This window comes from Arvicanthis niloticus, chromosome 3 (genome assembly GCF_011762505.2).
Source record: "Arvicanthis niloticus isolate mArvNil1 chromosome 3, mArvNil1.pat.X, whole genome shotgun sequence".
NCBI lineage: Eukaryota > Metazoa > Chordata > Mammalia > Rodentia > Muridae > Arvicanthis > Arvicanthis niloticus.
This window is the reverse complement of record NC_047660.1, coordinates 127710389-127836348: the sequence shown is the minus strand read 5'-3', so window position 1 is coordinate 127836348 and position 125960 is coordinate 127710389. Positions and strand designations below refer to the sequence as shown.

Below are 125960 nucleotides of genomic sequence, written 5' to 3'. Positions count from 1 at the left end.
AACAAACTTGAGCTTAGCATAGTCCTGGCTCTAAAAACCGGAGCCTATCTTTGATCATCTTTATGATAATCCAGTCGAAGGGGATCTGTAGCAGGGTTGCAGAATCAGAGGTCAAGACCCGCAAGAGCAGGACTACCAGATGGCAGAAAACTATCTCAGTCACTGTGTTGATCCTTCCTCGGGAGAAAGGCATGGAAACATACATGAGCAGATGGAGTGTGTTGATGTTATCCCCAGAACAACTAAGAGGATTACTCTCCTGAAGTCTTCAGGGAGTTGTGGGACTGTGTCTAAGACTCTAGGGATGTTTCCAGACTCACTCAAAGTGGGAATAGAAAGTGAAGGTGACTGCCTGGAAAGGAAAACACTCTCCTGAGACCCAGATACTTACTCTGGTTTCTGTTATTGTTGGTTGCTGGGAAAAAGAGAATAACAAGTCAACAGATGCGAATACATATTAAAGAGACAGGGGCTTGTGACCAGGGCTGGGAGGGGATATGTTCTGCTAAGGGCTATCTCCTGGACATGGAGGGGGGTTCGGGATTGTGTGTGTGTGTGTGGAGGGGGTGTTTCTTTTTCTTTTTTTTTCAAGTTTGTCAATATTCAATTTATTCACATGCATAAATATTTTTGAAATTTTAATTACACTTCAAATACAATTTTGATTATTTTTATTTTTCAATTTTGATTTAAAGATTTCCTTAGTCTATTCTTTTTTTCACTTTCTTTTTTTTTATTGGATATTTTATTTACATCTCAGATGCCATCCCCTTTCCCCATTTCCCCTCCCTAGAAAACCCCTATCCAATACCCACTTCTCTTTTTTGCTTTTATACATTTTTTTAATGTCAACCAAAGGCTTTATAAGTTTGGTAATGCTCAGTATCAATCAGAAGTGTAACCTAATACCCAATCTAGATATATCAACTATCTTTGACTGGCACAGACATGTGAGCATCCGTCTCCATGTCTGATTCCCCTCTCTTTCTCTCTCATCACCTAGCTCCTCCTCTCCTTCTCCTCCTCCTCTCCTTACTCCTCCTCTCTGTACTCCTCCCAACTTAGCTCCTCCTACATATCACCCTTCCTGTTAAAATAAAACTTTTCTCTTAAAATACAGTTAGAGCATAACTATACTAATTTATGTCAGTAAGTTGCAAGATAGACCTAATACCCAGTCCATCATTTTGTTGACTAAGCAGAACCTCTGTCATCTCTCCTAAATAAAAGACTTAGTTCTGAACCTGGCTTTTTTTTTTTTTTTTAAATTGGCTTTAGAATGAATGTCAGCTGAAAACCATCCTCCCAAATCTTTTCTCTGAAAGTAAATAGCAAGGATTGACTATGGGACTATAAATTTTCAACCCCATCAGAAATCCAGAATGACTGAGTTAACTGAGATTGTGGGAAGCACAAAGCATAGCTTCTAAAACATAGACAATTTATAGAGACCACTGAACACCTGGACAGTCCCTATACTACAGAACGTTGGAGCATCCAATCTTCAGCCTTCTGGCCCAGGATCATCTGACAGACCTAGTGATGCAGAATTATTAAGGGATGATTACTCTGTCTTGGCAGATATAATCAGTCGACTATTCTGCAAGTGTGTCCTTTTCTGGACAGTATTTTGTCTGTAGATGGAAAGAGGCAATTCTTGCCTAGTGGCTGTCTCACCACAATTGGAGTAACTACAAAGATGCTCAATTTCTTCTTAGAATCCAAGACAGGAAACTGTCAGGAGCAGACAGGTCTCTAATCAAAATGAACATCAATACAGAAATGTTTGTAACGTCAATTCTGTGGACTTCTGATGTTTTGAAAACCAACTATCCATGTATGGCTATCTGGACTGTTGTCTGTTAACTCCTCTCAGCTATTTCTAAAGAAAATATAGAAAACTCTTTAACAATAAACTCAAAGCCATGAATTTGCTATAGTCCCTTAACTCACAGTCTAACCATCTCAAATAAGTTTAAAAAGTTAAAGAAGGACTGGGTCTAAGCCTTGTATTCCTAAATGTGTTATACAAGTGCAATGCCTATAATAGTAACAATATTCATCTCACTTTTATATTAATAAGAAGCTCATACCAATAAAAACCTTAAATTTGAAATCAAAGTAAATTTTGTACCATTTAAGAAATTATAACTTCATCTTAATAACAATTATACATAATTCTACCAGTAAGTTATGGCTATGCAATAAATCCTAGCTAATCCTCCCTGATCCACCAAAATCACTACTTTTCCCTAGAAAGACAGCCCAATATTAACCACCTCAGTCCCCAAGTCCAGGGAATGGGGGTGCCAACTCTTCATTAACTTCTTCAAGTTGATTTTGGGTGTTTAGATATTAGAAGAGGGGCTGGGGTAAGCATAAATTGATAAGCCTCTGACACTGTGTCTTCACTGCAGCCGGCTGGAATTCCAGGACATCAGAGGTTCGAGCAGGTGTGCTCAGCTTGCCTGATGAGTAGATACATCAAGGCTATGTATTCTGCAAAATACAGTTCTCAAAACAAATTTTAGTATCAAGATAATCGTTTGTTTGAATTCTGGAATCTAGTCTTCTGGCTGCCTACTTCTATCATGTCTAATCCATATAATTCTGGGAATTTCTATGAAGGTGTGCTCCCACCAGCCTCCCATTTTCGCCTTCCTGCTCTCAAATTCCTCAATACTAGGGAATCCAAACGTTCAGGCACCAAGGCCCTCCACTTCCATTGATGCCTAACCCCTTACCCACCTCCAATTACTATGAGAGTGTGCTCCCATCATCCTCTCATTCCCGCCTCCCTGCTCTTGAAATTCCCCAACACTAGGGAATCCAAACTTTCAGGTACCAAGGCTGTCTACTTCCACTGATGCCTGGCAAGGCCACCCCCAACTATCTATACAGGTGGAGCCATGAGTCCATCCTTTTGTGTTCTCAGGCTGGAGATTTTAGAATGGCTACTCCAGCTTGTTTCTTAGGACCATTTGCTTGAAAAATTGTTTTCCAGCCTTTTACTCTAAGGTAGAGTCTGTCTTTGTACTGAGGTGGGTTTCCTGTATGCAGCAAAATGCTGAGTCCCATTTATGTATCCAGTCCATTAGCCTATGCCTTTTAATTTGGGAATTGAGTCCATTGATGTTAAGAGATATTAAGGAACAGTGATTGTTGTCTCCTGTTATTTTTGTTATTAGAGGTGAAGTTATCTTTGTGTGGCTATGTTCTTTTGGATTTGTTGGAAGAGGGTTACTTTCTTGCTATTTCTAGGTTGTAATTTCCCTCCTTGTATTGGAGCTTTCCTGCTATTATCCTTTGTAATGCTGGGTTTGTGGAAAGATATTGTGTAAATTTGGTTTTGTCATGGAATATCTTGGTTTCTCCATCTATGGTAATTGAGAGTTTTGCTGGGTATAGTAGCCTGGGCTGGCATCTGTGTTCTCTTAGGGTCTGTATGACATCTGTCCAGCATCTTCTAGCTTTTATAGTATCTGGTGAGAAGTCTGGTGTAATTCTGATAGTTCTGCCTTTATATGTTACTTGGCCTTTCTCCCTTACTGCATTTAATATTCTTTCTTTGTTTTGTGCACTTGGTGTTTTGATTATTATGTGACAGGAGGTATTTCTTTTCTAGTCTAGTCTATTTGGTGTTCTATAGGCTTCTTGTATGTTTATGGGCATCTTGTTCTTTAGGGAAGTTTTCTTCTATTATTTTGTTGAAGACATTTATTGGCCCTTTAAGTTGGGAATCTTCACTCTCATCTATACCTATTATCCTTAGGTTTGTTCTTCTTATTGTGTCCTGAATTTCTTGGATGTTTTGTGTTAAGAAATTTTTGCATTTTGCATTTTCTTTGACAGTTGTGTCAATATTTTCTATATCTTCTGCACATGAGATTCTCTCTTCTATCTCTTGTATTCTGTTGGTGATGCTTGTATCTATGACTCCTGATTTCTTTCCTAGGTTTTCTATCTCCAGAGTAGTCTCTGTAATTTCATGATTATTTCTACTTTCATTTTTATGTCCTGGATGGTTTTGTTCAATTCCTTCACCTGTTTGGTTGTGTTCTCTTATAAGTCTTTAAGAGATTTTTGTGTTTCCACTTTAAGGGCTTCTACCTGTTTACTTGTGGTCTCCTCAAATTCTTTGAGAGTATTATTTATGTCCTTCTTGAAGTCCTCTATAATCATCATTAGAAGTGATTTTAAATCTGAATCTTGCTTTCCTAGTGATATGGGAAATTCAGGACTTTCTTGTGTGGGAGAACTAGGTTCTAATGATGCCAAGTACCCTGGGTTACTGATGCTTATGTTCTTGCACTTGCCTTTTGCCATCTGTATCTCCTTAGTGCTACCTGCCCTGTCTCTGACTGGAGCCTGTCTTTCCTATTATCTTGGTTGTATCAGAACTTTGTGGGGTGGGTGTAAATACTGGGGTAAGCACTGGGGCCCAAAATCTGCTCCATGCTCAAGCTCAGATAGGATACTGCCCGAGTTAGAGCACCTGGGAAACCCGCTTCCTCTGGGTTCTTAGAGATTGGGGGCAGAGCTGCCACCCAAGATTTGCTCAGTGCTCTGGCCCAGGCCGGAAGGAGGTGTTTCTTTTTCTTTTTCACTTCTTCTCTTTTTTTTAGGTTGGAATTTTTTTAGGTTAAGCAGAATGTCTTAATATTTAAGTCGTTCTTCTCTTTCTACTTCCTTGTAGTGATTCGTCCATTAGTGAGTCAGACAGCCATACTACCTTGAGATGAAGCCAAATCGATACAGCAATAATGAAAATACTAAGAAGAAACATTTTGGTCTTTCAGACTGATTTTTGAGTCTCAAAATGGAAAGGCTGAGGAAGCAGAAGATGGAGCTTATGCCATGACAACTGAATTACAAGAGTACAGAGAGGTGACTCTGTTCTTTCTCTTATTAGAGAAAGACAGGAAGAATTGTGCTGCTCCTGGGGCAACCATTTTTCTATGGGCCTCTCACTCTTCTGGAAAAGCCTGTAGGTCTTTTCTCCCAAACTTCATCTTTGTAAATCAAAAATCATGAAAGTAGATGACTCATTACAGGACAAGGAAACATGATTTTGTTTCTTCTTTGAGCTAGAGTTTCTGTCTCTGTCTTTATCTGTCTCTGTTTCTCTCTCTCTCTCTACCATCCTGACTGTCCTGGAACTTACTATGTAAACCAGGCTGGGCTTCAACTCTCAGACAGTCACCTGCCTCTTTCTCTTGAATGCAGGGTTTAATGGGTGGGCACCTGGCCTAGATTTGTTTTCTAATCACTGTAATAAAGATACTATTTCCCTCTGAGGTAAGAGTTGAACCTGTTTCCCCTGGCAATATCATAATAAGAAGAGAATGTCCTACACCCGTGGGCCCATGTTCTCATGCCTCCTTCAGTAAATCAGGACTGAGAACCCAGTGGGAATATGAGTCATGTTTCCTGCCACATCTGAGTCAGTGGATGGTTGTCTCTGAACTGGAATCTCATTGCCTGATAGGACTGTTGAAAATTTAGAAGGATAGTCTTTTGCAAATAGAATAAAAATCTCAATGCTCTCAGAAACCCTTGGCCACGCTAGATCCAGAACACAGGACAATAGGCCACATCTTGGAAATAGAATTCTCACTGAAGAGTTTCAAAGGGTGGAAAGGCCGCTGAAGACCTATATAGACATGCACCAAGGGACTCTTGACAGTCTATGGCTCTTGAAGTACATTTGCCTCCATTAGAGGAAACACTTCAACTCTGGACCTCCTGTGTACTTATTCTCTTCCCCGTGGGCTTTAGAAATGTGTGTGGAGAGGTTCTGGTTAGCAAAATGGTGGGATGGAGTTGAAGGAGGTTCTAACAGCAGTGTCTGAGGAACAAGTGTGCAAACAGTCACATGTTGTGAAAACAGCCTTCTCCCACTGCCAGGCCTATACATTTATAAAACTAAACCAGTATGAGATTCACAGATACCCTGGGGAGGAATTTTTAAGCCTTTGTCCTGTGAGTTACATACAAGCTTGTAGCTAAAAGTATCCTCTGGGTACCCATCAGTTTTAAGGACTTTGAAATTAATAAGCACTCACCTAGATTAGAAACAATGCTGAGAAAGGAAAAACAGGTCTCTAGTTCCACTTGGGAACTCCATGGTAGTGAGGAACTTCTCGCCCAGCCATTTACCTGAAGAAGCTGTTACATCCTTCCATTAGGAATATCTCATTAATAATTGCTAATATTTTTGAAAGGTGGAACTAAAGTGTTTTGTTAACTAAAGTGTCTTTTGCTTTAGTTTATGTTTAGTATTGTGTGAAGGATGGAAGACACGCTTGAATTTGACAAGTATTCAATTGAACACTTGCTACATGACAGACATTGTGCTAGGTTCTGGAGAACAGCAAATGAATCGCATAATGGTTTCTGCTCACAAACACCAAACAGCCCTCCAGAGACAGGTACCTATGTGTCTGACTGAAATAGAACACACCAAGCCAGATGCAGAGCTTCTCACACAAATATTTTATTCTTCATATTCAGCATCAAGTTGAGTCTACAAAAAGCTACAGTAAGCTGATTTGACTTATGATATTACAACAGTGATGTGTGAATTCTAGTACAATGTTTGAATCACACAGAAAACATTGCCAATATCCCTAAAAATATACACAGGAAACATAGCTATGTTAAATGAAAATATGGGGATTGAAAGGGCTCCGTATGAGCTTTGTTGGAAGGGTGGGAAATTCACCCTTTGCTACTGTTCCTTGTTGAGTGACTTGTATTTAAGGTAAGGTTGGTGTAAAGCTGGGATATTCGGCATGGGACAGTTTTTTACCTTTGAATACAGCACACAAGCATCTCCCAGAGACCTTACAGCAACTACAATCTCTTTGTTTTCTATTTCAGCTCTACTTGGGTATCCATGTCCCTAGTGGGGGATGGATTGAAATCCACCATTTAGCACATGCTCAATGTAGGGCTTCCTCATCTTTTTAGGAGGGAAAAGGAAAAACAAATCCTAAGTCTGAATCCTTATTACATATGACACACTGTAGCAAACAGGTCTGAATCTCTGTTATCCCATACGATATACTATAGTAAACGTATCTTTTTTTAAAAAAAAAAAAATGTTGCTAAAAAATAGGTAATAAAGGACAATCTTCAATAAAATATCTAATTAGGAAAATTATCATTTTATTTCACCTGTGGTATTTTTGTAACTCCTTCAAATACATACAGCCTCCCACTCAATAGTGACAGTCACAAAAGAGAAAAATGCTGAAATATGCATGTCAGTATCATATGTTCCAAAGGCCCAGCTGTTTACATGTAAATCTGAAAAGGCAGAGCAAAATAAGTATAAGCTGACTGATGCGGAAGGGGAAACACACGAGACTTCGGCAGGAGTTGAATTTTCTATTGGAAAGCTCTTCTACAGCTTGAACATGTTCACCTGAAAAAAGCAGGAGAAAGTCGCAGTGCAGGACAATAAAGAGCTTTTGAGAACACAAAGACACACCTCCCCCCCCCCCAAAAAAAAACCCCACCAGAAATAGCCAAAGAGCTATTCAGAAACACCCTACACCAGAAGCTGTTTCCCCTAGGAAATTGAAGTGTGCAAGTATTTATCTTGTTTTTCCTATGAGGTTTCCTATGAGCCAGAGTGAAGTGATGTAGCTGCATCCCACTGAGCATGCGTTACAATCCTGCTCTTTGTCTTGAATCGCACCCTAGAAGCCTCCGCACGCAAAAAAGTCAGGGGAAGCTCCTTGGTGTCGCCGTGCTATTTTACTTTCTCACTTTAGAGCAGCATCCAAGCACGCATTTCACACGACAAATTCCAACTTTGTAGAATAATCATCATTTCCTGTCATCACATTTAAGAAAATTAATAATGGAAAGCCTATCATAAATGCAGTAGAGAACAATGGTTGCTAACTCACAAGAAATCCATGTCTCTGTGGAAGAATGGGGAAATGAACGACTTTGATTATAATTCCATTGCCTTTATTGTTCAGCTAAACAAACCAGAATCATAATGTTTTGAATGCAACATACCTGCTGCTTCTAAAACCAAACCTATTTATTTCATAAGAATGCAAAGAAATGAAACTTAAATCTTAACTATAAATATATTTTAAATGTTTCCCTATAAGGAAAATGCCATCTTTGCTGATACTGTAACTTGTTTTTTTAGGTAAGAAAGTTCAAGATGAAAGACATGCACAACCCTTTTTCCCCCAAAAGAACTAGTAGTCATTTAACTTTCCCATTTATCCTCAGTGATCAGTTTAGCATATTTTTCTACATATAATTCTTCATATAACTTACCTATAGGACCAGGTCTGGAAAAAATACATAAATAAAAATATGTGGTATTTCATTAATTTAAAAATCCTCCTAAGGGTGACAATTTTATGATTTTTATGTACTTCTTTCTAGAAAGCAATTCTTCAATATCATTACTATCATTTCTTTTAAAAACCAGAGAATGAAATGCCTGGGCCAAATTTAAATATTTAATAGTGACAGTATCATCAAAACTGAGGACTTAATTCTAAGAAATCCCTTCAAAATATTTCATGAGCTGTGTGCTTGGCCAGATCTGGAACTGAAGGGATAGCATTTACCTGGGCTTTCAGCCTTTGTGGGAATTGTGGAGGGAGTTTTTCTGCTCTTCATAGTCTGCAAAAGCAGAAGCAATATGTTCCGACCCGAAAGAGAAAGGTCTGGGGTCCTCATTCATAAAGAAGGTATTTGGAAGGCTCCCAAGATCAAGTCCTCTGCCCTTAAAGTAGGCCTGGAGGCTTCTGAAAAACTAGAAACAATGAAAATGTTCAATGCCTTACGTAAATGAAGATTTCAAATGCTCCAAGCCCAGTCTGCATTTTCCTTCCTTCCTTCTTCCTGTGACTTAAACGATAAACTGAGGAGCAGAATGTTAACAATCTACACTGGCCCGTTTCTTCCCGGCCCTGCCTGCTTTCTGACATTTTGGTTCTCACCATACAGTTCAGCCCTTTGGGTTGCAACCCAGGGAAAGTATGAATTATTAAGTCGCACTTCAGGCAGAGACCCACAGTGAACTACACCTGAGCACCACAGTCAGAGATGAAACCAAATTCCAGGGCAACCAGCCCCTGCTTCCCCCTGCTTGAGGAGACTCCAGTTACTGTTCTGCCTCAGTTTCCACATAGCCTTTAGCTAATGAGCAAGTGAACGCTGCACAGAGTGCTAATGACATGACTGCTTTAAACCTATGCTCGTTTAGTTCATATTGCTTTCTTTAGAAAAACTACATTTGAATAGGCATGTCAACATGCTTGTTGACCTAGGCATACTTTCAAAAGAGTGTTTTACTTATCTTTTGAATTCTATTTTCTAGCTATCTGTTTGCTTGAAACTGATAACTAATAATGTACAGGTTCAACTGCCAGCATCTGCAAAAAAATATTGCAAATATGGTTATGGGATAATCTGATCTGTTTTGGCATCTGTTCAATATATGCCTTACAAAAGGTAGTTCTCTCCTGCCCTCCCCTCCTCCCTTTCTGCTCTTTCCTTCTCTTCCTCCCCTTTTTTCTAGGGGTCTAAACCCAGGTCCCTCTGCATGTTATGCAAGCTCTTTGTAACCAAACTAAGTCCCAATACCATTTTCATGTTGTGTGTATATTAAAAACCAATGCTCTAACATTGGTGTAGATATAAGTTCACTTACAAATGCAATGTGCTATGTATATATAAACTCACTTCTAATATAAACTTGTTTCTCCACATAGAAACAAATGTAAATTGGCTTACATTTGAGAAATGTTAGGATGCCAGTTACCAGAAGAGCAAAATCTAGTCCTGTTCTGATAAGAATCTTCCCAGCCCTTGGTTGCCTCCTTATAATTCTTGATCGGTGCCAGCTGCACCCCTCAGCCAGTGCTCCCGGGTTCTTACCAGTTCTTACCAGTTCGCGGTTTCTGGGGTTGCTCAGTGGCTTCCACGTGTCTTCATTTCTCAGTGTGGCTCCGTGTACATGGCTGGTCAGTACCAGGGCAGCCAAGAGCAGCAGGAGGTGTGCGTTGGACATGGTGCTGTATAAAAGAGGGAAGAATGGCCACCAAGACAGTCAGAGAGAAGAGAAAGAAACATGGATCCAGAAATATATTGAAAAAGAAATAGTATATTGGTTCACCTAAATTTTATAACCATCTTTTAAGGTTTCTGTGCAAATGAGGCTCTCCAAATCTAGTGGATTATCTTAAAGCACTTCACAATGATGGAAACTCTATACTATGCTGAGCAAATACTCATGACTGTATCTAGAAAGTCTAGCTGTGCTAACTTGTTTCTTTGAAAAAAAAAATACGCTTTATAGTCTCCAAAATAATGCAAGCTTTAAAATAAAAACACAATCTTAAATGGCTTGTATCTTAAGTCAGCAGACTTTTTTAGTAGGAATGAAATGGTAGAAAAATGCTTCAGCTGGAGAGATACCTTTGTGGTAGAGTGGTTGTTTAGCATTCACAAAGCCCTGGGTTCAATCCCAGTACTACAGAAAGGGAGAAAGAAAGATGTAAACAGAAAGAGAGGAACAGGAGAGGAGGGGGATAAAGAGGAGGAAGAGGAAGAAGAGGAAGAGGAAGACTAAGAATTTAAAACAACAAAAAGAATACTTAAAGTACCCTAAACTGAGAAATGCTCCCAACATACACATATGCACATCTCAGACAGACATACACATACCACAACAGCATAAGTAGAGATTATTTTTCAACTCTTGTTGTGACATGAAAGCTGAAACACAGAAAAGGCAATAAAGCTTACCAGGAGTTTGGCTTTTCCTGGCCCTGACTACGGTCTGCCAAGGACTCTCAGGCTCTTATAACCAGTGGACAGGCTGCTGGAGGGAGTCACTGACGTGAGCAGAGGCAGTTCAAAAATAATGATTCCGTTTTCATCCATGGCACAAAGACCCTTGAGAAGCGGATCTCCCAGCATCTCCAAGGATAACCTATTTATCTTTTAAGTGAATTAGCTGCTTCATGAGCCACTGGCCATATTATGTGAGTTTTAAAAACACACGAGCCACGTCCATACAGAAAAGCAGCTCTCTCTTTTTCATGTTTAGGCTGGGGATATGATGATCTCACCTAATAAGATGTACTTTGAGAGATATTAGTTTTTAAATTAACAGCATTTTTTTGAACAAGAATCTCTATTGCAAAAGACAAAATTGCTCTTTTTGACCTACACATGGTATCTCTTCTTAGAAATAGTGGCATGGTTTTCCATAATAGTCCATTCGAAAATGAAGCAACCAGATAGCATAGACTTCACAGAAAAATTAAAGTGACTGTACCTACAGCATCTTGCTAAGTGCCACCCGAAGAACGTGGCAAAGTGAAGAGACCGGACTCGGTGGCTTCTGAATTTGCTTTGGTTCTAATGATTCAGAATGAAATTCAGGATAAGCTCATTGTCCACCAAGGCCGGTAATCTGAACTGTAAAGCAGAACCAGTGGTTGCCATGGTAGTGCACGCCTGTAATCTCAGTACTCAGGAGGTAGAGATAGCATAGTCAGCCACTGAGGAACCGTGTAGGCTACATTTTGAATTTGAGACCAGCCTTGGAGACTCTGTCAAACAAACAAAAACCTGGCTATCGTTTTGCCACCTTGACCATGGACGACTACATATGACATTCTTTTGTTCATCTTTTGTTCAATTAGCAAATGACTTTTTCTTTTCTCGTTCTTTTTATTTTCCTAAAACAGAATCTACTATGTAGTCCAGGCTAGCCTCAAACTTTTTGCTTTAGTCTGGTGGGTGCAGTAACTACAATGCCCCAGATCTAGATCAATCTTCCTGAGTTCTTACTATGTGTGAGGCATTGCACTAAGCTTTGAGGGGAAAATGGTAAAGTCCCTGCCCACAAAGACCAAAGACAACATTTGGACAGAAGACAACATTCATCCCACTTTTATTCTGTACACTGTTTAGTGGTGACTTTTTTTCATGATACTGTTGGTTGAATCCAGGACCTGTAGGTAACAGGCAAACATCCTACCACTGAGCTACACGCCCAGTCCTTGGTATTTTTGAGACAAAGTTTGACTGTCTTTGAACTTGGGATCCTTTTGCCTCAGCCTCTGGAGTCCTGAGGCTCATCATCACACCCAGTTGATGATGAGAATTTCCACGGAGAGAAAGTGTAGAATTGGGGATTTGTTTTCAGGGGGTCAGGGAAGGCTTGTGTGAGAAAGTGACCTTACATTTAGTCAATTGATTACGAGTTACCTAGGTAACCTCAGGGAGGCAGAGGAAGCAGCTGTCAAGCAAGCTGAGTTGCTGTGCTAAAGGGGAAGAGGTAATACATTTAAGCAGCTGAAAATAACTTCGCAGGCCAGAGAGAGACGGAGTGGGTGCCTGGATAGAGGGAGTCGGGGAGGGAGTCGGAGCATGCAGTTACTACTGCAAGAAATATTAAGTGACTGAGAGTTTTAAACATCCAAACAGCTTAATCAGACTGACATTTAAAAAAAAAAAAAAAAAGCTTCTGGCTGCAGCGGGAAGAGGGGTGTGTGAAGTCAGCTAAGTGGCTACAGTAGTCCACACAGAACAGAAAACGGTGGGTAGCGGTAGGATGAGCTCGGACTCAGGGACCGGTGGATCTGAGTGGTATCTGAGAGGTCACAGTGTGAGAGAACACGGCTAATGGAAGGAAGGTTTCCAAACCAATCCCGGAGTCTGTGGGTTGTGCAGCGTGTGCTTACGGTGTCATTCCCGGAGACACCAGTAACTTGCATGAAGGAGTGAAGTCAGGAGTCCCAAGTTGAGTTGAGGAGAGCTTGAGATCTAGCAGCAAGGAACAGCATGCGAATGGATATGCAGATCTGAAGCCCAGAGGAGTGTGGTCAGTCACAAAAGGAAATGAAAGTGGCGGCTGGTGTAGAAATTGATTGGACTGCCATAGAAGTTCCGGAAATGAGAAGACCAAGGGGCCTAGAATGTGAATTTGAGTGTATGTAACATTACCTCATACGGGATTTTACAAAGAGACCTTGGAGGTGGGAGGAGAGCAGGGAGCAGGGAGGCAGGAGCAAGGTGTTCAGAAAGGGACTTGCTGGGGAAAGGGAGCACTGAGAAGTCTGGGGACATCAGAGTGGCACTGGTAAGTGAGGTGAGAGACTTGAAGGGAGTGGGGCCAGGGAGAAGAGAATGCAGCAAGGACCACAAGCTCTTGGGGGAAGAGAAAGGAGTAAATATGGGGAAAATGGAGCCCAGGGGATACGCTGACCAACAGTTCTGTTTGCTCAGACTCACTGTGTATCCCAGGTTAGACTTGAACTCCAAATCCTCCTGCCTCTCAAGGGCTGAGATTATCATTCTTATTTGTAATATGAGATTTAAATGTTTAAGTGTCCGTGGTTCTGGGAGTAAACAAATATCCCAAATTTTCTTCATCTTGTTTCTGCAATAGAATTCCAGGAGTTTGAACTAAAGCTCCTAGTGACATGGAAGACCTGATTGTTCACAAACTTGTAGATTATTTAAAGCATTTAAAAAAGATCAAAGATTAACATTCTTGGGTTTTACAAAGGCATAGTTTCTATTACTTGAATGTTTCAAGGTGTGAATAAATTTACTAAATATGTCTGTCATAATTCTGTTAAATTTCTATATCATTAATAAAGGCAAGAACAAAAAAAAAAGTTCCATAAAATTGTATAGAGATTTCCCCTACAAACAGTAAAGAAGCATTACCTGGAGATAGCCCAAACTAGAGAGCTCCATCAGGTCTCGACACTCAGAGCCCAGGGAATCCCATGGAAGAGGGGAAAGAATTGTAGAAGCCAGAGAGGGTCTAGGACATCAGGAAAACATGGCCCATAGAATCAACTAAGCAGGAATCCCAGAGGTTCACAGAGACTGAAGTAATCCTGGAGCCTGCAGGGGTCTACACTAGGTCCTCCGCATATATTTTACAGTTCTAAGCTTGGTGTTTTTGTGGAACTCCTAACAGTGGGAGTTGGGGTGTCTTTTCTCCCCACTGGGTTGCCTAGCCCAGCCTTCATATGAGGGTTTGTGTCTAGTCTTATTGTGTCTTGTTATGCAGTTTTCAGCTCATATCCCTGGGAAGCCTCCTCTTTTCTGAAGGGAAACAGAGGAGAGCATGCCAGGGAGAGAAGTGAGGGGTAGCTGGGAGGAGTGGAGAGAGGAGAAACTGCAGTTGGGGTGTATTGTATGAGAGAAGAATAAATTTTAAAAATCCTTATATTAAATTTTATCATGTTTTAGTGATAATTGTGAGCTGCTTCCTAAAAGAATATACCAATGAAATAGAATATATTTTTAACCTCAATAACAGGTTTTTTTTACCCATTAAATTTTCTGTTCCGTAGTCAAGAATGGCTAAGGGCCAGGAGATTGAAAGTATAAAGCGTTTCCTGTAATGTAGTCACCTCTGCTAATATCTAGTGCTGAATTCAGAATTCAGCCCAGTGCACAGACATGGAGCTTTTCAAATAGAAAAGAGTAACTGAAGAAACCAGGTAGATCCCCACAGCCACTGGTCTAAGTAATTTCTCATTTTGGTCCATGACTATGAGAATGCAATTCACCTGGTCTCCATTTTACCCCCAGCCTTACTTAACAATAAGCACTGCGAAGCTCAGCTGAGAGATGATTTGGTTCACCATGAGGCATTCTCCCTAAGACCTTCCTGTTTAAGAAATATTTATAGTTCCTCAGAGTAAAATGGAAATATATGGTAGTGTAATTCATTGACACAGTTTTCCTGGTTCTTAAAGTATATATTAATAGAAACCAGTTTAAATTTTATCCTCTGTTCCTTACTGTGTTCCTTTATTTAATTAGGTAACTAGTGCCTGCACTCATGCCTAGGGCCTGGAGCAATCCAGCGTGAGCATGCCCAGCCTTGGCTCTTGAGACCAGGTGACTGAGCAGCTGAGGTGACCATCACACCCACAGCATCCTGTGTCTAGTTTATTTGGCAGTTCTGGGAACTGAACTCAGGGCCCCTCACAGGGAAGTGGCCTGTTTCTTCCTCACACCCTCAGGCCCTTAAACGTTTCTAATCCTTATTTTGATGCCAGGTCCTGTTTGTAGCTCAGGTTCTGCGACCATATTCTGCTTCAGCCTACAGAAGAGCTGGAGCTACAGGTGTTTGTACCACAGCCGGTGTCTTTCTTAACTTTTTAAAGAGCAGAAATATACCATTGATGATGACATTTTTTCTGACTATATCAATACTGACTAGTAGAAAATTTATAATTATTTAGTTGATGTGGAGAGAGAGAGAGAGAGAGAGAGAGAGAGAGAGAGAGAGAGAGAGAGAGAGCACAAGAGAGATTGTTGTTGCTTGTGGTCTAAAGGATTCCATTTGTCTTTTTATTAAAGAGTGTTTGTTAAAGTAGCGTTTGGGACACTATAGGCAAAAGGCACTTTTCTACTCAGATACATGTGAATGCAGTTCTTTGATGATATTTCTTAAATATTGAGAAAAATAGTTTATTCAACACAGGTATATACAATCAAAAGAAGTCCAATAACTGTGTTGGTTTGAATTTTGAAATTAATTATTTGATAAATTTGAATACGACCAGTACCCGGTAAAAATGAGACTCTTAAAGCTTAATGATTATCTAAAAGATTTATATATTTAGAAATGCTCAATTAACAAGATGCCCACACAATTAGAGTTGTTACTCAATATCTAACCTTTTGATAGAAGTTGCTACCCAGGACAGCTTTTGACCCATCCGTGGTTCTCCATGTCTGCTCTCTCTCCCCTCCCCTTCCTCTCCTCTTCTCCCAGCTCCACCTTCTCTTCTAATCACCTACTGCCTAATCACTGAGCTCCACTGCGAATACAATGTAGCAGAATAAATATCCTGCTACAGGTGAAGACTTTGAAAAGAAGAGTAAGTTTGTTCGAGGCTAATTAGGTACATGAACAGTCTTCTACTCATGGTGATAACTGGTTCTCCTGTGGCAGTGGGAAGATTCCACTGAAGATGGAATAAAGATAAGAAAGGAAAAGAGAGATAAGATGCTTACAATGCACAGAGCAGGAAGGGGGCAACAGTAACTAAGATGCATGGGAAAAGAGAAAGATGTTTGCCTCTTCTAACCATAAGCAACTTATAGAAGAAAAAATTTATTTGGGCTTACAGTTTCAGAGGGTGAGTCCATGACCATCAGAGTGGGGAGCATGACAGAGGTAGGCAGGCACTGGAGCAAATGCTCAGAACTTAAGACGTGAGCATGAGCCAGAAAGAGACACTGGAAATGTCTTTTTAAACCTCAAAGTTCACCCCTCGTGACCCAACCCCTCCAAGGCCACACCTTTTAATCCTTCCCAAACAGTTCCACCAACTGGGGACCAAGTGTTCTAGCATATGAGCCTATTTGAGCATTCTCATTCAAGCCACCACTGAGGGATGACTCTCAATACTGAGCTGAGGGATGACCCACAAATCACTGAAATTGGATTGTCTCATTGGTGTCGAAGTGTACAGTCAAAGATGGGTAAGAAAACCATTGGGTAAAGCACTTGCTGTACAAGCATAGGGACCCGAGTTCAGATCCCCAGAATCCACATAAAAAGTTGGTTATGGTCAAATGTATCTGTAATCACAACAGTGGAGAGAGAAATGAGAATTCTGGTGCTCTCTGGCTAGCCAATCAGTATGTTCCAGGTTCAGTGAGAGACCCTAATGTTGGAGTGTTTTTGTACTGCCAAGTATTTGCCAAGACAAGGTAGGCAAATCCTTCAATATTCCTGCTTCATAGAAAGTCTGTCAGATATTCTGGCCAGAAGGCCAAAGATGATGCCCCAGTGTGTTGTGGCTTTGATTTGTGCTTATGTGAGAATATGCACATCCGCTGCAGGTCCCTGCTAATAGTTGTTTTTTTGACTGGTCAATAAAGAGCCAGCAGTCAATGGCTAGGCAGGGGGACAGAGGCAGGACTTTGAGGATTCCTGGAGAGAAAATGCAGGAGAGGGAGGAGGGAGTCAGTCTGCCATGAGAGGGGCATAGGATAGACCATGCTGTGAAGGAGCAAGAGGATGAGACAGCCAAAATGTAGGTGGGAAAAAAAAAAAAAAAAACAGTCCCATGGGAGGGCTGCCCAGAAGGAAACAGGGCAGTAAAGATAATATATAGATTTAGAAAGTGTTAACTCAGGAATACCAGAGGGGAGTGTGTTAGCCATGGGGAGGTTTGGAGGTAGCCCAACCATTGAGCTAGCTAAAGCAAATATAAAGGTTGTGTGTGGGTGTCTTTCATTTGTGAATCTAGAGCTCTTCGTGGGTGCAGAGATGCACATTGACCCACCAGGAGTGGCTTTTAAATATTTACCACTACACCAGTGACACAGAGAAATCTTGTGTGTCTGTTCAGGTAGCCAGCAACCCTTTGTCATTTCTATAGTTTTGGAAGCTGCTTACTCTGCACTTCTTGTTCACTCAGATAATATTTACTCTTCTTGGGTCTCTGATGGGGCTGAAAACTAAACAGTTACAATGATATTTTCGTACACTGTATGAAGATGTGTCTCTGTCCTTCCTTGCCTGCCTACAGCACCTTGTGATTGGTTAAAATAAAAAGCCTATGGCCTATAGCAAAAAGCAGGATAGTAAATGGGGACATCAGGCAGAAAGAGGAAAATTAGGGAACGGAGTTAGAATTGGGAACAGAGTGGGGGAACTTGGACATATGAAACTGAGGTGAGGTAACCAACCACATGACAGACATAGAATAGTATAAACAAATCTAATATAAGTTAAGAGTTAGTCGGGGAGTAAGCCTAGCTTAAGGCCAAAAACATTGTAAATAAATATAAGCTGTTATATTTTGTGTCATTATTTGAGAACTGTGGCAGGCATAGAAAAACCTATATGGTTACACCTCATTAATAAATAAGGGAGACAGCAATAAAAAAAATCCCCTGATGTCAACCTCTGATATTCACATGTGTGCATGTGTGTGTGGGAGCGTGTACACACACACACACACACACACACACACACACACATACACAGACAGAGACAAAAGAGAAAGAATGGTTAACAATGTAGTTTGTTTTAGTTACTATCATATTGCTGTGAAAGAACATCATCACCAAGGCAACTTACACTAAAAAATAATAATAAGCATTTAATTAGGGGCTTGCTTACAGTTTCAGAGGGTTAGTCCATTATAGTGGTGAAGAACACTGCAGCAGGCAGGCAGGCAGGCAGGCAGGCAGGCAGGCAGGCATGGTGCTAGAGAAGTAGCTGAGAACTCACATCTTATCCACAACTTGCAGACCAAGAGAGAGCTGTAGGCAGAAGACTGGGCCCAAAGGTTTCAAAATAAGGCCACAAATCCTAATCCTTTCCAAAGAGTTCCACTAACTGGCGGCCAAGCATTCACGCATATGAACCTGTATGGGTCATTCTTGCCCAAACCTCCACAGCATGTGTCCCTTTTATCAGTAACAACTCTGATTGTCTGTGACCACATGGACACATTTAAAGGACACTGACCCTTAGTTCTCTGAGTGTGTGAGAAGCACCTGTTCCATTGCCTCCTGCCATTCATTTTGTTTAAAACTTAGTAAAAGACAGCAGACTCAATCATGTAGCTGAAGCAAGCTGGGTCCATAAAGCTTTAAATTTACATATTACAAAGAAGAGAAAACTTCTATTGCACTAAGTATTGTTTATCTCAGTGGGCCAGTGTGAGCCGATCCTGGAAGCCCGAGACACAGATGATCCAGAACCTGAGCTAATGCCGAGACCAACCATGCCTATTACTCATGTTATATGTTGCTGTGACAATATCTCCTTAAAGAAATGCAAAGAAGGAAGAGCTGGCCTTGGCTCACAGTTCTGGGGTGCAGCCCATCATGGTGTAGGGGCTTGAGGCAGCTAGACACATGCATCCAGCTAGAAGCAGAGTGGTGAATGTTGTGCTCAGCCCACTCTTTATTCAGTCTAGGAAGTCAGCCCGTGGGATGACCCCACCCACACTTAGGGTAGGCCTTCCAACTTCCATTAGCCTAATCTAGAAATTTCCACAGAGATATACCAAGTGTTTGATTCCCATGGTGGCTCTATACTCTGACAAACTGACAACAGTGACCACCACAGTCCATTCTTTGTCAACTCTACACTTTACCACACTATGACCAGCCGGGCTTGGTTCTAGAAACCTCAGTGGGTCAACGAGGGAATGAAGTGCAGGCACTCAGACACATATCCAGAAAAGCAGGGTTCCAGTAGGCTGAGCTGACTCTGATGGAGGCCACCAACTGCAGGCCAAACCTCAGCGTGTTTATTTAGGTGCCTGAATTGAGAAAGCATTTTATTGTACAGCCAAGTAAGGAGGTGGGCTTATAGTATATGGCTTAACAAGGAGGTGGGTTTAATTAATCTCTATACTTCTCTGGAAGGGTGTAGTCAGGCTACAGCCATCCCCGAGGAGAAGCTGTGGTTGGTAGTTACCACCTGCACTATCAGCATTAATATGGGGACCAGAGGGAAGCTTTCCAACCTTCTGATTCTCACCTGAGGGAGGCTTTCCTGTTTCCCTGGGTTTGACACACAGAAGACCTTGACATGGTGAAACATGCCAACAACATACATGCACTCAGAATTCATCTACTACTTATACACTCACTCCAGGCTTCCTCTGCTTGCCACAGAAACAAATTACTTTTAAGCCACAACCTTCCACTCATTGTCCCCATAGGACCATGGTCAACTCATAATGCAAAAATGCATTCAAAGTCACTGCTATTTAACAGTTGCAGAGATGATGGTCTGCCATGATACAGGAGGGGAAGAAAATATGTCAGCCACCCGATCATAGCATGCATGAGCCTACCAAAGTCTAAGTTAAGTGACATTAGAGCTGCCCAGGATAGCCATTCTTGGCACAGCTTGGTCCCCCTCTTTGCAGTTACAAAGTGGTCCTTTTTGTGTCTTTTCCCAGCATATGGCGGCTGCTGGTACTGTATGAAGCATTCCCCATAAAATGTTCCTGGAACCTAAAAGGCAATTGGCAACTGTTCCTCTGTCTTTTATCAAGGACTGTGGAGAGCGGCTTGGAATTTTTCTTCTATGGGCCTTTTAAACTAATTTCTGGTTCATCACTGAACTGCAAGGATGCTCTGTCCTTCTGATGTAAAATAAGGAGCATGGTACCTATTGAGCACACGCTTCTCATACAGCATCTATTAGGTGGGTGTGTCACACAGCATTGTCAATTTACTCACTGTGATGGTTTGAATATGCTTGGCCTAGAGACAAAGAAGTAATTTCAGGTAGGAATCTAAATTTTAGGCTAGAACAAGGAAGTAGGCTTCAGACATGAAAATGACTTTGGGCTAGGACAGGGAAGTTGGCTCAGATACTTTGGTCATCCTGATAAACCCTTAGAAACAGTGATCACAGAAGTGGTCACAGAATTTTGTTTATTGCCTTGCTTGTTCTTTGACTATTTGTGTTTTTTGTCTTGCTTGTTCCTTGACTATTTGCATCTATTGTATTGCTAGACCCTCAACCTAGAACTGACCTTAATACCTGCATGTAATTAAAATGGTATAAAAGCAAAAAGGAGGAGGGGGGATTGGATAGGGGGTTCTAGGGAGGGAAAATGGGGAAAGGAGATGACATCTGAAATGTAAATAAATAAAATATACAATAAAAATACCATATTTTTTTTAAAAGGAGGTGGGGTTTTGTTGGAGTAGGTGAGGTCTTGTTAGAAGAAGTGTGTCACTGTGGGTGTGGGCTTTAAGACCCTCATCCTTGCTCCCTGGAAGCCAGATTTCTCCTGTTTGACTTCTGAATAAGATATAGAACTCTCAGATTCTTCTATGCCATGCCTGCCTGGATGCTGCCATGCTCCTGCCTTGATAATAATGGACTGACCCTCTGAACCTGTAAGCCAGCCCCAATTAAATGTTGTCCTTTAAAGAGTTGCCTTGGTCATGGTGTCTGTTCACAGCAGTAAAATCCTGACAAGACATTCACCAACCAAGTTGTAATGACCATATTCTTTTATTTTACACATTCAGAGTGGAGATTAAAAGAGAGGTTAAGTTATTAAGACTGACTTCCTAGCCTGTTACTTAGTGTAAATCCAACAGTGTTTCCTTAGGCATGTTGGCCTGGAAGAGAGTGCACCTCAGGTTTCAAAGGCTTAAGAAATACATGAGGGATAAATTCCATGAAGGATTCTGAGATGATTCAAGACTTCAGGGAACCTGGAAGAACAGATTTTAACCTTAGAGCCTGGTGATCTGGTGTAATATTTATCCTTTTAAATGCAACTAATATTTATATCAATAAAGACACAGGAGGCATAAACCGTGGTGAAAACCTGCTCGCTCAGTGAGTAACTTTACTTTCTTAACTGTATGTAAAATATCTATTTACAAGCCTGATTTTACAACTAAACTGCTAGCTCTTTAGAAATATTTCTGTGTCATTCTACCGGGCTAGTCTCCTTTTCTCTTCAGCTACTCCAAACCCAAGATGGCTCCTTAACTCTCTTTCCTAGAATACTGATTTAACTGTATCCTGTCAGCTGCTTCTCTGTTGTTCCTGCAAGCCCAAAGAGAAATTCCTATTTATTACTTGGAGCTCCTTCCATAAAGGCTCTTCCAAGCCAAATTAGAGAGCTCTCAAAGGTCCAATTGTTTATAAAATAAGTCTCTAGCTCCTCCCTTAAACCCTTGGCAGCTGAACAATGTCAAAGTCATAGTTGGGGAAGGTGGGACTCCATGCCAAGTCAGTAGGGCCCCAACCCATTTTAATTTTTATGATGGGTAGCTCAAGACCACCCAGCTGACTTTGTCTGAGTCATAGAGCAAAGACCTCAAGACTTCCCCAAGCACCTTGCCTTAAAATAGGCAGGAACTTTCTATTCTTTAGCATTCTTAAACCATGGAGGCTTTTAGAGGCACACTCAGAATGCATCTCTGTAGGACAAACCTAACTGTATCTAAAGAACATAGCTATCTAAGCTTGTATATTTTGCTAACAATTAGGTTTTCTACAGACAATAAGCAAATATCCTGTAACAATGTGGGCTTCCTAGGTTCTGCATTTCAAAGTATTCTGAGGTACTGAGAGGTGTGAGACACTAAAAAAAAACCGCCAAAGGCATCAAACACTAATGCTTCAAATGCTACTTTACTTCTGAAAAATACCTTTGTAGAGATGAGTTAAGACATAAGGAGATTATATTGGGTTATATAGATGTGCAATCAGTGTAATCATTTGTCCTTACAAAAGACGGAAACAGAAAGATCCAATCACACGGAGGAAAAGGTGATAGGAACACAGACATTCCAAAGAGTTGATGTTGGCCTTGAGGACTTGACTGGGACAGCCCACAACCCCCAGAATGCAAGCAGCCAATGAGAAGCTCAAAGAGCAAAGGACTAGTTATTTCTGGTCTCCAACGGGACCATGGTCCTGCCCCAGCCTCCATTTGGGTTTGATGATACAGATCACAGATTTCCCCTCTAGAAAGGAGGAAATATATTTCTGTTGTTTCAAGTCATTTGGATTTTCGCTAATGTTTTACAGCAACTATAGGGCAAGAATACAGGGAGTGCAGAGATGGCAGGGAGGAAGGGAGACCTCAGACTCACCACTGCCCTCAGCTCCACAGAGACCAAGACCTCTAAATCCCCTTTTGTGACAAGCTGAGCTGCTTCTGTTACTCAATTTACAGTGCACAATGGCTTTGGCTGAAAAGTCTGTGGTGAGCCTGGGCTGTGGCATTGGCAAACCTGTACTTTTAAAACAGATATTTTAAAATACAAAGAGATGAAAGCAGGGTTCACATCAGGCTATTAAATTGCATAAGACCTCATCCCTGAGTCAGAATTTTGTAATGGGCCATATATTTTAACCCACTTGTACCGTTATTTAAGTATTTGAGAAAAAAAAACATGCCGTCTTAAAATTAGAACCCCAAATTTCCAAGTACATGTTTTGTAAGATAAAGAGAGTCATTTCAGAGAAGGGAAAATGAGGACAAGTTTAGACAGTATTTCTTTGGATATTCTGGGGAAATAATTGGGCAAATGGATCTCTTTGTACTACTCCCCAATCCTGAGTGCTGATAGAAGCAGTAAGCCTTTGTCCCAAGAGGAAAAGACAACAAAGACCAAAGCCAGACCTTCCTAAGGGATGCTGAATACAGAGCATCCTGGGAGTGTTTAAACCAAGGAGAACAAGGAGCCATCTTTCAAAAGTCTCTGGTCTCCTTGTGGGAAAGTCCCCAGAACATCTCACTCATAGATGATGTCATCCTAATCTTACTTTAATATGGACCTAGATGTTCCTAGGGACATTCTATGCTTCTGCTAATAGTGCCTGCTGAGTTCTGCTCTTAAAACTAAACTTTAAACTAAAGGAAACTTCTGATTTGTTGTTAAGATTTTTGAAATATTTAAAGCACTTTAATCAGCAAGGCAATTGTCCATATTTTGCAGAAGCACTCTGGGATAGTTCAATAGTGTTTGGTTTCTTACCCCAGGACAAGGGACTGAGGAGCATATTTCACATATCAAAGGAGACCTGGCCTCCAGGTTCTCCCAGCATCCCTCAGTCTGTACCTGGTTTACCCTGCCCCCAGCCCTGAACTTTCCACCCCAGGGGCTGGGCCCCCTTCCTCCGGGGGATCTTCTCTATATAATCCATTTTGCTCTCCCTTGTGCCCCACTCCCCCCTGAAGCTCTTTCTCTGTCTCTCTCCCCATCCTCTCCCCTCTCCCTTTCCATGGTGTCTTCCTTTGCCTTCCTTGGGGCTAGTGAATTCACCCGCTGGAGAGCAGACTCCTAACAAACCGACATTTAATATCATCTAAACTGGTTTGAACTGGCTCATTTCACTGGTGGAGATATAACTTATCAAATATACGTATACAGTGTGAATGATCAGATCAGGGTGACCGGCATATGCCTCACCTCATTTGATTGATTCCTCCCTCCTGACCTCTTTCTCTCCTCTTCTACCTTTTCTTTTCAGTTTCTTTACTCCTCTTCTTCCTCCTCCTCCTCCTCCTCCTCCTCCTGTTTGTTTGTTTGTTTTTTTGAAGTGGGTTTTCTCTGTGTAGCCCAGGCTATCCTGGAACTCCCTCTGTAGATCAGGCTGACAAACTCACAGAAATCCATTTTCCTCTGCCTCCTCGTGGTGGGATTAAAGGCCGGTGCCATCATCACTAGGTTAAAATTTATATTTTATTTTTTTCATTTGTTTTTTTTTTTTTTTTTTTTTTACTATATGAATGCTCTGTTTGCATGTATACCTGCACGCCAGGGAGGACGTCAGCTCCCTTTCTAGGTGATTGTGAACTACCATGTAGTTGCTGAGAATTGAACTCAGGTCCTCTAGAATTCCTTACCACCGAGCCCTCTCACCAGCCTCCACCCCTCTCTAGTTTTTCAAAGCCACTGGTTCATTAATTGTCCTCAGTCTAGTGGGAATGCCAAATGCCACTTCCTTAAACCCTCAGGCTGCAGACATGGCCTAGGGAGGGAAGGGATATGGTCACAAATGGGGCCCTGTGAGTCCTGAGCAGAGGTACCCTCTGATTCCATTGCAGTTGCCTGGGGTGGTGTGCTTCAGGGACTGTGAAGGATTACGTGGAGGTTTATGTGTTAATCCGAGGACTGAGAACTGCTGTCCCTCACAGGCTGCCTTCCCCAGCAGAATTTGTCAGCCCCCCTCCCCCCCAACCAGATAGGACTTCCCTGTGAACTCCACACAGCGGGCCTCCACCTATTGCTCCTCCAGCCTGAGGACTCAGAATGTAAGAGGTTACAAGTAGGACCAAATCCTACCTGGCAGCAGACACAGGCAAATCCCACCACACCACATTGCCATTGTTATAAGCATTCAAATTCTTTCCTTTTGAATTATACAATTAGTTGTCATCAGCCTTAATCATCCCACAATATACAGAGCATTACAGACACTGCTTCCATCCGGTTTTGCCTTTGTTCCCATTAACACGCACCTCTCCCTCCCCCTCCCTCTGTCCCCATCAACTCTGGAAGCACTGTTCTCCCCACTCTATGCAGTCAGCACTACCTGTAAGTGAGCCAGTAAGTACTACTCACCACTCTGTGGTTTCACTTCAACCTCTCTTTCATCCAGGATGAAGCAAGAGACAGAAATTCTTTCTTTTTTTTCGTGACTAGTATTTTATTGTGTATGTCTACATATGTATATATGTATACATATGTGTGTACATATGTATGTATATGTATACACGTGTATGTGTACATCTCTATAAATGTGTGTACAGGTGAGTGTGCGCATATATGTATGTGTACATACATATGGTGGTACGGTACATATATACATATATATGTACACACCCATATATAAACTTTCTTTTCCCAGTTATTGTTGGGATTGTTCTATCTCTAGTCTGAAAACAACATATGCCAGTTCTTTCTCCAATCCTTGCTAGCGTATTATTATTTTTTGAACATTTTTACAAAAGCCTGTTATGTTATGAGGTAGTGCTGAAAGGTCCCCTGAAGCCTCTTGTGCTGTGAGCCTGGTTCCCAATGCAAGGACATCTGGAGGCGGACCTTTGGGAAGTGACTGGTGGATGGAGGAAAGATAGATGGTCAGCATCTGAGCAGTGTCCCAGCCTCCTCTCTCTGCCGGACGCGGTGACAAGATCAGTGTCTGCCACATGGACTAAAGTCTAGGCACAGAAATCTCTGAAACTGAGCCAAAATAAACTCTTCCGCTTTCGAGTATCTCAAGTATTTTTGCTACAATGAGGAGCTGATGCAGCGCCATTCTAAGAACTGGAGCATGGTGCTATCTCATTTAACGTGTATGCTCTTGATGCGGAACATTTTCTTTTTCATATACTCAATCATTTATCTTCTTCTGATGTCTATTCAGAGCGTTTATTCACTTAACTGAAATATTTGTTGCTATGTTTTGTTTTGTTATTTTGCTGTTGAATTCCTTATATACTCTGGATGTGAAGGCTTCACTGGAATAATAGTTGGCAGACAGTCCTTTCATTGCGGAGACTATTTTAATTTTGTTTGTTTTTTTTCTTTGTAGTGTTACTTTTTGGTTTGAATAAGTAAAGGTCCTACTTTTTGAAAAATGGGATATTTTATGTTCTATTATAAGTTGCAGACTTCTGCAGGTTCTGAAAAGAAACTCTTCTTTAGAGGCATTTCCTGCCATTAGATTGTTCTTTCAATAAGCAGAGATCTTTAATTTAGATGGAGCATATTATCCTCTTAAGTATTATTTTATCATTGTTATAAGCACTTTGTCGACCAACATATTGATTTATGTAGATATATGAAAATATATTTGATGTTGACTGTTGGGGGCCGACTTTTAGCAGAAAGCGGCTATCAGCTTTGCAGCCATCTTGAGCCATATACCCTGACATGAGATTTGAATTACAATAGCCTACAACAGCTGAGCACACTCGGATAATCTTGGTTTAGATATCTTGAGATTAAAGGTGTGTGAGATTAAAGGTGTGTGAGATTAAAGGTGTGTGATTTAAGAGTATGACTTAGAAGTATAGAGATCAGAGTTAGAGACAAGACCTAAGGGCATGATTAAAGGTGTAACTTAGAGGCGTGGCTTAAAATCAGACTATAGAAGACAGAATCAGACATTAGGCAGACTATAGAGGGAGAATCAGACAGGAGACACTTAGGGGAAGAGAGACTGAAGAATAAACGGGATTGAATCACACCCTGTCTGGTCTCCATTCTTTGAGTCTGCCCTCACCCTTGCTCTTGCTGAACCTCGACCCGCAGACGGGAGCAGCAGCTTGGGCCGGGATACAGTGGCCGCCCAAACGTGGGTTGGCCCCGGCCTCAACATTTTGCCTGGGCTGCAACATTTATTTTGGCCGCCCCAACGTGGGACTAGTGTGGACCCCAACATTATTTTGGCGCCCGAACAGGGACTCGAGCTTGGGCCTCAACAGTTGACCTCAAGTTCACTATTTAGTCAACAATGACCATGACTATGTGATATTGATTGATTTTTACAAATGTAAACCTATGTTGCATTTGTGAAATAAATCTCACTTGATCATGATATAGTATTCACTCTATACAGTGCCGGACTTCATTTGCTAGTATATGATTAATGTAACACACACATATATTAACAAAGTTATTTGCTAGTAATTCTTGTTGTGGTTTGTGTCGTACTGTAACTGCATACCTGAAGCACAGTGCATGCTTGCACATGTACAGCAGACTGTGACCAACTGAGCCACTTCCCAGCCCCCAAACACCATATTCTGAGGAGTTTTAATTTTTAATAAAGACCAATTTATCAACTTTCTTGTGATCTGGGTTTCAGGTCTAATTTGATATTTTAAAATGTCCACTTAAAAAGTGCCTATCCGCATTTTAGTTAGCTTCTTTGTATTAGTATTTTAGGGTTCGCATTGAGTATAATAATCTAGACTGTCATACAAATGCATAATTGCAAGCAGTAATCCTTTGAAATTAGCTAAGGTTAATGATTCTTTATTCTGTGGAATTCAAACATATAAAGAATAATAAAATGTAAGACTTACAGTTCAGCTCCAACATTTAACATAGTAGCTCATTTTTTTTAAATGACATAACTGGATTTTTAAGAGTCAAGATTTGACGTATTTTGAGTCAGTATCATGATATTTTATGAAGAATATTTAACAATTAATTAAATGGCAGAGAAATGGCTCAGTGATGAGGGCACTTGTACAGGCCTAGCGACCCGAGTTAGATCCTGGATCCCTGGTGGAGAGATGGTTTGAGAGAACCAGCTCCTCAAAAGTTGTCCTCTACATATGCACCATGACACGTGTGTCACACACTCACACACACACACACACACACACACACACATAGATAAAAGATATTTAACAAATATCTCTTAAAACACACAGTATTAAGAGTGGAAATGCATATTAGCTCATATGAATGGGTGAGGGTTTTGTTTTGCCAGGGGCAGTGTATTTATAGAAGCTACATGATGTGGTAGAAGGTTCTAGAACTAAATTTGTCCAGATTTAAAACTGGGCTGTCATGCAGCCTTGTTTCCGAAGTCATTATTGGAACGGAAGAGCAGAGAGCGGAGGACTGGAAGAAAACGCTCCAATTTAGAACCTCTATTGTATCCGAGGCAGGTAGCAAGATTAGTTAAATCATCACACCAGCACTGGGAGTAGATATTCCTAGTCATAGTCTATAGACTCAGAGGCTAAATGAGCTACACTGACTCAGCTCTGTATTCAGTGAGCAAGCCTGCCTGGCCTGGTGACTCATCTGCCAGGGACATAATACTAAAGCCACAGAGTTAGATGCTATCTCCAAAAAACAATTATAGGAAGAGCAAATGGAAATCTTTTGGTAGAACATTGAAACAGTTTTCTCTCGCAAGGCGCAAGGGATAATGAGGATGACCAGGAAGGACGTGAGCGGAGAATGCGAAATCAACTAATACTGGTACTTGCTGCAAGCCTGCAGCAGAGGGCATTTCCTGGGATAATCACGGCAAACTGCTTAATTTCCCTGTGCCTACTTCCTTTCTTGTAAGCCATCCCCTAGCTTTCTTTCTTCTTAAAAGTGAAATGAGAAGCCCAATGATTCTGGCATAACTTCTGGTACAAAGGGAACTCAAATGACTACAAGAGAAACAAGTCTGTACAGACCCCACAGTAGTCTGGGAGGGTTAATTAAAGTAGCTTGCACTTTTTGGTTTTCTTATGATTTACTTCCCTCTCCTCAAAACTGAAGCACGGATGAAGGCTAACAGCTAGTAGCATCTGGTACCAAAAGACCTTACTACATTACAGAGTCTCGGAGAATAATCTATCTTTCTCTTCTTTTCCTTCCTCCTCTTCTTCCTCTGGATTTTTTCTTCTCCCTCTCTTCCTCTCTTCCTCTCTTCCTCTCTTCCTCTCTTCCTTCCTCTCTTCCTCTCTTCCTTCCTTCCTTCCTTCCTTCCTTCCTTCCTCCTCCCTCCCTCCCCCCTCTCTCTTTCTTTCTTTCCTTTGGCAATAGGGTCTCACTGGGTGGCCCAGGGGCCTTAAACTCTTGATGTTTCTCCTCCACCTCTGGGATTTCAGGTGTGTGTCATCACATCCCACTGAGTTGATTTCTTTTTACAAGTTAACTTAAAGTCGTACGTAAAGTACAGCAGCAAGATGAAGAGACTCCAATCCCTTTCTTGTATGTAAGGCCTCGGGGAGTCTAGGAAATAAGACAGGGCATTTTCTGGCTATGCCAGCAGAGACGCCAACCCTGTTTGTGATCTCTCCATGTCATAGAACCAGCACAGGCTCCAGGTCAAACCTAACCCTGGCTGGCTTTCACAGGGGCTTCTCGAGCTTCAGGATCACAAGACTATCCCAAAGGCAGCTCACCCATTTCATTTCTGCCTCCCTCACTCAGCAGATGGCAACTGAGGTCCTGCCAGTGTTGGCCTACTCAGTGAAGACACCAATCATTTGGTCCTTAGACACCACTAACAACATGCAGGATGCAGAGAGGGAGCATCTCTACCTTGTAAAAGAATTCTGGAATGTGAACAAGTTTCTACATTGTTTGGCTTCTTGAGCACAAACCAGTGCCTATAAAGAGTGTCACAAGGCTCTCTAATGTCCCTCTCCAGAATCCCAGTGCTATCTGCTTACATTCCAAAGGACTGTGACATGGGAGCACCAGTTCCTCAGGGTGTGGAGGCAGGAGCATCATTTATACCAACTGCCAGATCCATGTCAGTCGGTTCCTTTCAGAGTGTAGAACAAACAGAAATTTCTCTTTGCATATTCAGGGTCCATCTTGGGTTTCCTCACAGTGCCCTGAGCAGAGACGCCTATAGAGGAAACTGCCATCCATGTTGTTTATAAATAGTAAGAGTTTCTGATCTAGAAACCTAAGTTTTATCTTTATAATAAGTAGATCCTTATCTTTCATCCCACATAAAATTCAAAATGGATCAAAGAACTTAATTTAAGACCTGAGACTGCTAGGGAGAAATCATCTTACACAGAGAAACCATTTCAAGATCGTTACTGGTAAGACCTTTCTGAGCAGAAATCCAACAGCACAGATCACAGCCCAGGGACTGGCAGGTGGGACTACATGAAATTAGAAAGTTTCTCCCTGGCATAGCAACTATCAGCAGCGTAAACAGACCTGCGTAGAATAGGAGAAAATCGGCGGCAGCTATGCTTGACACAGGGAGCTAGTATCTAGAATACACAAAGAACTGGGAAAAAAAAGTAAACACCAAAAATTCAAAACTGAGTATCAATAAATGGGCCAATGACTTGAACAGAGTTCTCAAAAGATGAAATATGGGACTGGAGAGATGGCTCAGAGGTTAAGAGAACTGAGTTCTCCTCCAGAGGTCCTGAGTTCAATTCTCAGCAACCACATGGTGGCTCACAACCATCTGTAATGGGATCCGATGCCCTCTTCTGGTGTGTCTGAAGACAGCAACAGTGTACTCACATACATAAAATAAATTATTATTATTATTTTTAAAAAACCTCTTATAAAAAAAACCATGAATGGCCAATAAATATTTTTAAAATTGTTCAACATCCTTGGCCAGCAGGAAAAAGCAAATCAAAACTCTCATCCTAGTCAAAATGGTTATCAGGAAGAAAACACAACAAATGCTGGGAAAGAGGTCTAAAACGGAGCCTCCTTACTCACTGATGGTGGACGTGGAATATTCTACACACACACACACACACACACACACACACACACACACACACACACGTACAGGTGCACTAATGTGAAAGATGATTGGCTTGTGTAATCATTTCAGAGTGAATATATGCTCAGTCATGTGTATGTCACTTTTTTTTTTTAAGCGCTGGTGATTGTAGCCTGGGTCTTTCAAGCTATCTAGGTAAGTGTTCCAGCAGAGCCAGATCCCCAGGCCTCCAAATAGGATTGTATTTATACCTCAATAAACCCACAAATTATACCTCCCAAAAGGAGGGGTGTGGTGGTGGTGTGTAAGTGAGAATGGACCCCACAGACTCACGTTTGGATGCTTGGTCTCCAGTTAGTGAAACTGCTTGGGCAAAGTTAGGAAGGGTGGCCTTGTTGGATGGAGTAGGTGTGGCCTTGTTGGAGGTAGTGTACAATTAAAATGGGCTTTGAGTTTTCAAAAGCCTACACCAGGCCCAGTCTCTCTCTGCCTGCTGCCTGCGCATCAGGATGTAAGGCTCTTGACTAAGCCAGCGTCATGACTTCCACCACAATGATCATTGACTTGGAAACTGTAGCCAAGCCTCCAAATAAATGCTTGCTTTTATTAGAGTTGTCTTTGGTATGATGCCTCTTCATAGCAATAGAACAGCCATTAAGGCAAATAGGTACCAGGAATAAGGGATTGCCGTGACAGGCCTGGCCATGCTGCTTGTTGGAAAAATATGGAAGGCTCTGGGACTCTGGACTAGAAAAGCAGTAGGTTGCGTTAAGCCATCCTAGAAGGAACATGGAAGACAGTGGTGCCGAGAGCAAAGTAACCTGTGGAGGACACCCAGCTCAAGAGGTGTCAGAGGGGAAGAATATTAGAGACCATTCCTATGATTATTATGGCTAAAACTTTTGCCCTTATCTGAAAAACCCGCCATTTGTTGAATTAAGGAGTTTTGGACTAATATCACTGATAGAGGAAGTTTCACGACAGCCCATTATTAACTATGTATATGGTTGGTAGTGTTTACTCTATTATCACTGATAGAGGAAACTAACATAACCATCATAGATTGACACACCTTCAAAACACTATTTCCACAAGCTCAAAATGACAGTAATGCCTGAACAACAGAAAATCCTTTCAGTTTTACTAAAAAATAACTTAGACATACATGTCTTACCACTAAAAATTGTTAAGATTTGAAAAACAGATTGATGTTACTACTGTCCTAGCATTTTCAGTGTATGTGGGCACACCTACAGCAGAGTGCAGACCAGCAGCCGATGGCCAGCATCTTCCTCAACTGTCCTACACAATATTTTTATTATGCAATTAAAAAAGAAAACGTTTACTTTGCCAGGAGTGGTGGTGCACACTTGAATTGCAGGTCTCTAATTGAACTTGGAACTCACTGATTTGGCCAGGCTGACTTGCCAATCAGCTCCAGGGATCCCTGTCTCCATCTCCTGCCTCCCAAGCACCAGGGTTATAGGCATACACTGCCTAGCTTCTCTTAGGTGTTGGTGTTGGTGTGTGTGTGCGCGCGCATGAGTGTAGAGCGCACATAAGCGGGTGTGAGTACGTGTGCCTAAACTCAGGTCTTCATACTTGCAAGGCAAGAACCTTACCAACGGAGCAATCTCATCTTCTGGCTCTCATTCTTAAAATGGACATTTTTTGGCCTGTGTAATAACATATATAATATTTGTATAGAAAAGTAATATTTACTCATATTTAGGGATGCTGGTTAAAAATGCAAGAAATATGCAATCCAAGAAATATCCTATCTCATTTGATTCCTTCCGTCCAATTCTGTAGCAGTGTTTGAATTTATGTTAAATTTTTAAATTATTGTCACTTGGAAACCTGGAATTATAAAAGTCTCTCCAGTTGCTTCTAGATGCCCTAAGAAGTTAGGTTTATTGACTAACAATGTCTACCAACAGAAAAATGTCTAGTTAACAGAATAACCTGTTAACTAGAACCCAAAGCCTCTATCCCAAAAGCCAACTGATTAGCTGCAGAGTGACCTACACATTTGCATAGAATGCCTAAATCCTTTTCATTCTTTCTATGCTATAACCTGAGCACCTAGGAGAATATAAAGTTAGTGCATGAAAAAAAGGAAAAGTACAGCCTCCAAAGAGTCCTGAAAACAGACTATGAACCATGAGGTGTCCACAGAGATGTATGTGAAAAACTACAAAATGCCAAGTTGTAAACTGTCAGCTTTTCCCGGCACCCAGGATGTCCTATGCTCACACACTGCTTTCACTAAAGGGCCAGGTAAAGGAGACAGCATTGCAGTGTATGAAAGCCAGTAAACAATCTGTACCAAATGTACGTATTCACCAAATTTATTTTTGAACATTCAGAACACTAGGTTATGACAAATTAAAAACAAAGCACCAAAAATCCCTACACGTTAATACCTGAGCAGAGACTGAAGGCAAATATTCACATAATAAAACTACATCATAATGCTGAAACACAGGTTAAAAAATTCACAACATTCTACAAAGTAGAATAAGTAGCACTTTCCCCCGAATTACAACCGGTTAAATGTAACAGTTCTTAATTATACCATACCAAAAATACACAGAAAATGACAAGCATGTGTATTTAGTGCACTGCACGCGGCACACCGCACTGGAGACGAGCATGCATGTTGAGACAGGGAGATCTGGCTGAGACTTTTCTCAGTGGTCACTTCAGGACAGGTCCCCTGCACGACGCATTACTAAACTACACTTTATGGTTGAGAACATACCCAGTGTACAAATAAATGATCACTGTACACAGTCTCCCTCAGAAGCCACGAGGAGTGTACACGCTAAACACGTAACCACAAGGCAGAAACTGATCTCATTATACACCCACTGCCTGCACAACTTCTTTGTCAATCTGACCAGGCTTTTTAAAAAGACAGAGTGTCATTTCTACATAGTTTTAAGAGACTCTTATTTAAATATAAAATTTGAATTGTAATGGAGGTGAACTAGAAGGAAATACATTAAGTTTATGCCCAAAGTAACATGTAAAAATAAACAACAGACTGAGTACCCGGATACGTGGGCATCTTTGGGCAAAGAATGTGATTATACTGTAAATTGAGTAATTTGGGCTTTAATGAAAATTATACTCATTATTTTAAATAAGCACATAAAAATATAAGACTCTACATTAAATTAAAAACAGAGGAGCTAATTCTCCCTTGATACCATAAAAATAATGAGGCAGGAAAAAGAACAAGGGAAGTGAAATAGTAATGTATTTAAAAAAAAAAAAAAAAACCCTACATTCATTTGAGTTTAGTCACTGGGAAATCATTACCATAAATCTAATAACTCTTATTTGAAAATATAAATGTGTCTCAATCTGGCACAGCACTGAGCAAAAGTCTCAGAAGGAACTCACATCTTTGATAAGATTATTATCAATAAGACAAAGATACATTTCAGTGATTAATTTTTTTCATATTCAGCAAGTTTCGAAACAGAAGTGCCGTAACTATCCTTAAAATATTTTCTCCCAGAAACTTTAGCCAAACCTAATTTTTCACATATATTCAGACTGAGTCAATTTTAAATTAAAATTAAAAAAAAACCAAACAACAAAAAGCTCTGGAAATTAGGGGGGGGGGGGCTCAGGAGCAGCAGCTATGTGAATGCTAAGGTAAGTAAGAGTCAATTGGTACTTAAAACTTTTATTTCAACAGCTTGAAAGAAAGGGATTTCAGACAACCTCGAGAAGACCACCCATAGTAAAATACAGTTACAGGATTGCAGGGCATTGCTTTGTCATTTTAAGGCACAGTCCGTTTTATCCCAAATAAGTTCAAGGTCACAGTGATGGGGTATATTCAGTTTTGGTTATCTCAGGCATGTTGCTACATTTATAGTTGTCCTAAGTTTAAGAAACCACAGCATCACTTCAAAATGATACCTGTCAGTGCCTATTTTCAAAAAAATATAAATACACAGCACAACTTCCTAATTTATGAACAATAAAAATGAATATTTCTCTCCCACACAGCAGGGGAGGAGGAGATTTGTACAAGAACTCTTACAACCTCTGCCTCGATGCACAGAACCTGGTTATGTTAAGGACAGGCATCTCCTGCTTAGGCTAAGGCCATTGCACACAGAAGACAAACTCCTTCCAGCAGACAGAACATCCTGAAGCCAGCTCTCATAAACTACCTTTCTACTAATTTCTCCAGAGTCCCCAACAGTTACGTAGATAACCATCACTTGATCTAGACCAAATATTTCAGTATGTGGCCTTCTGTGCTGTCTCTTCACTTGTGAGGCTAACTTATGAAAAAATGTACCAACGCTACAGTACTGTAGGGTAAAGAAGCAGTGGAAAATGCTAGGCTAAACTAAAATGAAACACTGCAATTTCCATGCCATTCCTCTGAGGAGGAGCTAGAGTTCACGTGACCCCACAGTGGCTTCTGCACCTGTTACAGCTCTAGTTTTGTCTAACACCATATCAATGCCAGGGTTTTCATTAACAACTGTATTCCATGGTATTTGACACAAGATGTGCATGCTAAATGGTTTGCCTTATCATACTATATTAGGTTTTACTGGATAAACACTAGGGACTGAATGAACAGAGACATACAGAAAGCAAAAGAAACCCCACAGGGCAAGCTTTTAACTGTATAAACCAGACACCTACACCAAAAATGGATTGTGCAAACAAGCCAAAGTGGTGGTTACCTCAATTAAACTGCTGAAAGATTACCACTGAGTGGATTTATCCTTTACCCAGCAATGCCAGGAAACCAGACACAACAGAACACAGAACACACTGTTCTAAAGCTTTAAAAATTTTCAAAGAAAAACCGAGCATGGAACATGTTTTCATGATATCCACATTTATTGTAAGTCCTAGATGAAAAATACTGAAAAGATTATTTTTGTTTTAACCCCAAATTACTAAGAAAAGCTCATTGGCACAAATATCCAGAGGTATCTTACAGTTTCATTTAGCTTTGGTGGTAAAGAATGTTTGCTAACTGGGAGAATACTTAGTTTCCAATACAGATTACCCTAAAAAGAATTTAAATGTATTCTTTTTTTTTTTCTAAAAAAGGGATGTAAAAAGTCCAATATGAAACAGAAAAAGTACACATGAAATACAAAATACACTGTCTTTTAGGCTCTAGAGCAGTTAGTAGTGCTACATGGTGTCTAAACTTTTGTCATAGTAACATCACTACCTCACAAATACTAAAAATAAAAACGTTTAAAATAGCACATCAACTTTACAAAATGGCTCCCCACAGGCTTCTTAGACTAAGATTAGAATTCAGATATGCCAAGTTTACACTAACTAAACACCAATAGATATAGTTTCCCACTGATGTTCAAATCAACAATGTACAGAATGATTCTAGGTTGATTCTGACTCAAGATACCAATTCTACATCAAGTCATCAGAAATTAACTGATTTCTTAGTATACGGATTTTTTTGGCAGCATAACATGCCAAGCACTTAAAAAAAAAACTGTTCTTGATTTTAAAATTATTATTCACACATGTTAATCAAGTTGTAGCTTAGATATTTCCAACTTTGAAACACACGGTCACCCTAGGTGCACGGCTACATTTACAGTATTAACAGAGTAACAACATGCGGCCATCAGCATTGCTAAATCTCACTCTGTTCTTACAACCAACATACAAAATTCTGTTTTATTTTATTCACGATATGTTTGACAAATGCAGAAGTTTAAGCATTTAGAACACACATTTGGGCTGCTTATCTGACTCCCATCTCCCATAATCCTATGAAAAGTTAGGAGTGTGAGGAGCCTGGTGCTTACTTAATTTCCTCACACATCAATTTAAGCCTTATGTTGACAAAGTAGCCACAGAATTATGTTTCTTGTTCAAAAAGTCTGCTATAAAATTCCAGCTCTCAATCTTACAGTTTGTAGAGTGAGTCCTATATTTACTTTATCTGCTAAAGAAGCTTTCCTGGAAGGAAGTAATGTTTTAAACACAGAAACTCTCATGGTTCCCTTTATTTGGGCAAGTGTCATACACCCCAGTGTTTCCTATGATATACAAATTCACAAATCTTCTACACGGATGAAAAACAATCAACAAAAACCTAGATATCCAACACATCAACATACTTTTGAATTTTTCCCAAATGACTTTTTAAGAACCACTTCATATATGTTCAAATACAGCATTCTAAAAGTTCCCACCGAACCAAATAATGCAAGGTAATGTACTAATTCAGACCTGTCTAATGAGGAATATGCCGCACCAGATTTATCCCATGACCATGGGATCAACAACTCTAGTTTACCTCATATTTGTGGATCCCTACCTCCCGAGTATTTGTGTGTGTGTACATGTTCATGTATGTGGACCCATGTGTATACATAAAGGTGCAGGGAGAGATCAGAGGGGTAGCGCAGAGGTCAATGCTGGGTGTCTCCCTCAACCACTTGCCATCTCATTTTGGACACAGGATCTTTCACGGATCCCGAGGCTTGCCAATATGGCCAGGCTGGCTGGCCAGCAAGCCTGGAAGATCTGTCTCCATCGCCCCACTGCTGGGATTATGGGCATGCACTAGTTAGCCAGTTTCTCATGTGGATTCTGGAAGTCTCCACTTGGGTCCTCAAGCTTGCACTGCAGGCACATGACTGTCTGAACCATCTCTCCAGGCCTCTTTCCCATGTGCCTCCCATGTGCTCTTGAAAGCTGCACTTTCAAGAACTAAAAACTGAGTTCTGCTTCCCTCTACTTCAGCATCTTCCATAGGTGGGATTAAGAGAGTGCATGGTGAAATGAACACACTATGCCGTAAATGAAAAGAGTAAAGGCTAAGAAGATGTACAGGGACTTGATAATAAGACAATCGGCCTTGTAGGACTTTTGTAAGCATTGTGAAAATGTGTCATGTTGACATGTGTGACAATTATATAGATGCTATTATAGATAGCGCAGTAAAAAGTATCCCTTCATAGACAGCTGAAATTACCCAACTAAAATAGAAAAAGATTTAAAAGACTAATCAATACATGATCAATATAGATATAGGGCAGCCTAAAAAAATCAGTGTTAATCAAGCATCGATGGTTTCTTTAGAAGTTTTCATCATACTGATAACCAAGAGAAGTGTAAAATTTACGTAATTTTGGCACAAAATGAATCCAGACAAGCTGTGTATTACTCCATAGTAGAGAACATAATTAACGTACACAGGCTCCAGATTCAATTCCTGGTATGCTCGTTCACATAGACACACAACTGCAACAGCAATTTCTACCTAATTATCAGGTCCAGGAGCTGGAGAGAAGGCTTAGGTAAGAGCGTTTGCTGCTCTGTTGTGAGTTGCTGTTTGGTTCCTAGCACTGACAACCAGCAACTCACAACCCACCTACAACTCCAGTTCTAAGGGATCTACCGCCCTCTGCTGGCCACAGTGAGCACCTACACACATACATGCACCCCAAAATGAATCTTCAACAAAAGTTATCAGGTCTAAATTATAATAGCAATAATCTATGAGGGCATTGCAAAAATACTAAGTATTCAGTAATAATCAGGTTAACTGTCTTATATATACCCAATCTATTTACAAGAACCCAGTTGTTAAATAAGGACATTTACCCCCAAACTCAGTTTCTTTAAAAACAAACAAACAAAAAAAACCCAGTGGAACTCAAAAATTTGCTGTATTAATCACTAATGTAACTAATATTCATGTAAACATGATAGATAAAAGTATGTGATGTTTATATAAAATGATTTCCTTTTAAGGGATAGCACTTTTCTTAATCAGATAGAGTCTACCTAGCTTTCTGTGTCTGAATGCTTGAGGAAGACTCTATCAAAGCACGCCCATCTCTGTTTATGTGTGAGTGTGTACCTGTATGTGCGGCAAATGGCCGAAGACCCAGACTACTATTATTTGAAATATTTTACTGGCATAAGTAGACTTTCAGAGCTTAGGGAATTAGTACTTTTAGACAAAAATATTGTTGTGAGAATCAGTGTGCTTTAATAAGGAATACACTACTCACGAGTAAGAAATCAGACTTGATACATCTTATTCAGGAGCAGTACTGGCTCAGCAGGGAGACTTTAGATCTCATAAATAAATAATCATCGCCATCAAAAAGCCTAACACCAAATTTTGGAAAGTTCTTTCTGTGTGTAGATGTATGTTCAAATTCAGAAAGTTAAAGTATTCAGTTGCTACTAAGTTGAGATCAGTCTCTAATACCACTGACAGAAAGACAGACAGCATGAGTAGAGAGGCTGCACATCTCCAGCAAAATCAGAGCAGATACATCCCTACTTAGATAGGTAAGTGTTGTGCCATGAGGACATTGTAATTATCCAATGAACTCACTCCCAGGTACTCAATAGACACTATGGTATAGTTTATTCCTCTTGACACTCTTCTAAAACAAGAGACTAAAAGGTTTTCACATCTACCACAACGGTTTTTGTTTAAAAGTCTTAATAAGTGAAATTATGAATACTTAACGAGCACAATGCCAGTCAGACAGCAATGGAATCACACAAACTAACTTCTGTGGTGCTGACGTGACCCTTTGACAAATGCTGAACGAGGGAAGACCTAGGGAAGAACTAACGTGGCTGACATGGGAGTAGCCCTCTGGTTGGCAGTAGTAGCTGAGAGGCCGTACACCGGGTGTAACAGCAGAAACAACGAAGCTGATTCTCTCAGTACCAGTCCTGGGTACCAAGGGAGGAGGACATAAGTTCACAAGTGCAACTGTGAATTCACTGACACTGGAGGACTTCACGGGAAAGGCTTACGGGCATTTACAGAACATATGCCTAAGTGAAGGGCTCTGACACAGGTCTGACTCAGGTCTGAGTTTATTCTAACTGAAGGCAAAGAGCAACTATACGCTTCAGGCTCCCAACCTTCCTATTTTTCTGTAGCTAAGAATAAACTATAATTGGAAATGAAATAAAATGTTACGCCCCAGTGGCAAAATTGTAGTCTTAGGAGACACCTCTTCTTAATGAGTGATGTAGGTGTGCTATCTATTCAGGCAGTGTTCACATTCTTAGTTCTAATCCAGTAATGGCTGCCCACTGTTCCTCTACTCCTACACAGTTCTGTACATCAAGTGCAATGCTGTATTTATGCTGAGACCATTCATTCCTCCTCAGCACATAAGCAAATGATGCACACACCCAGCGTTGTTTCAGCCTCTCGAGTTACCCCTTTAATAAACGAACCCTGCTACAGGCACTTCTGACAACCACTGGGGCAAGGACTTAAGTCAGGGGCAGAGACCAACTGTGCCAATGCAGCATCTGCAAGAACATTCTTTTGATAACACCTCTTTTGATAGATCTCCTCCATGCTTCTAATATTCACCAAGTATACATCGTAAGATTCACATTTGAAAGCTCATAAAAATGTCATTTTTTGAATCTGAACTGCAGTGGTTAACAAAAAAGTCTCCCTTTAATTTGAGGTTCTTTTTCACAGATGTAAGAAGATGGATCAAACTTTGTCCACCATGGCTGCTAAAAACTGACCACACTCCTTCATGACTATTTCACTTCTGAGAAAACAGTTGTCACTTTTAACAATCTTTTAAGACTTGTTCTGAATATGTTAATTATAACAAATATAAAACCGACGTTTCAAAAGAAAGTCTGATGAAACTAGCAGACGTTTCACTTAGATTAACAACACTGCATCTATAGGTCTCTAGAAGGTCCCTGGGACGGCCGATGGAAGCTAGTTGGTATGTACAGGAGTCCTTAACACAGAAGCCACAATATCCCTTCACTAATTTCTCAGATATGACAAGTATACAGATGCTACACCACGGACTGAAACCATGCTTCCACTACTTCCTTCAAGCATTACAAAACTAATTTCCTATCTTCAATACTGTAAAAATAGACTTGTCTTCTCCAGAGGACCTCACTGTTCCTGGTGGTAGGGCTGTACGTTCACTGTGTCATTGGTCCTAAAGGCAGGAACTGCTTCTCCTTCTGTAAGTCCAGTCTTACATAAAGTTGCATAACGCATGGAATACAAGAGGAATGATCACAAAACACGGGACCCTGTATAAGTGGGAGGAGCCAAAAGCAATCACTCCGACAGCCAGAGGAAGTGGGAACTGGGAGGCAGTCTTCAGCAATTTACTGTAAAGAGATGGAGAGATATGCATTATTAGACAAATTACATTGTGAGCCAAAACGAAATATGGAAACCTTTAATATAGCTTAACACTGTAAGTGATAATTTGCTTGTACTTAAGTTTTTCTTATTTATTTATCTATTTATTTATTTATTTATTTATTTATTTATTTATTTTTAGTTTTCTGATCATTCTCTTTTTCTCTTGGTGTTTTGTTTGAGACAGCATCTCACTATATAGCCTTAGCTGGCCTGAAACTTGATTTATTGATTAGGCTGGCCTCAGACTCACAGAGATCTTCCTGACCCTGCCTCCCAAATGCTGGGATTAAACTTGTGCACCACCATACTCGGCTACTACTTTGGTTTTCTGAGATAAGGTTTTGTGATATATAATAATAAAACACAAGCTGGCTTTGAACTTATGACCCGCCTTGTCTTCTGAATGGTGGGACAACAGACAGGACTGTGACAAACCATCTGACTTCTACGTGATTTTTAAATGATGTGATTGTTTTTTTTTTTTAATGAACTGGAAAAAAAAACCTGTCGATAATTTTATAAAGATCAATAAAAAACATGTTTTAAACAGAAAAAGGAAATACATTTCTATTCAGAGACTAGCCATATGCTTAGTCTTTCCTTAACAAAACAGAAAAATACCAGTTGGTATTTCCACAATTCTACCTCTAAAATCTTATCCTAACATAATAGTGTTCTTGAAGACATTGCTACAAAAAATGCTTAATTTATTCCTACTTAAACCAGCAAAATTAAATTTTAAAAAAGGAAGAAAAAGGCCCAAGACAAACAGTACAACAGAGAAAACATTATTTCCCAAGAAAAGGAACATCAGGGAAAACCCTTTGATTTTACTCAGAAAACGGAGAGACTGAGGTGACGAGAGAGGTAAGTCTCTGCACAGAGCCATTAAGTGGCCACAGCAAGATTTCCTTGTATTTATCTATATATTTATTTGAGACCTGGGCCAATGTAGCCCAGGCTGGCCACCAACTCTGAGGATAACCCTGGTTGCAGGTTTTTACCTCCCATACGCTCAGACCACAGGCATGCAGGAGCACCTCTGCTTCTACCTTAGCCTGATCCTAGAACAGCTGCAAGTGTCTCAGAATTGGCAGGCCTCCCAGAGCAAAGGCTCAGTCAAAAAAGACCAAGTGCTGTCATGAAACATGTCAAACACAAACACAAGCATAAAAGGCTAAGCACACACTAAGCCCCTATTACTCAGCAGATGCAAAAGGTCAGTCTTAGCTACAGCTCAATCTACTTAACATTACTCCTATCTTTTGGAAAGTTAAATCTTAGATATCATATCAGGTAAGAATTAAGTTTTAAAAGAAAAAAAACCTATTGTTTTTCTAACAAAACTTTAGAGAACAAGCATAATATATTTGCATATGAACTATATTTGCATATAAATGAGTCACTTTTACTTTTTACAGTCAAATTAAATATAAGGAGTATGTTTCAAGAAATAAAGTGATAATGTCCAGTGACACATAGAAGAAATAACTTAAACCATTATACCTTGACTTTATTGAAACCGTGTGAGTGTTTCCAAGAATCGCTATGGCTGGGATGAGGAGAAACGCCAGGGGTTTGCATGGATCAGGACTAAGTTTAAAGTAATACCTAGGATAAAGAGAAAACACGGATCAACAAAGCAGAACTGATGGTCTCAAATGATCAGAATCAAAGTAATTTCCAAAACGTTCCAGTAACAATACAGTCATGAGACCCTAGGCTGCTCACTGCCAGTAACAGTCCCCACTGTAGCTCGTCCTTGGACTCGGGATTCACTCTGGGCACTACACTCAGAAGTCCTTGAGGAAATAAAGATACCTGGTGTGGAAATATAGCACTCAAAACTTTTTTTTTTTGATTTTGTTTCCCAAGTTTTGATTCTGCCATTTTTCAACCCAGTGTGAGAAGAACCAGAAATTCCAACCACAAGTGAGCCACGCAGCCTGGGACAACAGAAGGGCATAGGAGAAAGCCAACTCTCCTCGCAGCTCTGGCTAGAGCAGGGAATTAGAATGACAGTGACCCCTAAAGTACATCATGACACTGCAAACTTACCCTTTTAATTTTAAGCAGAGTAAGGATCCTCATGATAAGAATTATTGAGAGTAATTCAGGGACATGAAAGAAGGGGGGCAGGAGAAGAGACTTAAAGAAATACCACATACAAGAAGGAGACTCACAAGCACGAGAACTTGGGGAAGAATCTCAGTAGAAAATCAATAACTACACGAGACAGGAACAAATCAAACATTAACAACAGCATGTAAGCAAATCTCTAACGTGAAGGAGAAATAAGTGCATTTTCAATAATCACACCGAACAAACAGTCTGAACTCTCCAATTAAGATACAAATGGGCTGAACTGTGTGTGCCCTCTGAAGGAACCTCATCTCTCTCACAGAGATGCTTGGACTGAAAGTGCAGGAATGGAAGGTGGGTGTTCCTGTCTCTGTAAGTCAGGGATGGAAGGTGGGCGTTCTTCTCTAGATAAGTCCAGCTTATTTCACGTAACATGATAACCTCCAGGTTCATTCATTTTCTTGCAAAAACCACCATTTTGCTCTTCATGGCTGAATACTCTAGTGTTTACATATGCTACATTCTCTTTATTCATGTTGCGCCTCTAAGCTCGTTCATAACTTGGCAGTTGTTACTGTTGTACAGATCATGTGCAGGCACACCTGTTGCATGCAGTTCTCTTCGTGTACAGCACTGATTTGGCTATTTGGAATCCACTGTGCTTTCAAATAAATGTTAGCACTGCTTCATTCAGCCTCCTACTTAGGCTTATGCCTAGGCATTGTACTGGCTTCTTTGGAAGGCTGTTTACACAAGGTTGTGTTGGAAAGAGGAGGGGGACCAACGGAGAAGAGAAGATGACCTCAACGTAGGAAAAGACGTACAAAAATGTCACAGTGAGATTCATTATTATACCACACATAATAAAATGGTTTATATATCACCTTTTTTTTTTTTTTTTTTTGGTAAAAAAAAATGCAAATCACTTTCTGGCTGATTTTGGAGAATACTATAATCTGAAAACTTATATCATCATGGCTAATGAGGGAACGGAAATGTACTGAAAACTAACACCAGGCAACACAGCACATCCTACTGAGCAGTTTTCATGGAGCATCAGAAATACGGCCAGGCTCCATTAAGAGAGACTCACTGTGTGAACCACACAAACAATACTGACATAAATAAACGTACCTAAGGTTCTTTAACCAGTAGATTAGAGATGGCATACTGAGCAGCACAACCCACGCCAGCAAGTTAATCACGGTGCTGTGCATGCGCAGGCTGTCTTCAGCCTCGCTCGCGCATAAACGAAGATTTTGTGTGGCAGAGTCTTTATGGTGGTTGGACTTCTTTTCACTTCTTCTGGAGTGTTTGGGATTCTAGAAAGCAATAATAAGCCAAGATATAAATAAGAAAAAATAAGTTCAAGATATTGCTCAGGATCAACCACTGAATTACTTAACTAACTCATCTTTTTCATTTTCAAACATAATTAAAATACTGAAATTACTTTGTTAAAAGTATTTTAAAACTGTTGCCATCATAAAGATCTTTTTGTCTGTCTGTCTGTCTGTCTGTCTGTTTGTTTTCTTTGAGATGTGGTCTTGCTATGTTACCCTGGTTTGTCTCAAACTCTTGGGCTCAGGCCATCTTCAGCTTCCTGAAAGCTTGAAACACTAGCATGTGTGACCATGTCCGGCTACATTTTTTTTTGACTTATGTTAGTAATAACTCAAAATAAAATTTATAACAATTTATTTCTTAACAACAACAAAAGTGCTGAATGTAACAAGTTAAACTGATGAGTCAGGTCTGTTTTATTATTCCTTTAAAGTTACTAAATTCATAATTCTCTTTAAATATCGTAAAATCCTAACCCTTCTGTCTTAGTTAGGGTTTCCACTGCTGGGAAGAGATACCATAAAAATTACTCTTATAACCCTTATGAAGGACAACATTTAATTAGACCTGATTTAGAGAGTCTGTGGTACAGTGCACTACCATCATGGCAGGAAGGATGGCAGTGTCCAGGCAGGCATGGCACCAGAGGAGCTGAGAGTTCTACATCTTTATCCAAAGGAAGCCAGGAGCAGACAGTCTTCCAGGAGGCTAGGAAGAAGGTCTCAAAGCCCACTCCCAGAGTGCCATACTCCCTCCAACGAGGCCACACCCACTCCAACAAGCCAATTCCTCCTGATAATGCCACTCCCTGAGCCAAGCATATTCAAACCACCACACCCCAAACTTCAAAACACAACAACAAAATAATCAAGTGTATATTTTCTCAAGTATTTTCATATTAACTATACAGAGTTTAGAAACAAAAACTTACCACCGGCTGATTATTTTTAAATGTTGTTAGGCTGGCTTGCAGATGAACAACCTAAGAGGAAGAAATTATTTTAATTGTATTTGGAACAAAACCAATAGACTTTTTTTTTAAAAAGTTAAAACTGAGAAGCATTATAATCTGAAAATTCAAATAATATATACATCATATATATATGAAATATATATATATAATATTAAAAAACAGAACCTAACCATGTAATTTATACACTGAAGTAGCTCTAGACAGCTTTTCAGATGCACAAAACTTCTCTTCAGAAAACTGAAAATAATCTACAGTGTGCACATCCTAGCGCTTAAAAAGAATCAGTAAAAGCAGTTGTCTAGTGCCGTGTCAACAGCGTACCACATGGTCAACGCACCACTCACGTAACCTGCATTCTCCAGGGTCCCCTGAGATACTAACGCCTATGCGGCATTCTACAGGTGCCTAACCCAAAGCCCAGGCCTTCTGGCTTTCCTGATCCACATACCTTAAACACATAGTACAGATAGGACAGAAGTATGGCAAGGGCTCCACACGTGGTCCAACTCACTATGAGAAAGACAACTATCAAAACAGGCAAGTCTGGTGACATCACCTTGATATCTTTAGGAAGTTCAGCAGGTCTGGAATAAAAGGAACAGGGTTTCTTTTTCTTTTTTTAAATACAGTAACATATATTCATATAGTCCAAAATCAAACCAATGTATAGGCTGAGGATCCCTCATGTCACAAGAGGACATTCCAATCCATGAGTTCATTAGTAGGCCACAGACAAAATGCAGGTGTATTAAGGAAGTTGTAAAATAACCTTCAGGTTACATATATAAAGTAATAAAAAACAAATGCATTTTGCATCTGGAAGTTGGTCCCATCCTCAAGGTTTCTTATTATGTATGTGTAAATATTTCAAAATGTAAGAGGGTATGAGGCTGGAAACATTTAACAGCCTGAGCAGTTCAAGTGGAAAGCAACAAACCTGAAGTGCTCTACCAGGCCCTCTGCTGGTTATTAATATTATTAATATGTGAGGAACACAAAGTATTTGTGTTATGTGAGGGATTAATATGTGAGGAACACAAAGTATTGTGTTATGATTACGTATTTCTCAATAAAGGTATGACATCATATACAGTTCTATACACAGTGTGATGATTATTTCAGTCAGTTGTTATGACTGTTACTAAGGAAGAAAACATGACAATTATTGAGAGGTCCTGTGTCATGCAAGCCTGACCAAACACATTTCCATCTGTGAAGCCTGAGGTCTTACTACAGAAAGCTGAGAACCTCCTCAGAACAGAGGGAAGTAGCAGCATGTGTAACATGCCGTGTGACAGGAAACCACATCACAGCCATCAGCATGGGGGGGTGGGGGTAGGGGAGGGAGGAACTAGACTCGGGATAGAGTCCGGAAAGCCTCAAGTAGCTTTAAATTCAAACCGCCTTTGGGCTTGTACTACAAACATCCTCAGGCTCTGTTTTCAGAGTTCAGCCTTTCATCCAATCAGATGGTTGAGACCAGGATTGGAGTCTCCTGCCTTTGAGTGTGATAACAGAAGTCAGTGTCTTAATTTACAAAATAAGTGACGACTGAGAATGTGTGTGCATGCATCTGATTGTATACGCCCCCTCCTCTCTGCTTCTCTTCTTTGCAGTGCTGAGGATCGGAATCAGGTCCTAGCACATACCAGGCACATGCTTTTCCTCTGGTCTACACCCTAGCACTTAATGTTTTCTTCACTGAGAGTATTCAGAAAGCTTTTTAGCATAACTTACCTTTTCAGAGCTAGCCACAATGAAGAAAGAAGCTGCACAGATGTAGAAGAGAGCAGACCACTCCAGTATGCAGTACATGTTCCAAACAGAAAGAGAATCAGGGATACAAGAGGGAAACACATACTCTGACTAGTCAAAACGATGGCATCTAATTCCGGTAATAACACTGCATCCCATAATTCCTTAAACCATTTATACCTGTAAAGCAGACAAATGAAACCATAAAGTGAAGAAAAAAGAAAAAAACAAATAAAATCACAACAGCTGATGTTTAACTGTCTGTCTATTATCCGAGGCGTCTATTATCTGAGGTGTCTAGCCATCTACTAGAATCCCTAACGTGACAAATATACTGAAAACAAATCTTGATTCTTTTTTGTTTGTTTTTCAAATAAATGCTCATGTGGCCCAGTCTGGCTTTGAAGTGTAGAGCTCCCTGCCTCCACTTTCTCAGTGCTGGGTTACAAGTGTGTGCAACTATGTGTGGTTCTTACTCCATTCTCCTCCTCTTCCTCCTCCTCTTCCCCCTCCTCCTCCTCTTCCTTCCCCTCTTCTTCTTCTCTTCTTCTCTTCCCCTCTCTCTCTGTCTCTGTCTCTCTCTGTCTCTCTGTGTGTGGTGTGCTGCACACAGACTGACCACCTTCCTCTACAACCCTATGCCTTATTCCCTTGAGATAGGGTCTCTCACTGAACTGGAAGTTTGTCATTTCAGCCAGCAAGCTCTCAGGTTCCAGATGTCCTTTCCCACTCAATGTTGGAGTTTTAAGACAAACAGCCACAACTGCTCTTGGTGTCAGTACTAGGGATTCAAACTCATGTTTTCACAGAAGCACTTTTACCCACCAAGTGAACGTCTCAGTCCTTGGGTCTTAATTCTAATGAACCAAAAAAGGGACTTACCTTCCAAGAGAGTCTACTAACTATTAAGTATCTGAGTACTCCTTTAACTCCTGTAACAGTCCCTACAGCAACTGACACAGTGTTTAAAGTCAGGAAGTCAACCGCTATTTGGAATGACAGATAATAATACTGCATTATCCAAGGTCTAAAAAATGATTCTTAATTAAAAAACTTACCTAATGAGAGTAAGCAAATTAGAAAGACATTAACTAGGTTAAAGTTTAAGCTTTTAGATTTTTATATATAATATATATATAATTATATATATTATATATAATACATAATTACATATAATACATAATTACTTAAATATAAAAACCTATAATTACTTGTGAAGTGATTTCACTACTGAAAACAAACATATTGGGCCTTTTCCTAAAAGAAAATTCAAATTTAATAAAATATATCAATTGCCAAATATATATAAATGTTCACGCTACATTATGAAATCAAACATAATTATTTTATAAACAAAATTAAAATTATTATCACAGATAATAAAACTTACCCCAACAAAAACTTAATCATGATTACAAATGGGTCAACTTTGTATGGTTTGGCCTCTTTATCCAATATGGTGCCATATTCTAAGCAATAACCTGGTGATTAAAGAAAATCATCTGTGTGCATCAAAATTCACAGTAATTAAACAAAGACACTTTATCTCACAATGCCAACAGTAGCATATAACAAAAGAGTAACATTGTATCCCCAAAACTGCAAGGGTCTATAGTTTTAGCACAGATAGTACCCTTGGAAGGTTCACTGCAATCCACACATCTAGTCATTTGTCAAGCAAATCTAGGGTGTCAAAGCCAGGGCTTCACAGTGTGTATTTGTATAAATATCAATGTGATTTTAATAGTTTTATTGAAATATAATTCTTATGCTATTCAGTCCATCCATTTGAAGTCCATAAATTCAATGACTTTTAGCATATTTAGTTATACATCCACCACTACAATCAGTCTCAGAACATTTTCATGACCTGAAAAAAATTACTTTTAATTAATTACTTTTCCACTGTTTGGCAATTACTAATCTCTCTTTTGTCATTATAGATATTCCTATTCTGAACATGTAACATAAATATAATCATATCATGTATGAGCCCCGTGATTAGCTTCTTTCATTCAACACTTGTCAGGATTCAACCATACTTTAACATATATAGAATTTAATTTGAGGTGCTAGGGATCAAACCTGGAGGACTTCAATCACGCTAGGCAAGTGCTCTATCTACCACTGAGCGATACCATCAGCCCTTCATATCTTTTTAGTTTTGCTTACGACTAGTACTACTGTGGACATTTGTGCACTTGTCTATGTGGATGAAAGCTTCCGGTTCTCTTCGGTGTGTTTCTAAGAATAGAGGAGCTGAGTTACAAAGTAACTGTTCATCCATTTGAGGAACTGCTAGGCTGTTTCCTACAGTTGCATATGAAGGTTCTAACTTCCCTGCTTCTTTATCATCCGATAACTATCATTTTACTATACTCATTCTAGCAGGTAAAATCTACAGGTGACATGATTTTCATACTTGCTGCATGACTACCTCTTCATACATACTCATACATTCCAATCCCCTAGAACAGCTAGTTTTAAATATACCTAGTGTCTCCACAGACAATCCAGCAGATTCTCTGTGATTCAAAATCAATTGTCAGTCTAACAAAGCAGTATAAAGTGTCTCTTTTCAAAGTGAAACAAACATACTAAGGTCTGGCTGATGTCATACTGCCAGAATAGACCCACAATTAAAAGGCTAGGTTTGAAACTCAGAAGAACAGTTTCATATGTATGCATATAAGTGGGTACAAACCAGAGTCTATTCTAATACAAAGGAGACCAAGAAAGAGTGAGAAGGTGAAGATAGGGGACACATGAAAGGACAAGCTACACAGGGACACATGACACAAACGGAGAGCACAAAGGGTAAAGGGGGAGCTTAGTGTGGCACACACTGTATTTGAAAAAGCCAACATGATAATTAACGGATTAAACATTAACAGTAAATTCACGAAAAGTTATTAAAGGGTATTGAAGTTTTGTGAAGGTCATTTAAAGAACTAAATAGTTAGAAAAGGATTTGGTTCACAGAAATGGTGAGGAGGATTCCTGATATTCCACAGCTTGGCCTCTCTCTTTCCCCATCTCCTACCTCCTCAGACTACTGTCCAAGCTGAGCCAAAGCTTGGCCTACGGGGACACCATATTCGTTATCTGCTCTTCACTTTGCTGACTCTGGGAAGCCGACTTCTGTGAACTCTTTTGTCTTTAGCCACATGGAAGACTTTTAAAACGTAGTTAATAGAGCATTGGCTCAAAAATTAGGAGAAAAGGGAAGGTTGAGGCATAAAGGAGAGAAACAGGTGAGATAAGAGAGGAAAGGAAGAGAAGGGATAGAAGGAAGAGGAGAGATAAAAGAGAAGATGGGGAGGAAGGAGCGGAATCAACTAGGAAGGCAAGTAGATTAGAGAGTACACGCACGCTGCAAATTTATCAACACAAACATCGCGGCTGCCACAGCAGCGAGGGGGAAGGCTATGGACGAGAAGAGCCACTAAGTCCACAACTCTAATTACCAACATAGGTGTTAGAAAACAGAAGAACATGTCCATCACGGGGGCACGATCAATGGAATCTAATCTATGAGAAACACAAAAGAATACAATGTTTTCAATAATTACAAGGGGTGTGTGTGGAGGGACTGTGGGAAACTGCCACTATGAACGTAATGATAAAACCTAAGGGCAAGCCGCGGTGTGTGGATCTTAGCTGAGAAGCACAAAACACTAAGATCCCTTGATACTGGCAGGCCACTACTAACCCTCTCTTCTGTCCTGTTGCTCCCTTCCCTTCTGGTTCTTCCCTTCCTACCTCCTTTGCTTTCTCCTCTTCCTCATTTTTACGGGTAATTTTTAATGTCTATAGTAACTTTTGCTCCTTTTATAAGACAAAAGTACTGAAAAAAATGTGAAAGAAGTGAAGACGACTGGTTACAAAATCACATGCTAGTCTGGTGTTTCCAAGGTGGCAGTTAATTCTAAGAACTTCTTTATTATGTCTTCTAATTCATCATAACCTAAATAAACATGACCACACAAGGCTTTGCTCTCTATTACTGGCAAAACAAAACCAAACAACATCAGCAAGGGTTTTAAAATGACATGAAACTAACTGGCTCTACTGTAAAATTTAAAACAGCATTAACTTTTAAGGCGTGAGCATTTTTACCTGTTGAGAGGAGAGAGTATAACTGTCCTCCATAAGCAAGAAGGATGCTGGACACGACGTAGGCAGGAAGAGCGCCGCCATGAAATCTGACTACCTAGAAGATAGGCAAATCAGATGTCAACTGCGGAGTATCCATGCTGATGAAACAAGTGTATTTTCACACAAAATTAAAAAAAAAAAAGGTTATTCTTCACTTTGCAATATTCCTGACATGGCTGCACACATATTTCTAAGGAACACCACAATCCTAAGTCAGTAAACATTATTGATTATATAGCACCATAGAAAAGCCTGAGTTTTTCACAGAGGCATAACCGAGCTCCCATGCTTCAAGGTATTTTCATAGCATCCTCACTGAGCACCCAATGTTCACTCATGATGCCTGATGTCTTGTATGCATTGTCTCACACACTCTTCACAAAAAACGACACCTTAAAGTGGGTTCAGCCCTATTTTAAGGACAGAAGAATTCAAGTATGGAGAGTCCATATGTTGCAATATTATAAATGTTAATGGTTAACTTACTTCATTTCGATGTGCTTATTAATAAAATGGGGACAGTACTAATGCTTATAGGTGGCTATAAAGATAAAACAGTCACTGTTTAAAGCAGTTGGAATGATAACTCTCGCTAGATAAGCCATCACAAATCATTCGCTGTAATTATTAACCTTCACTAAATTGGAAATCCAGTGAAACTTAGACTCAGCCTAAGCTCATGGCCATGTGTTCCAGTGCTTCAGGGTGACATACCCTGTAAAAGCAGACTGTATTAAAGCCAACTGTTCCGTTGGCATACAGCAATTAAGCAAAGTCATAGACTCAATTGTGGTATTTTTATATACACACATTAAGTATGTCTCTCAATATTAGCATTAAAGTTTTTCTCCGTTCCATGGAGTCTGTTTAAAATACAAATTGTCTGATAACTGGATAAAGCATATGGCAGTTGAAACCCAACAGAAAACAGTGTGGAAAACTTCAAAAAGCCCAGTGTCCTCCTCGTTTTCCCAGTACTTTTCAAAGCAAGTTTACTGAGAGTTTACTGTTCGAGATGTATGTTAGAAGCATCACCTCATCTCTCCAAGCCCTCACTCTCCCCCACCAGACCCCCCGAGCAGACAGACAGATTCAGGTACAGAGACTGCCTGTTCATGTACTAGGAGAATGTAAAGAACCCTTTAGTTACACAGAATGGAGGAAAGCTTGCATGCAGCTACTTAGGGGTCTAAGACAGTAGAATCACTTGAACGTCACACCGTAGACTATGACAGTGAAGAAACAGCCTGGTGCACTCAGGGCTATGTCCAGCTTTCCCTCTCGCTGAGCTGTTCGTCCTCGTACAAGGCATCCTCTTTATCTCTACACCCCATCAGCAGAACAAGAACATGGGCAGCACTTCATTAAGTGCGCTACGTCATGCTCCCAGTTGAAATGGTAACTGACACACAGCGAGTGACTGAGAGTGGTCACCACTCTCAATCATAAGTATCCTTAACTGTTCCAGAATTCTGGATACAGTCCTACAGTGTATTCTCAACATGAGATTTCTTGTAACAAGAAAGGGCCATTGTTAGAAGCATGTTGTACCAGGCTGAGAATATAGCTGGTCCATAAGGTACTAAACCAGCAATCAGAAACTGGTCTTCTGTTGGAGTTAAGTGCAGGCATGCTACATTTGACTTAGTACATGGCATAGTATTTGCTTACAATTTGAATATATGTCAACAGTGAAAAACTGAAATCTTTAAATCCAGATTTCAGTTTCCCTTAAAATGTAAAGATTAGGCAACACTCTGGAATTCTCCTGAGACAATGATCACACTTTACTGTTTGTCCTCTTTCAGGTGAATAATCTAAAGAAGAGTTAATCTTTTCTTTTTTCAGAAAAAATAATTTAATGAAAAAAATCATCTATTCAAAGGCTGAAAATTCAAGTAGTTACTCTTCATTCATCTTCCCATTTATTTTCTTTCATTGTAGCAGAAGCGTGTGTATGTACACAAAACTAGGGGCATTGGTAGGCATGAGGCCATAAAGAAAGAACACAGGTAAAGACAGCAGAACACAGGTAAAGTAGGAAAGTAGAAAGAATTCTAGGGTGAGAAAGTTTAAGTAGGGAATGAGACAGGGGAGTCTGGTGGAAGAGAGGGTAGGGGATTGCCCAAAATGAAACAGACAAATAGAACTTACTATCACGTAAACCCAATTAACACAAACACACATACACATGCACTTGCACACATATACACACATGCACACATATGTATATGTGCACATACACACATGTACACATGTGCACAAACACAAATAGACTGAAAGGAAACATACTGCATAGATAGACAATGCTGCTTCCAAAAGCACTGTGTCACTAAACAAAGTGCCCAGCGCTGGGTGTGGGAGGGGGCATGAGAGAATATATGACATGAAACTAGACACAAGGTCCTTGTGCTCACACATGAGCACACAGGAAACCAGGAATGTTCAGAGATGTCTCTTCAAGGGGAGAGATGTATAACCTGTTTCTGCCCAGAAGGCAGGAACAGTGTGGTTCATAGCTGGTGGCCTCTCATATCTGTATGGCCAGGCCACACTGCTTTCCTCAGACTCATGTTCATGTCAATCGGCAGTCTGTCCTCCCTGACACCCTCATCAGGACCACTGTTTATCTTGAGCCTGCTTCTTCAGTTAATCCAGAGAACCCATCTGTATGGAAGATGTTGCTTGTATTTAAAAAAGTTTCAATATAGCCATCTCTTAAGCTTTCTGTACACACAGGACTGATTAATTACCACCAAACTATTTTGAAATTGTGCTGTGCTTAAATATGGCTAAAATGAACTACTTGGGGTCAGACTCCAGAAGTTTGGATGAAAACTGTCCACTGAGTCAGGCTGAGCCAGACTTCTTTCTCGCCTCACTCTGCTGGTCAGGGTGTTTGCAGAGACTCCTCACACAACAATGGAGAGGAGACTGTGGAGGAAGTTAAGGGGGGTGGGCATGGGAATCGAATGGGGAGGGAAATCTACTAAAACACAGTTCAAAAATGTCATAATGACATCAAGCAATGCTTTGTGTGCTAATTTAAAGAATCTAAAAATACACATATATCAAATGAGCTAGATACATTAAATACTTGAGTTCATTCCCCTAGTATCTACAATGAGTTAGATACTTCATACGCTTGAGTTTATTCTCCTAGGACCTACAGTGAGTTAGATATGTTGTTATACACATGAAATCATTCACCCAGGATCTACAGTGACTAAGATATGTTATACATGTGAGTCTATCCCCCTAGAATCTACAGGCTAAGTAATTCAGGATGGAGAGAGGACGTGTGCTTTTTCAGTTTGTAATTTAGGACTTAATTAACTCAAGTTCTTTGACATCGTAAAAGATACAGACCTTTGATCCAATGACATTACTACAATCTTACTTTTTAGAAATATTTCTATATCTGAACATAAATATTACCTTGTCCTCTTTTGATATAACTCTCTTTGATTATTTCATACTGAGGAAGCTTGAATTGTCTCATCACTGATCTGAAATATGGGCCACGGGGATATGGTTAAGATCTTCACTCTAAGCTATGCAAGTGACAAGTCCTTTGCATACTTTAAAAACCCAAGGGCAGGAATTATTTTGTACTACAAAAATTAATTTTTAATTGGTTCCTTAACTTTTTATAAATTTTTAAGTATTTAATAATGCTATTTTACAACTCAAACTAAAATTTACTTGTGTCTTCATGATACAAAACACACATTAACTGAATTTTATTATGTTTACAAATATTACAATAATTAAATCTAATTTTTGGCCAGGCATGGTGGTACACACCTCTAATCTCAGCACTTGGGAAGCAGAGGCAGGAGGATCTCTGTGAGTTCGAGCCCAGCCTGGTCCACAAAGTAAGTCTAGACAGCCAGGGCTACACAGAAGAACCCTGTATCCAAAAACAAAACAAATAAAATCTAAATATCTAATCACAATTTGTTCCAAAGATCAAATGAGATAATGCATACAAAATGTTTTATTATAACAGTCGAATTACAATCATGACCAAATACAAAACTGCCAATATTAATTTACTATCTTATGATTCAAGAAAGTAGTATGTCTGAGTCACAAAACACAAAGATCAAAAACTCAAAGCAGCAATAAATTTTTTGCTGCATTAGTTTCTCTGTCTTAATATTACACAGTTCTGCAAATTCTAATAATAATGACTAATTCTGTGGTTGCACTTAAAAATTGCTAATTTACTGAAAAAGATTGCAATCCCTTCCAAATCACAAAGCAATAAACAATTAACCAACCTGCATTAAATTTGTCTTACCTGTCCAAGTATTTGTGGAAAGGAAGTCTTAATTGTCACCTGGTGTAAAATAATTGTTAAAGAAGATTATTTTTCCCAAACTCATTTTATATCTTATTGAGTACTTTTGCATACTTTTAAACAATTAGCCAAGGCTTTCCAGAATGTACTCAGCCATCATTTTAACTGTCTAAAGTACAGTCTGCCATTCTATACATTTTCCAGTGTACTTCCTGCTCAACAACCGGATGAATGCCATGGTATGTGGGTAATAACCCTTTACTACTCGTTATCCACAATATGTTATGAAATTGTGGTTAAAATATCATGTTGGTTAAAATAATGTAAATCAAAGTAATATTTATGACAGTTATCTTTAATACATATTAGTTATTAAGAAAGCTGGAAAAAGGAGAACTTTCTTAAGAAAGTTGTAACAATTATATACAACATGGCCGTGTCTTGCCAAAATACAGACTTCTTTAAACTATGTGATACTGACTTTCAAGAAAACATGAACATTTGGTGTGCATGCAGTATTTGAAGCCAGACTGAGAACATTTTTTTTTTTAAGATAGGCTCTCACTGTGTAGCCCTGGCTGGCCTAGAACTCACTATACAGACCTGGGTGGCCTCAAATACACAGAAATCGACCTGCCTCTGCCTCCCAAGGCAATACAATTCTTATCATTTTAATAGTGGAAATACAAACTACACAGTAGACCTGCAATACTCATCACTGTTAGAAACATATTGCAAACTATCATCCATGATTTCCATGAGGCACAGATTAATTCGTTCTGCAGGTGCACCTGAAACTAGGTCATAGGAACAGATTCCATTAATCTGTATCTCCGAGCTTACGCTAAGGAAGTCTATTACAGAATCCAAATACTTGGGGCTGCTAACCAGGAACAAGATATTTCACATATACTAGACTATTATAATGTCACCACTAAAATGCATACAGATCTTTAAAAAGTAGTAAAGGCAAGATCCTTTAAAGTAACCCAGTCCTGGTACAAACTAGTATGCACCATGTCAATTGCTGTAGTAGGGCCATGGCAGCTAATTAAATGAAGCTCTTCAATTTATGAAAAATTCATGATTCTGGGCTTTAAAATTTAGAATAAGTTGCAGTATCCACTTATTCTATAAGATGTTCACATGCTCAGCCTATCTACAGAAATACTAAACGGTAAAGAAGGGAAGTGGAAAATATTTAACATGTTAATTTCTCATACTTATGGGCTTCCACAACATGACGTATCTACGGCTAGTAGAGAAAAGACCTCTACTTGCCTATAATTAAATCATACAATTATGCGAACATGTCTTACCTCATAGTGACAGTCTGACGACGTGTACATCTTTAACAGTGCCACGTAGCTGTCATTTTCTGGCTGAGCAACATGAAGCTTCAGAGAAATGTCTGTGGAAGACGGAACCCTGAAGAGATTATTGAAATATCAATCCTCAAATATAACATGCCGGAAAACAGCCACGGCTAAGGCGGTTCTTAGCACACTAGAATAAAATAATGCAGAGGAAGGCGAGAGACGGATGCGTTGTCCCAAGTGGACATTTGCATTCAGACCACAGCTATTTGGCTGTCCCTCGGGCACATGGGGAATGGTGGAGGTAAAGGGAAGACGGTCATTTTTCATATAGGACTTAAGTGCTATCGTTTAAATAGAATGCTATATATCTTAAATAATGGGCATGACGCTACAGGGTGCACACATTTTACTAATAGGAACTTTAATAACACACACAACTTAAATAAACTAAGCACAGATTCTATTTTAAAACACCAACGTGTAAAGTAAATTTATTTATATGCTTACTGTGCAATGGTTAGTGAATCTTCATAAGACCAGGGAATATGAAGTTTATAGATACTAGTTATTTCTTCTGTTAAGACACAAAGGAGAGAAGCATTATTCCACTGTTACCTTAACTTGTACACAAGCTATAAGACTACTATATATAAACTGCCCAGTTTACAGAAAGATCAGTGTGGGTCATAGCACATGATAAAATATTCAATAATATTATGCTTCCAAAAGACATTGAGGCATCTGAGTAGTGCTAAGAACTAAAACAAAACTAAACAGCTAAACACGAATTGCTACTATAACAAGACACAAAGATCTACAGTTCAACGTTTATTATTTATGATTAATATTATGTTTGTGTATGATGATTGTGTATAAGCACACACGGTCAGGTGGAGGTCAGAGAGACTTTACGGGGTCATTTACTTCTTCCACTTTTACATGGGTTCTGGGGATTGAAATTAGGCCTTTATCTACTGAGCCAGCTCACCCACCTCAAAATATATAGTACTTTTAAACATAAATATGGTTTACTATTAAGAAAGAGTCTATATTAAGTCTCTTGAAAATGGAAAAATTTTCCTATGATTATATATTTAATTGTACTCCATATAAAATATATGAAAGAAAAGACACGAACTAAGCCTTGGGGAAACTTGAGAGCAAGAGTGCTGCCCTTCAGATGCTAACACTATGCCCTTACCTTTGCTTCCAGTGCACTTGCTGACCACGTTGACTTTAAAAGCTTGGTATATCTGATAAAGGTAGACAGATACAAAAAATAAAACCACAGTTTCTTTGTTTAATGAAGTATCAAATGCAGGTGAAGTCTCCCTGTTCTCCTCATGAGGATTACCTGTCCAAAGTTCAGCAGCTCTATGTTGTAGTATAGGCCGTTCGTGTTTAACACCGCCTTCCTGGAAGACAATCCTGTCGAATTAAAAGCACTGTGTTATTTAGAATAACAGAGAATTTCCAAAAACGTGCCGATTGCTTAAATAACATTTAAAAATACCGACAGAAATTGTGAAATTAAGAGAAAACTTCTTAAAATTTGCTGTGGTGGTGTATGAGCAGGGAGTGATGAGCTTAAGGCCAGTGCAAGCTGGGACTGAAGCCATCTGAGCTACAAGGGAGACAGATGGTTTAAAACACAAGTTAACAAGTTTTTACTGCGGATAGATAGGCAGTAACTGCTACATACAACATTATTTATAATTACGTCCAGTTATACTGAAGGTGATTTTAAAAAGTCAAGTACTTGTTTCCAATTTTAGGAAGATTTGGTTCCGAAAGCAAATTATTTTTAAATGATACAGATGATTCAAAGTTGTGATTTTGGTATTTTCCTGAGCATTTTGTACCCCAAAAACATTGGCCCAGGGTGGGGTAAGGGGAAAGCCTTAAAGGAAGTTTCCAATTACAAGCAACACTGATGTTTTTCATGAAAGGAATGTATGTGTGTGGGTGTGGGTGTGTTTGTGCGTGCACAAGAGAGAGTACATAACACTAGCATTATAACACCATGAATAAAATATCCATGCTAAGCAATCACTCCACTGTTGAGCTAGGCCCCAGCCATATACATACATACATATATACATATATACATATATATACTTTTTTCACTAGTTTATATAGTCTTGAAAAATAAATGAATAAGTAAGGTAGATGAGGCAACTCTATCTCAGACAGGATTTCAATAATGGAGACTGCAATAATAATTACTTGTTAAAGAATAGCTGACCCATCGTATGCTAAAATTAATAAGTTGCACATTTTTTTCAAATTATTTCCTGCAAGATATTTTGTAAAGGTAAAAAATAAACACTAGTAATTACATAGTAGAGAAATCTTTGACGCACCACTTTAATTAACAAAAGATCAAAGTTAACACCATGAACAATTACATTTATCAGCATCATACTTCTGGCACATGAGGAAGGCACATGAATTCTGGGTATTCTTGGCAAAAATACATAAGCTCAATGTTAAAATGGGACAGCATTAAACAAATCCAAAGTAAGGGATTTTCTGCAAGTAACTGAAATGTTTCAAAGTGGTCACAGCCAAGATAGCTGATGGAGGAGCTGACATGTTACAGGAGACACAACAGCTACACCAATGAGGCACCTGGAGGAGGATCAGAAACAAGACTAGTGATGAGCAAAGCCTGTTTAGGTTATTGAAAACTGTACCAGCACTAATCCAGATCTAAAACTGTATTATGGAGCTGCAAGGATGGCTCAGTGGTTAAGAACATGCACAGTTCTTGCTGAGGACCCAAGGTTGATCCCCAGCACCCATATCAGGTAGTTCACAGCTAATTCCACCTCCAGGGGGAATCCAACCTCTTTAGCCTCTTTAGCAGGTACCTACATTCATGTATACATGCGAGACACAGGCACACACACGTACAGGTAATAAAATAAAATTTAAAAAATTTGTGTTAGCCATTCAGGGCAGAGCAGGCTCTATATTCCCAGCCCTCAGGAGGCGGAAGTATGAGTTATAAGTTTTAAGGTCAGCCTTTCTAAGCTACACAGCACATCACTGTTAAAAACAAACAAACAAACAAACAAACAACAAAACAACAAAACCAGCAGAAAACAGAAAGTAAAATGCTATATTTATGTAAGAGGTCAATATCTATGAAAGGCTGGTAAAGGTTATAAAAGAACTCTGTGCTCTTTCGTAACATTTCTGTAAGTCTAAAACTCTTTCAAAATAAAGCTTCTAAGGACATTTAATTGGGGGATGGAGAGACGGCTCAGTGGCAAAGAGTACTGGCTGCTCTTCCAGAAGACTCAAGTTCAATCAATTCCCAGAAACCACACTGTGGTACACACCATCTCTAAGTCCAGTTCTAGGGGATCTTCTGCCCTCTTCTGGACTCCACAGGTACTGCACACACATGGTACACAAAAATACATGCAGGCAAAACTCCAATCCACATAAATAATCTATCAACATATAGTTGAGAAACCTTCATTAAGACAGACAACAATTTAGATATACTGTGTCTATGACAGAAGCAAGTGGGATGTCTTATCGATGAACAGAAAATTACCATGAGAGTGTTGTAGGCACAAGCATAGAATCAGAATGAGAAATAAGTGAGGCTTATTTAAATAATAAAAATCAAAGCTTGTTCTGTGAAAAACTCTAAAATAAACAAGTATTACATAGAAAACACACATACAAGAAGCACTTGGTTCCTACATTTTATATAAAGATGGGAAAATACAGAGGTGGTTTGTAATGAGAATGGCCCCCATAGGCTCATGCTTGAATACTTTGTCCCTAGCGGAAGAGTTTGGGAAGGATTAGGAGGTGTGGCCTTGCTGTGCTTTCCAGTCCCTCTCTGCCTCCTACTTTGGGATCAGGTGTGGGTCTCAGCTTCCCAGCCTTCATGCTTTTCTCTGTCACTACGTTCTCTAGTTACAGTCTTTCTTTTTTAAGTTGCTTTGGTCACAGTGTCTTACCACAGTAAGAGAAAATGAACTGAGACAAGGCCTGACTAACCTTCATCCTCAGAAGCTGACAATCAAACCACTGGACCTGCCCACAGCTTCCTAAGCACTCTACTTGGAACATGCTAATATTTAGTATTTCACAACTTGGAAATTCAATCAGCACTGCTAAAAGCTTTGCTTAAGCTTCTAAAACAAAATACTTACCAAAGGAAAAGAGGTGAGTTACAGGAAGCTGTATGGATCTTGCTTCTTTTTTAAAGAATTCACAGTCTACAACAAACTGAGATATAAGACATTATAGACTCATTAGAAAATGTGGAATTTAATTTAGTAAAGCTTTTGAGGTTTGTGTGGAAAATAAACCTGAGCTTTGACAAGGTTTGTGAAACTGATTATTCTGTAACTCTGGCAAGAATTTCTCAAGTAGGTGCTATGTGAAGAAGACTTGATAAGCAATTTCTTAATCAAAATATTATCTAAAGGTCATTTTCATAACAAATTCATTGCAAAGCTTAATTCTAACATCAGGTGTTTTCAGAGGAAGGGTATTAAAGGCTAGATCAAAGCATTGAGATACAAAGGCAAGTTAAGATTAATTAAGGGTTTAGACAACATGTCTCTGTACTTTCCTAGTTGGAAGGAAATTATAACTTTGTTGCTTTTTAAATTAAATCCTGTATCTTTTAAGTATCTATAGTTTAATCAGTATAAAAGCATTTGTAGCTACTGATCTAACTCATCTACAGCTAATGCTGTTTGTATATGATTGCAGATCAGCCAGTTGTTATGGAAAATGGAAAAAAAAGAGTTCTGCTCAATAAAAAAAAGTGAGCTTTTCACAAAAGGAAACCTAGAATGTAGCATGCCATTACAATTTTTACGTTGACAACTTTTCCTTTTTAATGACATTTCTAGACGTGTAGGAAACTGTTTTTGGCTGTCTGCAAAAAGAAGTTTCTGGAAAGGCAAAAAGACGTAAATAATCACATCATCACTGAATGATTTTGGCCAGTAGGAGGAGATGAAAAAAAAAACACGAATATAATCCTCACAACAGAGGAAGAGTTTGCTGTCTCAAGAGGAGAGAAGCCACCAGGGTCTATCCCAGGCGTCCCTCCCTGGGGTATCTCAGGTGTGTCATTCCTTTGCTCTCAGATGGACTCTCGATTATTTTTTAAATTGAAGACCAGGTGAATGAGCTGTGTTAAGACTTGTACTGTGTGGTGCACAGGAAGGAACATCACCACGCTAAATGCTTTGCTTTCATTACTTTTCTCAAGGCAAAGAAGAAGCACTTCCATTACAGAAAATACTACTCAAAGACTACTGCAGTGGATTGAATATGCTTGGCCCAGGGAGCGGCACTATTTGAAGGTGTGGTCTTATTGGAGGAAGTGTGTCACTGTGGGTGTGGGTTTTAAGACCCTTGTCCTAGCTGCCTTCAGCTGTCTTCAGAACAAGAGGTGGAACTCTCAGCTCCTCCAGCCCCACATCTGCTTGAATGCTGCCATGCTCCTGCCTTGATGATACTGGACTGAACCTCTGAACCTATAAGCCAGCCCCAATTAAATGTTGTCCTTTATAAGAGTTGCTTTAGTCATGATGTCTGGTCACAGCAATGAAACCCTAACTAAGACAATTAGAAATCACTTACTGAACAGGATTATTCATATTTTTACAAAGTACTTTTTGGGTAAATCATGAGATAGTGAAACAGTTGTAAAAATGTAATTTCAATGATTTTTGTGTAAAGAGATTTAACTATTAGATTTTTAAATTTTAAAACACCAGAAAAGGCCTTTCCAAGTTTTGGAAAGATGTTAGATTTATTCGAAGCCAACTTACCTGACGGAAAAACACTTAAAGACAGCTTTTACTATTAAAGATGCTGAATCACTTCTCACTTGAGCATAACAAGACAATGGATCCATTGAAAGTACTTGTGAGACTCAGTCTTCAGGATAGCTGGCAACGATGCCCGCTTATCCTTTCCCCGATCTCTTCTAAATTTTCCTAGTTATTTTGGTTAAAAATCTCATTAACTTTCTCACTCAAAAAACTTTGGGTTTTGTCTCTTTGTTTATTTAATGCGGTATTCATTGCAGATTGGATAGAAATTGGGGGAAAAAAGTATCTTCTTGTTAATCTCAGAGACCACAGTAAGCTGATAGTAATAAAGATATTAGCAAATAATTTAAAATGTAATGTGATATGAATATTCCTCAAAGAGTCTTCAAAAGTATCGCATGATTAAGCAGAAGTCTGCTAGAGGAGCATGGGAAAGGAAGGACACTTGGCTGGCCCCTGAAGGGTAAGTGGGCTGGTCCTAACGGGGAAATGAAGGGAGCCAGGGCTTCTCCCCTCTACATACTTTCTTCCCTATGACTCTCTAAAAATACTTGCCCTTTATTCCTACTCCCACATCACTAAAAAAGCCCCTCCAAACTCCGGAAGTGCCACTTACTCCTCCTGTGGCAGGCCCATCCTCCACCACAAGAAGGTGATAGAGTCCTGGTTTCAGTGAAAGGTCTCACAGTCAGGGCTTCAGTCAAGGACTGTACAATATTACAAGGACAGTTTCCCTCCATTTTTGTCCACGATTATTCTACATCTGGTGGCCATCCTTTCAAAATTATTTACTTATTCGCTGTTTTCCCCACCATGCTTTCCCAGTCACTGTTTTGTTTTGATCTGTATTAAAGTACTGCTGATGACAAGGTTTGCAGTCATGTTACTACTGCGTCTCTAGAATGTATGTAGTACAAAGGAACTGGAATTTGAATTTTGTTTTATTTCAATTAATTTAAATTTAAATAGTCATTCATGGTAGTAATTTGGAACGTGATAGCACTGATCTAGAGTATCATTCTTTCCTACAGAAAGTCCTTAATCCATTTTGTGATCCCCACACTATACCACCAAGCTCAGTTCCTCCATCCGAGATGTTATTAGTGTTTGCTCTTTCTTCATGTACTTCTATACTCCGACCTGTAATCTTTGCATTCAAAATTCTGCCTTCTCTCATTACTCTTATTCACATTACTCTTTTTTTCTCCTCACATGACAGGATGACAAATGACAGAGTCTTTCCTATATCTCCTATTCATCTCTGATACCTTGTGCATAAAATGGTACCTAGCAAGTAAGAGATCTGGAAAGACGGGCAAATGGAGCCGGCTCTCACCAGGAAGGAAAGGATCTGGTTTATTCTGCTTAGTTCAAGATGGGAGGGACGCTGTAACGACCTAGCACCAGGTGGATCACCACACTGTACCTGCGCAGAAATCATCAAAAGGTAAACACTCCCGTGAGGACCCACCAACCACTCCTTAACACATCCATTACCTTACTTCCGTGGACGGACGGAACAAAGACCACAATATGCGACAAGGATGGGTAGTCCTGAAGTCGTAGCGTCAGAGACTGCAAGAAAGGGCAGAGACACAAAGCCATCTTTGTTTCTGATGCTTGTTAAAGAAAACTTGCAAAAAAGTTATTTCTCGATAGGTTATTTTAGAAATCACCTCTTAACGCACCCACTTAATATGCACGAGGCCTCAATTTAACTTTCAGCATCCACCCACACTCTCACAAAACCACGCACAAATCAAGTTTATGTTCGTATTTACATTTCCAGGTCAGTAATTTTACAAAATATAAATTTACAGTAATTGCCGTTAAATATAAACCACTTAAAATATTGCTTGAACAATCTCTTCAGATAAAACAAATGATGCTTAATATTAAAGATTTTATATAATTATTTCCAAATGTGGTGATTCTTTTTGTAATTTGGCTATTTTGGAAAACATTATAGTATTGTTTCTATATTTATGATAGTAAATTCCAAAGAACATTCGAAAGTTGCTAAATGTGATTAAAAAAAATTACACATCTGGTTCCATAAAAATTAAAACCAGATTTTATAGTTCATATTTGATGAACGGACAGGTAGGACACTAGCCTTTCCAGTAACTGCCAAGATTCCAAAGACAGTTTCAATCCGGTTTTATTTCTGGAAGCAGATGTAGGAAGTGGATGAATATGTCAAGAGTAATGAATAAATATTAACACGCTCCCACAGACACTTGTTTTCTTCACCTTCCTTCAGAAACGTCAATGTTTCTGACAAGTAGGACAGAGGTGCAGAGGCTAAAACACCGAGAAAGTGGCTACAGCCTGGCCAGAAGCCCAGCTAAGCAGCAAACTCCTAGGTCTTCATGGAAACTAAAGATGTTAAAGGTGCCGCCTAAATTACAGCTATAGGCGGCTGAAGCCCATCAAAAGGTCGAGCGCACGAGGGATAACTCAGTTAGGAAGAACTGTCTGTGTGCTGTGTAGCAATCGGCTCCAACAGCTTCTGAATGTGTGTTCTCAGTAAGGACAGCCTAGCATCTGAAGTGCTTTCCTGGAATGCTCCACCTGTTCATGAACACAGTCAGCAGCGAGCCTCAGAGTGATGCTTCTTCGCACACATAACCTTTGTTTAGATGGCATTAATATGCAAAAAACCTACAAAATATTTTCACTTTATCATCTCATTCCACTTCTTTATCTTTAAAAGTATGGTGTAGAGAAAGGGCAACTTTGAAGTTGATGCCTAATTTGAATACATTACATTGGCCTAATTAAGGAAAGGAAAGTTACATTTGGCAGTGGTCCCTATGGACACAACGCCGGTCACAGATGGGGTAACTAATCAAAAGGTGTCAGCCTAAGACCTTCAGAACATTTTTATTCAGGATGAAAACTTAAGAGGTGGCTTTAGTCTGTTTAGATAGTTAAGATCCTTGTTAAGTCTCGGGCAACAATGTTTTTCCTTTAGCAAGTACTGTGTATTTGCCTTGATGATTACCTATGCTATCTATTTATTTATTTATTTATTACATTTTGGAAACGGGATTCCAATAAGTATCCTAGGCTGGCCTTGAACTTACTGTGTAGCACATATAGGGTGAGTCACATGCGTTGCTTTATTACTTCTGTAGAGTGAAAAATTATAAAGACCATTTTGTGAAATATATGCAGGCTTTTTCTTTGCCCTTAGACCTGAGGAAAAAGAGTGCAGGTTCCAGAAAGCTGAACTGGATGTAAGATTTCAGGCCTTCACTGCCCCAGGATACATTCAGGGAAGAGCAACATTCCTCAAGCCTCAGGGTGGGGAAAGCCCAAAGCAAGAAGACACATTCCTGACCACAGAGAAAGATGCAAGTCATCTAGGTGGTTCCAAGAACTAGCTAACTTTCCACTGTTCTTGGTTACCCCTCCCCCTCTTGAGGTCTTCCCAGTGTTACAGCCTGCTGATGTTCAAAATTTGTAAAGCAACCAATCATGTGTAACCGCGCGAAAATGCAACCAATCATGTGTAACTGTGCGAAAATTCCTTCCTTTCCCCACTCCATGCTATAAAAAAAAAAACCCTCAGCTTGCTGGCCTTTTGTCAAAATCCTGTTCCTTCGTGGATGAGCAGTTTGACCATTGGCTAGCCAACTCTCCCTAATAAACCTCTGCTGATTGCATCCAGGTACAGTGTCTTGCGATTTTTGGGTGGCCGTGATTTCTTGAGACTTGAGTAAGGGTCTCCTGAGTTTGGGGGTCTTTACTTCATCTGTATAGTTTAAAAGACAACTGCTACTTGAGAGTCTCTAACACATTATATAAGAATTCTAAGTATAATGGGAAAGTTTGTTTGTGTTTAATATCATCTTAAACTTAAAAAAAAAAAAAAAACCTAAGAATGCAGAATATTGTAATCCTCTTTTCCAGAAATCACTATTAAAAAGCAGACAACTGGAACAGCTTGCTTTCCTGCAATCCAGACATGATTCCTAACTTAAGAACAAACAGGCACATATCTTCAGTCTTTATAGATTTATAAAAACAGTATTTACTTATAAAATTTATTTAGTTTTTTTGAGAAAAGTTAGTTCTCAAGATACAGTGACAAGTCCTCACTATACAGCCTGGCTGGCCTCAAATGCTTTGTTAATCCTTGCCTCTGCTTCCTAAACTCTGGATTACAGCTGACCACCACACCCAGCTAAGAAATACATTTAAAATACAGGGCAGAGAATGTTTTATATAGTCTTTAATCATTATTTCTTCTGAAATTATAAAATGGATAAAATTTCCAAGTTGGAAATGTAAGGGAATGCTCATTGTATCTCAAGAGAACAAGGCACAACCCTACAGTTAGGATCCGTCCTAATACTCCTGCTTTGTGTTTGCCTGAAATTAGGAAAGACCCAAGGACAGGTTTTCAAAATCCTGTTGAGTAAAATTGCTTCTTCATACATTTGTTTTACAAATCAAATAATATTTGTTTCCAAAGGAACATGCACAAAGTAAGAGCAAACAAGACAAGACAAACAAGACAAGACATCCAAAGTTGTAGCTGTGACCATTCCTTCTGATACCATTATTCTTTTAGAGTTGCTTTCTGCTAGTATAACAAACATAGTTAATTGCTTCTGCAAATTAACATCCCAGCTATTCAGGAGACTGAGGCAGGAAGATCGCATGTTCAAAGCCCACCTGTACTATAAAGGGAATTCAAGGGCAGCATTCATACTTAGTGAGGTCACACCCATCTCAAGAATAAAAAATCAAAGGCTGACAATATGACTCAGTGATGTAGAGAACATGAATTTAATTCACACCACTGCCACCTCAATAAAGAAATTAGTATTAGTGAGAAAAAATATTTATTTGGTATTAATTGAAGAGGACTGAGATTAGCCAGAAATCTTCCTTTTCATGTCTGAGTTCATTAGAAAATATATTTAATTTTAAAGTACTGATTTACTTAAAGATTGAAACCACCAAGCCTAGATGAGATTGTAAATTATAATAAACATAATTCAAAAATTAGAACAGATATTTTCACCGAATTATAGATGTATTTTGTGTTTCCCACAATAGATTTTGGGGATACACAAATTAATCTTTTTTTAAAAAGACTTGTGGGGCTGTAGAAATGGCTCAGCGGTTAAGAACACTGATTTTCCAGAGGTCCTGAGTTCAATTCCCAGCAACCACATGGTGGCTCACAACCATCTGTAATGGGGGATCCAATGCCCTCTTCTGTTGTGTCTGAAGACAGCTCCAGTGTATTCACATACATAAAATAAATAAATAAATCTTAAAAAAAAAAAAACCCAACTTGCTAACTTAGTGGAGTTGCTTAAGTAAATCACTAACAATTACTAAATAAATCTGTGCTATGATTTACACTCTGTAGAACTAGTCACAAGAGTTACCCAATTGCTTAACCACCATGTGATGTAACCTAGAAAGTTATGCAGTGTTTCATTGAAATACTTACCACCCTACTGCATATTCCTTCCTCCCAAAATGAATTCTCAATAGAATACAGTAAACAGTGTTTAGTTTAATACATACATTTGTGCATATTCTCAAACTGCATTAAAAAGTCTATCTGGCTCTTTCAGCATGATGCTGTGACAGATTCAGAAAGTTGTCAACTTACAATTTTAATCTCTGAAAGTTAAACAAAATTCAGCTGTTTCCTCATCAAATACATGTCTAAAGAAAATACTCCCAAAATATATTTCTAAAAAATGCTTTTAAAACTCGTTAAAAAAACAGTCCTATGAGCTGATTTTTTTTTTACCTAAATATAAAATTCTAAAGTTATTGTTTACCTTAATTGTTGGCAACAGTTCAGCTTTCCATGATAAATCAACCCCTTGCCGGCTTTGAAATAAATATGAAGATATAATTAGAGGACACATGTTCAAGCATTATAATTTGCAAATAAGCTTTAGAATAAAAAGACAACATCTGCAGCCCTGTAGATGAGAGACTGCAGTTACAATGACTATGAAGTCTAGTGTGTAAGTCCACCAATTCTAAGTCCACACAGTTCCTTTGGTGGAAAAAAAACAAACTATTGGTTTTTCTTTTTTAATTTTGGTTGGTAAAAGAACATGAATTCTTTTTTTTAATTGGATATTTTACTTACATTTCAGATGTGATCCCCTTCCCCCCCAACCCAGGAACTCCCTATCCCATCCCCTCTCCTCCTGCTTCTATGAGGATGTGGCCCCACCCACCCACTCCCACCTCTCCACCAACGAATTCCCCCACACTGGGGCATCCAGCCTTCACTAGACCAAGGACTTCCTCTCCCACCTATGCCTGACACTGTCATCCTCCCCTACATATACAGCTGGAGCCATGGGTCCCTACCTATGTGCTCCCAGGCTGGTGGTTTAGACCCTGGGAGCTCTGGTTGGTTGGTATTGTTGCTCTCCCCATGGGGCCACAAACCCTTTTAGCTCCTTCAGTTTTGTCTCTCACTCCTCCATTGGGAACCCCATGATCAGTTCAATGGTCAGCTGTGAAGATCTGCCTCTGTATATGTCAGGCTTTGGCAGACCTCTAAGAAGAGAGTTATATCAGGCTCCTGTCAGCATGCACTTCCTGGCATCCACATCAGCATCTGTCTTTGTTAACTGCACAAAGGATGGATACCCAGGTGGAGCAGGCTCCAGACGGCCCCTCCTTCAGTTTCTGCCCCATACTTTGTCTCCTTACTTGCTCCCATGAGTATTTTGTTACTCCTTCTAAGAAGGACCAAAGCACCCACACTTTGGTCTTCCTTGTTCATGAGCTTCATGTGGTCTGTAAGTTGTATCCTGGACATTGCCAGCTTTTGGGCTAATATCCAATTATCAGTGAGTGCATACCATGTATGTTCTTTTGTGATTGGGTTACCTCACTCAGGATGATATTTTCTAGTTCCATCCATTTGCCTAAGAATTTCATGAATTCATTGTTTTTAATAGCTAAGTGATACTACATTGTGTAAATGTAGATTTTCTGTATCCATTCCTCTCTTGAAGGATATCTAGGTTCTTTCCAGCTTCTGGCTATTATAAATAAGACTGCTATGAACATAGTGGAGCATATGTCCTTGTATGTTAGAGCATCTTCTGGGTATATGCCCAGGAGTGGTATAGCTGGTTCCTCAGGTGTCCAATTTTCTGAGGAACCGCCAAACTGATTTCCAAAGTGGTTGCACCATCTTGCAATCCCACCAACAATGGAGGAGTGTTCCTCTTTCTCCATATCCTTGCCAGCATCTACTATCACCTGATTTTTGACCTTACCCATTTGGACTGGTGTGAGGTGGTATCTCAGGGTTGTTTTGATTTGCATTTCCCTGATGACTAAGGATGCTGAACATTTCTTTAGGTGCTTCGAAGCCATTTGAGTTTCCTCAGTTGAGAATTCTTTGTTTATTTCTGTACCCCATTTTTAATAGGGTTATTTGGTTGTCTGGAGTATAATTTCTTGAGTTCTTTGTATATATTGGATATTAGCCCTCTATCAGAAGTAGGACTGGTAAAGATCTTCTCCCAATCTGTTGGTTGCCGTTTTTTCCTATTGACTGTGTCCTTCACTTTATAGAAGCTTTGCACTTTTATGAGGTCCCATTTGTCAATTCTTGATCTTCAAGCATAAGCCATTAAAGGTTTTTTTTTTTTTTAACAAGCAATTAGTTAGATGTTTTAAAAATTACTAGTGTATAAATTACCTTGTGTTTTCATTTAAGAAACAATACCAGAACCAGTGAGATGAGTCAGCTGGAAAAACCAGCTGGAAAAAGCACTTCTAGCACAAGCTTGACAACCCAAACCCAGAAAAAAAAAAAAAAACTCCCAACAGCTGTCATTTGAACTTCACACATACATGATCATACTGGCACAATACATACACACACAATTAAAATTTAAAATATAAAATTTATAATTTGAAACAGTAGTATAATAAATATATGGGCATATAAAGCATTTTGGGCTATTTGTTGTGGTTCATGTCTGTAATTTCAATACTTGGGAGGCTGATGCAGAATAACAGTATGAGATCCAGACTAGTCAGAGCTACACATTAAATTCCAGAACAGCCTGGGCTATAGAATGGGACCTTATCTCAAAAATTAAAACAGAAAAAACTATTGTGTGTATATGGGCATATGTGTGCACACATATGTGTATGCACATGTATGTGTGCATATGTGTGCATATATATGTATACATATGCATATAGCTATTCTGAAAGTTTAATTTCTACGCATTTGTGCCTTAACTCAAGTTTTTAGGCCTTGTAAAACAGAGAATCAAAAAGAGAAGTTACAATGACTCTTGTATTTTTCTTAAATGTGACCAGTTATTCAGACTCAATTATGGACTGGTCTAGAAATCAATCCAATATTGGAAATAACAGCCTTCATTTGGAAGTCTGGTTCTGGACATTTTCAGGAACATATTTGGAAATTAGCTGCAGTAATCTATGATGTTATGTTAGCAAGAAATAAAGTTGGGGCAGGATGTGGCTTTCAAACAAGTGTTAGTACACGTGTTAAGGCTCTTTTAATTGTCAAGTTAAAATTACTTTTGTATCTACCACAGTATTTAATGTAAGTTACATTTATTGTACACTTTCTAATTGTGTTAGTGTGTTGAAATCTGGCATGTCAGTTATGAAGATCTATCAACTACCTTTTGTTTTATTGCTCTGAGTATCACAGAACCTTGGTCTTCTGAAAAGAGCTTGCAAGTACTGGAAGAAGTGAGTTAGGCTTTAAGCAGAATCAAGAGGGTAGTGGGCTTGATTATTGCTGGTATAACAGCTTTAATTACATTAATTGCTAGCACCACTGCTTCTGCAATTGCTTTGACACAAGAAGTTAAGACAACTACTTTTGTTAATCATTTAGCAAAAAATGTTACTAATGTGTTGAGTATGCAAGAGGATTTAGATAGGCATTTGGATCAAAAGATTGGTGCTCTTTATCCTATTCCAATTATTGGAAGAAGGTTCAGAGTTTAAGAGTAAGGAGCCATCTCAAGTGTCATGCCAAATATCATTGGATTCATACTAGTTCTAAAATTTACAGTGGTAGTCATTATATAATTAGGAAAAAGTTTAAAAACATTTGCAGTGTATTTGGCATAATTTTAACATCTCTCTGGATGTTTTAACTTTGCATAGTGAACTTATAAATTTAAAGAATGCTGCTCTGCTGAGCATTAATGTGGCAGATACTGCTGATAAAATTATCCATGGCCTGAGATCAGTATTTCTATTTTGGTCAAGCTTCAAGACTGGCATATATAGCTTGATCATGTTAGCCCTTTTTGTCTTGGGAATACTTTTATTCCTGCCCATCATGTTAAAGCTTGTCTTTAACAACATCAACATGTTGGCAGGCAAAGTACATGATTTGAACCTAAAAATGGACTCCCAGACAGAGTTATTAATTTAACAGGCTGGCAAGCCAAGAATGGGTAAGATTCTGCCTGAGCCTTACCAACCTAAGACAGAAGTGCATTGCTTTTGATAATGCATATTCCATGACAGTTAAGGAAGGCATTCTTGTCAGAAAGACCTAACACAGGCTCAGTATTGTTTATGAAATAAAAAAGGAGGAGAGGTGAAGAGCCTTTGGGGCTGCTTGCAGGAATATGACATTGGCCAAGGCCAAGGAAGGTAGTGGGCTTTAGATAGGAATCTGACATTAGGCCAGAACAAAGAAGGAATCTAAATTCAGGCAGGAATCTAAATCTTAGGCCAGAACAAAGAAGTAATTTCAAGCAGGAATCTAAATTTTAGGCTAGAACAAGGAAGTAGGAAAATGGCTTTGGGCTAGGACATAGAAGTAGGCTCAGATATTTTGGTCATTCTGATAAACCCTTAGAAACAGTGATCATAGGAGTGTTCAAGGAATTTTGTTTATTGCTTTGCTTGTTCTTTGACTATTGTCTTGCTTGTTCCTTGACTATTTGCATCTATTGTACTGTCAGTCCCTCAACCTAGAACTGACCTTAATACTTGCATGTAATTAAAATGGTATAAAAGCAAAAAGGAAGAGGAGGATAAGATAGGGGGTTCTTAGGGAGGGGAAATGGGGAAAGGAGATGACATCTGAAATGTAAATAAATAAAATATCCAATAAAAATAAGAAAAATAACATAAATAAGTAAGCAAAAGAAAACAATATACACAAAAAAGAGAAAAAAGAAAAATGAACAATTAGTTCAAAAAGCTTACCACATGGAAGTGCTGTTTATGCAGCCAAAAATCCAACTATTTGTATCCTGTTGGTTAATAGCAGAAAACAATGATATAAAACAAGCATTTCCCATACTTTCCTGTTATACATGATAACATTTTTAGAAAAATATATGGATGGTTAGAATCAAGAAAAACATACTAGTAGTTTGTGACTAAAAAACATGCACTAAGAAATGTTCTTAAAAGACACGCAGGTCAAGGATAGGCCAAAAGTAGATAACTAACTTGGATGGCCGAGGTAAACAGCTAACCTCCAGCAGCAGCTGCGACTGCCCTCAGGGCACTTGCAGAACCTATCATCTGAATAGTTCTAACTGCTAACTTTCAGTTTCATAATGTTCACACTTTCGTTACACATAAAACACCCATAGCCAGGAAGGTAAAAAGAATTAAAAATAAGTCAGCCTATACTCAGCTTTTTACTTTATTGTCTGCATTTTCATTTACTACCAGGACATAACTTCTGTATCACCAAGAATGTGTTTAGTCTGAAACCCAATACCTCATCAGCACAGAGTTAGATGTTGCAGGAAGAACTGCTGTAATATTTTTTTAAACAAAGCATCCTACGTTTAGCTTTGGTTATTTAAAAAAGCACCACCACCTGAGACGTTTATTCCAATTTCTATAGAAGCAAAAGTGATGCCATGAAATATGATAATTTCTCTCCCTATTTTTATATAGGCTTAAAAGTATTATAATAAAAATTACAAAACAAAATTTTTAATTCACATATTATTTTATGGTAATTAATACTCACTTGACTTAGTCACACTTCAACTGCTGTGACAAAAGTGACCAAGGCAACTTATAGAAGAAAGCACTTAATTTGGGGTTCATGGTTCCAGAGGGTTAGAGTCCATGACCTTCATGGCATGACCATCATGGCAGGCAGGTATGATGCTGGAGAGTAACTGAGAGCTCACATATCCATCCATAAGCCCAGGCAGAAAGTGTAAGTGGAAATGGTGTAGGCTTTTGAAACCCTGAAGTCCACCCCATGACATATCTCCTCTAACAAAGCCATTTCTACTAATCCTTCCCAAACAGTTCTACCAACTTGGAACTAAGTAATCAAATATATGAGTTTACAGGGGCCATTCTAATTTAAACCAACACATTTATACACATTAAAGAAAACAATCTCCTACTCACTTAAATGGATGATCTGCATTTTGACAAGTATTTTTCTCAATATAATCTTGACCTCCTGCTATGGTCTGAATATGAACCATTACCCATAGGCTTATGTTTTTGAACACTTGTTTTCCAGCTAATCATGCCATTTTGAGAGGAAGTGGAATCTTTAGGAGGTGAGGCCTACCAGGAAGAAGTGGGATAGTGTGGGGAAGCCACTGGGGGTTATAGTCCCAGTTCTGATCCCAGCTGTGCTTCCTAATTTACTGAGATATAAGGGGTCCCACCGGCTGCAAGTTCTGCCCCATCAACTGCTTCACCTTCCTGCCATGACACATAGTACCCAGTTCAACCATAAGCAAAAAGAAACTCCTCCGTAAGTTGTCTCCTTCAGATATTTGATCACAGTGAAAATGAATGTAACTAACCCACTTCCTAGTTTGCAATTCAGCACTATATTATTAATGGACACGCTAGAATATCATCATTCTCAGAATCAACTGCCTATCCTGATTTTAGGTTGAGAGATGCTGATATCTAAGAGAGATAAAAAGCTAGTAATTACACTAAAATGCATTTTTTTAAAGTCATGACCACAGTGGCAACCTACCACCTTTTCTTTAAAACTGTTCTCCATATGTTGTTTTAGATGTTAACGTCTACTGGCAAAGTCACACACCAGGTCTGAGTTCTGCATACATGTAATCTCAGCTACTCAAGAGCCTGGGCAGAATGTCCAAAGACCTACCTATATGAGGCAAGAATCAGCCCCACACAAGTAATACAAATAACAAAAACTTAACAGATAAAGAATTGTTATGAAAGATGAAATGTAATATAAACAATCCTGAATACTATCCTTACACAAAGATTATGCCGTGCTAGTCTAGTCTATATAGGATAAATTACTGTATGTGTATTTAGCAGGTATTTGCTTTGAAAGTATATGCCTATATTCTAGTCATTTTACTGTCCTACAGAGCATCTGTCCTAAAAAGCACCTGCATTCTAGTATGTGATCACATAGTAAACAGGGTTCATTTCCTAAAACTCTATCAGGACAGCTTTATCAACTATATTTACCCTTTAAAAACTAACAAAAGTTTAGTATTCAATTCCTCACCCTAAGGACAGTAAATCTAAGGTAGAAGAACAGGGCAAAGACTCAAGTTGAAGTTAAGAGAGCATTATCAGTTATAGGTGAACTGTGCTTAATAGTTCTCAATCAAAACACTGTTCAAATGTTTTTAAGTGACTCAACTTAATGACAGTTAAAGCTAATTCTATTAGACCATCAGTTGAGACTAAGAGAAAGAACAACAGCTTTCAAATTTAAATAAGATATGCTGATCTTCTTACCAGCATGGTGCTCTGACAATAGGCATGAGTGTAGATTTTTCTATGATTTGCAAGAGGAAATGCAAAGTAAATCTTATCAGATTCCTAAAAAAGTAAAAGGAGAGAAAAGAATTTAAGTACAATGTGCGAATAATTTCATCATTCAAAACTCATGGTAACAAGAATAAATAGTTATCACACTATTGCTGTTACTAAGAACCAGCTGGCTAGGACCGGAAGGTAAAGGATAAGGAGACAAGAGATTATGACTCCATCAGTGTCTGTGCATCTGTATGTGATGATTTACCTTTTAGTTGCTGGTTTGGTTTTGTTTTGAGCCAGGGTTTCATTTTATACCAATGCCTGGTCCAGAACTTGCCATATAGACCAGGCTGGCCTCAAACTTTCAGCAATCCTCCTGCCTCTGCCTCCCAAGTGCTGGGATTAAAGGTGTGGTGTACACCACCATGCATGGCTGTGATAATTGAGCTTTCAATCACTCTGGCTACTGAAAAGGTTGCATAACCAACAACCTAGTAACCATAGCCAGATGCTGGTTCTCAGGTACAGTTTTCTAAATGAAACAATTCCTTAAATAAATAGCAAACTCACTCATAGTATGGCACTCATCTGAAGAATGGGCACACTAACAGACACAACTAAGAAGCTGTACTCAAAAGATTAAGGAGACAAACGTGGGATGGCTTCAGCTTGTCAGGCAAAGATTCAATGAACTCAGTAAGTGCAAGCATATTCCTATCCACGAGTTGACAGCAAACACCCCGGGAATGTGAACAAGCCAACTCACTACTCTAACAGCCAGTACACACACGTGCAATACACAAGAACAGATCATCCTTTCCTGTGGCATTTGTCTTACTTTTGACAAACTTAGTAGATAAGGGGAAATTTTTCTGTGAAGTATTCTAACCAGTAAGTGAAAGAGAAATAGGATGTAATCATTTTTGTGTCCTAAATTAATTCATTCAAACATTCCCTGCCAACTGTTCATGTCTAAGGAAGAGATTCTAGGGGAAAAAAAAACTAATAAAAATACAATCCATCAGGCATTTAGATCTATTACTAAATCATAGAAAAAGTTGAAAGAGCTGGTAAAAGAATATACTGAATGACCGCAGAAATGCAGTCAGCAAAATGAACCAGTGTGAAATTCCATCGTAAAAAGTGCTTGACATTTTGTCAATAATTTTCAAAGAAAGTAAGAGTTGAAAACATAGTGAAGAGGAATACAGACACACCAGCCAACAGGGATACAGACACACCAGCCAACAGGGATACAGACAGACACACCAGCCAACAGGGATACAGACAGACACACCAGCCAACAGGGATACAGACACACCAGCCAACAGGGATACAGACACACCAGCCAACAGGGATACAGACACACCAGCCAACAGGCATATATAGGCCTCATCTGGATCCTTAACTAAGCAAACTGAACAAAGAGAAAGGGTCTGAGTTTATGATAAAACAGGTAAATTGAACAGATGCAATATTTATTACTAAGGTATTCTTACCAAATCATGAAAAAAAAAATATGTGATTTGTTCTTAAACTTTCCTAACTTTGATAACTATGAGAGTAAGTTTGGACAAAAATACACTGGTAGAATACTTACATTATAAGCCACATAGGACCATCTGGACACTTTCACTGGAACCCACATAGATGTCCCTTAATGTGAAGGAAATTCATTTTATTTGCCTCATTTTGTTTCCATATTACAAATTTTCTTTTTTGAATTCTGATAAATACTAACAATAACAAACAAATGGTTCCTTAAACACCAGCTACTTTCAGAGATCAAATCCAGAAATTCGCTCTTTGTGCTTAGCACCAACCAGTGTTCACATCAGGTAAGAATTACAAACCTCCTCAGCATCTTTAGCTTCATCAACAGAATGAAATAAGCATTACTTTTCCCAGGCAAAACATTCAAACGACTAACGGGTACATACTTACGAGCAAATTTATCAATGGAATGATGTGCTAGTAACTCAAAAGAAGTTCAAAGTTGACTCTGAGAAATAAAGATGCTATAAATAATCCAGCTCTGAGTGACTATCAGGAAAAACAAGGGTATGTAACTCTGAAAACTTTTCTATTCATCAAGTTATTGCCAGCACAAAACTTTTATCAGCATCTTACAATTTGCTTTTCTACTTTGCCGTTTCAAACCAAGAACTTGTTAGCACCCTGATAGGGAAATCGGTAATAATGAAACCATAATGCTTGAAGAATTCCAATTCCCCACTAGTACCAAATACTAATAACTGTGTACTAATAACAGATTTATCAAAAATAATAATGAGAAGTTCTACTTTAAAGGTTACTACCACAAACCTGTTAGGTCAGAAATTATGGATGGATTTTCCTCAAACTGTTTAGCTGGGTGTCTTATAAAATGGTGATTCAAAACAGACAATTTCTTCTTAGGCTTCTGAGTTATCTAGAAAGAACATTAATACAGTCTAGGTCATTTACATCATGACAATTTGATGAAGCATTACTTTGAGTAACACTTACTCTTTCTGAGCCAGGCACTGTTCTAAAACAACACACTATTAACTCTAATCCTCACAAAAACTGTAAAAGGTAGCTATGTACCTGCATTTAAAAAAAAAAAAAAAAAAAAAGCCCACTAAGGCACAGAGAAATAATCTGTTTAAAGTCACTTAACTATTAAAATTTGGGGTTATAATGCTCTGTTGTAATGAAAGCAGACTATCTCAAACACTGATGTTTTCTCCAGGAGGAAGAAGCCAGAGCCTCAGCTCTTAAAACCATTCCAACGGAACAGAGATACACTGCAAGATGACCTGAGGGAAGGCAGTTTAAGACGAATAATATCTGCTTGTTCCTAACTCACAGAAGACCCTGAAGCTAATGAACACAAGTCTGTTAAATATGCTGAAATGATGCCTACCACAGCCCAACCAGCAGTCGTTAAGAAAGTGACAAAGTAACATGATGTTCTGTACAGGCCATGGTGATTTCTGTGCTCTGCTAACTGAACAACTTGAAACCAGGTTTGAAGAATTGAAATGAGAGACCTCATTACAGAAATGACTCAACCTGGGCAGTACACAGGTAAATCTCTGGTGAGCGTGAGTTACCGAATGGCTGCATACATTTAGATCTTATTAATATGCTAAAGAAAACTTTACAACACAGTTCAAGAGAACCCAGTTCAAAATATATTACTAAAAAAAATTATTAGTCTGTAATAAATATTTCTCTTAAATTAAAAATAAAAGCCGGAGAAATATGTATCAAACTCTGAACTGCTCAAAGAGCTGAGGGCAGAGTTAAAGGACCCTTGGCTCTTTAGTTTCATTGCTTCCTGTACTAATGGTTTGCACAGCACACAGAAGATAGGAAGATATTTCCATTTCAGAACTAATTTAAATTGATATAAGGTCCAGGTTTCTCTTAGTATCCATGCTGAAGTGAATTAACTCTATTAGTGCTAACAAAAGCTGTCACTTTGCTAAAATACACTTTCAGTCTAACAGTGCTTACTTGTTTGGTATCGGCATCAATGAGATCAAAGAACGCTCGAATTGTAGTCAACTGCAATTGTTTACACCTAAAAAAATAAAGGAAGCACATAACATTCTCTTAAAACACATATTTTTTTAATTTGAAATTGTTACTAGTGTGGCATTTATTTATTAAAAATAAAATATGCTAGAAAACATCTTACTTTTTTTTATTCTTTGAAAATTTCATATCTTGACCATGTGTACCCCGTGCTTCCTCCCCCATCCTTCCCACGTCTCCCACGCCACACCTCCTTTCCAACTTCATGTCCTCCTCTTAAATTTAACTCACTTTTTAACTAGCTAAATAAATCCAGCTAATCCCACCCACACATGCATGAGTGTGGGGTAATCCATAGGGAATGAGGACTCTACCAAACCACACATCACTCCACAAAGTGACACCCCTCTCCCACAAGCTGTCAACTGTCAGTTTTGATTCAGATATGCACAATTCTATTAGTTAATGGAGTATATTATATTTCTTTAATGCTGTACACTAAAAAGGTATTCAACAGATCATTCTTACTAAGTGTATATATTAAGAATGAAACATATTAAAGCACAGCAAATTAAATCTTTCTGGGTATCTGATAGCAGAGCATCCTTTCTGCCGCCCATGAAACTTCCAGCTACAGGCACACAATATATCTGCTTCCCTCTACATGCCTGCACTGTGTGGGGCTGGAAGACACTGTAGCTTGTGCAGGCAGAGGAAGAAAGGATAAAGAATTTTTTTTTTAAAGATTTACTTATTTTACGTATATGAGTACACTGTAGCTGTCTTCAGACACAGCAGAAGGGGCATCAGATTCCATTACAGAAGGGCATGAGCCACCATGTGGTTGCTGGGAATTGAACTCAGAACCTCTAGAAAAGCAGCCAGAGTGCTCTTAACCAGTCATCTCTCCAGCCAGAATAAAAGACTCTTAAAGCCAGAGCTCAAGGAGCTAGATACTGGAGCCTTTGCTTTTCTTGATCCATATGCAATCTCTTAGGTTTCTATACATTAGGTATAGATCTAGTCTCTAATTGGTTTCCACGGCTGTTCAACAGCAGCCATCGCCACATTAGCTGTATCTGGGTGCAGTGATTGGCCAGGAGCTCAGAAGGTTCTCTGCAGGCGCATCTGACTGCCCAGCTATGACAAAACCTAGATTTAGTATTTGAGGCTGGTGACAATCAGAGTGATCTAACTTTTTCAGATGATGTTGCAGGTTGTCAAGGCAACCATGGTCAAACAGACAAGAACCAAGTTTTGAGTTCTCAACCCTGTTTATCCTTCACTTTTGGACTTATCTATGGGTCAAATTCTATGAAAAACAGCAAACCAACAACTGCATTAGTGAGAGAGAAACACCGTCAAAATCACCAATGTAATTTGTAACTTACCACACGATGGAGAGATGATCTGTTGAGACCCAGGTCTTAGGCACTGCCGAGCTCTAAAAGGAAAAGAATTAAATTCAAGCACATTTACCATCTCCTATTGCTGCATTTTCCAGACTAATACTTAGAAACACATAATGTTAACTTTACTATATTTTTTAATTCTTTGATTAAAATGATTAATTTTTATAAAAGCTGACCCAAGTATATTATTTCCTACATAATGTAACTAATGTCATTTCTGATTCTGAAGCTTCTGTTACTTTATAAAAATGAACATAAACACAGCTCCTATGTTAGAGTTTAACACCTAACATTTTAAAAACACAATTTAAAGGCTGACCATAACATTCCTTTAGTAAGGAATCTTATTAGAGAATCTTATTAAATACCAGAGCTTTCTTACATAAAGATTTTTTTTTTTTTACTTTTACATAAATGCAAAAGGGACTGGGAGGGACGGCATTTGGGATATAAATACATAAATAAATTTTTTAAAAAGTTCCAATAGATATTTTAGGATTTTAGTTTTGAGTAAACTACTACTTGGTGCATTCTAAGATGTGATTTTATAAGCAGGAGTGTGCTTAAGAGATATTTATTAGCATATACTAACCACACAAAGTAAAGAGATTATGACACTTCCATACATTAACATAATATATACTGATCATTTCCACGCTCTGTAACTCTTATTCCTCCCCACCTCTTTTATTTATAAATTCATGGGTTCTTTATATATTGGGGAACTACTGCTAATAAATTACTAAAAATCCTGACAATCAGAGTTCTCTGTGGTTGTAAGATTTTATTAGCTACTGAGCAGAGTAACAGCTCAGCTACTAGCAGGCAGCATTTACCATTATCACGGATATAAAAGTGCTTCATTTTCTTTGACTTAATAAAGGCAACACTACCCCTCCCTTCCTCTACAGCTCAAAGAACACTGCAAAGGAAGGGCAGGAAGAACTGGGAGCCCACTACAAGGGGAGCAGCTCTGAAAAGCCATCTTCTAAGGATAAGCCACTACAGGCATGAGCCCACATTAGCCATGGATACTGACATGGGGCCATACAAGAACAGATCTGTCAACAGTCATTTATGATGGAGGAGTCGCTCATGAGGCCCTACTTTTGAATTACTGGCTATTGAGAGATGCTGAGCAATTGTGTACCTACAGGTAAGAGATCATCAGGCTCTAAAGGACAGATCTCATGGTCACACAGATAGCCCTTGTTAAACTCAGTGGGTCACAAACCAAAACAGATGTGACTACACGACAGATTTGTAGGGGAGGAGGTGGTTAGCAGGGTGGGAGGGAGGTAAGAGGAGTTGGGGAAAAAAAAAAAAAAATATATATATATATATATGTTTTTTCGAGACAGGGTTTCTCTGTGTAGCCCTAGCTGTCCTGGAACTCACTCTGTAGACCAGGCTGGCCTCGAACTCAGAAATCCGCCTGCCTCTGCCTCCCAAGTGCTGGGATTAAAGGCGTGCGCCACCACTGCCTGGCCAGAATATATATTTTTATGACATTGCCAGAGAACAAATGTAATTAATGAAAATGAATACATTTTATAAGAGTGGTTGCTCATAGAACCATTAACTGTCCACTAGATGCCATTCATTCTTTACAACAAATAGCATGGCTAACTCCCTTGGCCTCTCTTGCTTTAGGAAGTAGCCAGATTTCCTCTAATGGTGTATGAGCAGAAGTAATGGGTGCCTTTTCAACCTTGTGCTCTAAGCAATTTTGATTTTTCAACAGCCGACTAGTGATCACTAACATGATCTTGAAAGTAAAGTATTCCAGATGGGAGTCCGGCATCAGCCCAGGCCCTGAATCAAAAATCACTCAGACTTACTGACCTACACAGTAAAACTCCATTTATATTTAAGATGGGAATATACTGTAGCAATTTAACTTATGCTACAAACACAATTATGATCTTAAACTCATCAATTTTCTAGACCTAATGAACATAAATCTAATTTAACTGCTGAGGTAAACATTAAAAACTGTTACTTAATTGACTTTAATAGCACACATAAAAATGTGAAAAATTATAAACTACTTGAGAGTTAAGAGAAGAGTCAAGTTCTACTACTATAAACAGTTGTGGAAAAATTCTGTAAGTAAAATATTTTCATCAAAGATACAGAAATATTGAACACATTCCCAAATGGACTAGAGAAGACAAGGAAACACACAATGCATGTACATGTGTGCACATGTATAATACTATGTAAAATCTTTACATATAATACTATGTAAAACAGTACACATAATAGTACATATAATACTATGTAAAATCTTTAAAATAATTACCACAACAGATAAAGCACTGGTATGATGGCTTAATTTTGGTAGAAAAGTCAGTCCTGAACGAACTTGGTAATCCCGGAATCCTCCAGCCACAGAAAGTGTAGTCAAATTTATGTGCCGAGCATTTAAAATCCAATAGTTGTTTACAGTCATATAAAACTCTGGAAGGAAATTTAAAAAAAAAAAAAAAAAAACTCTGAAAAACAAGCCATTACTAATATTAACCAGAATTTTTGCTTAAGCTATTTGGTCTATAAATAATGTTATCCATAGTTCCCTATTTTGAGAAATTTGCATATATTCCCATGTTTGCAATCAGAGTACAAATACTGAGACTTACTGAAGGTGTCAGGAGAGAAAAAGGCCAAACTGGACCTTTCATTAAGTTCACATGCAAACAAATCTCTGTACCAAACATGTTCCACAGATCACGGCAAAGACACCCTCATGCTCTTCCAAAGACCACATAAATTTTGCTAAGGAGTTGTAGACATTAGTGTGTTAGTTTCATGATATATTCTGTGTTCAATCCCATCATATTATATATATATTAAATATGTGCATTTTTGTATATAAAGTACCCTCAATAAAGTGGTCTTCAAACAAAAAAGAGACATACACTTCCCCATCACAAAAGTGTTCCAGTTTTTGAAGGCTTAGCAACCCTGCTTTGGATAACCATTGCCACATGTTAACTTCCTACAACCACCAGGACTGTGCCATAATAATTTTAGCATTATACCTCTAAAGAAAATCTCATGCTTAGGATTTTACCCATTACATTTAGCAGTAAATTTAAAGTGATGAGTTTCCAGGCAACCTTTCACTTCATGTATGAAAAGTAAGAAAAAAATAGATACGTATCATTATATATATATTATATATATAATTTTATATATAAAGATATTAAAATTATATATATATAATTTTGTATATATATACATATATATATATATATAAATTATATATATATAAAAGCTTAAAACCCATGACTACTTAAATATTTTTTCCACTCTAATTCTGACTTGATGAAATAAGAAATCAGAAAGTAGGAAGAAAACAGGTTTCCTATAACTCAGGAAAAGCGCACTAGGTTTAAGAATGCAGTTTTAGAGGTGAGTCATTGCTGTTCTTTAGAACAATTAAAACCTGACAGTATTGAAAATACATTCCTCAGGGGTGAGGATGCAGCTGAAGGGTGTACTATCTGTCTAGCAAACATAAGCGTCTACCTGACAGTGAGCCCCCACTGCTGAAGAGGCCGCATGCCTGAGTTATAGAAGATGGTGAGACCAGCAGGTCCAGGCCTGGAAGCCGCATCCCTAGCAGCTATCTCTAGTTAGTGCTAAGAGATGCTGTGCACCCTACTAAAGGAGAAAAGTCATTATCAATCATACCCAACTGTGAACCCTGGAAAGACACACCCACCTGCTGCAACAGTGGCAGGAACATCATGGGAGTGACCAGTAACTTTCTGACCAAAATTAAGTCCTGCTCCACAAGAACAACACATACCTTGCATCATTATGGGACAAGAAACCTATGGCTAGATACATCATGGACCTTAGGAGAGAACCTGTCATTGTGCTGCTAAATGGACACAGGGTTAAACTGACTCTTGGTGACTTACTATCATGCCTACAGATCCATGCACTCTGAGAAGCTTCTGTCTGCAACAGATGGTGATTAATCCAGTGAGCCATAACTGGCCAAGGAGACAAGAATAACAGATTACAGAACTTGAGCCCTAAAGGGAAGATATATACTGCACCCTGCTTCCCGAGGCTCAGAGATCACTGCAGAAGAGGAGGAAGAAAGAGTGTAATCGCTGGAGGAAGAGGGTAACTGAAAGGAAGCATTAGCTTGACACAGCAGGGCAGCCGCACTTGTGAACTTCCAGTAGGTTTCAACAGCAGCTTACAAATCCTGTGCAAGCCCAAGTCAGACCAAATCCCAGCAAGCAGAGAGGAATTAGGCACAGGACCCTACCCAAGGCCACTAAGCTACTGGCAATTGTTAGCTGCTGGGAGGAGAAATCATTTTTCTCTAAAAGTATAGCCTCGGGTGAACTGACCACTTCCTAACACAAGGCCATATATCAAGAATATTTGGGCAGCACAAATTGGTCTTGAAGGATTCAAAAAACTAAGAGAGTCAAAATGGTGGGTAGGTAGTGAATGGGGGAATGAGCTGAGAAGTGCTGAGGGAGAAGGGTGAATATGATCAAAACTCTAAAAAAAAACTAAGAAAAAATAAATAAAAATAAATTTAAAACAAAATAAAAGAAAAAGGTTCAATCTTGAAAGATTACTTTTAAGTGTATTTGGAACCATTTTTAACTCACCGACATGACTCACCTATATGTACTGTGCAAAATGTAACAGAAAGGGTACTGAGATGTGATTTTCAGGTTTTTATTCTTTTCCTAAATATACACTCATTTGTGATCATTAGAAGTAGTACAAAGGATGCAAACAAATTTAACAACAAAATTTCTTAATTTTATTATGGTACAACTCTGACATGCTAAGGTTCAAATAAGTAACTCTTAAAAGGCAGAGAATCAGTCCCAAGAATTACAAAGTTGAAGTTTAATGGCTGGAAAAAGAAAACCAATGGTACTTTCTATGATAAGCCTAGACTGAAAGCAATTAGTGACACTGAGAATTGAAGGTGCTGATTGGCAGCTAAACTGTTTCACATTTCATTTAAGCCTGTACTTTCTCAGCATACAGACTGGACAACAAATGATGTCAGCTAGCTTTCCTTTAACTTATCCGTTTTTTCCAATATCCTTTTGGGATATTCCCCCAAAAAGGAATTTGCCCCGATTCATCAATGAAGAGTTATAAACACTTATGAACATTGTCCCTTTCCCTTAAGCTGCACTGGATGGCTTGGTCACTTTATAAAGTTATAGACATGTTGTCATTTTAGGGGATGATTACAAATAATTATGGTCATGGACAGAGAAAAACCAAAATAGGGAACTTAGACTCAGACATTTCTCTTTCCTTTCCTCCTCTTCCTCTTCTTCCTCCTCCTCCTCCTCCTCCTCCTCCTCCTCCTCCTCCTCCTCCTCCTCCTCCTTCTTCTCTCTCTCTCTCTCTCTCTCTCTCTCTCTCTCTCATATAAGGTAAGGGGGTTCAAAGGAAAGGGGGATACAGTAATATAAACTAGACAAATAGGGGTGGATTATTCAATCTACTCTTAAACCAAAAAAAAAAAAATTATAGCCATACTCTTACATTGGTACAGAATTTTATATTTTGATACAAAAATATGGTTATATTTTGTTATACTGGCACAGAATTTTATATATTGATATAGGTTTAAGGCTTTCATTGGCATTCATCTTTGTATATTGATACAAGAGTTAAGTTTAATTTTGTTACAACATAACATATGTATGTTTCAATTCTTAGACAGGTACTGTGCTTATACAATTCACTTAAAACTACAAGGTTTAGCCCCAGTCTTTTAATAGCTGCTATTACAACCTGTCTGGGATAATGCAAGTCGTCAGTCAATCAAACTCATGGTCATGTTAAATTGTAGTCTGGATTACCACAGAAATACATGCCCTGGGTTGTACAGAGAACAGGTAGTTGAAAATAGGCAATACTTGCTGGTTTAGATATGCTATGAAAAGATAGTCTTCAAAAACCTCAGAGACTCAGCGACTATGGATTTAAAGATGTTTTTATTAATTTAAGGCCTTTTTGACATTGAGACATGTCAGCTCTTGGCAGCACCCCATTCGACTTGGAAGAAGAGGATGAGCATCAAACAGCCGAGTTGCTTCAATTGTGGCAAGGTAGCCACAGGGCAGAGAGAGTGCCCTAACTTCATCTGCAGACAGCATGCTGTCCAGAAAGGACAAACAGGTGCAGGGAAGTCAATTGCCAAGCTCTGCCAAGACAAGGCAAGCAATTCCTGATTCATAATTCCTACTTCACAAAAGGTCTCTCAGATAGTCTGGGCCAGAAGGCTTAAAGATAGATGCTCCAACATTACAGAAAATATTGGAGACTAAGTGATCAGCCATCTCTGTCATTTCTTTATTTTTGGAAGCTGCATTCTCTGCTTCCTGCATAGTCAAATAATATTTATTCCTTCTCAGGTCTCTGATGGGTTTAAAGATTAGAAAGTCATATTCTTACTATCTAAGTAAGTTGTTTAGGATTTAAGAAAATGTTCTAGGTCTATAAAGGTATTTAATACAAGTCAAGTTAGAAACTGATTTACATACAGAACTCTGAAGACAGCAGGATATGATAGATAATAGAATACTTTCTCCTGAATTGCCAAATACAGACTAGAAGAACTTTTCAATGTAACTCTTACCTAATAATTGTATAATTTCACTATTGTTCCTACTGTATACTGGTTATTATTTTTTAAGATTTATTTCTTTTATGTATGTAAGTATATTGTCACTCTCTTCAGACACACCAGAAAAAGGCATCTGATCCAATTACAGATGGTTGTGAGCCACCATGTGGTCGCTTGGAATTGAACTCAGGACCTCTGGAAGAGAGGCCAGTGCTCTAAATCTCTGAGCCATCTCCCCAGCCTCTGTTGTTTATAATTATAAGAGAAAGAACCTTTTTATTTAGACAATAAAGGGGAACTGTTGAGGTGTGGTCTGTTGCTATGTATTGTTATGCTAAATTCTGTACCAGAAGGTCTAGACCTACAGTGAATTCTTGAATTCTCACCTTTACAAGCTTTTGTTATACAACCCATTCCTTGATTTAAAACTTTTAGTTAAATAAAATTAGCTATAAGCAATTACTGGAGGGATTAGAGGCAGGGTTTGAATTACCTGGTTGGGAATGAAGAAAAGAGAGGAGAAGGAGGAAAAAAAAAAAAGAGGAGAGGAGGAAGCCACCATGAGGGGAGATGGACCATGGGAACTTGGCCAGGAGAAACAGAAAGTATCTGGGGTACACCGATGAGGAGGTAGCTAGGCCAGCAGTTAGAAGAGTAGATTAGGGGTTATCCTCCAGTAATTGTCAAAGCCAGAAAAAAAACCAAAACAAGAAACAACAACAACAACAAACACCTCTAATGGAAATAGCTACCAAGACTTGCTTGCTTCACCCTGACCAGAGAAGGTCGGTTTGAATGTCAGAGCACTTACCTGTAATGAAACGATCCAGCGGCATCACAGGGGCCACATGAGGAGTAGCTTGTGTAACAAGAAGATTGATCAGATCTTGTTTAAAATTTTTCAGCGTGAGCAATGCCCTGGCAACAAGGCCACCCATAGAGTGACCGATTATTGCCACACTTGTAGGGGCAAACTCTTGACCCTGTTTTTAAACAAAGACAAATAAAATAAAATCACCATGATAGAATCCTCAGCATCCTAAGAAAAATACTTAGTACTTCTGTTTGTATATGGGCAATACAATAGCAAAGATAAACCATAGAGGAACCCTTCAAAAGACAGAAAAATCCACTTTCACACAGTTCTAAACAATATGCTAATACTCTTTTGTGTTGTGTCAGTTTTAGCAGGTTTTGGTTATAGTTTTTCAAACTAGAATTGGAATTGAGTTAGTGAATCATGTTTGTATTCATTTGTTAGGTTGCTTACAATCGGAGGTCTGAGTATATTAAATATATTTTAGAATATTAAAAACTCAAGCAACAGCACATGTTGGTGAGGATGTGGAGAAAGGGGAACACCCCTCTACTGCTGATATGAGTATAAATTTGTAAAACCACTCGGAAATCAATCTGGCAGTTTCTCAGAAAATTGAAAATACTTCTACCTGAATATCCAGCTATATCACTCCTGGGATATACCCAAAAGATATTCTACCAAACCCCAAGGACACGTGCTCTACGATGTTCATAGCAGTTTTATCTGTAATAGTCAGAAACCGGAAAAACCCAGATGTCACTCAACTGAAGAATGGATATAGAAAATGTGGTTCATTTACACAGTGGAATATTATGCAACTATTAAAAACAAGGACATTATAAATTTTGCAGGCAAATGGATGGAACTTGAGAATATCATCCTGAGTGAGGTAACCCAGACCCAAAGGGACATGTATGGTCTGTACTCACTGATAAGTGGATATTAGCCATAAAGCACAGAATACCCACCACACACCTCACAAACCCAAAGAAATTAAACAAGAAGGAAGGCCCAAGCAAGAATGTTGGATCACACTTGGAAGAGGGAACACAGCAGTCATAGGAGGCAGAGGAAGGGAGGGAACTGGGTATGAGGGGGAGGGGAAGAGAATGGGGGCAGGTGTGAGGAGAGATAGGAGAGAGATTCAGAAGGCCAGGAGAATGAATGGAATCTGTAGCAGCAAGGGGTGGCAGTTGGGGGATGTGAAGAATCTTTAAAAAGATTCCCAGAGACCTGAGATGGGGTTGGCTCCCAGGAGTCAATGTGGGTGACCTTAACCAAGATGCCTACCAGTGGAGACATGGAACCTGGACAGGCCACCTCCCATAGCCAGGCAGGACCCCCAGTAGAGGAATAAGGACATCAAGGCACCCACAAAACTTTCAATCCAAAATATGTCTTGTCTAAAAGGAATGTAGGGACAAAGATGGAGCAGAGACTGAAGGAATGGCTAACCAATAACCAGCCCAACTTGAAACCCATCCGATGGGCAAGCACCAATCCCTGACACTATTAAAGATATTGTTATGCTTGCAGACAAGAGTCTAGCATAACTCTCCTCTGAGAGGCTCTATCCAGCAGGTGACTAAAACAGATACAAATACCCACAAACACTGGATGGAGACTGCGGACTCTTAGGGAAGACTTGGGGGAAGAATTAAAGGCCCCACAGAATTGGAGGATCAACAGAATCAACTAACCTGGACCTCTAGAAGCTCTCAGAGAATGAGTCACCAACCAAAGGACACACACAGGCTGGAATAAGACCGTGGACACATATGTAGGAGACAGGCAGCTCCATCTCCATGTGGGTCCCCCAACAACTGGAGCAGAGGCTCTCCCTAAAGCTGTAGCCTGACTGTGGTATCTGTTTCCCAACAGGACCGCCTTGCCTGGCCTTAGTAGAAGATGCACCTAATCTGGCAGAGATTTGATGCACCAGAGTGGGGGATACCCAGTGGGGTCCCACCCTCTCAGAGAAGAAGGGGAGGAGGGATGGGAGAAGGGTCTCAGTTGGTGGTGGGGAGACCTGGAAGGGAGGCAGTATGTTTGGGATGTAAATAAACAAACAAACAAACAAATAAGAATATTAAATTGTATAATATATAAGAAATCAGAATATTTGGCACTGAAAATAGTTTTAAAGAATGAGAGAATTATAGCTGTTGTTGCAATGCACTTTCATATGGTGTCTCTTACTTCAAATTATTTCTCTACAGTGCATTTTAGCTTAAAAAATAAAATAGTATCTTAAACATTTATTCACTGGTTATGCAATTCTTTGTTGGGGCTGGAGAGATGGCTCAGAAGTTAAGCTCACTTGACTCTTCTAGAGGATTGGGGTTTAACTGCCACCACCTGCATGGCAGATGAAGACGGTGTGCAACTCGAATCCCAGGAGATTCAATGCCCTCTTCCGGTCTCCAAAGGTACCAGGCACCCCCATAGTGCACAGACATCCAAGCAGACAAAATATCCATATACATGAAATTAATTAAGTTTTTAAAACAATAATAAGCTTTATTTGACAGGGGTGGTGTTACAAACCTTTAATCCCAGCCCTGGGGAGGCAGCAAAGCTGGGTATCTGTTCAAGACCAGCCAGTGATCTATGGACTGAGTTCTAGGCCAGCCAGAACATCTCTTTAGTGTTTCCACTAAGCCTGGGCCTGCTTCCTCCAGCACTGATCCTTCATATGTACCTTTCCCCAGTTACTGTGCAAAAAAGAGCTGACACACAAGGCTAAGTCTGCTACTCTCAGAACGAACTAAAAGCAAGGTTGCTGCAGAGTATAGTCTGGGTCCTTATATGTTGGAAGGCTTCTTGCCACTCTGTAGATCAGTGGTTCTCAGCCTGTGGGTTGTGATTCCTTTGGGGGCTGAACAACCTTTTCACAGGGGTTACATATGAGATATCTTGCATGTCAGATATTTACATTATGATTCATAATAGCGGCAAAATTATGAAAGTAGTTTTATGGTTGGGGGTCACCAAAACATGAGCAACTGTATGAAAGGGTCACAGCATTATGAAGGTTGCGAACCACTGCTTTGGATAGCTCATATAACCCACAATGCAAATAGTATGGTTTATGATGCATATTTGTTGTCCTCCAGGCTAGAATTTTTGTACATGTTAGGCAGAAAGTGTCAGAATTAGCCTCTAATGAAAACTTAGGACACCAAGACTCTAATAAGCGCCCGTCGTAGGCAACGTTTCTCACATCACAAACTACAGATAACTAGAGAAGTAAGAATGCTGGCCCACCCTGTGAGACTGTTGAACGCTTACACCTGCTTTTGTCGGACTTTGTCCTGTGTGCTTTTCCTTCTGCCCAGTTTGCTTTGTGTCCTTTCACTATGTGACGGTTGGTCATGTGTTATAAACTGAATCCTATGAATCCCACCAGCAAGCTGGCCAACCTGGGGATGGTCTTGGGGATCCCAGAGAAAGCTCATTGTGGTAAGGGCCAACCTCTACACCCCTACTTCTTGTTCTTAGCCATGGTGCTTCCTTTCACTCCTAGTCTCTGGTTCTGTTCTCCTGCATTTCTTTCAGCTCTTAAATGAATGGTCTCAGGTCTTTGACTTTTCTCTTTACACATACTCACACATACGTACACAAACACACACACACACACACACACACACACACACACACTTACTGATCTTGGCCACACTGATAAACTCATCTACTCCCCTGGCTTTAAATACATGTATTTAGTGTTAATTCCCAACTAATCTCGACTGGATACCTTATTTATTTATTTATTTATTTACTTATTTACTTACTTACTTACTTATCTATCTTTCTATCTATCTATCTCTAGATTCAATTGCACAACTCTTGTTGTACAACTGCTATACTGGGAATACCTTACGCATCTTAAGCTCAAACTGTTTAAATTAAGCTTTGCTGCCCCCAAATATCTTCTACCTAGTCCTATCAAAGGTAATTCAATGCCTTCAGTTGTCCAACAGAATATCTGGAGTCATTCTTATTTTCCTTTCATACAGAATTTCAACCTACAATCTCCCAGCAAAGCTCTCTTACTCGGCCTCTAATCCTAACACCAACTTGTTCATTTCTTCCCACTTCAGCTGCTATCAACTTAATTTAAAGTACTATTAGCTCTTGCCAGAGAGACTTCAATAGACTCCTACCTAGTTTTCCTGCCTCTATTCTATGGCCCTTCAGTTTATCCTCCTATATAATCAGAATGATACTATTAAAGTTTAAATATGAGCGTCACTTCTCTTCAAAAACCTGCCTAGCATCTTCCCACACCACCCTAGATAAAAGGGGAAAACCACTAAAATTGTCTATACATCGGTACAATCTAATTGACCCACCCTGGCTGCCTTTTGGTTTTGTATAATGCTGTATTTATCTGGGATTTTATGATGAATAAGGTTTCCTCTGCCCAAAATGTTCTTTACCATACCTGTATCTTATACACTCAATGAGATTCAATTGTCCTCCAACTCCTACTGTAATTGCTTATAACAGAAATCTTTGTTAGTATCTCATCTTAAAAATACTATTGCTTGTATTATAAATTTAATGTGTTCATTAGAAAAATCCAAAACAAAAATAGAAAAAAAACCTACTTACTATATAAGCTTGAAATTTGTTTACTGTGGATGCCATGTATTTATCTTATTTGATAAATAACCTTACCAGTTATTACCTGTACCTAAAGAGGACAATTTTCTCCCCATAACACTCTGATTACTTAGGAAGAGATCATTAAATTCTATCCTTTCCTACACTGAATTTATGTTCCTTTTTCTATACATTAAGCCATGGACTGGTGCTACTGTGGCCAAATGGCTTTCAGCTGCAGAGATGATCCTATGATGGACTGTATACTGACTCCAATATTTAGATATTGAACCAGATTAGGCTTTTTGCAATAAATTCTATTTGGTCATGATATACTATACTTTTTTACTGCTGAGTTTGGTAGTCTGGTATTTGGTTGGAATTTTTATACTTATGATTCTGAGGAATATTAACCCTTTAGTTTCTTTTTAATGACTGTTGCACTCTCTACTTTTTCCTAAAATGGAATTCTATCTCCCTTATTCTTTAAAAGTCCTTTTCTAGTTTTGCTGTCAGAGCTATGCTGAACTGAAAACTGAGTCTTTTTCCTCCTCTGTTCTTTTGAAAATTGTTTTTGTTGCTGCTGTTATTTTAAGATCAGTATTTGTTTTTAAATGTGGACTAGAATTTCACATGACTGAAAGTCACTGAGCTCTAAGGTTTTGCTTGGTGGTAAGATTTTAAATTATAAATTCAAAAGAAATTCTGACAGACACTGGGATACCCAGTTTTTATGTGTCAGTTTCTTATGTGTCAGTTTTATAATTTATACTTCAAAAACTTTATATGATTGAGTTATTAAGTTTACAGGCATGAAAGTGTGCATAATATTCCTGTAAAACCCTCTCCAAATGTAGACTATATCCTCATTAGTTTCTAACACTGTTACTTTGTTTCCTCATTTTTCTTATCAGTCTAGCCATAATTTACAAGTTTAATCTTTTTAATAAATCAACTGTTGGCAGAAGTTAGTTTCTCTGTTGTTTTATATTTAATTTCTACTTTCACTTTGTTTTCTCATTTTACTTAACGTTATTAACTTTCTTTTCTCCCCAGCTTATAAAGGCTGGAAGCCTAAGTCACTGATTTGAAAGCTTACTTTTTTTTAAGTATTCAAAACAGTATTTCTTTTAACCACATTATCTATCCTCTAAATTTCATTTTATTAGTTGAAAATTTTGTACATGTATAAATATAAATTCTAATATGCATTTTTATTTTAATTCAGCTCAAAGTATCTTCAAATTTCATTTTTAAAAACTTTGGGTAATCTAGAAGTAACAGTTTTAAAAAAATCTTTTTTTTTTAAACTTCTAACTTAACTTTGCTATTTTCAGGAAGTACATTACGTGGTTTTAGTATTTTAAAGATTATTAATATCCACAACCCAGCACATGGCCTAGCATAGAACACAGCTTGGTAAATGTTCATTGTGTATTGAAAACAGTATTTCTATAGCTGTTGAGTAGACTGTTTTAAAGTTATCAATAAACATTATATAGCAGAATCTGGTAAATAAGTGCTCGAATCCATAGTTTACTGATTTTCTTATCGGTAATTAGAGCAGGGCTGAACTCGCTAGTGCTATTTGTGTTAATGCTGCTAGTCCCTTTTCTTGGTTCTACTGGATTTTGCTTTGTGAATTTGGAAGGATTAGATGCATACTAATGATCTGAGAGGTTTTATTTGGTTTCTGGCTTTTTATAAATTTGTTGGGCTGTATGTCTGCCTTGCTGCTGGGGTGCTGAAGCACCAACGGCAAGCCGCTCAGGAGAGACAGAACAGTCTGTGATTAGGGGTCGAAGCCCATGTTCCTCTAGGTAAGAAACAGTGAGATCTGGGATTGATGATGTGGTTCTCAATCTCCTGTGTACCCAGATGGTGCTGGGGACAACCAGGAGTTGAGAATGGAAGCCATGGGTCCAGGCTTCCCCTATGTGCTGGGCTGGGCAGGAAGGGGAGAGCTGAGCTTGAGTCAAGACTGAACCCTGTTCAGTTCTGACTAAGTGCTGATTACAGAGGGGCTGGAGGAGAGAAGACCTTCTCCGGGAGATTGGGGCACAGCTCTTTACCACAAAGGCCTCCCCCCACAGCAATCCCTGATGAAGAAGACAAGCCTTGCTTGTCTAGACTGCTTTATTTTTACGGTGGATGTCAATGCATACATCTTACTCAGGGTGAGCCAGGGATTAAATACCTTTTGTGGGAAGGAATGCCCAGGAAGGGAAGCTCACTGGCTGAACACTTAGGTCCTATCTAGATACCTCATTAGCATGGAGAACTCAAGGTTTTTATGCTATGTGACCAGTTGTCATGGTCTCTCAGTGGGGTGCCGTGGTTACATGTTCCAGGACAGGCAGAGCTTGACAGGGAGCTGATTTCACACCTACCATTCTCAATTCTGAAGATTCCCTGGGGTTTTGAACCTGCTTCAACCTTACCAGTTCTTCTGTCTGGTGGCATGGCCCACTTGTCTCACATAAATTGACCCTTTTATCATTAGGGGAATTTCTTTCTTTGGGGGTGGGGGCAGGAGCAGAGGGTAAAATCCGAAGTCTTCAAAATGTCTGCCTTTTCCACGAAGAAATGCCTTTTCCTATAATCTATTGAACAGATAGTAATTTAGTCATTCTACTTTTTGATTTGTTATTGTTGCATGTGTGCACATGTATCAGGGGGCATGTAGGGTCATCACGCTGGGCAGCAGGTGTCTTTCCCCACTGAGTTCTCTCCCTAGCCCTCCACCTTACCTTCTGGGACAGAATCTCTCAATGAACCAGGAAGTTTCAGTTCAACCTAGATCTTTAAACTAGCTTTGAATTGAAGATATTACATTATTTTTTTAAAGTACTGCCATTTTTGTATTTTTGTTTCAACTCCAAGATGAACAAACATATTATTTACAATCAAATGTGTCCCTAAACAAACAAACAAACAAACAAAACACAAAGCCACTGGCACTACTGGTTTGCATATTTCTCTCCTACCTTGTAGAGTTTGAGAATGGCTTTAATGCATTCGTGCACAAACTTGGTCTGCTTCTGAAGGCTTCCCCCATACAACGCCACCAGTTCTTCATTGAAGTTGACACTGAAGAAATCGAAGTGGTACTTGAAGTCGATGTCTTCTGCTTTCCTAAGTGCAATAGAGCCGATAGAACGAACTGCAGAGTGAAGGAGAAAAGCACTCACCATACAAAACATCCTGGAAAAGCATCCAACTTCGTCTTGAAGTTTTTAAATAAATAAGCCCATCATGAATATAAACAACTTATTTCAGTGTGATGCACATCAGTGGAACCAAATAAGAACCTGAGGCTGTAGCTCAGTTGGTAAAGCGTTTGCTGTTCAAATATGAAGACCCTGAGCTCAGATTCCAGAATCCATGTGAAAAGCCAGGCATCTACTACCAGCACTAAGGAGGTAAAGACAGAAGGACCCTGGAGGCTTGCTGGACAGATTTCAAGGTAAATCTGAGAGCTTTAGGTCCAGTGAGATCATTAAAATAAAATAAGACATATAGACAGATAAAGAAGAAAGGAAAAGGTGGAGAATGATCCCTAACCCTCCAACTCACTTGCTCTACACACACACACACACACACACACACACATACACACACACACACCAATTAAAAGAACTGATATAATTCACATATTACACAAGCCGCCCTGTCAAAATTTGTAATTCCGTGGATTTTAGTGCATTCGTCGCCTGTAGTGAGTATGGTACAACCTCGATTTTGTATAATTGAATATTTCAACCACATGAGTAGTCACTGTCCAATCCTCCTATTCCTAGTCCTTCTATCCCTGTCCCTAGTCCCCGATGTGCACCACCCGATATGCACCAGCTTATTCTCTGTCTCCGTGAATTTGCCTATTCTGAACATTTCAGATAAATGATATCATCCCATAATGTGACTTTGTGTGACTGGCTTCTTTCACTTTTTATGATGTTCGCAAGGTCCGTCCATGTTATAGCATTTACATCACTAATTCATCTCTTCACATCCCATCAGCAATGTGTGAGGATTCCAGGTCTCCACGTCTTTGCTAGCACTTGCTACTATCTGTCTTTTTTTATTTTAGCCATTTATTTATCATTGTAGGGAGTGGTACTGTATTCTGATTTGCCTTTCTCCGATGACACATGTTTAAGCATCTTTCCTGCTTCCACTCTTGACCTGTAATAGCATATTCTCTTCAAAGCAGAGCCATACTGGTCCTTTGCAAAAAGTAAACTGTATTTATTAGATTTGTGAAAATTTTAATTTCACAATCTCAGTGATGTCAAACAGGTAATATAAAGGAAAGCATCATATACTAATTATACAAATATAACCAGTGTAATAAGTAAAGATGAGGGGATATGTAAAACCTATGATGGGGAATTAGTACTATTAGGATAAATACATGTACAGAAACGTATGTGCTCTAAGATGTATGCAGAAGGACAGTGTTTGTAATTGCCAATACAAAAGTAATAGAAAAACTACACAAATTAATCTTCTATAAAAATTTTACAAAAGAACAATATAGTGTTACACAAATGGACAGTTTATTGTTCATACAGTAACTTTGAAGACTTTTACAGACAAAACAAACTAGAAGAAACCAAGCACAAAGAATACATAGTTGATGGTTATACATTATAAAGATTAAAAATATCCCCAAAGCAATAAAGTATACCAGGGATGAACACTTAGGTATTAGGACTACAAAGAAAGTTATAAAAATTACCATCTTAAAGTTAGAATTGTAGAAGTAGGGGTGTGTGTGTGTGTGTGTGTGTGTGTGTGTGTATGTGTGTGTAAGGGAAGAAAGCTTTAATCATGAGGGGAACTCAGGGGGGTTCCAGGATTCATACATACACACATACACACACACACACCTATCTCCATTCTAACTTTATTTTTCTCTAGTCATGGTGGTCCTGAGTGCAAACACATTTTTGTATCAGAGACTTCCCTAAATTGTGAGCACGCCTAATCACCTCATCTAAACAAGCCACGTCCCCACTGCTTACCTTCTGCCTCCCTTGGTACTTAGTTATTTCTTACAGCTTTTAGTATCACTGGAACATCTACTGATGGCTGTCTCCCCATAAGAACATGTGTTTGATGAGTACTGTCCTCTTCTATCTTGATATTTCATGCCTAGAATTCTCCCTGGCTTATGGTAGATACTCCACAAGTATTTTGTAGATGCACAATAAGTACACATGATTACCATACATGTTAAAACAAGTCTGGATTCGTTATATAACAATTCCTCCGATGTTTATAAGAACTGAAGCAGATTTTTTTGTAAACAAAATTACTTACAGATTGGGATGTCTGGCTGCTAAGCCAGAAGCTCTGACATTCTCTCCACCACTCTGTAATTCCTCCAAACTGCTACATGTCTCTACCCAAGGAGAACCTCTTCTCTTGTTCAGCATAATTTAAGATTTAATCTCCCCACTGAATGCTTCAGATTCCATTCTCAGTAACTTTATTTCCAACATAAACCTTTCTTCTATTTCTGAATACCTGCATAATCTTTTTGCCCTACCCTATGCCATCTGATTGTTCTCTCTCTTTGCAAAGTAGTGTTCAACTCTTCTTTTTCCCTTCTATTTTAGTGTTTGCTTTCTCTTGAAGGAAGTGGCATGCACATGGGTCTCTCTCCCAGTAGGTCCGACAAAGTACTTGACAGAGTAAGCTTTCATTTCACCACTTGACTCTGGCAGTATGTACATACATGATCCAAAGACCGGAGCTGGATTTCACAGCTTTAAGGTTTTATTCCCCTACCTACCTTGCTTGTAGCTTCCAGCATTACCAGGAAGAAAGAGAACAGGAATTCCTGTCAAAGGGAGAATTTTGTGTTCTTCAGCGTACGAGCCTTCTCCATAAAGATATAACTCATATGCTGGGTAGCGCTTTGTCAGTTTCTTTGGAAGTTCTATTTTCTACAGAAAATAAATAAATAAATAAATAAATAGGTCCATTTTAATCACTTTTAATAATACAACTCAGATTCAATGCAAACATAAATTAAGAAACTTTAAAATGGTATAATAGACAAATATTATGAATGCCATAAACCATACCCAACGCACAAAATGAGTTCTCCTTATCATTATTCATATGGGGGATTATTCTTAAATTATATGGATCATAAGTATAACCTTCATAAAAGCATAAAACACATATGGTTGAAATTCTAACCAGTCAGCCAAAATAATCCCTGACAATGGCTATGTGTCACTGGTATATGTCAAAAAGTTTCACTGGAAATGCAGTTTAATTTAATTTAGAAACAGTTATCAATTCTAATTTAAAATGAGGATAAGACATTTCCATGATCAAGTCAATTCTTTTTGCCATTTAAACTACTTTATAAGTGTCTCCTTTACCTTGGGCCCACCTCAATACTCTAGCTGCTACAACTTTAAACGAAGCATGTTATTGTTGGTGTATGTGTGTATATACATGCATGGTCAATCATTGTGTGTGTGTGTGTGTGTGTGTGTATACATGCATGGTCAATCATTGTGTGTGTGTGTGTGTGTGTATACATGCATGGTCAATCATTTTGTGTGCGGGTGTGTGTGTGTGTGTGTGTGTGTGTGTGTGTGCGCATATGATGTGTTCACATGTATGCACAGGCATACTCAGATGCATGTGTGTGCAGATGTGGAAGTCATACGTCCACAATGGTGATCCTCCTCCATTATTCTCCAACTTGTTTATTTTGAAACAAGATCTCTTCCTGAACCTAGAAATCTTGCCTGGCCTGACCCTGCCGCCCCAGCACCGGGATTTCAGGCACAGACTACCAGGCCCAGGTTTTTACCGGTGTGCTGGGGATCAACTCACGGACTGCCTGGTGCTTGTGTGGCAAGCCTTTCACCTACTAAACCATGCCATAGCCCCAGGAAGTTTGTTGGACAATGTTTTAACTATGATGGCTTAACAAAATAATCTGAACCTTACAACAAAGTCTTGATCAAGATATACACATTCTTCTTACCATAAATATCCCACTGAATAACATTAGCTTCAATTCATAGACCAGCCATATATTGCACAACACATGCAAGGTCTTAATGTCATCACCAAAGGGTAGGCATTTATTAAAGCTGTAGCAGAGTGTAAACTTTCCCATTCCCTCTTTGGGGTGGAGTCTCACTATGTAGGTTCTGCTGGTTGGCACTCCATCTTCCTACCACTGTCTCCCAAGTGTTGGGAATTCCAGAGTACTTCACCATACCTAAAGTTTCCATTTTTTTTTTATAACAGAAATCATTAAAAACAAACCACTGTACTAAATCAAAAACTAAAACAGATATCAATATATCAATAATCTAGAAATGTAAAACATGTATATACTTGATGAAAAATTTTACTGTATGAATTTCAAAAGCTGTGTTATTAATATTGCTGGGAAAACTTACTGCTCAAAAGAGAATTCTAATCATTTGTGTAGATTCTAGAATATTCCTTTGAGAATATTACCATAACCCAGGCCAACTATATCACAGAAGCATCTACAGTTCTACATGCTTATTATTTAATAGGCTAGCATTTTAAATTATTTTCTCCAATATATCAAATACAGAAAAACCAACTCTACCATTTGTTTTATAAACACGCTAGCACTTCAAGTCAAATTATTCTCAATAATGATTATTCAGTATGCAAACAAAAGTGAGAATGATGCAATATTTTATTTATTGGGGTACAAATCAAGCAAAAAAATTATAAGAGAATAAAAAAAAATAATTCCTTAACTGATCCCAAATAAGAACATAATCTGATGCAATGGTACACACATAGTTTTTAGTTTAGTGGACAAGTTTGAGCTAAGTTGAACATTAATCCAGAAAAAATTATCAAAAATTTATCAAAAATAAAAGGCCAGGCAGTGGTGGCACAAGCCTTTAATCCTAGTACTTGGTAGGCAGAGGCAGGCAAAGCTCTCTGAGTTCAAGGCCAGCCTGGTCTACAGTCATGCTCCAGGACAGACAAGGTCACAGAGAAACCCTGTTTTGAAAAATAAAAACAAGAACAAAACAAAACATACATACACACATACATATATTTCTCTGAAGATAAAAAAGTAGGCAAAACAACATATTTGACATATTTTATAACATGCTATTATATTATGGGCAATTTCATTGTAAAATATTTATATCATTTAAAAATTAACGATATATACATATTCTAAAAATATACAGGTGGGATGGAGAGTTGAAGGATGGGAGGGGAAAGGAGAGGGGGAAACAGTGAGAAATGCAGGCCAATGACAAACGACAACTCCAGGCAGAGCACAAGATATAGTATGTGTCAGGAAGACAACAGGAGAGGCACCTGGTAGGCACACAGAAGGGATGCTATGCTGAGAGAAAAGGAACATAAAGGAACATAGCTGTAGGGTTCCAATACAAATTATTTCATATGGACAATTTAAAATAAGCAGGTTCTCACCCACAAAAGACCTGTAGTGACAATCAGTGGCCTTTGCATTAAATGTTACTTCTATGAGGTGACCCTGCAGTCTGTATTGCCTTGACTGCACCTCGGAAGAGGCTGTTCTCATTGCCAACATACACTCCTCCCAAAAGACAAGCGTTCTAACAACCCCTCAACTGCTGAAGAACACTGACTTAAAAATGCAAAGGTCTTATTTTGTGATACATATGTGTGTGTGTGTGTGTGTGTGTGTGTATAATATATACCTTTCACTTGTAAATGAAAACTATAAAAGTGTGATGTCTATGATCTAACTAAAAGAAAACAAAATTATCAAAATAAATGCAGACATTTTAAAGTTCTTAGTAGGAGCTCTTGGCCCCTGACTGAAGTTACTCCCAAGAGTAGGCTTAAGGACTCCTGCTTGATTAAAACAGGGGAAAAATCTAGACGTAATTTAACCTTTCAGACAGGCCTTTCTTCTTGTCATAAATCCTCTGCTAAAATCCAGTTCGTGCTGCCACCAAAACATCTAGCCAAACATCCCTCGTGGATTTCCATAATGTACACAGGAGTAATAAAGACTTCAGAGGGGGGAGCTTTTAAAATTTGATTCCAAAATCTATCTCACCCTTCTAATTTACACATGCCAGTTTTTTTAAATTTTGTGTTTAATTAAATTTTTTTCAACTTCAAAAGCATAGGCTTTGAAAAGAATGTCTCTTACCATGGTCCTATAGCTGGCCAGTCTCCCCATCCCAGACCACAACCGATGCGAATCAGCTTCGGCCTACGTGTGCTGCCAAGTATCATTTGGATGTACACAGGCAAATATGTTTCTAGATGATTTTCTCCCTTTTACATCAATAGTAACGTGATATAAGTGCTGATCAGATAGTATATCCTGGTGCCTTCCCTCCTTCATATGTGCTAGCCAATCGGCTTGCACGTCCAAGTTCACCTCTCCTGCTCCTGTCACTTCGGCTACTTTTTATTTTTTTGTGTTTTGCCTGCACAGTACCATGGAGCCAGAAGAGGGTGTCTGGTTGGAACTGGAGTTAAGTGTGGCTGTAAACCACCAGGTGGGTACTGGGAACTGAACCCCGGCCCCAGGCAAGAGCAGCATGTGGTCTTTACCACTGAGCCATCAATGTACATCTTTTCAAAAAGCCTTTGAAAACCCAAACCCAGTACAAATATGTATATTCTTTCTTCTCTGGAGAGCCTTGTACGCAGTCTCTTGCTACATTATAACTGATTTTTGTATTCTCTTCTCTTCTTCTTAAAAGATATACGTTAAAGACATGGGGGCTTTTTATCACTAATTCCTACTCATTCAATAAATGACTGTCTAAATAAACATTAACATGCTTTATAATAAATGTGGTTTATATTCGCAGCATCAACATTTCCTTTCAGAGAGCAATCATGAGGTCACACACACGAACAGAGCCAAATGAGCAGAGGAGAGAAAACAACTCAGGTGTTTCTGCTCAAACTCTACAATTTGCCTAAAATTATGTGCAGCTGAATAACCATTTGGCCCTAGTGGCATCACAGAGCAAGAAACTGTAAACGATTTGACAGACTGAAGATCTAACCATGATATACAGTTAATTAAAAATAAGAGCACCCAGGAAACTACAGGCAAAGGATGAATAGAGAATTTTAAACTTTTCATTTTTGCAAAGAATTTCAAATTCCTCTGTCACTTAAAAAAAAAAAAGGCTGTTTATCATTTTCTGCTTTCTAGCTAAGAAAGGCACAAATAAGCACCTTTTAAAAAGGGAAAAGAAAAAGGCCTCAGGAAGGATGACATGCCATGAGGAGGCCATGCCACCTGCTGGACACCAAACCCACAAACAGTTAGAAAGCTTCAGAAATGCTAATCTAAAAGGCAACAGATGAACTATCCTTAGAACAGCCTTCCTCATATGAAAGCCATTTGGCTCTTAACTTGATGACCTCAAATTATCTTAAAATCTCAGTATTTATTCAAATGGCCTTGTTTCTATAGGTAGGCCCTAATTCTGTTTGTAAAATAACGTAATTCATTCAAAGTCTGCTAAAAATGTGTACTAAAACTTCCTCCACTGATTATTACTGTACACACAAATTAGTAAGTGTCAAACTCCGAAACAGCAATTTGTACCAAAATAACTACATACTCAACAAAAAAGCCCAATAGCTCTTTTGTCTCAGTGACACTAATTTTCTCTTTCTAGTGAATTTCATGAGGCAGAAGACACATCTGTGAGATCCATATGCTTTGTTCTCAACATGAAGGAAGACAATTTCTACTGCTGCAATATTAAAATAGATCGAATGAAAACTGTGGGAAATCTAAAAATAAATGGAAACTATTGTTCCAAAATGATTTTATTGTGACCATTTAATACAGTACTACACTAAAGCGACCTACTTCAATTTTACTGAGTTTTCAAATTATTAAACCATAGGCGATGAGAGGGAATTATAATGAACTCTATTTTCAGTTTTAAAAAAAAAACCCTAAAGTTCATATATTTAGCTATTAAGATTCTAATGCACATAAACCAACATCAGTTTATTAGCTTAGGAATTAACGCTAACTTGTTAGAAATCTCCAAAAGCATCTGAAATGCAGTGTTCCCTTTCCTCATAACCACTGATGCAAAATCAAGGTAGGAACTCTTCTACTAGGAAATACCCACAGGAAAGCAAGCTCTTCAGCAATCTATACTTCAGTTTTTAAATGTAAATAAGAGGGCCATCAAACGGGCTCCTTCTATAAGGACCTGTACACAGATGCAATCCTGACTTTCCTTCTTTATCGACAGAAAAATCTGCTACGATCCTAAAAGAATGCACTCTATCAAAATGTATTATGTATATTTTATAGGAGCTATTATAATAGATACTCCAAAATTAAGAGATTCATTTAGAAATCTCAAGAAAAAATATCATCGGATGGAAATTTCTCCTGACAGCTGTGTGATTTAGCATCTCTTTCTACTGCTGGTCATGAATGAAATTCTAGATTCTACGCAGAACAAATGAAGCAATTAATGAAAGCATTCAAATTAGAACAGAGGAGGTGGGGGCGGTGAATGAGGAGGCAGATCCTGCTAAACCCAGTGAGAAAACAAAATAACACCAGAATGTGCATGCAACTGATTATAATATTTATCGTAATAGATTATGCAGGTCATTGACTGTTCAGAGGCATGCAAAAACACAGGTACACACACCCACGGACTCAGAACCTACAGAACAGGTGGATCCGCAAAATTCTCCACAAGAGGGAAAGAGATAGTTTTCAGTTTAATTATTCATCAGGGCAGCCTTTCACTTCACCCAGAGGTAAAACCTAGGAGCCTCTTTTTAAAAATCACTCTTGGCAACTCTGCAAGACGCTGTGTTTCTTTCCAGAAAAGCGAATTCTGACGGGCCCTTCACTGGGCGCGAAGAGAAATCATCTCCTTGCAAGCAAAGGAGGGTTCGGGAAGGATAGGGATTGAGGAGAGGGGCTGGGGCTAGCTATCTGGGAGTCAGAAGTCGGGGTCCGGGGCCTGGGGTCTGGGTTGGGGACGAGGGGTCGCGCAGGCGAGGATGCCCTGCCCAGCACGAGGCAGCAGACTTCAAGTGCCAGAAGGGCTCCGACCTGGAGCGTTCCAGCCCAGCCCGAGAGAAGCTCGGGAGGTGCGGGCGCGCAGGTGAGGGAGGGCCGTACCTGGTACTCAGGGTACTCGAACATGTAGCTCATGCTGCACTTGTTCTCCTCGAAGCCGAAGAAGACATCCCACAGCCCCAGAGTAGCCAGAAATACCATGAAGACATAGAACGCCAAGTTCCAGAGGTTGACTGAGTGGAGAAACATGGTGCAGCCGAGCGCCTCTTCGCCCGGAGAAGCTCCGCAGCCCAGACAGAGCGAGGGAAAGACGCCCGTGCCAAGCCGTGCCCAGCAGAGCAGCGCGCGCCTGCGCGGAGCCCGCCAGCACCCCCTCCCCTTCGCCCGCCGCTCAGCGCGCCTGCGCAACTGGACACAGCCAGACCGCGGCACCGCCCACGTAGGAGGGAGCTGTAGGCGTTTGCAGCGGGAGCGCGGTTGTGCGCCTGAAAGATGGAGAAAGAAAGCGGAGTGGGCTGGGCTGGAGGGCATGAAGAGAAAAGGGAGGGAGGGAGCGAGAAAGGGAAAGGGGGGAGCGGGAATTGGAGGAAGGAAGGGAGAGGGGGGATGGGAGCGCAGGATCCAAGAGGCAGGAGAGGGAAGGGCCGGGTGGGTACCACGGGAATTGGCTAGAGGCAAGGATAACGCCCAAGAGTCCAGAGACAGTGATCCAGAGCTGACTGGCCAAGGGAGGCAGCACATCCAAGGCTTGTCAGGTGGCTGTCACGGACACCTTTCCCCGCAACAGTTTCAAACCCCATCTTGTTCAATTTTGAACCGCCTCGGGCCCCCGCAATTTCGCTTCATGCCTTCTTGGACCAACTAGCTTGATTCGTGAAAAGACAAATGGCTTTCACCCTCCCTCTTAGACCACCGACTTGGGCCCTGTAGGTAACAACGCTTGAAAGCACCGGCTCATTAAAACGAAACACATGACAGTCAAAGGAAATCCTGTTCTTGGTGGAAGCCTAAATCACATGAAATCTAAAAAGCAATACGAAAATACCCACGAACATGGATGTCCCCAATTGGTATCTGCAGGATCAGTTGACACTAACTTGAGGTTCTCTCCAAGTCCCCAGGTCTCTGGGGATTGGTTCCATAATTACATTAGAAGAGAATTTTGCTCAAGCTTCCACTTTCTCTCTCTAATGACTTAATTCATTTTGAAGAATTTCCATTTGTCTTTACACAAAGGAGGAGGGTTTAAAAAGCAGATTAAACCCATTAGTAATACTTGTTAACAGCTTCAAAACGCTGAAATGTTATGAGGCATCAGTCCTTAAAGCTGACCAGACAGCAGATGAGTGTGTGTGTGTGTGTGTGTGTGTGTGTGTGTGTGTGTGTGGTGTTTGTGTTGCTAACTTCAGAATTTTACTTAGAATGGTCTTTGGCACCGACTCAATTTTATTTTATTAGACCAATTTTCTAGCATATATTTTGAGGAAAGCTGGCTATGAGACATGAAATCAAAGGATTTCAAGACTGTAAAAGTTTATTGCTTATCTTATACAAAACCCTGCCATTCACATCAAGAAGCTAGGATCCAAAGGTAAAGGATAACATGAATTTTTTTCAACCCTACACAGAAACACTTGCATGTCTAAGCAAATACACCTAAGCTACAAGATACGGGCTGTCTGTACAGCGAGGAATGGGGAAGTGGACTGGTAAGCTGCTTTGAGATAAGGAGGTAGGTTTGGAAGGGCCAGGATAGCATGTAAGGACAGTCTGGGTGACACTGAGTAGCAGGGCAATAGTTAATAAGCATTTAAGGCATACCATGTATGCTCTGGATGCTGTGCTGTGCTCCCCTGGGATAGGAGCTATTTGTCCTATGCTGTGGCCATACCCTGGCACAGACAACTTAAGGATTTATTTTGGCTCACAGTTTCAGCTTATAATCCCTTGTGGCAGAGGATTTACGACAGCAGAACCTGAGGTCGCAGGTCAGTTTGCATCTGTAGACAGGAGGCAAAGAGAGAAGCATGCTCAGCTCCCTTTTTTTCCATCTGCTTTGGAAGTTAGGGTGAGGGTTTTTTTTTTTTTTTCCATTTTAGTTAACTCGATCTAGAAAATCACTTCCAGACACGTCTAAAGATTTGTCTCCAAGATCTTTGTAAATCCAATCCAGCTGACAAAATTAACCTTCTTCACAACTCTACCCCTTGTCAACTTGACAGTCAGTGTTACTATTAAAAATTACCTTCCACCTAGGCTCACGGCCATCTCATGATGCAGATGCATTTAGTACAGCTTCGAAAGTCCCCATAATCTTTGACAACCCCAATGCTAGTGAAAAGTGTCTTTTCTGAGACTAAGGCAATCTCTTAACTGTGAGGCCCTATAACAACAGAAAATTCATCACATAGTTACAGAATATGATGGCACAGAAAAGCCATTTGTCTTTTCTCATTCCAAAAGGCAGAAATAAGGAAAGATGAGACCAAATCCCAGCAAAGCAAACACGACATTCTGCAACTCCATGTCAGGCATCAAGAGCTCATGAAGAAATTATCTGGGCTCTAACAGGCTTAGGTTTTCCTGCCCCCTCCTTCTCTGCTGTCTGGAGGACACAAAACTTCTCTTTAAATGAAAATTTTCTTAATTTTGTGTATGAATGTTTTGCCTGCATATATATATAAGCCTCTCTCTCTCTCTCTCTCTCTCTCTCTCTCTCTCTCTCTCACACACACACACACACACACACACACACACACACAATGCCCACAGATTCTAGAAGACATTGGATCCCTACCTTGGAAGCGGAGTTCCACTGGAGTTATAGACAGTATTGAACTGTCACAGAGGTGCTAGGAACCAAACTCATATCCTCTGTAAGAGAAGCAAGTGCTCTTAAGCGAGTCATCTCTCCAGCCTCACAGCTTCTCTTTTGAGTCAACTCCAAGCCATGCGTGCATCCTCGGCAGACATCTCATAATTCTGGCCTCTCCAACATCCTGGTGTCTCCACTGCAAGTTGGGTTTTGCTTTCATAGCTTCATACAGTCACCTCTCAGGGACTCCAGTCCTGCCATATTGCCTAGCCTCAGTTGTTCTCTGAAACTATGGTATAAGACTCCATGATCTCCTTAACCGTGCATCTTACATGCCTACTCAACTAGAACCATATCATATGGAGGACACTTCTAAGTTCTACTGCCAGCTCAGGATGGAGACTTGTCCCCTTGAACCTGCTATAGCAGCCTATACTCGCTAACCATGAGGAAATACTTCCTTAGGCAGGCTCTTTCCAGAAACAAGGCAGTCCTCCAGCTCACTCTTTCTGCTTTCAAATGAAATTGTATTTTCAAAAGCTGGAGCCTTTGATGAGCGAGGTCTTGCCTTCATGGCAGTTTTCTGTTGTCCCAGTGGAGAGGAGACTAATTCTCTTGAACACCAAACTTGCTTTTAATGTGTGCGTTGACTGCAATTTAAAATTACCCAATCTCTTTTTCTTGACAGCTATACACTTAAAAAAGAAAAAGAAAAATTCTGCCCACCTGTTGCTCTTTCTTTAACTGTAAACCTAGATAAATGTGAAGAACAAAAACAATGCCGCAGGCTGAATGCTAGCCTGCCTTGAAATATCCTCTGCCAAACACATCGATTATTTTGTTTGTTTTGCTCTGATTTGTTGTTAGTGGTGGTAGCTTGGGTGGTGTTGTTACTGTTTTGAGACAAGATCTCACTGGGAAGCCCTAACTGACCGGAACTCTTTGTATACATTAGGACAGCCTTGAACTCATACAGCTTTATCTGCTTTTGCCTTCCAGGTGCTGGCATTGAAGGTGTGTCCTATCATGCCTGACTAGTTAATTATTTTTATATTCAGCTTCACTTAAGTCCTCAAGACATGTGTAAAAATGCAGCTAGATTCTTTGCCTAAATATAACATGAATGTTTTCTTCCATTGTTTCCAAGAGTTCTTGTCTTCCTCTGAAGCCTCAGAAATCAGACCCCCACTACCCACATCTTTCTTGCCCATGGAATTCTTAACTCCTACCAAAAGAGCCCATTAAGCTCTTTCACATCATCAAAAAGCTTTTCTAACCCAAAGTCCCAGGCTCTTACGTGTTTCTCCCACAACTCCATTCTAAAGGCCTAAGAACCACAGGTCATGTTTATGACAGCAGCCACCCCACTCCTGACCAATTTTCTGTATTAGTTGTCTTGTTGCTATGACAGAATTATCCCCAACAAAGGCAGCTTTTAGAAGGGAAGAGTTTATTTTTCCTCACAGTCTAGAGTTCAGTCTGTCATGGCTCAGAAGTCTTAGCAACAGGAGCTTGAAGTAGCTAGTCATGTTGTGCCCATAGTCAGGAAGCAAAGATGCCAGTGATTGGCCCCCTTTCTCCTTTTTATTTGAGTTGTATGTTATGATGGTCTTCTCACTACAGCTAACTGAGTCTAGAAAAATCTGTCCCAGAAATGCTCAGAGATTTGACTCAAAGTAATTCTAAATCTCACCAAGTTAACAAGATTAACTATCAACTAAGGAATGTCTTTTAAGTTCTGTTGATAAGAATATGCTAAATTTTCAGAATTATACCAACAGGGTGTGATTACATAACATGTTTGGGTTTTCTTAATTATTCCTTAGGAACTGGACTACAGTCAGGGGTCTTTTGGTTGTAAGGAAACCAGTTGTAACTCAAGCATTAAAAGGTGAATTTTGGATAGATCTCAGGATTTCAAAAGTAAAAGAAGTCAGGACATATGACACAGTTCCTTAAACTGGGGGGTGGTTGCCCCTCCTGAGAGCCTATGATTAAATATGGGAACAGTGAAAATTTTGCAACAGCAAAAAGTTTCTGAATGTGCAGCACCCAAAACTTAATTCAAAGTCAGATGCATGACAAACACAAGATGCTTCTGGCAGTGCTGCCTCTGCTCTGTTCCAAGCTTTCCTGCAGCCTTGGGTCTGAACATGGCATGCTCACTTTCCTCCCATCTTGCCGGCACACCACACAGCCATGCCTGAAGCACCGTGACTCAGAATCTAGACGACTTCCTGTACGTCATGAACTGCAGCGTCTTCACTCTGGGTACAAGCTCTTGTGCCCATACACAGACATGATGGTTCAATTATGAAAAACACTTGTTATACTTCCCTACCGTCATCATTCCTCAGCGTTTAAGTGGAAAATTCACACACCTTTTTGGTTGTATTGTATTAGAATCTTTGATTTTTTTAAAAAAAATTGCTGTTTAAATTTTGACTTGGGTTCGGTGAAAACTAAATATATTTTGGCTTTGGATTAGAAGAATTTCCAACAATTTCTGAAATGGCCTTCTACCCTTTTGTAAGACATGTTTACATGAAGTGGCCTTCACAACATTGATGGTTATAAAATCAAACTATCAACTCTGGAAAAAACAGAAAAAAAATTCTGTTGTACAGGTTCAAATAACCAAGATTTAATTTTTATGTAAAAGTAAGCAAGCATATCCATCTCATATGTACAAATTTGTTTTTGTCATTATAAATAACAAAATTATATAGAGAGTTTTAAAATAAATATATGGTTTATTACCAGTAAACATTTGATTTGAATACCTACTTATGTACTTGTGGTGGTGTGAAATTTCCTGGTGCATAAAGAAGTTTGGAATTAAAAATAAAAGACTAAAAATAACACAGGATATGCATAGCATCCTCATGGCCATTACTCCCATCTTAATATAACTGATCCTTTAGCCAGTGATCACTAACTACAAGTTAAAACTCCTCTCTAGTCAAGCTACTTGAGATTTGTGTTTTGAGAAGAAATTGGACCAAAGTGTAATCAAATTCTGGACACTGACATGACATTGTCATCTACAAAGTCCACTTTTAAAAACTGTAATTAAGTGTACGATTTCGTGTTGAGACACATGCATGGCTGTCCTCATGTATGGCCCACAGGCCATGGGTTACACACACTTAAGTAATCATGTTTTCGAGTGAGTTCTTGCTATGAAAGACTTAATAAGATTTTAGAGTGTATAGGAGCAGAAAGAAACATTGAAGCCAGAACACAGAAGAGAAAGGAATTAAAGTTTTATCCAGTAGCTCGTGGAACCATTCAGAGTTAATAGTCTTGTTTCAGTGTCTGTCTGGACTGCACAGACTGGGATCTCCAATACAGACCAGCCAGAAGTTGTAAACTTAGTCCAAATAGAAGCAATGAGGAAGGAGGGGGTTGAAAATATTTTAATTGCATTTATTTCTTTGACATGAGGAACAAGCATGTGTCACAGATGTATGTGGCAGACAATTGTGGGGTTATTAGAGGACAACTTACACTAGTCAGTTTTCTCTTTCACTATATGACTTCCTAGAGATCAAACTTAGGTTGCCAGGCTTGGCAGCAAACAACTTTGTCCGCTTTGGTGGTCCATCTCGGTGATCTACAAAGAAAAGATTTTGTTGCTCTGTAATGAAGAATAGCAATACCTGGATAAATACTGAGAAATAGTTTGGTTAAATAATATAGAAAGATCCCCAGGATATATTGTTAATGGAAAAAAAGGTATACAAATACATATATAAAAATATCTTACATTTGGTCCTATTCTGTGTAAGAAACATAGGATAACTAAAAGGTTAGTAGGATAGAGGGAATAAGGTGCCGCAGGCAAGAGTAGAAATAATAGTTCTTACGGGTTATTTTAATTTCTTTTTATTTTGAACCCCCAAATACAACAACCAGTCAAAAGCAAAGTATTTTTTTAAATTTCTAGACTTATTTTTTATTATTTTCTCTGGATGATTGTTTGCCTGCATGTATGCATGTACACCACATACATGTTTGATGCCTATAGATGTCAGGAGAGGGTACCAGATCACCTGGAACTAGAGTTAGAGATAGTTGTAAGCCACATGAATGCTAGGAACCAAATTGGGGTCCTCTAATAGACTAACAAATACTTTCAACCATAAAGCCAACTCTCCAACCACAAGAACAAAATAATTTAAAAGCAATTACATAATGTAAAAGTTAATTGAATTAAAAGAATTCCATCAAACTTATAGATAAAGGGTATCTCTTCTCCCCAAAATATATTTAACTCAAATAATTTTAGACACAGGACTATGTATCATCAGTACACTAGTGAAATACAATCTAAAGACGAAAGGAAAAAATTTTAATTTCAACATTTATTGTATATGGTAATACATGTTACTATTTGGGAGTTATTCTCTTTACACTATGGGATAAAACAAATGCAATAACTGCTACTTAAAGTTAATACTTTAAGTGCAAAAGAATAAAGAAACAATAAAATTGCAAAGGAATAAAAAAAGGTGATGTAGCCCACACCTGACATGTAAAGAACAGATCACCAAGCCAAGAACAGCACGAAAGAACATATTAAACAATTTATTTTTTAAATGTGTCTGGTTTTATATACTTACCACTTTTATTTAATCCGAAATTGATATTTTTATAATAATTCAAAAATATCTCAATATATTTTACTTTCAAAAAAGATAACAATAACCCATGCAGAGAATATATTGAAAACCTTTTTTAGAAATAAGACGAAGCAGAAGAAATCTGGAGAGCTATTGACTCAGTGTATTACTGTGACCCTAGGGGGGAAGGAATTAGAGATGGCTCCATGGATGAGCCGTAGAAGAACTGCAGTGTCATATATGGAGATAGGAAAACCAGAGGGAGGGCTGTTTCATGGGAAAGGTGTGTCCTGTTTTGTGAATGATTTTAATTGGACATATCTAGAAGGCAATGAGCCTCACAGGAACAGAGTCCTCAGAACCTGTGGCAAAGTTTCCTTAGAGCTTTTTGTGTGGGGATTGAAGCTTTCAGGTCAGCTAATACAGTGAGCGTTTAGACAGAGAACACAGTAGAAGGGTAGCAGAGATATATATATATAAAAGGAGCAGGACAGTGCTGGATCAGGAAACTGGGAAATTATAGCTCACCCTCAGTATTGGAGACCACAAAGAATGAGGAACTGAGACACACCACACATTACCAGACTATTGTCTTTTGGTGGCACAAAAGACAATAGTCTGGTAATCTCTCCCTGGGGAATAACCCAAAAAATTTATCAAACCACAGTTTTCTGATATAGGAAATATTTGAAGATCTAATGATAGTGTACATACTGTGGAAATACTATGCAGCTGTTAAAAATGTTTTTAAGTATTTGATCATGGACAGTGCTATAAGAAAAAAGGTAAAAAATGAAATTATAAGTATATTAAGTTTTTTTACTCTAAAAAATTCATAAAAATCTTCTAAGACTGTAAGAAAAGGATAATATTGTTCACTTCTTGATAGTGGCAGAGGTGAGGGATGAATATTTGTTTCAAGTTTAATTTTATTTTCCCTACTTTCTAAAATTATTAATTCCTTTAAATAAAGACCATTTTAGGACTAGGAATATGGCCTAGTTGCAGAGCAATTACCCAGCATGTTTAAGGCTCTGGGTTTTGTTCTCAAGAAAAACAAAATAAGCAAAAGTCTCTTTTATCACATAACCAATTCATATTACCAAATACATTAAAGTTAGTTTATATGTATTTATTGACAAGCTCTCTGTAATTTACTGTATCTTATTAGAAGTTTGTAAGTATATGTATTATACAATGTGTTAAAATCTCTTTAAATGTGCTGGTGCTTCATGAAACAATTTGATTGGCATTTGAGAGGTGAATTTCCTTGTTTATAGGGAAACTGGCTGGTTACCGGTTACTTTGGTCATCGTCTTAATTTCATTTTGTTACTCTGGCCACAAAACAAAACAAAAACCAGCTTAGGGGAGTGAGAAATTATTTTAACTCACAATTCTAGGTATATTAGCTAGGTATGTAGCTGCTTGTATTCTAATGCTAATTGGGTCCCCCAAAACTGCTTGTACAAGAGGGTCTGCATGGAGCTTCTGGGTATCTGCCTCCAGTTAATTCTGATTGGTAAATAAAGATGCCAGCAGCCAATAGCTAGGGAGAAGAGAGAGAGGTGAGATTTTAAGTTTATTGGGCTTGGAACTTCAAGGAAGGGGCAGAGAGGAGATGCCATGCCTTAGGAGTGTACAGGACTGAGGCTACTGTCACACCTTAGGAGTGTGTGTCTGGGAGGAGAGAAGACAGCAGCCATGGAAAGGTAAAGAACCTGCAGGAGGGAGAATCAGAACCTCCATGTAAAGGAGACAAAAGAATGCAACTCTGAGGGCTTCTGATTGGAGTTAAGAGAAGCCAAGGTGGAACATAGGAATTAATAAGTAGTAACTTGGAATTATCGGTGGGAGGTAGATTCTAACAGCATAGAGTTTAGACAGTTGCCCAGCTATTGTGCTGCTTAAGGCATACTAAAATATAAAGGTAGAGTGGGTGTCTTTCTTTCAGGAATATAAAGAGTCTAAGATGGGTAGTAACCCTGGGCCGGGATTTACTAAAATATTACCACATCAGTCCATCGTTGTGGCAAAGTCAAGTGGCAAGAACCTGGAGCAGCCGGTTACATCCTCAGTCAAGAGCAGAGAGGATAGGGAGCGATGGATGGATCTGCAGTGAAGTACACTGGCTGCTCTTCCAAAGGACCTGGGTATGCCCAGCACTCACATGGTGGGTCACATCCTTAACTCCATCCTACAGAATCTGATGCCCTCTTTGGCATCCTTGAGCACTGTACACATGTGCACAGACATACACGCCAGCAAGACAGTTATAGCCACGAAACAAAAAAGAAAGAAAAACTTTTTAAAGAGCCAAGGGAAATGAATTACCCCATGTCTGCCTATCCTCAGCTTTGTCTCTCAACTCTTATACCGTTCTCAAATCAAAACCCAGGGAGTGGTGCCACTTTCTCTGAGGGTAGATCCTCCTGCTGCAGTTAACTGATGGAGAAACTCACTCAGGCTTGAAACACCAACCAGCCTTATCTAGACTTCCTCTTTGAGACTCTCTTCCCAGGTGGTTCTAGCCTGCATTAAGATGACAGACAGTTCAAAGTAAGCACCATAGGCATCTTTCTTATACTTGGACAGGGACAAGGCAGAAAGCAACAACTGCATTTGATGCAGTATTAGCGTCATAATCAGGGATCCCTCTACCTTGTACCCTCCAAGTGGAGTCATTTTCATTCATGCTGAATTGAATCCTGTGGTTGTTCTTTCAAAAAGGTACTCTGGGTAAAGCATACTAGAATATGAATGTCTGACATGGCTCAGTTGAGAAAAGGCTTCCCATGCAATTGTGAAGACCTGAGGTAGTTCGCTAGCATCCATATAAAAAGGCAGACACAGATGTGCACTAATAACCTCAGTGCTAGGAAGGAAGAGATAGGAGAATCCCTGATGCTCACTGGCCTGCCGACCTAGCTAAATTGGTAACTCTGGGATCAGTGAGAAACCTTGTCTCAAAAAAGAAAATGGAGAGTAAATGAGAAATACATCCAACATCAGGCTTTTGCCTCAGTGAGCAGTTGTACACACACACACACACACACACACACACACACACACACACATACACACACACACTTTATTTTGCCTGTGCTTGACAATACTGTAATTGACAGTAGAATTCTAGGTAAATGGTTCATTACCCTCAAAGCTTTGAGGATAGCTCTCTATTGTTTTCTGGCATCTGCTGCTGATGAACGAGAAGCACCTTTGCAGTCAGCTTGTCATTTCTTTGGGGGTGAGGGACACCTTTTATCTCCTGTCGTTTAAAAGATTTTTCTCCTTTCTTGACATTCTAGAATTTCCAGTATAATGTCTAAAGGCCTGGTTCCATTTTATTTGTTCTCCTTGGGAATTAGAATGGGTTTCAAATGTACAGATTCACCTTTATTATTCCTTATTCTGGAAACGTATTGACCATTGTCACTTCAGATACTCTCTTATTCAAATATTCTCATTCTTCTTTAATGCTGTTAGATTTATACTGGAACATCTCCGTCTATCCTCCAGATCAGTAAGCCTCTTAGGTCTTCTTATTTCTCTATATCATGCTTTCAATGAGATGCTTAAATCTATCTTCCAATTTGTCCTCTTAATGGTGCTTGGTGCTTACTATTTATTCCATCCAGTGAAAAGGGTGTTTTATTTTTATGTTTAGAGTGCCTATTTCTTAAAACCCGCATGTTGTTTCTTTTTGTTATTAATTCTGGTATTTTCATATAGTATATTTTTATCAGATTCATCCCTCTTACTCCAACTCCTCTCAGATGTGCTCACCCTTCCCTACCCACTCAATCTTGTTGTCTTTATTTGTTTAACCCATGAGTCCAATATGTGCTACCCATATACTCTTGGGTGTGTGGCCATCCACTCAGGAATAGTCTACCTACCAGAGGCTGCACCCTTAAAGAAAACTGACTCTCCTTGTCCCAGCAGCTATAAATTGCCAAGAGCTCCTCAGCTATGGTGGGACATTGTGAACATATCCTCTTTTTTCATTTGGCTGGCTTGAGCTTGTACAGTTCTTGTGAATGCTATCATAACTTTTATGAATTCATATGTGCAACCGCCCTGCTGTGTCCTGAAGACACTGTTTCCTTGCAGTCTCCCATCACCTATGGGCTCTCCCACACCCTCTTCTATAATGAGCCCTGAGCCTTGGAAAGAGAGGGTGTAATATAGGTGTCCTATTTGGAAATGAACTTTCCAAGGTCTCTTTGACCTATTGTGGGGCTCTGTGTTAATCACTATCTACTGCAGAGCCAAGTTTCTCTGATGAAGGTTGAGAGGTACTAATCTATGGGTGTGATAATAAGGCATTAGGAGTCCATTTAACATAATGGCAATTTGGCAGAATAATAGTAGTGGGTTCTTTTCTAGAGCCTATGACCTATCTAGTCACAAGTTCTGGTCCCTAAAATGGTTCCAAGTACAGGTTTCACTTTGTGGAGTGGATCTTAGATCTGTTCTGAAAGTGTTTGGTTACTCCTACGACTTTTGTGTCACTATTGGGCCAATGGGTATATCTTGCCAGGTTGGTCATTATTGTAACTTGCAGGATTCACATCTGGGTAATACTGATGACTACTTTTCTCCTTTGATCCTATGCATAACACTTTTCAACACTATGAAAGCTAACAGTAAAGTAAATTAATTCTTCCAGGTTAGAATTAGCTCGATTTCTCCATGGTCTATGACTTGGGCATATGGTATGTTCTACAGAAGGCCTTATGCATCAAGTTCTTAAGGGTGACTAAGAACATTCTCAATAGTATATAATGTTTCGATGATCTATGGAACCTCACTGTGGGAAACTCCCAAAGAAAAACCCATTCCTAGCTCCATGAAGCAGAGGCTTTGTTGTCCCATTAAAGGGTAATTCCATTTAAATTCTTTTTTATATGTGTGTGTGTATAAGAATTAGGAAACTTCATAGTATTAGGTTTCCATGTTTTCAAAAGGCCATTAGTGTTAGCCATCCCTCCCAGGATTCCGTCCTCTACCCTGCCCTCCCATCCCACACCTGTTTAGCCTTTTCTGCTCCATTATTCCATTTTACCCCATTCTGCCAACATATTCCATCTTCCTCACCTCTTAAAAGCACACCCAAGACCTCTTACTAATTTCAAGGTGTCTACGTCTATTCCAAGTGAAGCATATTTATCTGCAGATTCAAAGCTAACATCCACTGGTAAGAGAGACTATGAGCCATTTGTCTTTCTGGGTCTGGGTTACCTCACTCAGAATGATTATTTCTAGCTCCATCCATTGACCTGTGAATCTCATTTTTTTTCTTGATATCTGAATGATATACCATTCTGTAAAAGTAACACATTTTCATTATCCACTGTAAGTGGATGGACATCTAGGCTGTTTTCATTTCTTGACTATTATGAATAGAGCAACAATGAACATGCATGAGTGAGTATCTCTGTGGTAGGTTCCTACAGAATGGGGGAAATCTCTATTGGCTATATGTCTGACAGAAGATTAGTACCTAGAATATACAAAGAACTAAAAAAAAATAAATAAATATCAGGGAAACAAAACCTAATATTAAAAAGGCATATGACTAAACAGTTTCCTAAGATGAAATACAAATGGCTAAGAAATATATTTTTTAAATGTTTTTCATCATTATCCATCAGGGAAACCCAACTTAAAATTCCTTTGATATTCTATCTTACCCTAGTCAGAATGGCTAAGATCAAAACCAAAACAGGCAAATGAGGATTGATGCTGGTGTGGGCGGGGGATGGGGAACACTTGTTCACTGCGGGTGGGAGTACCAACTGGTGCAGTCCCTGTGGAAACAATTATGGAGGCCCTTCAAAAAGCTAGAAACAGATCTATCACTTAAGGGTAGTCCAGGATGGCCTTGAACTCCATCTTCATGGTTCAGTCTCTCAAGCATTTAGGTTACATGAATGAGGTCTCAAAGCAAGCAAACAAAACAAAAACAATAAAATGACATTTTTAAAAGACTATTTTATTTCCGTATGACCCAGAATTATTCATTCCTCTCGTATATTTTATATAATGGCTCTCTTGCATGATGTCATACTTTTTTTTAAATGCTTTGTAATTTTGCTTTACAAGCTCCCCTTTAGCAAGAATTGTGTACTATAGGATCCGATGTTTCCCTTGTGAAGCCTGCAAATGTGGCTAGACCCATTTATGGTAATTTATTGACTCTGGGTTTTATTGAATTTAAAAGATACTTTTACATTTATTTACTGGAGGGAAGCATGCCATGGCATTTGTGTTGAGGTCGTGGGGTCGATTAGCACACACTGTGGAGTCCATTCCCTTCTCCCACCATGTGGGTTGCAGAGATCAAACTCATGCAGTCAAGCTTGGACAGTAAGCACCCACCATGTAGTCTTGAAGACCTTGGAGTTTTCCAATATAAAAATGGTCTGAAAAATTGAGATAGCTCCCTCGTATTTGTTCTTTGGGATGATGATTTTTGTGTTTGAGTGTGTGCGTAATCACTCTGGACTATTGAGATTCAACACTTCTTAGTTGTTCAGCTACACTTAAATATACCCTGTTTTTATAGAGAGAAGGATTATATAGAAGAAAAAAATTCAAATTGTATGTGACTGGAATAAGAATGTAAAACTGAGGTAGAAGAACAGGTTTAATGTAAGCTAGTTGTTTGGAGATATTAACCATAGCTTTCTACATGTAACTTTGTAGTCCAAGAGAGAAATCCTTTTGAGATCATTACTTAATGAGTAGTAAGGAGGCTGAGGAAGGTGTTTCATGGAATGTTAAGGCTTTAAATACAAACTCTAAATACACACCACCCTACTCCTCACTATTTAACGGCTAATCAGCTCTCTGTTTGTATGAAAGTAGTGTGCTCAACAGCTTCTTAACAGAAGGACAATAAAATACACATGAAAGGACAGATATCAGCAGTAGGGCATGCTATCAGATGACGAGAAGGAGGAGGAAAAATCTTTCTCTGGAATACAAAACAGGGAAGAAAATAAAACCTGAGTTGGGGAAGATTAAAGTGAATGCACCCTGGCTGGCTAGTCTTTGTGTCCGAGGGGGGACTCCAAAGCTAGGAATAGGGGCTGGCAGACTCAGTACTCAGAAGGTGACTGCTTGGGATTACTGCTGGAGAAATAAACTGTAATCAATAAAGACCTGATCAATAGTGAGGACCTCATCAGCAGTGTTCTGCTCTACTGCTCCCCAGTATTGCTGGCCTCCTCAGCTAGTATGGATTTTTTGTTTTTTTGTTTTTTGTTTTTTTGTTTTGTTTTGCAGTATGTCTTTCATCAAGGCAAAAACAAAAATAGAGTTTATGTTGGTCACAAAACATTTAATTGACTGTTGGTGCCAACCTTTGTAACGGAGACTGAGATGAGAGATAAATGAGACAGTCATTATTATGAAGCAACACACTCCCAGAGTGGCTCTGTTGGTAAAATACTTGCTGCTACACAACCATGAATACCCAGGTTTGTATCCCCAGCACCCACATTATCGGGGTGGGGTGAGGTACAGTGGTAGTGCACAACTATAATCCCTGCACTGAAGAGACAGAGAAGGGAGGATTCCTGGGGCCTGGTGACCAGTCAGTCTAGCTGGTTATGGAGCTCCAGGTTCAATGAAAACCTTGTCTCAAGAGTAAGGTGGAGAACTGAGGAAGACACCTTATGTCTCTTCTGACCTTCATAGGCACACACGTACACACACACTCATACACATCATAACTGCATTGACACCTGACAAGTATTAGTGATATGAACATGGAGTGAAGAACATAGCTGATAGAGGAAAGTGGGTCCCCAAGGATACATTCTGTACACAATGTGATTGTCGGGGCTGAAGCAGTACTCACTGAATCCTTGACTGAATGAGTTCCTGGACAGACAGGTGGCTGTGGTTAGAAAAAAGATGCGGTTAGATTCCCACAATTCAAAGTGCCACGAGGCTTTGGGAACATTTTTTAGAAGATGCTTACTTCTGACAATGTTCTGAAAAGTGAGATTGGTCGTTTCTTCCCACCTTCCCTGAATGTGACTGCCAGAGCCCCCTTCATTACAATGAATTTCCTTCTAGTATTTGCTTCTTTCAGCGTGCAGCCTGGGTTGTTGCAACCGATGAGCTTGTCAGAGTTCTGTGAAGCTGAAGTTTCTTCACTTGGTAGATTACTGGACACTTAAAGGGCATCAGATTAGAGACATGAGTTCTAGAACTTTCTGTTCTGCTGTGTGTCCTCTCTTCATCGGGTAAACTGCATTTGATGAATTATTTCTGAAAGCCTATGGCATGTTTTAAATATATTTAAATTGGGTTATTTTATCTTGTTTTGTTTCTTTTGAGACAGAGTCTCATGTATCTCAGACTAACCTTGAGATTTGAGGGTGACCTTGAACTCATGATCCTCTCACTTCTGAGTACTGGGGTCATAGGCCATCAAACTCAATGTTAAAAGGTCCAATTGCTAGAACTCAGGGCTTCATGCTTGCTAGACAAAGATTCTTCAGCATCATTCTTAGCTCCTGTGGAAGCCTTTACATGTCAATTAATGTAAATTTCCATAAGAGAGCATATGATCATTTAACAACCACCCTTCAAATAAAATACTTATTAAATTTATTGGTGTATCAAGCTCTCAGAAAAACCTCTTAGGTTTTTTTTTTTTTTAAGCTCCTTTTACTTTCATTTATTTGCTGAAGCAAAAACTGTCATCTCAACACAAAGTAGCACCCATGACACTCAGACTTAATGCTTAGGAAGAGAAAGAGAATCCTGCCTGGTGTGGAGATCAAATTGTTTCTCAAAATTCGTCTTACTAAATTATGCTAGATTTAATGCTTTATTGCAGGTTTTAAAAATAAGCTTTACTTTTCTCAATTTATTTTTAAAAAAACACAGCATCAATAGATTAGGTCTTAGAAATTAACATAGTTTACTTGTTTACCTAAAGCATTCTCATACCCACCACTCACACCTTTTATGTAGCAGATAATAAAAACATATTTGTTTAAAATTTGTTTGAAAATAAGTGAGAATGTACAATTGCAATCATAAAACCTTACCTTTTCTTTGATGCTTTAAAGCTTTAAAAGAAAACAAGAAAATGCAATTCTGGCAACTGTGTGGCTGCTGGCTTGGTTTCCATGGCAACAGAAAGGAGATCATCAAAAACAAAATAAGGATTTTCAAGCTGATTACCCTTCTCCACCCGATCTGCCTCCGCTGCTGCACACTAAAAGGCAGCAGAACCCAGCCTTGGGAACCAACATTTACTTCTGTTTGTTTTGTCTCTCGCAGCTAAAACCAAGTAGAAAATAGAAGCTTTTGGGTTGTAGGTTGGTTTGCTCGTAGAGAGAGCGAGAGTGAAGAGCACCCTGTGGGTATAAAGCACTGTGTAGCTTACTGTCATGATGTGTTTCAACCTCTGCCTGATGCGTATATCATTCAGTCTCAAAATTCATATTTCTTGGAATACTATAAGAAAGCAATGTGAATCTGTAATAAAACGATAAAACCTTCTGACATGAAACGATTTATACAAAGAGATGAAACAGCATACAGACTGAGGAAAAAAGGAGAGGCATTGAGGGGAAAACAATTGGATTTCCATTAAAATGGAAAAAATACTATTATAACCCCCTTATTCCACAGATTTATACCTGCTATGGATAACAGTTATGATGCCAAAAATAGTAGCCATAGATATTTGATTCTTTGGTTTTCAAAAGCTTGGTTTAGCATTGTTTTGTTATCCAGGATTGCTATATATTTTTATAAAAACAGCATTCCTCTATTAAAAAAAATTTAGTTAAACCTGAGAATTTGGGGAGAAGATAACATGCATAATAAAAAACATGCTTTAATAGAAATATCATTTAAGAGGTTTTAATATCAGATGCAAATAATGAAATTCAGACACTATCCCTAGTGGGAAAAAAATGAGAAACACAACCATCATTAGCTGTCTTCTGTGTATCTATATTCTGCTCATGTATTATCCCTCCAAACAATTCAAGCTTTGCAAAAGCCTGTACTGTATGAGATTCCTGGTCATTTTTTATACCTAAGCCCTAATAAAGGAAGTAATTGGACATGCTACTTCAGTATATTGAGTTAATCTCCTAATTTATTTAAGTAACACTCTGTAGTTTAATTAAAGGTTTCCCCTACATTTTGGAGCCTCTTGCCATGAAATATAAAATTTGTAATATTTAAAAATATCTCAATAGCCAGGGTAAATGATATATTATAAACAAGTCTCAATACTAACAGCTTTTGAAAAGGGCTTTGAGAACAGAATGAGTTGAGAAAATTAGCTCAGTTAACATCAAAGGCTCTATGCTAAAAAGAGTACCAGTAACATATGGTTATGTTAAAAGGGGATTCCAACAAACGTGCTCGCCTTGAGATTGGGAAGGCACACAAGATGATGGGTTTGGGTTAAAGCATAGAAGTTGAGGTCCGTGGAAGTACTGATGAAGGCTCCAGCCATGTGCGCTCATTTCTATTCTAACAAAGTTGGAGTAAATCGAGAATCAGCAGTGTCTCTGTACAAGGGCAGATAATAAATATCTTTGGCCACGTTAGTCATAAAGCTTCTATTATCAGCTAAGCTGCTCTGCCATTGGAGCATGAAAAGAGTCAGTGAATAAGATAGCTGTGAGCCAATATAATTCTCTTTACAGAAATATGCACGGGTCAGATTTGGCCTGTTGGCCATGACTACTAACCCCTGAACTAGCAGATAACTTATTCAGCATTCCATAGTCAATGCTGTTTTTTTTTTTTTTTTTAATGTTAATATTAGCCAATGTGAACGTATATCAATAAAGAAACCTGGCTAGCAGGGAGATTTGCAAAGAATTTTTAGGCTTATAATTCAAATTTTTGGCTGAATGTGGTGAATTTAACCCAAGATCTATAGATCACTGCATATATAAAATAATGTGACACTGTTTGATATCATATAATTACCTAACATGTTTTATGAAAATGGTCAAAGACATGTGGATATAAAAATTCCCTCTATGGAATTTAAGGCAATAATTTAATTTAATTTAATTTAATAATTTAATTTAAGGCTTTAAATTTAAATTTTTCAGTCTTGCCACCTCTTTAAGGGCCAATGTTACAGAGTTGGTCTAACACTTATGTTAATTGGGTCCCCGAGTAAGATGCTGAGGGTTCCTGCCCCCAATTTGTTTTAATTGGTAAATAAAGTTGCCAGCAACCAGTGGTTGGGCAGTGAGACAGAGGCAGGACTTTAGGATTCCCAAGAAAGGGACCAAGGGAGGAGGAAGGAGAGAGTCTTCATGCCAAGCCAGAGAGGTACAGAAGAGTGAGTACAGCCACCATGTAAGAGTCGGAGATCCGAGGCCCAGGAGGGCTGCATGCCTGGGTCCGGGGCAGCCAAGATGGGATATAGGTTTAGTAAGTGATGAGTTGGGATTATCAGAAAGTACATCAGCCATGTGGAGGCTTGGAAGGGGCCCAACCATTGAGCTGTTTAAGGCATATTAAGATATAAAGCTGTGTGTGTAGAACACTGGGGCAAGTAGCAAGGAAGGTGCACCACCATCACCAGGGCAGTTTGAGTAGAGATACTTTGGTTACAGCAACAGGCCAAGAACATAGTAATAGTAGCTCCAATATCAGGACAGTTTATACAATAAACTCAGAAAGCTAATCTTGCACAGAATTCAAATTCTTACCATTTTAGTGTCTCACCTACAAAATTCTCCAAGCACATCTTCCCCTGACGCTGATGATAAGCCACTGATGGGGAAATATACTTAAACAGTACAGTATTATCAAAGATTCTTCCATTATACTTGAAGGATAAATGTCTACTTGAGACACAACAGTAAGAAGGTGGAAGCAAGTTGAAACTTGCAAGAAAGATTGTTGCTTCATTGATACATCAGTTTTCTAAGATCAGTTACTTCCCACAGTGTTCTGTCAGTCACAGAAGGACATTCAAGGAATTAACTAATTAGTTAGATTTCCAGTCTAGCTGTGATACAAGGAGCCCTGGCTCTGTTCTTATTTTTGATGCCCTATTTTTATGATCTGGGAAGTTGCTTATAATTTCCTCCAGCCTCAGTTTCCTCGTCCACAAAATGGGAAGAAAAATTATCTTCTGGAGTTGTTAAAACCATTACATAAATCTGTGTTAAATACTGAATATATTATAGCCTCAAAACTGGTAGCACTTGTTAGTATGAAAACCTGCATTCAAACATCACCATCACCACCATGCAATAACAACAAAAAACTTGGCAAGTAGTGTTTCTGTGAGTTTAGCACTGGGCAGGCAGAGATAGGAGGATGCTGGACTTCCTGATCAGCCAGGCTCCCCTAATAGGCCAGTAAGAAACTCTGTCTCACAAAACAAGGTGTTTGGCTCCTGAAGAATGACAACCTGAGATTGACTTCTGCCCTCTTCCCATACATGCACCCACATACACATATGCACCCACATGAACATCCCACCCCAATATGAAAATATTATAAAGGAAAATGTGTGCCTATTAAGAAAGACTAGTGCTTGTCTCTATAATGCAAAACCATTTTCCTGGTGCCAGAGAGAAAGGACAAACCAAGAAGTTCACTGACACTGTCAAAGCCTGGTTATTGCATAAGATTGACATTCATAAATTTTGATTTAATGAAAGAGAATGTGAAGTCTAAGCATGCTTTATGCTTCATTAAAGGCATCAGACAGCTAGTGAGATTATTTCTCAGGGCTAGTGAAAAAGGGAAGAATATTTTGGTGAAGCCCACACTATCTATGGATAATTAATTTTGAACTCAACACACTGAAGGCCCAAAGCAGCTGTCTTGAGCATTTCAGTTTGGTAGCTGTTTGTACAGCTTTGATTGCTGTGTGACTGGTTTTTCTTTCTGCTACTGAAAGGCCTGCTTCAGAAGTTATGGCTGCCACTGTGCATCTGAGAGCTTTGTGGCTCAATCCCTGCCTGCTGCCAAAGTTCCGCTTCAAAGCCTCTGAGAAATAAAATTCCTAGAGACTCATACTGTGGAGCATTGCAAAAGGCATCTCCAAAAGAAGGTGGGCACCCAGGTCTCTGGCTCTGCTCTTAAGATGCTGAAGTCAATGAGTCACACACACAATGAGCTCCAAGAACTCCCCTCTGGAGGTTCTGTATGACTAATAACCATTTGTCCCCAGAGGAGAGGAGCCAGCAAGGAGTCTGTCTACAAGGAGTGGGCCTGATTTTTCAATCTGCTATTTCTTTTTCTGCATCTTGTGGGTGGATCCCATGATAGAGACTTTAGGCAAGCAGGTATGTACAGGTGGGTGCCCATATCTGCTAGGTCTATTTCAGGATTTCCAACAGCTGTAACTAGCTAGAAGCATGGGGATGGATCCTTCTCTCCTCTTTTTGCAAAATTAATGCTGAGATGAATCCCTTTAAACAGTGTAGAGAATACAAGAGTAAGGGCGCAGCAGGTGTCATGTACTGAAGAAAAGCTAAGAGAGAAGCAGATCTCAACAGTCAGAGACACCGTGTCTAAATAGAAGAAAAGAGAGAAGTTGAGCCTAAAAACCCAAAGAAAAAAATAACTGCGGAGCCATGGGACCTGGGCGGCTGGCCACGTGCTGACAGGGAAGTGAGCTATTACACACCTCAAAGGTTCCTGCACCAGCTTGTTACTCTTCCTCACCAATATCTCATTTCCGAATCTAAGTTCCCCAAGTTGACAGTGTTAAGGGAGATGTAAAAGTAGATGACAGCCCTCACAAAAGGATTTTCATCACAACAGCACCATGCCAGAAGGAAGAAGTGGCCCAGGTAAGCAGGCTGTGCTTTTCCACGTGAATTTGTTCTGCATGGGGTGAATGCCCTGGAGAAGCATGCACCTGAACACTCACACAAACAGGCACACACAGGAAAAAAATTCGGACACTTTCTACATGCTTGAACCCTAATGAGATGCAA

The 125960-nt window shown here is 39.2% G+C and overlaps 2 protein-coding genes across 2 annotated transcripts; both read right to left on the bottom strand.

Moving 5' to 3' along the window:
- Positions 1–7102: 7102 nt before the first annotated feature.
- C3H2orf66 (chromosome 3 C2orf66 homolog) lies at positions 7103–10054 on the bottom strand. The gene is made up of 3 exons (XM_076930510.1): positions 9932–10054; positions 8607–8794; positions 7103–7429 (listed from the first exon to the last, which is right to left on the bottom strand). The coding sequence occupies exons 1-2, from the start codon at positions 10052–10054 to the stop codon at positions 8615–8617; spliced, it is 303 nt and encodes a 100-aa protein (XP_076786625.1). The 3' UTR covers positions 7103–7429; positions 8607–8614.
- A 29072-nt stretch (positions 10055–39126) lies between these two features.
- Pgap1 (post-GPI attachment to proteins inositol deacylase 1) lies at positions 39127–104905 on the bottom strand. The gene is made up of 27 exons (XM_034497957.2): positions 104648–104905; positions 98273–98426; positions 95460–95635; positions 87859–88030; positions 82716–82873; positions 80390–80442; positions 78978–79044; positions 77799–77904; positions 77074–77129; positions 75453–75536; positions 72933–72979; positions 68519–68570; positions 64200–64277; positions 61059–61134; positions 58235–58308; positions 58082–58133; positions 57388–57454; positions 56881–56989; positions 55562–55600; positions 51217–51310; positions 48488–48578; positions 47080–47277; positions 45791–45926; positions 45301–45351; positions 44160–44347; positions 42450–42554; positions 39127–40906 (listed from the first exon to the last, which is right to left on the bottom strand). The coding sequence occupies exons 1-27, from the start codon at positions 104792–104794 to the stop codon at positions 40768–40770; spliced, it is 2769 nt and encodes a 922-aa protein (XP_034353848.1). The 5' UTR covers positions 104795–104905; the 3' UTR covers positions 39127–40767.
- Positions 104906–125960: the final 21055 nt, after the last annotated feature.

Excerpts from the sequence above, each read along its gene's own strand:
- C3H2orf66 (XM_076930510.1), bottom strand. The coding sequence starts at position 10,054 with ATGTCCAACGCACACCTCCTGCTGCTCTTGGCTGCCCTGGTACTGACC. Across the intron at positions 8,795-9,931 it reads ACCCCAGAAACCGCGAACTG|TTTTTCAGAAGCCTCCAGGC; the intron begins GTAAGAACTGGT and ends CATTGTTTCTAG.
- Pgap1 (XM_034497957.2), bottom strand. The coding sequence starts at position 104,794 with ATGTTTCTCCACTCAGTCAACCTCTGGAACTTGGCGTTCTATGTCTTC. Across the intron at positions 58,134-58,234 it reads AGCTGCTGAACTTTGGACAG|ATATACCAAGCTTTTAAAGT; the intron begins GTAATCCTCATG and ends TACCTTTATCAG. Across the intron at positions 51,311-55,561 it reads TTCCACAAATACTTGGACAG|GTAGTCAGATTTCATGGCGG; the intron begins GTAAGACAAATT and ends CCTATCTTCTAG.